Below are 133333 nucleotides of genomic sequence, written 5' to 3' on the forward strand. Positions count from 1 at the left end.
TAGGTAGATATAGCTGGTATGTACAGTTGGTATGTATAGCTAGGTAGATATAGCTGGTATGTATAGCTAGGTAGGTATAGCTGGTATGTATAGCTAGGTAGATATAGCTGGTATGTACAGTTGGTATGTATAGCTAGGTAGATATAGCTGGTATGTATAGCTGGTATGTATAGCTAGGTAGATATAGCTGGTATGTATAGCTAGGTAGATAAAGCTGGTATGTATAGCTAGGTAGATATAGCTGGTATGTATAGCTGGTATGTATAGCCGGTATATTTAGCTGGTATATATAGCTGGTATATATAGCTGGTATGTATAGCTGGTATGTACAGCTGGTATGTATAGCTGGTATGTATAGCCGGTATATTTAGCTGGTATATATAGCTGGTATGTATAGCTAGGTAGGTACAGCTGGTATGTATATGTATGTTTCGCTAGGTAGGAATGGTCCCACCTTCCTCCTCCATGCTCTAATCCCCTGTCTGCATGTTCTCATTCCCCAAAGCCACCTGGAGAAACTATATGTAAAACACCTTGGTTTATGGACACTGGACAGCTATAAAGGTGTGACGCTGCCATCTGTAGTCCTGCCTACCTTATCTAGTTCAAACAGCCTTACTGCCATCGTGATGTTTACCTCAGAGGCCTGATACTGTAGGCCACACTGGACTTCCCCCTGTCCAACTGGTCTACTGGTGATGCATACAGCAACAGGTATCAGTTACATCACCCAGCTGGAGAACATTTACCACCAAATCCATGCAATGGTCATTGACACAACAGTCAAAACGTTTGTCTAGAATCCTCCAGACAGTGTCAGCCAATCAACTGAATGAGCTTGGGGGTCGTTGGAATCACTCAGCTCTCATTGTTGGAGAAATCAACATGGCAACAAAAGGGCAATAATTTCAGCTCATTGTGTAAAGAGAAAGGGGTCGGAGGCTCGGAAGCAGAACTCCAGGAGAAAGGGGAATGGGATGGGGAACAGGGCTCTATTGAGGGGGTTTAGCTGTGTGGCTGGACCAATGAGGAGAGAGGATAGCAGGGGCTAGTGGGCTGTGTGGCTGGACCAATGAGGAGAGAGGATAGCAGGGGCTAGTGGGCTGTGTGGCTGGACCAATGAGGAGAGAGGATAGCAGGGGCTAGTGGGCTGTGTAGCTGGACCAATGAGGAGAGAGGATAGCAGGGGCTAGTGGGCTGTGTAGCTGGACCAATGAGGAGAGGGGATAGCAGGGGCTAGTGGGCTGTGTAGCTGGACCAATGAGGAGAGAGGATAGCAGGGGCTAGTGGGCTGTGTAGCTGGACCAATGAGGAGAGAGGACAGCAGGGGCTAGTGGGCTGTGTGGCTGGACCAATGAGGAGAGAGGATAGCAGGGGCTAGTGGGCTGTGTAGCTGGACCAATGAGGAGAGAGGATAGCAGGGGCTAGTGGGCTGTGTGGCTGGACCAATGAGGAGCGAGGATAGCAGGGGCTTGTGGGCTGTGTGGCTGGACCAATGAGGAGCGAGGATAGCAGGGGCTTGTGGGCTGTGTGGCTGGACCAATGAGGAGCGAGGATAGCAGGGGCTAATGGGTTGTGGGGTTGGACCAATGAGGAGAGAGAAGAGCAGGGGCTAGTGGGCTGAGGCATTAACAAAGGGTTGTGGGGAGGGGATGGTGTGTGTGTCGGTCTTGTCGGTCTTGCAGGGCAGCAGGGATAAGGCCCAGCACACCGAGGCAGCATGGATCTGGCCAAGCACACAGAGGCAACAGGGATAAGGCCCAGCACATCGAGGCAGCAGGGATGAGGCCCAGCACACAGAGGCAGCATGGATAAGGCCCAGCGCACAGAGTAAGCATGGATTAGGCCCAGCACACAGAGGCAGCAGGGATAAGGCCCAGCACACAGAGGCAGCAGGGATAAGGCCCAGCACACAGAGGCAGCAGGGATAAGGCCCAGCACACAGAGGCAGCAGGGATAAGGCCCAGCACACAGAGGCAGCATGGATAAGGCCCAGCACACTGAGGCAGCAGGGATAAGGCCCAGCACACAGAGGCAGCATGGATAAGGTCCAGCACACCGAGGCAGCATGGATAAGGTCCAGCACACAGAGGCAGCAGGGATAAGGCCCAGCACACAGAGGCAGCTCAGGGTTTTGTATCCATGTGATGGCAAACTGAGGGGCTCATACATTTCCCAACCCATCCTGTCTCTAAGCCCATGCCCCCTTCCCCACCACCCACCCACCCTGGCCTGGGACAAAGACAGCTGCCATAACCAGCAGAGGAGAGTAGAGCAGAGATGAGCTCTGTAGTCATCCTAGTGAGGTTTCATATTGTGACCCCAGCACTACAGCCAGTTACTGATTGACTTGTTGGTTTGTTGCCAAAAGACAACAGTAACTCCACTATAGAGCTGGGACACTGCAGTGTATTTCACACTGAACTGACATTAAAACACCCTTCTGACTTTCAGACAAATCCAGTTGAATATGTTTCAAACAGGCAATAACAGGCCGTATGTTCAGCATCTCACAACATGTAGGGTTCCTTTACAATGTTTATGTTTTGTTCAGGTGGCTTGAAGCACATGTGATGAGAAGTGAGACTGGGCATGTCAATCTTCCTCAGCATCAAACCTGTTCTCTGTGGCTGCAGGGCTGTAGGCAGAGATAGCCTGGGATGAACCTATTGACTGACTCCTTGATTTCTTTGCCTGACTCTCCTAACAACCAAACGACAACACCAGGTCAGAAACACCAGCCCTCCATCCAACACAATGGCTGGAGAGCTAGAGACCATGACTCTACACAACACTATAGACTGTAGATCCTGTTACTACAGACAGACTGTAGATCCTGTTACTACAGACAGACTAGATCCTGTTGTTACAGACTGTAGATCCTGTTACTACAGACAGACTGTAGATCCTGTTACTACAGACAGACTGTAGATCCTGTTACTACAGACAGACTATAGATCCTGTTACTACAGACAGACTATAGATCCTGTTACTACAGACAGACTGTAGATCCTGTTGTTACTACAGACAGACTGTAGATCCTGTTACTACAGACAGACTGTAGATCCTGTTACTACAGAGACTGTAGATCCTGTTACTACAGGCAGACTGTAGATCCTGTTGTTACTACAGACAGACTATAGATCCTGTTACTACAGACAGACTGTAGATCCTGTTACTACAGACAGACTGTAGATCCTGTTACTACAGACAGACTGTAGATCATGTTACTACAGACAGACTGTAGATCCTGTTACTACAGACAGACTGTAGATCCTGTTACTACAGACAGACTGTAGATCCTGTTACTACAGACAGACTGTAGATCCTGTTACTACAGACAGACTGTAGATCCTGTTACTACAGACAGACTAGATCCTGTTGTTACTACAGACAGACTATAGATCCTGTTACTACAGACAGACTGTAGATCCTGTTACTACAGGCAGACTGTAGATCCTGTTACTACAGACAGACTGTAGATCCTGTTGTTACTACAGACAGACTGTAGATCCTGTTACTACAGACAGACTGTAGATCCTGTTACTACAGACAGACTGTAGATCCTGTTACTACAGACAGACTGTAGATCCTGTTACTACAGACAGACTGTAGATCCTGTTACTACAGACAGACTGTAGATCCTGTTGTTACTACAGACAGACTGTAGATCCTGTTACTACAGACAGACTGTAGATCCTGTTACTACAGACAGACTGTAGATCCTGTTACTACAGGCAGACTGTAGATCCTGTTACTACAGACAGACTGTAGATCCTGTTACTACAGACAGACTGTAGATCCTGTTACTACAGACAGACTGTAGATCCTGTTACTACAGACAGACTGTAGATCCTGTTACTACAGACAGACTGTAGATCCTGAGATCCTGTTACTACAGACAGACTGTAGATCCTGTTACTACAGACAGACTGTAGATCCTGAGATCCTGTTACTACAGACAGACTGTAGATCCTGTTGTTACTACAGACAGACTATAGATCCTGTTACTACAGACAGACTGTAGATCCTGTTACTACAGACAGACTGTAGATCCTGTTACTACAGACAGACTGTAGATCCTGTTACTACAGACAGACTGTAGATCCTGTTACTACAGACAGACTATAGATCCTGTTACTACAGACAGACTGTAGATAGCATGTGTTACTACAGACAGACTGTAGATCCTGTTACTACAGACAGACTGTAGATCCTGTTACTACAGACAGACTGTAGATCCTGTTACTACAGACAGACTGTAGATCCTGTTGTTACTACAGACAGACTGTAGATCCTGTTACTACAGACAGACTGTAGATCCTGTTGTTACAGACAGACTGTAGATCCTGTTACTACAGACAGACTGTAGATCCTGTTACTACAGACAGACTGTAGATCCTGTTACTACAGACAGACTGTAGATCCTGTTACTACAGACAGACTATAGATCCTGTTACTACAGACAGACTGTAGATCCTGTTGTTACTACAGACAGACTGTAGATCCTGTTACTACAGACAGACTGTAGATCCTGTTACTACAGACAGACTGTAGATCCTGTTACTACAGACAGACTGTAGATCCTGTTACTACAGACAGACTGTAGATCCTGTTACTACAGACAGACTGTAGATCCTGTTACTACAGGCAGACTGTAGATCCTGTTACTACAGACAGACTGTAGATCCTGTTACTACAGACAGACTGTAGATCCTGTTACTACAGACAGACTGTAGATCCTGTTACTACAGACAGACTGTAGATCCTGTTACTACAGACAGACTGTAGATCCTGTTACTACAGACAGACTGTAGATCCTGTTGTTACTACAGACAGACTGTAGATCCTGTTACTACAGACAGACTATAGATCCTGTTACTACAGACAGACTGTAGATCCTGTTGTTACTACAGACAGACTATAGATCCTGTCACTACAGACAGACTGTAGATCCTGTTGTTACTACAGACAGACTGTAGATCCTGTTGTTACTACAGACAGACTATAGATCCTGTCACTACAGACAGACTGTAGATCCTGTTGTCACTACAGACAGACTGTAGATCCTGTTGTTACTACAGACAGACTGTAGATCCTGTTGTTACTACAGACAGACTGTAGATCCTGTTGTTACTACAGACAGACTGTAGATCCTGTTACTACAGACAGACTGTAGATCCTGTTACTACAGACAGACTGTAGATCCTGTTACTACAGACAGACTGTAGATCCTGTTACTACAGACAGACTGTAGATCCTGTTACTACAGACAGACTGTAGATCCTGTTACTACAGACAGACTGTAGATCCTGTTACTACAGACAGACTGTAGATCCTGTTACTACAGACAGACTGTAGATCCTGTTACTACAGACAGACTGTAGATCCTGTTGTTACTACAGACAGACTGTAGATCCTGTTACTACAGACAGACTGTAGATCCTGTTGTCACAGACAGACTATAGATCATGTTACTACAGACAGACTATAGATCCTGTTACTACAGACAGACTGTAGATCCTGTTACTACAGACAGACTGTAGATCCTGTTACTACAGACAGACTGTAGATCCTGTTACTACAGACAGACTATAGATCCTGTTACTACAGACAGACTGTAGATCCTGTTACTACAGACAGACTGTAGATCATATTGTTACTACAGACAGACTATAGATCATGTTGTTACTACAGGCAGACTGTAGATCATGTTGTCACTACAGACAGACTGTAGATCATGTTGTTACTACAGACAGACTGTAGATCATGTTGTTACTACAGACAGACTGACAGTCTTACAGGCAGACTGTAGATCATGTTGTCACTACAGACAGACTGTAGATCATGTTGTTACTACAGACAGACTATAGATCCTGTTACTACAGACAGACTGTAGATCATGTTACTACAGACAGACTAAAGGGCTTGTTCTAAAAGCTAAAACTAAGAGGTCATTCACCTCAAAGCAGCCTGTCTCGCCGCTCATCCTTGTGTCGTTCCTTGTCTATGCAACACGTTAGAGGGCCTATCTTTACAACAGCCTTGTCTATGGACACTTTAGAGGGCCTATCTTTACAACAGCCTTGTCTATGCAACACGTTGGAGGGCCTATCTTTACAACAGCCTTGTCTATCAACCCTCCAGGTATTGTCATGTCAAACACACAGAAACCTTCAGGTTCAGAGGGATGTCTGTTCTCTCCACTAACCTTTCAAAATATTGGAAATAATCTGGGGTCAAAGAGAAATAGAGTTTACATGTAATGTTGTGAGGCAGCAAGGAAAATAATAGAAATGTAATGTCACCAGCAATGGTTGAAATGTTAGGAGAACAGTGTCACGTATACTCCCCCACAGGCCTCTAGGTCATCAGACTGCTGTTTATACTCCCCCTCAGGCCTCTAGGTCATCAGACTGCTGTTTATACTCCCCTCAGGCCTCTAGGTCATCAGACTGCTGTTTATACTCCCCCACAGGCCTCTAGGTCATCAGACTGCTGTTTATACTCCCCCTCAGGCCTCTAGGTCATCAGACTGCTGTTTATACTCCCCCTCAGGCCTCTAGGTCATCAGGCTGCTGTTTATCCCTCAGGCCTCTAGGTCATCAGGCTGCTGTTTATACTCCCCCTCAGGCCTCTAGGTCATCAGACTGCTGTTTATCCCTCAGGCCTCTAGGTCATCAGGCTGCTGTTTATCCCTCAGGCCTCTAGGTCATCAGACTGCTGTTTATCCCTCAGGCCTCTAGGTCATCAGACTGCTGTTTATACTCCCCCTCAGGCCTCTAGGTCATCAGACTGCTGTTTATACTCCCCCTCAGGCCTCTAGGTCATCAGGCTGCTGTTTATCCCTCAGGCCTCTAGGTCATCAGACTGCTGTTTATCCCTCAGGCCTCTAGGTCATCAGACTGCTGTTTATACTCCCCTCAGGCCTCTAGGTCATCAGACTGCTGTTTATACTCCCCTCAGGCCTCTAGGTCATCAGACTGCTGTTTATCCCTCAGGCCTCTAGGTCATCAGGCTGCTGTTTATCCCTCAGGCCTCTAGGTCATCAGACTGCTGTTTATCCCTCAGGCCTCTAGGTCATCAGGCTGCTGTTTATCCCTCAGGCCTCTAGGTCATCAGACTGCTGTTTATACTCCCCCTCAGGCCTCTAGGTCATCAGACTGCTGTTTATCCCTCAGGCCTCTAGGTCATCAGGCTGCTGTTTATCCCTCAGGCCTCTAGGTCATCAGGCTGCTGTTTATACTACCCTCAGGCCTCTAGGTCATCAGACTGCTGTTTATACTCCCCTCAGGCCTCTAGGTCATCAGGCTGCTGTTTATCCCTCAGGCCTCTAGGTCATCAGGCTGCTGTTTATCCCTCAGGCCTCTAGGTCATCAGACTGCTGTTTATCCTCAGGCCTCTAGGTCATCAGACTGCTGTTTATCCCCCTCAGGCCTCTAGGTCATCAGACTGCTGTTTATCCCCCTCAGGCCTCTAGGTCATCAGACTGCTGTTTATACTCCCTCAGGCCTCTAGGTCATCAGACTGCTGTTTATCCCTCAGGCCTCTAGGTCATCAGACTGCTGTTTATACTCCCCTCAGGCCTCTAGGTCATCAGACTGCTGTTTATACTCCCCTCAGGCCTCTAGGTCATCAGACTGCTGTTTATACTCCCCTCAGGCCTCTAGGTCATCAGACTGCTGTTTATCCCCCTCAGGCCTCTAGGTCATCAGACTGCTGTTTATCCTCCCTCAGGCCTCTAGGTCATTAGACTGCTGTTTATACTCCCCTCAGGCCTCTAGGTCATCAGGCTGCTGTTTATACTCCCCCTCAGGCCTCTAGGTCATCAGACTGCTGTTTATCCCTCAGGCCTCTAGGTCATCAGACTGCTGTTTATCCCTCAGGCCTCTAGGTCATCAGGCTGCTGTTTATACTCCCCTCAGGCCTCTAGGTCATCAGGCTGCTGTTTATCCCTCAGGCCTCTAGGTCATCAGACTGCTGTTTATACTCCCCCTCAGGCCTCTAGGTCATCAGGCTGCTGTTTATCCCTCAGGCCTCTAGGTCATCAGGCTGCTGTTTATCCCCCTCAGGCCTCTAGGTCATCAGACTGCTGTTTATCCCTCAGGCCTCTAGGTCATCAGACTGCTGTTTATCCCTCAGGCCTCTAGGTCATCAGACTGCTGTTTATCTCCCCTCAGGCCTCTAGGTCATCAGACTGCTGTTTATCCCTCAGGCCTCTAGGTCATCAGGCTGCTGTTTATACCCCCCCCTCAGGCCTCTAGGTCATCAGACTGCTGTTTATCCCTCAGGCCTCTAGGTCATCAGACTGCTGTTTATCCCTCAGGCCTCTAGGTCATCAGGCTGCTGTTTATCCCTCAGGCCTCTAGGTCATCAGACTGCTGTTTATACTCCCCTCAGGCCTCTAGGTCATCAGACTGCTGTTTATACTCCCCTCAGGCCTCTAGGTCATCAGACTGCTGTTTATACTCCCCCTCAGGCCTCTAGGTCATCAGACTGCTGTTTATCCCTCAGGCCTCTAGGTCATCAGACTGCTGTTTATCCCCCTCAGGCCTCTAGGTCATCAGACTGCTGTTTATACTCCCCTCAGGCCTCTAGGTCATCAGGCTGCTGTTTATACTCCCTCAGGCCTCTAGGTCATCAGACTGCTGTTTATACTCCCCTCAGGCCTCTAGGTCATCAGGCTGCTGTTTATACTCCCCTCAGGCCTCTAGGTCATCAGGCTGCTGTTTATCCCTCAGGCCTCTAGGTCATCAGACTGCTGTTTATACTCCCCTCAGGCCTCTAGGTCATCAGACTGCTGTTTATCCCTCAGGCCTCTAGGTCATCAGACTGCTGTTTATCCCTCAGGCCTCTAGGTCATCAGACTGCTGTTTATCCCTCAGGCCTCTAGGTCATCAGGCTGCTGTTTATCCCTCAGGCCTCTAGGTCATCAGGCTGCTGTTTATCCCTCAGGCCTCTAGGTCATCAGACTGCTGTTTATACTCCCCTCAGGCCTCTAGGTCATCAGACTGCTGTTTATACTCCCCCTCAGGCCTCTAGGTCATCAGGCTGCTGTTTATCCTCCCCTCAGGCCTCTAGGTCATCAGGCTGCTGTTTATACTCCCCCTCAGGCCTCTAGGTCATCAGACTGCTGTTTATACTCCCCTCAGGCCTCTAGGTCATCAGGCTGCTGTTTATCCCTCAGGCCTCTAGGTCATCAGGCTGCTGTTTATCCCTCAGGCCTCTAGGTCATCAGACTGCTGTTTATCCCTCAGGCCTCTAGGTCATCAGACTGCTGTTTATCCCTCAGGCCTCTAGGTCATCAGACTGCTGTTTATCCCTCAGGCCTCTAGGTCATCAGACTGCTGTTTATCCCCCTCAGGCCTCTAGGTCATCAGACTGCTGTTTATCCCTCAGGCCTCTAGGTCATCAGACTGCTGTTTATCCCTCAGGCCTCTAGGTCATCAGACTGCTGTTTATACTCCCCTCAGGCCTCTAGGTCATCAGACTGCTGTTTATACTCCCCTCAGGCCTCTAGGTCATCAGACTGCTGTTTATCCCTCAGGCCTCTAGGTCATCAGACTGCTGTTTATCCCTCAGGCCTCTAGGTCATCAGACTGCTGTTTATACTCCCCCTCAGGCCTCTAGGTCATCAGACTGCTGTTTATACTCCCCTCAGGCCTCTAGGTCATCAGGCTGCTGTTTATACTCCCCCTCAGGCCTCTAGGTCATCAGACTGCTGTTTATCCCTCAGGCCTCTAGGTCATCAGACTGCTGTTTATCCCTCAGGCCTCTAGGTCATCAGGCTGCTGTTTATCCCTCAGGCCTCTAGGTCATCAGACTGCTGTTTATCCCTCAGGCCTCTAGGTCATCAGGCTGCTGTTTATCCCTCAGGCCTCTAGGTCATCAGACTGCTGTTTATACTCCCCTCAGGCCTCTAGGTCATCAGACTGCTGTTTATCCCTCAGGCCTCTAGGTCATCAGGCTGCTGTTTATCCCTCAGGCCTCTAGGTCATCAGGCTGCTGTTTATACTACCCTCAGGCCTCTAGGTCATCAGGCTGCTGTTTATACTACCCTCAGGCCTCTAGGTCATCAGGCTGCTGTTTATCCCTCAGGCCTCTAGGTCATCAGACTGCTGTTTATCCCTCAGGCCTCTAGGTCATTAGACTGCTGTTTATCCCTCAGGCCTCTAGGTCATCAGACTGCTGTTTATCCCCCTCAGGCCTCTAGGTCATCAGACTGCTGTTTATCCCTCAGGCCTCTAGGTCATCAGACTGCTGTTTATACTCCCCCTCAGGCCTCTAGGTCATCAGACTGCTGTTTATCCCTCAGGCCTCTAGGTCATCAGACTGCTGTTTATACTCCCCTCAGGCCTCTAGGTCATCAGACTGCTGTTTATACTCCCCTCAGGCCTCTAGGTCATCAGACTGCTGTTTATCCCTCAGGCCTCTAGGTCATCAGGCTGCTGTTTATCCCCCTCAGGCCTCTAGGTCATCAGACTGCTGTTTATCCCTCAGGCCTCTAGGTCATCAGACTGCTGTTTATCCCCCCTCAGGCCTCTAGGTCATCAGACTGCTGTTTATACTCCCCTCAGGCCTCTAGGTCATCAGGCTGCTGTTTATAGTCCCCCTCAGGCCTCTAGGTCATCAGACTGCTGTTTATACTCCCCTCAGGCCTCTAGGTCATCAGACTGCTGTTTATCCCTCAGGCCTCTAGGTCATCAGACTGCTGTTTATACTCCCCTCAGGCCTCTAGGTCATCAGACTGCTGTTTATCCCTCAGGCCTCTAGGTCATCAGACTGCTGTTTATCCCTCAGGCCTCTAGGTCATCAGGCTGCTGTTTATCCCCCTAGGTCATCAGGCCTCTAGGTCATCAGACTGCTGTTTATCCCTCAGGCCTCTAGGTCATCAGGCTGCTGTTTATACTCCCCTCAGGCCTCTAGGTCATCAGGCTGCTGTTTATACTCCCCTCAGGCCTCTAGGTCATCAGACTGCTGTTTATACTCCCCTCAGGCCTCTAGGTCATCAGACTGCTGTTTATCCCCCTCAGGCCTCTAGGTCATCAGACTGCTGTTTATCCCTCAGGCCTCTAGGTCATCAGACTGCTGTTTATCCCTCAGGCCTCTAGGTCATCAGACTGCTGTTTATCCCTCAGGCCTCTAGGTCATCAGGCTGCTGTTTATACTCCCCTCAGGCCTCTAGGTCATCAGACTGCTGTTTATACTCCCCCTCAGGCCTCTAGGTCATCAGGCTGCTGTTTATACTCCCCTCAGGCCTCTAGGTCATCAGACTGCTGTTTATCCCTCAGGCCTCTAGGTCATCAGACTGCTGTTTATACTCCCCTCAGGCCTCTAGGTCATCAGACTGCTGTTTATCCCTCAGGCCTCTAGGTCATCAGGCTGCTGTTTATCCCTCAGGCCTCTAGGTCATCAGACTGCTGTTTATCCCTCAGGCCTCTAGGTCATCAGGCTGCTGTTTATCCCTCAGGCCTCTAGGTCATCAGGCTGCTGTTTATCCCTCAGGCCTCTAGGTCATCAGACTGCTGTTTATACTCCCCTCAGGCCTCTAGGTCATCAGACTGCTGTTTATCCCTCAGGCCTCTAGGTCATCAGGCTGCTGTTTATCCCTCAGGCCTCTAGGTCATCAGGCTGCTGTTTATCCCCCTCAGGCCTCTAGGTCATCAGACTGCTGTTTATCCCTCAGGCCTCTAGGTCATCAGGCTGCTGTTTATCCCTCAGGCCTCTAGGTCATCAGACTGCTGTTTATCCCTCAGGCCTCTAGGTCATCAGACTGCTGTTTATCCCTCAGGCCTCTAGGTCATCAGACTGCTGTTTATCCCTCAGGCCTCTAGGTCATCAGGCTGCTGTTTATCCCCTCAGGCCTCTAGGTCATCAGACTGCTGTTTATCCCTCAGGCCTCTAGGTCATCAGGCTGCTGTTTATCCCTCAGGCCTCTAGGTCATCAGACTGCTGTTTATCCCTCAGGCCTCTAGGTCATCAGACTGCTGTTTATACCCCCTCAGGCCTCTAGGTCATCAGACTGCTGTTTATCCCTCAGGCCTCCCACTAGGTCATCAGACTGCTGTTTATCCCTCAGGCCTCTAGGTCATCAGACTGCTGTTTATACTCCCCCTCAGGCCTCTAGGTCATCAGACTGCTGTTTATCCCTCAGGCCTCTAGGTCATCAGGCTGCTGTTTATCCCACTCAGGCCTCTAGGTCATCAGACTGCTGTTTATACTCCCCTCAGGCCTCTAGGTCATCAGACTGCTGTTTATCCCTCAGGCCTCTAGGTCATCAGACTGCTGTTTATCCCTCACACCTGTCACCATTGTCTCACGCCTCATGACACTCACCTGGACTCCACCTAGATTATCTTCCCTGTATCTGTCACTACCCTTGGTTCTTTCCTCAGGTTATTGACTCTGTTTCATGTCGGTGCGTTTTTGGTTTGTGTTGATTGTTTTAGTTATTAAAACATTCACTCCCTGAACTTGCTTCCTGACTCTCAGGGCACTCATTACAGAGATGGTCAAAAGTAGTGTACTATACAGGGAATAGGGTGCCATTTGAGATGCAAACTATGTTTTGAAACAACAGTTTCCCCAGTTGGATTATAGCATTAGAGGTTAAAATCAGCTGCTGCTGCAGGGGCCTCACAGTACCCAGTACAGGACAGGGTTCAGTACCCAGTACAGGACAGGGTTCAGTAGCCAGTATAGAGCAGGGTTCAGTACCCAGTACAGGACAGGGTTCAGTACCCAGTACAGGACAGGGTTCAGTAGCCAGTATAGAGCAGGGTTCAGTACCCAGTACAGGACAGGGTTCAGTATCCAGAGCAGGAGAGCAGGGTTCAGTAAACAGTTCACAGAACAGGGTTCAGTACCCACTGCAGAGCAGGGTTCAGTAGGCAGAGCAGAGCCAGTACAGAACAGGGTTCAATAGCCAGTATAGAGCAGGGTTCAGTACCCAGTACAGAGCAGGGTTCAGTACCCAGTAGCAGAGCAGAGCAGGGTTCAGTAGCCAGACAGAGCAGGGTTCAGTACCCAGTAGCAGGGTTCAGACAGGGTTCAGTACAGTACAGGACAGGGTTCAGTACCCAGTACAGAGCAGGGTTCAGTACCCAGTACAGAGCAGGGTTCAGTACCCAGTACAGAGCAGGGTTCAGTACCCACTGCAGAGCAGGGTTCAGTACCCAGTAGCCAGAGCAGGGTTCAGCAGAGCAGGGTTCAGTAGCCAGTAGAGCAGAGCAGGGTTCAATACCCAGTATAGAACAGGATTCAGTACCCACTGCAGAGCAGGGTTCAGTACCCAGAGCAGGGTTCAGTACCCACTACAGAGCAGGGTTCAGTAGCCAGAGCAGAGCAGAGCAGGGTTTAGTAGCCAGAGCAGAGCAGGGTTCAGTAACCTGAGCAGAGCAGGGTTCAGTAGCCAGAGCAGAGCAGGGTTCAGTACCCAGTATAGAGCAGGGTTCAGTAGCCAGAGCAGAGCAGGGTTCAGTACCCACTACAGAGCAGGGTTCAGTAGCCAGAGCAGAGCAGGGTTCAGTAGCCAGGGCAGAGCAGGGTTCAGTAGCCAGAGCAGGGTTCAGTAGCCAGAATAGAGCAGGGTTCAGTAGCCAGAGCAGAGCAGAGCAGGGTTCAGTAGCCAGAGCAGAGCAGGGTTCAGTAGCCAGAGGAGCAGAGCAGGGTTCAGTAGCCAGAGCAGGGTTCAGTAGCCAGAAGCAGAGCAGGGTTCAGTAGCCAGAGAAGAGCAGGGTTCAGTACCCACTACAGAGCAGGGTTCAGTAGGCAGAGCAGAGCAGGGTTCAGTAGCCAGAGCAGAGCAGGGTTCAGTAGCTAGAGCAGAGCAGAGCAGGGTTCAGTGTCCAGAGCAGAGCAGGGTTCAGTAGCCAGAGCAGAGCAGAGCAGGGTTCAGTAGCCAGAGCAGAGCAGGGTTCAGTACCCACTACAGAGCAGGGTTCAGTAGCCAGAGCAGAGCAGGGTTCAGTAGTCAGTATAGAGCAGGGTTCAGTACTCACTACAGAGCAGGGTTCAGTAGCCAGAGCAGGGTTCAGTAGCCAGAGCAGGGTTCAGTAGCCAGAGCAGAGCAGGGTTCAGTAGCCAGAGCAGGGTTCAGTAGCCAGAGCAGGGTTCAGTAGCCAGAGCAGGGTTCAGTAGCCAGAGCAGAGCAGAGCAGGGTTCAGTAGCCAGAGCAAAGCAGTGCAGGGTTCAGTAGCCAGAGCAGGGTTCAGTACCCACTACAGAGCAGAGTTCAGTAGGCAGAGCAGAGCAGGGTTCAGTAGCCAGAGCAGGGTTCAGTAGGCAGAGCAGAGCAGGGTTCAGTAGCCCACTACAGAGCAGGGTTCAGTAGGCAGAGCAGAGCAGGGTTCAGTAGCCAGAGCAGGGTTCAGTAGCCAGAGCAGGGTTCAGTAGCCACTACAGAGCAGGGTTGATACGGCAACATAATATTAAGTAGGATACTAAAATACAGATGACCTTGATTTGGAAAGAAAGCATTCACAGAAATGGAGAAGAAAAGTAGTTGTCATTGTGTTGAGGAGTCTAATGGAGGACTCTATATTTGTGATAAGGAGCCGCCTGGAGGAACAGCCTCAGTCTCCACTCTGCCCTGTGCTCCAGGGGAATACAAGGTAATACAATACCCATACAAGAGCACAGAGCACTGCTACGGACCGTTACCATGGCAGCAGAACAGTCACAGAACACATCCATCCAACGTTATGTAGTACCACCAACTAGCCAAATGCTGCGGACTCTATGGAAAGAACACAACTATGAAGTAGACAATAACTGTCTGTGTAAAGTCATAGTTCATTTCTAATAGGGTTGGGTGTTATACTGTATACAGTGTACCATATCTCAGGAAATGTCAAAATACCACCAGTATGATTTTCCAATACCATCAATGCTGTTTTTGTTGATATAAACATTAATATTAGTTATTGTTAAATAAATACCTGCAGTAAGTTGTGCTCTAGGTAATAGATAAAGCATATTGCATTCAACATTTCACCTGGTAGATCATTTTACGTTACGAAGCTTACCAGTACTAGTTATCACTTAAGAGAGGTGAATCACTCCAGCAGGCCCACTGAAGAGAGGTGAATCACTCCTGCAGCCCCACTTAAGAGAGGTGAATCACTCCTGCAGCCCCACTTAAGAGAGGTGAATCACTCCGGCAGCCCCACTTAAGAGAGGTGAATCACTCCTGCAGCCCCACTTAAGAGAGGTGAATCACTCCTGCAGCCCCACTTAAGAGAGGTGATCAAGTCACTACTAATATTTGCCAGCCATATAAACTGAACAAAAATATAAATGCAACATGTAAAGTGTTGGTCCCATGTTTCATGAGCTGAAATAAAAAATCCCAGAAATGTTCCATACACACAAAAAGCTAATATCTAACAGGTGTGGCATATCAAGAAGCTGATTAAACAGCATGATCATTACACAGGTGCACCTTGTGCTGTGAACATTAAAAACCACTCTAGAATGTGTAGTTTTGTCACACAACACAATGCCACAAATGTCTCAAGTTTTGAGGGAGCGTGTTTTTGGCATGCTGACTGCAGAAATGTCCAACAGAGCTGTTGCCAGAGAATTGAATGTTCATTTCTCTATCATAAGCCGCCTCTAACGTTGTTTTAGAGTATGTGGCAGTGTGTCCAGATGACCACGTGTCATGTGGGCGAGCAGATTGCTGATGTCTGTTAAATAGCCATCACTAGCCAGCTTCCACCCGGTTACGCAACCCTGCACCTAAGAGGCTGCCGCCACATATACATAGACATGGAATCACTGGCTACTTTAATAATGGAACACTAGTCACTTTAATAATGTTTAAATAATGCTTTAAATATTACCTCAATTACCTCAACTAACCGTTGACCCCGCACATTGACTCTGTTCCGGTACCCCCTGTATATAGCCTCCACATTGACTCAGTACTGGTACCCCTGTATATAGCCTCCACATTGACTCTGTACCGGTACCCCCTGTATATAACCTCCACATTGACTGTGTACCGGTACCCCCTGTATATAGCCTCCACATTGACTCTGTACCTGTACCCCCTGTATATAGTCTCCACATTGACTCTGTACCGGTACCCCCTGTATATAGCCTCCACATTGACTCTGTACCGGTACCCCCTGTATATAGCCTCCACATTGACTCTGTACCTGTACCCCCTGTATATAGTCTCCACATTGACTCTGTACCGGTACCCCCTGTATATAGCCTCCACATTGACTCTGTACCGGTACCCCTGTATATAGCCTCCACACTTGACTGTGTACGGTACCCCCTGTATATAGCCCCACATTGACTCTATAGCCTCCACATTGACTCTGTACCGGTACCCCTGTATATAGCTCCACATTGACTCTGTACCGGTACCCCCTGTATATAGCCTCCACACTGACTCTGTACCGGTACCCCCTGTATATAGTCTCCACATTGACTCTGTACCGGTACCCCCTGTATATAGCCTCCACACTGACTCTGTACTGGTACCCCCCTGTATATAGTCTCCACATTGACTCTGTACCGGTACCCCCTGTATATAGCCTCCACACTGACTCTGTACCGGTATATCGCCTCGCTATTGTTATTTTACCTATGCTGTTTAATTATTTGTTACTTTTATTTTCAATTTTTTACTTAACACTTTTTTTCTTAACTTCTTAAAGCATTGTTAGTTAAGGGCTTGTAAGTAAGCATTTCACTGTGAGGTCTACACCTGTTGTATAGTTTAAGGTCTACCCCTGTTGTATAGTTTAAGGTCTACCCCTGTTGTATAGTTTAAGGTCTACCCCTGTTGTATAGTTTAAGGTCTACACCTGTTGTATAGTTTAAGGTCTACACCTGTTGTATAGTTTAAGGTCTACACCTGTTGTGTAGTTTAAGGTCTACACCTGTTGTATAGTTTAAGGTCTACACCTGTTGTATAGTTTAAGGTCTACACCTGTTGTATAGTTTAAGGTCTACACCTGTTGTATAGTTTAAGGTCTACACCTGTTGTATAGTTTAAGGTCTACACCTGTTGTATAGTTTAAGGTCTACACCTGTTGTATAGTTTAAGGTCTACACCTTTAGTTTAAGGTCTACACCTGTTGTATAGTTTAAGGTCTACACCTGTTGTATAGTTTAAGGTCTACACCTGTTGTATAGTTTAAGGTCTACACCTGTTGTATAGTTTAAGGTGCAGATCTAGTGCAGGGTTGGATAAATCATCTCCACTTGGCCAGCCTGTCATTTTTGTCCCAGTCCTCATCTAACACCCTGGCAGTACCGCTGTCCTAAACACTCAGACACCACGCTGGTCTGTTATTGGGCCATCACATCATGGCTGGCTGGCTGGCTGGCTGGCTGGCTGGCTGTCCTAATGAAGTTATTTTCGGCTTGGGCTACATCTATGACCATTAAAATATCAAAATGCTTTCTTTTTGTTGACCAGTGCTTTCAGGTTTTGGTGAAGTATCTGAGTGGTTGGTGATATTGCTTCTGAAGTTGAGAATTCCCAGTTACCTGCTAGATGGCTAATTCATATCAGAGAACATCTGGTGTGACAGGACAGAGAGGGAAACAACATGGTGGATAGATATGGCTGCTGTCCTATCAGAGAACATCTAGTGTGACAGGGAGGGTAACAACATGGTGGATAGATACGGCTGCTGTCATACTTCATAACCACCAAGGATGGAGGGGTGGATGGATGGAGTAAAGGTGGAGGAGAGGCACCAAGGAAGCCAGTCTGACAGCCTGTTTGGGCGAGGCAGAGGGAGGGATGGAGAGAAGGAGGAGGAGGAGAGGAGTCTGTCTGTTTGGGCGAGGTTAGAAGGATGGATAGATGGATAGATGGATAGATGGATGGATGGATGGATGGATGGAGGGAGGGAGGGAGGGAGGGAGGGAGGGAGGGAGGGAGGGAGGGAGGGAGGGAGGGAGGGAGGGAGGGAGGGAGGGAGGGAGGGGTCTGTCTGTTTGGGCGAGGTCAGCTCCAGTCCCCTGCTGGTATTCAGCCAACTATCTCCTAGGCAACTGACATGAGCCACAAATAGAACACCACCACACTGAATCCCTACGCCGCACCGTGCCACAAAAGACCTACACACTCAGATCCTTCCACCGTGACAGATAACGCCTGGCAACAACACAGAGACCGGTCCACATCCGCCACACCTAACACATTACATCATCACTCATTCATCAACATGATGGCCTTCTAAAGTCCTTCCTTCACAGGGGCGGGGAGGGGACGTGAGGCAGGGAGGGGGTGAGGCGGGTAAGGGGGGTGAGGCGGGGAGGGGGGTGAGGCAGGACGAGGCAGGGAGGGGGGGTGGGTTGGGGTGGGGAGGGTGAGGTGGGGGGGTGAGGTGGGGTGGGCGAGGCGAGGCGGGGAGGAGGGGTGAGGCGGGGAGGGGGGGTGAGGTGGGGATATGTCTATCTATCCATCCATCCATCCATCCATCCATCCATCCACTGAGATGGAAACATCAGCCACTTCTCAGCAGTAACCAACACACCACCCACTCAATATCTGTTCTGTCTCCGATGTGAACATGTCAGTCTAATGAAACTCTAGTTCTGTCTCCAATATGAACATGTCAGCCTAATGAAACTCTAGCTACCTTCACAATGAATACAGGTCAGTAGATGGAGAGATATAACCCCATTCTGTAAATCTATCAACAACATCAAATCACTGGTCACTTTAGCTTGGAATCACTGGCCCCTTTAATAACGGAACACAGGCCCCTTTAATAATGGAACACTAGTCGCTTTAATAACGGAACACTAGTCGCTTTAATAACGGAACACTGGCCCCTTTAATAATGGAACACTAGTCGCTTTAATAACGGAACACTGGCCCCTTTAATAACGGAACACTGGCCCCTTTAATAATGGAACACTAGTCGCTTTAATAACGGAACACTGGCCCCTTTAATAATGGAACACTAGTCGCTTTAATAACGGAACACTAGTCACTTTAATAATGGTACACTGGTCACTTTAATAATGGAACACTGGCCCCTTTAATAATGGAACACTAGTCGCTTTAATAACGGAACACTGGCCCCTTTAATAATGGAACACTGGTCACTTTGAAAATGGAACACTAGTCACTTTAATAATGGAACACCAGTCACTTTCATAATGGAACACTAGTCACTTTAATAATGGAACACTGGTCACTTTAATAATGGAACACTGGTCACTTTGAAAATGGAACACTAGTTACTTTAATAATGGAACACCAGTCACTTTCATAATGGAACACTAGTCACTTTAATAATGGTACACTGGTCACTTTAATAATGGAACACTGGTCACTTTAATAATGGAACACTAGTCACTTTAATAATGGAACACTGGTCACTTTAATAATGGAACACTGGCCCCTTTAATAATGGAACACTGGCCCCTTTAATAATGGAACACTAGTCACTTTAATAATGGAACACTAGTCACTTTAATAATGGAACACTAGTCACTTTAAAAATGGAACACTGGTCACTTTAATAATGGAACACTAGTCACTTTAATAATGGAACATTAGCAACTTTAATAGTGTTTACATATTTTGCATTAGTCATCACACATGTATATACTGTATTCTATCCTATTCTACCCTATCTTAGTCTATGCCGCTCTGACATTGCTCACCAAATATGTATATATTCTTTATTCCATTACTTCACTTTAGATATTACTGTACTGTTGGAGCAGGTATGTGACCAATAGATATTACTGTACTGTTGGAACAGGTATGTGACCAATAGATATTACTGTACTGTTGGAGCAGGTATGTGACCAATAGATATTACTGTTGGAGCAGGTATGTGACCAATAGATATTACTGTTGGAGCAGGTATGTGACTAATAGATATTACTGTGGGAGCAGGTATGTGACCAATAGATATTACTGTACTGTTGGAGCAGCTATGTGACCAATAGATATGACTGTACTGTTGGAGCAGGTATGTAACCAATAGATATTACTGTACTGTTGGAGCAGGTATGTGACCAATAGATATTACTGTACTGTTGGAGCAGGTATGTGACCAATAGATATTACTGTTGGAGCAGGTATGTGACCAAAATATATTACTGTACTGTTGGAGCAGGTATGTGACCAATAGATATTACTGTACTGTTGGAGCAGCTATGTGACCAATAGATATGACTGTACTGTTGGAGCAGCTATGTGACCAATAGATATGACTGTGCTGTTGGAGCAGTTATGTGACCAATATATATTACTGTGGGAGCAGGTATGTGACCAATAGATATTACTGTACTGTTGGAGCAGGTATGTGACCAATATATATTACAGTACTGTTGGAGCAGGTATGTGACCAATATATATTACTGTTGGAGCAGGTATGTGACCAATAGATATTACTGTACTGTTGGAGCAGGTATGTGACCAATAGATATTACTGTTGGAGCAGGTATGTGACCAATAGATATTACTGTTGGAGCAGGTATGTGACTAATAGATATTACTGTACTGTTGGAGCAGGTATGTGACCAATAGATATTACTGTACTGTTGGAGCAGGTATGTGACCAATAGATATTACTGTACTGTTGGAGCAGATATGTAACCAATAGATATTACTGTACTGTTGGAGCAGATATGTAACCAATAGATATTACTGTACTGTTGGAGCAGGTATGTGACCAATAGATATTACTGTACTGTTGGAGCAGGTATGTGACCAATAGATATTACTGTACTGTTGGAGCAGATATGTAACCAATAGATATTACTGTACTGTTGGAGCAGATATGTAACCAATAGATATTACTGTACTGTTGGAGCAGGTATGTAACCAATAGATATTACTGTGGGAGCAGGTATGTGACCAATAGATATTACTGTACTGTTGGAGCAGGTATGTGACCAATAGATATTACTGTACTGTTGGAGCAGCTATGTGACCAATAGATATTACTGTACTGTTGGAGCAGGTATGTAACCAATAGATATTACTGTACTGTTGGAGCAGGTATGTGACCAATAGATATTACTGTACTGTTGGAGCAGGTATGTGACCAATAGATATTACTGTACTGTTGGAGCAGCTATGTAACCAATAGATATTACTGTACTGTTGGAGCAGGTATGTGACCAATAGATATTACTGTACTGTTGGAGCAGCTATGTGACCAATAGATATTACTGTACTGTTGGGGCAGCTATGTGACCACCTCTATGATGTGAGCCTCTATGATGTGATGTGATCCTCTATGATATGATTCTCTATGATGTAAACCTCTTTGATGTGATTCTCTATGATGTGATCCTCTATGATGTGATGTGATCCTCTATGATGTGATCCTCTATGATGTGATCCTCTATGATGTGATCCTCTTTGATGTGATCCTCTATGATGTGATCCTCTATGATGTGATCCTCTATGCTGTGATGTGACCCTCTATGATGTGATGTGATCCTCTATGATGTGATGTGAGCCTCTATGATATGATCCTCTATGATGTGATCCTCTATGATGTGATCCTCTATGATGTGATGTGAACCTCTATGATGTGATCCTCTATGATGTGATCCTCTATGATGTGATCCTCTATGATGTGATGTGAGCCTCTATGATATGATCCTCTATGATGTGATCCTCTATGAGGTGATCCTCTAGAATGTGATGTGATAATCTATGATGTGATCTTCTATGATGTGATGTGATCCTCTATGATGTGATGTGATCCTCTATGATGTGATCCTCTATGATGTGATCCTCTATGATCTGATCCTCTATGTTATGATCATCTATGATGTGTTGTGAACCTCTATGAGGCGATCCTCTATGGTGTGATCCTCTATGATGTGATCATCTATGATGTGATCTTCTATGATGTGAGGTGATCCTCTATGATGTGATGTGATCATCAATGATGTGATCCTCTATGATGTGATCCTCTATGATGTGATCCTCTATGATGTGATGTGATCATCAATGATGTGATCCTCTATGATGTGGTCCTCTATGATGTGATCCTCTATGATGTGATCCTCTATGATGTGAGGTGATCCTCTATGATGTGACCCTCTATGATGTGATGTGATACTCTATGATGTGATCATAAATGTACCAACTATTGTGGTTTGCTGTTTTCCTCTTCAACTGCATCAAGTCATGCATGTTTTTAATCCATGTTAAAGTGCCAGTTCTCCAGATTGATACAGGAGACTGCAGTGTGTGACATATTGCAAGGACAATACCAGGAGGACAAGACCTTCAACCAGAGGGGACTCCTCAACTCCATTTAGGGACACCACATTTTAGTCCAGACATCTTTTTCAGTCAGAGCGGTAACTGACTACTGTCATCAACCTAACCTAGTCAGAGAGGGAACTGAGTACTGTCATCAACCTAACCTAGTCAGAGAGGGAACTGAGTACTGTCATCAACCTAACCTAGTCAGAGAGGGAACTGACTACTGTCATCAACCTAACCTAGTCAGAGAGGGAACTGACTACTGTCATCAACCTAACCTAGTCAGAGAGGGAACTGACTACTGTCATCAACCTAACCTAGTCAGAGAGGAACTGACTACTGTCATCAACCTAACCTAGTCAGAGAGGGAACTGACTACTGTCATCAACCTAACCTAGTCAGAGAGGGAACTGACTACTGTCATCAACCTAACCTAGTCAGAGAGGGAACTGACTACTGTCATAAACCTAACCTAGTCAGAGAGGAACTGACTACTGTCATCAACCTAACCTAGTCAGAGAGGGAACTGACTACTGTCATCAACCTAACCTAGTCAGAGAGGGAACTGAGTACTGTCATCAACCTAACCTAGTCAGAGGGGGAACTGACTACTGTCATCAACCTAACCTAGTCAGAGAGGGAACTGACTACTGTCATCAACCTAACCTAGTCAGAGAGGGAACTGAGTACTGTCATCAACCTAACCTAGTCAGAGAGGGAACTGACTACTGTCATAAACCTAACCTAGTCAGAGAGGGAACTGACTACTGACTGTCATCAACCTAACCTAGTCAGAGAGGGAACTGACTACTGACTGTCATAAACCTAACCTAGTCAGAGAGGGATCTGACTACTGTCATAAACCTAACCTAGTCAGAGAGGGAACTGACTACTGTCATCAACCTAACCTAGTCAGAGAGGGAACTGACTACTGTCATCAACCTAACCTAGTCAGAGAGAGAACTGACTACTGTCATCAACCTAACCTAGTCAGAGAGGGAACTGACTACTGTCATAAACCTAACCTAGTCAGAGAGGGAACTGAGTACTGTCATAAACCTAACCTAGTCAGAGAGGGAACTGACTACTGTCATAAACCTAACCTAGTCAGAGAGGGAACTGAGTACTGTCATAAACCTAACCTAGTCAGAGAGGGAACTGACTACTGACTGTCATAAACCTAACCTAGTCAGAGAGGGAACTGACTACTGTCATAAACCTAACCTAGTCAGAGAGGGAACTGACTACTGTCATCAACCTAACCTAGTCAGAGAGGGAACTGACTACTGTCATAAACCTAACCTAGTCAGAGAGGGAACTGACTACTGTCATCAACCTAACCTAGTCAGAGAGGGAACTGACTACTGTCATAAACCTAACCTAGTCAGAGAGGGAACTGACTACTGTCATCAACCTAACCTAGTCAGAGTGGGAACTGACTACTGACTGTCATAAACCTAACCTAGTCAGAGAGAGAACTGACTACTGTCATCAACCTAACCTAGTCAGAGAGGGAACTGACTACTGTCATCAACCTAACCTAGTCAGAGAGGGAACTGACTACTGTCATCAACCTAACCTAGTCAGAGAGAGAACTGACTACTGTCATCAACCTAACCTAGTCAGAGAGAGAACTGACTACTGACTGTCATCAACCTAACCTAGTCAGAGAGAGAACTGACTACTGACTGTCATCAACCTAACCTAGTCAGAGAGGGAACTGACTACTGTCATCAACCTAACCTAGTCAGAGAGGGAACTGACTACTGTCATCAACCTAACCTAGTCAGAGAGAGAACTGACTACTGTCATAAACCTAACCTAGTCAGAGAGGGAACTGACTACTGTCATCAACCTAACCTAGTCAGAGAGGGAACTGACTACTGTCATAAACCTAACCTAGTCAGAGAGGGAACTGACTACTGTCATCAACCTAACCTAGTCAGAGAGGGAACTGACTACTGTCATAAACCTAACCTAGTCAGAGAGGGAACTGACTACTGTCATCAACCTAACCTAGTCAGAGAGGGAACTGACTACTGTCATAAACCTAACCTAGTCAGAGAGAGAACTGAGTACTGACTGTCATCAACCTAACCTAGTCAGAGAGGGATCTGACTACTGTCATCAACCTAACCTAGTCAGAGAGGGATCTGACTACTGTCATCAACCTAACCTAGTCAGAGAGGGATCTGACTACTGTCATCAACCTAACCTAGTCAGAGAGGGATCTGACTACTGTCATCAACCTAACCTAGTCAGAGAGGGATCTGACTACTGTCATCAACCTAACCTAGTCAGAGAGGGAACTGACTACTGTCATCAACCTAACCTAGTCAGAGAGGGAACTGACTACTGTCATAAACCTAACCTAGTCAGAGAGAGAACTGAGTACTGTCATCAACCTAACCTAGTCAGAGAGGGAACTGACTACTGTCATCAACCTAACCTAGTCAGAGAGGGAACTGACTACTGTCATCAACCTAACCTAGTCAGAGAGGGAACTGAGTACTGTCATCAACCTAACCTAGTCAGAGAGGAACTGACTACTGTCATCAACCTAACCTAGTCAGAGAGGGAACTGACTACTGTCATCAACCTAACCTAGTCAGAGAGGGAACTGACTACTGTCATCAACCTAACCTAGTCAGAGGGGAACTGACTACTGTCATCAACCTAACCTAGTCAGAGAGGGAACTGACTACTGTCATCAACCTAACCTAGTCAGAGAGGGAACTGACTACTGTCATCAACCTAACCTAGTCAGAGAGGGAACTGACTACTGTCATCAACCTAACCTAGTCAGAGAGGAACTGACTACTGTCATCAACCTAACCTAGTCAGAGAGGGAACTGACTACTGTCATCAACCTAACCTAGTCAGAGAGGGAACTGACTACTGTCATCAACCTAACCTAGTCAGAGAGGGAACTGACTACTGTCATCAACCTAACCTAGTCAGAGAGGAACTGACTACTGTCATCAACCTAACCTAGTCAGAGAGGGAACTGACTACTGTCATCAACCTAACCTAGTCAGAGAGGGAACTGACTACTGTCATCAACCTAACCTAGTCAGAGAGGGAACTGACTACTGACTGTCATCAACCTAACCTAGTCAGAGAGGGAACTGACTACTGTCATCAACCTAACCTAGTCAGAGAGGGAACTGACTACTGTCATCAACCTAACCTAGTCAGAGAGGGAACTGAGTACTGTCATCAACCTAACCTAGTCAGAGAGGGAACTGACTACTGTCATCAACCTAACCTAGTCAGAGAGGGAACTGACTACTGACTGTCATCAACCTAACCTAGTCAGAGAGGGAACTGACTACTGTCATCAACCTAACCTAGTCAGAGAGGGAACTGACTACTGACTGTCATCAACCTAACCTAGTCAGAGAGGGAACTGACTACTGTCATCAACCTAACCTAGTCAGAGAGGGAACTGACTACTGTCATCAACCTAACCTAGTCAGAGAGGGAACTGACTACTGTCATCAACCTAACCTAGTCAGAGAGGGAACTGACTACTGTCATCAACCTAACCTAGTCAGAGAGGGAACTGACTACTGTCATCAACCTAACCTAGTCAGAGAGGGAACTGACTACTGTCATCAACCTAACCTAGTCAGAGAGGGAACTGAGTACTGACTGTGATATTACCTAACCTAGAAGGAGAAGGGAATTTCTTCCAGACATGACCCATGTCATTAGGTTAACAACTGTACAGATTGACAGAACTGCTTTCTGTCAAAGGGCTGCCTAACCCAAATAGGGCAACTTAATACTGTCCTATTCCCTAAATAACCCATAGTCAGGAATAGTTTGCCATTTGGGCTACTGTCAGAATGGCAACCTAACCTAGTCAGAGAGGGAACTGACTACTGTCATCAACCAAGTAACCTAGCAACAGAATGCCAGGGGCTGGTAACTCACTGTCATGAACCTAACCTCCAGTCTAGAGAGGGAACTGACTACTGTAACATCAACTGGTATAAAGTCATAAAGAGAGGACTACTGTTATCAACCTAACCTAGTCACTGAGACTGGTATAAAGTCATAAAGACAGGGTTTCTAACCTAGTCATAAAGGCCTCAGAGGGAACTGAAGACTGGTATAAAGCATAAAGACAGGAGTTTCTACCAGTCTAGATAACACAGTTCCTTCCTGAACTGACCCATCGTCATTAGGTTAAATCAACTGTACAGATTGATAACACAGTTCTTTACTGTACTGAGACTGCCTATAAAGTCCCTAAATACAGGGTTTCTACTTAATAACACAGTTCCTTATTCCCTAAAAGACCCATAAAGAATAGTTTGCCATTAGATAACACAGCCACTGACTGAATGGCATAAAGTCTCATAAAGACAGGGTTTCTACCAGTCTAGATAACACAGTTCCTTACTGTACTGAGACTGGTATAAAGTCACATAGCAACACAATTCCACCAGGCTGGTAACACAGTTCCTTACTGCACTGAGACTGGTATAAAGTCTCATGAACTAGGGTTTCTACCAGTCTAGATAACACAGTTCCTTACTGTACTGAGACTGGTATAAAGTCTCATAAAGACAGGGTTTCTACCAGTCTAGCTAACACAGTTCCTTACTATACTGAGACTGGTATAAAGTCTCATAAAGACAGGGTTTCTACCAGTCTAGATAACACAGTTCCTTACTGTACTGAGACTGGTATAAAGTCTCATAAAGACAGGGTTTCTACCAGTCTAGATAACACAGTTCCTTACTGTACTGAGACTGGTATAAAGTCTCATAAAGACAGGGTTTCTACCAGTCTAGATAACACAGTTCCTTACTGTACTGAGACTGGTATAAAGTCTCATAAAGACAGGGTTTCTACCAGTCTAGCTAACACAGTTCTGGTATAAAGTCTTACTGTACTGAGACTGGTATAAAGGCCTCATAAAGACAGGGTTTCTACCGGTCTCACACCCTCTTTCCTCTGTGTTGAAATGTACTAATCACAACAACAGTTCTTAACTTATTACTCTTAATAACCTAACTCTTGTAATAACCTTAACTCTTGTAATAACCTCTTAACTCTTGTAATAACCTCTTAACTCTTGTAATAACCTCTTAACTCTTGTAATAACCTCTTAACTCTTGTAATCTTAACTCTTGCTTAACTCTTGTAATAACCTCTTAACTCTTGTAATAACCTCTTAACTCTTGTAATAACCTCTTAACTCTTGTAATAACCTCTTAACTCTTGTAATAACCTCTTAACTCTTGCAATATCTAACTCTTATAATAACCTCTTAACTCTTATAACCTTTAACTCTTGACTAACCACTTAACTCTTCTAATAACAGCTCTTAACTCTTGAATAACTCATATTAATCACAACAACAGTTCTTAACAGCTTATAATAACCTCTTATTAACTCTTATAATTGGGTGACCTGACTAACACACAGCAAGTCTTCTGCTAAGTCCCTCTTATTAAATCATTAAAGTTATTACCCAGATCATAGACTGTTCAACTTCTGCTGATCACATGGAGGCCTTAAATCAGACACCCCAGCATGGGGATCATAGACTGCACTTCTCTCTGCTTCTGCTGAGTCCCTGGAACCCCATTAAATCATTAAAGACTCCAGCCACCCAGATCATAGACTGTTCTCTCTGCTTCTGCTGAGTCCCTGAACCCCATTAAATCATTAAAGACTCCAGCCACCCAGATCATAGACTGTTCTCTCTGCTTCTGCTGAGTCCCTGGAACCCCATTAAATCATTAAAGACTCCAGCCACCCAGATCATAGACTGTTCTCTCTGCTTCTGCTGAGTCCCTGGAACCCCATTAAATCATTAAAGACTCCAGCCACCCAGATCATAGACTGTTCTCTCTGCTTCTGCTGAGTCCCTGGAACCCCATTAAATCATTAAAGACTCCAGCCACCCAGATCATAGACTGTTCTCTCTGCTTCTGCTGAGTCCCTGGAACCCCATTAAATCATTAAAGACTCCAGCCACCCAGATCATAGACTGTTCTCTCTGCTTCTGCTGAGTCCCTGGAACCCCATTAAATCATTAAAGACTCCAGCCACCCAGATCATAGACTGTTCTCTCTGCTTCTGCTGAGTCAATGGAACCCCACAATGTGGAGCAGAATGCAAACAGCCATATGATGAAGCAACCGGTGGACCCAGAGGAATAAACATGTACGACAGCCTTTAGCACCAGGAACCGTTAGCACCACTAGCTCCCCCTACAGCGGTCTGCAACTCTCCTCATGATATCTCAATGTGGAGTCTCAACACAAACTACATCACAAAGAACACAGCCGGTATTCCCTCCTCTGCTCAGATCACTACATAACTAACAACAACTCAGCATTAGTACTGAATAGCAAGTAGCCATCTCTCTCAGGCAGCGACCCAACGCATTGACACCAGACTCTCTTCTATCTCAACTCCAGCACACCAGTCTCACTGTTTACTGCTGCCCTAGAGAGAACATGTCTTTACTCCTACAGACTAGTCTCTGTTTACTGCTGCCCTAGAGAGAACATGTCTTTACTCCTACAGACTAGTCTCTGTTTACTGCTGCCCTAGAGAGAACATGTCTTTATTCCTACAGACTAGTCTCTGTTTACTGCTGCCCTAGAGAGAACATGTCTTTATTCCTACAGACTAGTCTCTGTTTACTGCTGCCCTAGAGAGAACATGTCTTTATTCCTACAGACTAGTCTCTGTTTACTGCTGCCCTAGAGAGAACATGTCTTTATTCCTACAGACTAGTCTCTGTTTACTGCTGCCCTAGAGAGAACATGTCTTTACTCCTACAGACTAGTCTCTGTTTACTGCTGCCCTAGAGAGAACATGTCTTTATTCCTACAGACTAGTCTCTGTTTACTGCTGCCCTAGAGAGAACATGTCTTTACTCCTACAGACTAGTCTCTGTTTACTGCTGCCCTAGAGAGAACATGTCTTTACTCCTACAGACTAGTCTCTGTTTACTGCTGCCCTAGAGAGAACATGTCTTTACTCCTACAGACTAGTCTCTGTTTACTGCTGCCCTAGAGAGAACATGTCTTTACTCCTACAGACTAGTCTCTGTTTACTGCTGCCCTAGAGAGAACATGTCTTTACTCCTACAGACTAGTCTCTGTTTACTGCTGCCCTAGAGAGAACATGTCTTTACTCCTACAGACTAGTCTCTGTTTACTGCTGCCCTAGAGAGAACATGTCTTTACTCCTACAGACTAGTCTCTGTTTACTGCTGCCCTAGAGAGAACATGTCTTTACCTTCTTTCCTTTCTTCTTGCGGTGAGCAGCCGTCTTCCCAGAGTCCTTCTCCTTGGCTTCCTCACTCATGTCGCTGTCTGCGCTCCTCCGCTAATTAATCCAGCATGAAGACTAGAGCAGGGCTACTGTCAGACTGGTCCATTCAGAGAGGAGAGGTGGCCAGCTGGTTGATCGAGAGGTTGAGGAGCTCTATCTAGCTCTCTTTCTCTCACTCAATCACTCACTCATACAAAACAACTCTCTCTCTCAGCTCCACTTCCTCTGTTCTCGCTCTGCATCCCTCTTTCTCCCACACACTCCACAAGTTAGAGTGTCAGAGCAGCAACAGGCAGGAGAATCAAATAAATTAATATTCCTGAGAATCAATAATCCGTGGGCTCAGTATCTCTCTCAGCGTGGTGGTTGGCTGGCCGCTGCTGTTCCAGCCCACACCTGCATAGACCTGCACTGCTGCCTTCCAGCCCACACCTGTATAGACCTACACTGCTGCCTTCCAGCCCACACCTGCATAGACCTGCACTGCTGCCTTCCAGCCCACACCTGTATAGACCTGCACTGCTGCCTTCCAGCCCACACCTGTATAGACCTACACTGCTCCTTCCAGCCCACACCTGTATAGACCTACACTGCTGCCTTCCAGCCCACACCTGCATAGACCTGCACTGCTGCCTTCCAGCCCACACCTGTATAGACCTACACTGCTGCCTTCCAGCCCACACCTGTATAGACCTGCACTGCTGCCTTCCAGCCCACACCTGTATAGACCTACACTGCTGCCTTCTAGCCCACACCTGTATAGACCTACACTGCTGCCTTCCAGCCCACACCTGTATAGACCTACTCTGTTGCTCCACACTGTCTGTCTATAGACATACTCTGTTGCTCCACACTGTCTGTCTATAGACCTACACTATTGCTCCACTCTGTCTGTCTATAGACATACTCTGTTGCTCCACTCTGTCTGTCTATAGACCTACTCTGTTGCTCCACTCTGTCTGTCTATAGACCTACTCTGTTGCTCCACTCTGTCTGTCTATAGACATACTCTGTCGCTCTGAGCCTCACAGTCTAAATGGTACTGATGGAAGATCGCTTTCTCTCTCAGCTGAAGGGAGGCAGAGAGAGAGAGACAGAGAGAGAGAGAGAGAGAGAGAGAGAGAGAGAGAGAGAGAGAGAGAGAGGAGAGAGACAGAGATGTCTACAGATTTCACTTTATATATTATATACCTTACTTGCTTTGAGCAATGTTAACACATGAGCCAATAAAGCCCCTGAATTGAATTGAATTGAGAGAGAGAGACAGAGAGAGAGAGAGAGAGAGAGAGAGAGAGAGAGAGAGAGAGAGAGAGATAGAGAGACAGAGAGAGAGACAGAGAGAGAGCAAGAGAGAGAGAGAGAGGGAGAGCAAGATATGGAGGGAAAGAGAGAGAGATAGAGATGGAGGGGTGAGAAGGAGATTGTGAGGCACAATAAGGGTGATAAAGAGGTCTTTACTAGTGAAAGGTAGATAGCTGAGATGTCTTTACTAGTGAATGGTAGATAGCTGAGATGTCTTTACTAGTGAATGGTAGATAGCTGAGAGGTCTTTACTAGTGAATGGTAGATAGCTGAGAGGTCTTTCCTAGTGAATGGTAGATAGCTGAGAGGTCTTTACTAGTGAATGGTAGATAGCTGAGAGGTCTTTACTAGTGAATGGTAGATAGCTGAGAGGTCTTTACTAGTGAAAGGTAGATATGGCCATAGCATCATGTCTTCCAGATCAGAAATAGTAATTTGACTGGGTCTGTCTGTCTGCCCTGGCAGTTTAAGAAGCATCATGTCCTTCCAGAACAGAGACAGTCCTCTAACTGGGTCTGTCTGTCTGTCCGTCTGACAGACTGAGGACCCTGTCTGTCAGTCTGTCTGCCTGTCTGTCTGTCTGCCTGCCTGCCTGCCTGCCTGCCTGCCTGCCTGCCTGCCTGCCTGCCTGCCTGCCCTGGCCGTTTAAGAAGCATCATGTCCTTCCAGAACAGAGACAGTCCTCTAACTGGGTCTGTCTGTCTGTCTGTCTGTCCGTCCGTCTGACAGACAGAGGACCCACCCTGACAGAGGCTGTGGCCCTGCTTGACCAGACGGACAGACAGAGAGGACCCACCCTGACAGAGCGCCATAAGGCTGTGGTCAACAGTTGTCCACTACACTATAGAATGCATTTGGGACAAAGCCGGAGACTCATCACATGATGTTGTGTTATTAGGTGATGGTTTGACTCGACTGTTTGAATGAAATAAAGCTGTTGTACTACCCCCCTCTGTGTTTCAACAGGAGCCTCACCAGTCTGCCCTCTGCTGGTGGATAGAAGTAAAGACATACAACCACTCACAACAAGACGGAGGTAAACTGAGGCAGTTGTGTTGTGTTAAACAAACAAAACCTATACTAATGAAGCATGGTGATGGTCAGGACAACTGATACCAAGCTGCTCTGAGGTCTCCAAAACACAGCTGTGGTCTGATGGGGATGGATATTGTAGGGAACACTGTCAGTTTCTCTCCCTCACTCTGGAAAGAACAGCCATCCTGTCGCCCCGGAGTGTCTGTGCTCCTGTTGGCCTCAATATGTTGTGACAGGGGTGTAGGAGCAGTGCAGCTGGACAGCCTCAGTTGTTTCATACCCAGGCTGACAGCTCATCAGGACCAATGGACCTCTGTCCATGACTGTGTCCCAAAATGGAACCCGATCTTTTGGTCAAAAGTAACACACTATGTAGGAAATAGGGGCTTATTTGGAACGCAGATTAAATCCCCACGAATGCTGACTCCAAACCCTCCTACCAGGATGCACCAGGAGCCACCAGTAACATGATCAACTAGTCCACCATGTCTGTGTTGTAGACTGAACATGGATCTGACTAGACTAGAGGTCGACCGATTAATCGGAATGGCCGATTTCAAGTTTTCATCACAATTGGAAATCGTTATTTTGGGCAGATTTGCAGATTTTTTTTTTGTTATACCTTTATTTAATCTTTATTTAACTAGGCAAGTCCGTTAAGAACACATTTTTATTTTCAATGACGGCCTAGGAACGGTGGGTTAACTGCCTGTTCAGGGGCAGAACGACAGATTTTCACCTTGTCAGTTCGGGGGATCCAATCTTGCAACCTTACAGTTAACTAATCCAACGCAATAACGACCAGCCTCTCGCTGCACTCCACAAGGAGACTGCCTGTTATGCGAATGCAGTAAGCTAAGGTAAGTTGCTAGCTAGCATTAAACTTATCTTATAAAAACAATCAATCATAATCACTAGTTACGACACATGGTTGATGATATTACTAGATATTATCTAGCGTGTCCTGCGTTGTATATAATCTGACTGAGCATACAAGTATATCTAAGTATCTGACTGAGCGGTGGTAGGCAGAAGCAGGTGCATAAACATTCATTCAAACAGCACATTCTTTGTGTTTTGCCAGCAGCTCTTCGTTGTGCATCAAGCGTTGCACTGTTTATGACTTCAAGCCTATCAAGTCCCGAGATGAGGCTGGTGTAACCGAAGTGAAATGGCTAGCTAGTTAGCGCGCGCTAATAGCGTATCAAACGTCACTCACTCTGAGCCTTCTAGTAGTTGTTCCCCTTGCTCTGCATGGGTAACGCTGCTTCGAGGGTTGCTGTTGTCGTTGTGTTGCTGGTTCGAGCCCAGGGAGGAGCGAGGAGAGGGACGGAAGCTATACTGTTACACTGGCAATACTAAAGTGCCTATAAGAACATCCAATAGTCTAAGGTTAATGAAATACAAATGGTACAGAGGGAAATAGTCCTATAATTCCTATAATAACTACAACCTAAAACTTCTTACCTGGGAATATTGAAGACTCATGATAAAAGGAACCACCAGCTTTCATATCCTGTGGCGGACTGCAATAGCATCGAATAGTCCCCGTGATATGAAACTGTTCAGGGAAGTCAGGAACCAATACACTCAGTCAGTCAGGAAAGCTAAGGCCAGTTTCTTCAGGCAGAAATTTGCATCCTGTAGCTCCAACTCCAAAAAGTTCTGGGACACTGTGAAGTCCATGGAGAACAAGAGCACCTCCTCCCAGCTGCCCACTGCACTGAGGCTAGGTAACACGGTCATCACCGATAAATCCATGATTATCGAAAACTTCAACAAGCATTTCTCAACGGCTGGCCATGCCTTCCGCCTGGCTACTCCAACCTCGGCCAACAGATCCGCCCCCCCCGCAGCTACTCGCCCAAGCCTCTCCAGGTTCTCCTTTACCCAAATCCAGATAGCAGATGTTCTGAAAGAGCTGCAAAACCTTGACCCGTACAAATCAGCTGGGCTTGACAATCTGGACCCTCTATTTCTGAAACTATCCGCTGCCATTGTCGCAACCCCTATTACCAGCCTGTTCAACCTCTCTTTCATATCGTCTGAGATCCCCAAGGATTGGAAAGCTGCCGCAGTCATCCCCCTCTTCAAAGGGGGAGACACCCTTGGCCCAAACTGTTACAGACCTATATCCATCCTGCCCTGCCTATCTAAGGTCTTCGAAAGCCAAGTCAACAAACAGGTCACCGGCCATCTCGAATCACACCGTACCTTCTCCGCTGTGCAATCGGGTTTCCGAGCCGGTCACGGGTGCACCTCAGCCACGCTCAAGGTACTAAATGATATCATAACGGCCATCGATAAAAGACAGTACTGTGCAGCCGTCTTCATCGACCTTGCCAAGGCTTTCGACTCTGTCAATCACCATATTCTTATCGGCAGACTCAGTAGCCTTGGTTTCTCTGATGACTGCCTTGCCTGGTTCAAATCAAATCAAATCAAATACAAAAATTTTTGCAGACAGAGTGCAGTGTGTCAAATCGGAGGGCATGCTGTCCGGTCCTCTGGCAGGTTCTATGGGGGTGCCACAGGGTTCAATTCTCGGGCCGACTCTTTTCTCTGTATATATCAATGATGTTGCTCTTGCTGCAGGCGATTCCCTGATCCACCTCTACGCAGACGACACCATTCTATATACTTCCGGCCCGTCCTTGGACACTGTGCTATCTAACCTCCAAACAAGCTTCAATGCCATACAACACTCCTTCCGTGGCCTCCAACTGCTCTTAAACGCTAGTAAAACCAAATGTATGCTTTTCAACCGTTCGCTGCCTGCACCTGCTCAGCAAACTGGATGCAGTTTATCACAGTGCTATCCGTTTTGTCACTAAAGCACCTTATACCACCCACCACTGCGACTTGTATGCTCTAGTCGGCTGGCCCTCGCTCCATATTCATCGCCAGACCCACTGGTTCCAGGTCATCTACAAGTCCATGCTAGGTAAAGCTCCACCTTATCTCAGTTCCCTGGTCACGATGGCAACACCCACCCGTAGCACGCGCTCCAGCAGGTGTATCTCACTGATCATCCCTAAAGCCAACACCTCATTTGGCCGCCTTCGTTCCAGTTTTCTGCTGCCTGTGACTGGAACGAATTGCAGAAATCGCTGAAGTTGGAGACTTTTATCTCCCTCACCAACTTCAAACATCTGCTATCTGAACAGCTAACCGATCGCTACAGCTGTACATAGTCTTATCGGTAAATAGCCCACCCAATTATACCTACCTCATCTCCATACTGTTTTTATTTATTTACTTTTCTGCTCTTGTCACATCAATATCTCTACCTGTACATGACCATCTGATCATTTATCACTCCAGTGTTAATCTGCAAAATTGTAATTATTTGCCTACCTCCTCATGCCTTTTGCACACAATGTATATAGACCCTTTTTTTCTACTGTGTTATTGACTTGTTTATTGTTTACTCAATGTGTAACTCTGTGTTGTCTGTTCACACTGCTATGCTTTATCTTGGCCAGGTCGCAGTTGCAAATGAGAACTTGTTCTCAACCTACCTGGTTAAATAAAGGTGAAATAAAATAAAAAAATAAAAAATATGTTTTCATGTTCTGAGCAAGGAAACTTAGCCTACCTGGTTAAATAAAGGTGAAATAAAATAAAAAAAAAAAAATATGTTTTCATGTTCTGAGCAAGGAACTTAAATGATAGCTTTCTTACATGGCACATATTGCACTTTTACGTTCTTCTCCAACACTTTGTTTTTGTATTATTTAAACCAAATTGAACATGTTTCATTATCTACTTGAGGCTAAATTGATTTTATTGATGTATTATATTAAGTTAAAATAAGTGTTCATTCAGTATTGTTGTAATTGTCATTATTACAAATACATTTTTAAAAATTAAATCGGACAATTAATCGGTCTCGGCTTTTTTGATTCTCCAATAATCGGTACAGGCGTTGAAAAACATAATCGGTCAACCTCTAGTTTCCTCCCTCAATTAACACCCGCATTCTAAGCCCCGCCTACACAAACTTGTGATTTGTTGGGGGAAAAAAAGAACAAATCGGCAATTTTTATGAAACTTGAAATCGGCCCTAATTAATCGGCCATTCCGATTAATCGGTCGACCTCTAGAGGAAACCCATCTGTCTAGAGAAACTATGCAGTACACAATTCACTGCAACTTTTTGATGTGAAGCAGAAGGCTTGAATGTTGGACTGGAAGTTGTAGAGTGACGAAAGTGACTGAGCTATCAGCACCCACTGAGGCGGCAGGTTATACAAAGGCCCAATGCAGTCGTTTTCATATCAATATCAAAAGACAAAAACCCCGCCAATGCAATCATGCAGGAAAACTGCATGTTGACTTCACTGGGCCTTTACAGTCAAGCACCCAGAACAGAGATGTCAAATCCCAGAAACAAAATACTGCATTATTATTCAAATGAACAAACAAACAACAGGTCTATTCAACCTCCTCTTCACCAGCAACTCTTTTCAAGTGGTATTTGCTTTAGGAAGAGGGCAGGGCAGAGAGGTCTGCAAACAGGGACACGCAGCATATCCTCCATAATAGCAATCAATATGACATCTGTAGACTTGTACATTATACTCCACTAGTCATTGAAAAGTCCATGAGGAAATCATCAGCATTAATAAGTGATGTAAAGTAGTGTGTTGGCAGAGGTCTGTCCTAGCACTGTGCACTGTGTTCCTTTCAGGGTGATGAGGAATGGGACATGGTCACTATAAACACCAGCTGTACTGTATATAGACTACAGTCTCTGGGTCAACTCACTATAAACACCAGCTATACTGTATAAAGACTACAGTCTCTGGGTCAACTCACTATAAACACCAGCTGTACTGTATAAAGACTACAGTCTCTGGGTCAACTCACTATAAACACCAGCTATACTGTATATAGACTACAGTCTCTGGGTCAACTCACTATAAACACCAGCTATACTGTATAAAGACTACAGTCTCTGGGTCAACTCACTATAAACACCAGCTATACTGTATAAAGACTACAGTCTCTGGGTCAACTCACTATAAACACCAGCTATACTGTATATAGACTACAGTCTCTGGGTCAACTCACTATAAACACCAGCTATACTGTATAAAGACTACAGTCTCTGGGTCAACTCACTATAAACACCAGCTATACTGTATAAAGACTACAGTCTCTGGGTCAACTCACTATAAACACCAGCTATACTGTATATAGACTACAGTCTCTGGGTCAACTCACTATAAACACCAGCTATACTGTATAAAGACTACAGTCTCTGGGTCAACTCACTATAAACACCAGCTATACTGTATAAAGACTACAGTCTCTGGGTCAACTCACTATAAACACCAGCTGTACTGTATATAGACTAGTCTCTGGGTCAACTCACTATAAACACCAGCTGTACTGTATATAGACTACAGTCTCTGGGTCAACTCACTATAAACACCAGCTATACTGTATAAAGACTACAGTCTCTGGGTCAACTCACTATAAACATCAGCTATACTGTATAAAGACTACAGTCTCTGGGTCAACTCACTATAAACACCAGCTGTACTGTATATAGACTACAGTCTCTGGGTCAATTCACTATAAACACCAGCTGTACTGTAAACACCAGCTGTACTGTATATAGACTACAGTCTCTGGGTCAACTCACTATAAACACCAGCTGTACTGTATATAAGACTACAGTCTCTGGGTCAACTCACTATAAACACCAGCTGTACTGTATAAAGACTGCAGTCTCTCCTCCGTCTCTCCTCTATTGACTTTAGTTTATTTGTTGGTATAAAATAGACAAGTGAAAGACAAACAGTGCAGATGAAAAGGTGTGCAGGTTGGGAACCAACGAGGGCTTATATGAAAACCACAGAAAAAAACAAATAATAATCATAGTGTCCATGATGAAGAGGATAAACACTCCTTCAGTCTGTCCATGATGAAGAGGACAAACAACTATCATTCAGTCTGTCCATGATGAAGAGGATAAACTCTCCTTCAGTCTGTCCATGATGAAGAAGAGAAACAAGTCTGTTGTTTTGAAGGGTTGAAATCCACCCTTTAGATTAGCATTGAAGGAATGAAATCCACCCTTTAGATTAGCATTGAAGGGTTGAAATCCACCCTTTAGATTAGCATTGAAGGGTTGAAATCCACCCTTTAGATTAGCATTGAAGGGTTAAAAGCATTGAAGGGTTGAAATCACCCTTTAGATTAGCATTGAAGGGTTGAAATCCACCCTTTAGATTAGCATTGAAGGGTTGAAATCCACCCTTTAGATTAGCATTGAAGGGTTGAAATCCACCCTTTAGATTAGCATTGAAGGGTTGAAATCCACCCATTAGATTAGCATTGAAGGGTTGAAATCCACCCTTTAGATTAGCATTGAAGGGTTGAAATCCACCCTTTAGATTAGCATTGAAGGGTTGAAATCCACCCTTTAGATTAGCATTGAAGGGTTGAAATCCACCCTTTAGATTAGCATTGAAGGGTTGAAGGAATGAAATCCACCCTTTAGATTAGCATTGAAGGGTTAAGAAGATTCCACTCTAGATGCCAAATTAGATTATAATACAATTTCACTTTAGAGTTAAGGACCTGGAAAGAGGGATACATTTGGTGTACAGACCAGTGATGAGAACAATCATATCTCATGACACGACATGACAATATACCTTACATAAAACAAGGCCTGCTTGCCTTTGGCCATTGGGTTAGTTTCTCAGCAGTGAGAAGAGAGAGCCGAGCCCTGCGGACAGAACGGAAGCCCCACTAAGGAAGTCATTCTACAAAGTGACAAACTCCACTCAACAACACATTCAGTGACCAGCCTCACTTCTTCCACAGCAACAGAGAAGACCGGACTTCCACAATCACTAAACATGGTGAGATACAGAGAATGAAACACTGACAACCACAGTTAACCACAGTGTTTTCAAGTTATCTAGCACTACTGTTGTACTTGTCCAAAACTGTAGGTCTATATTATATTCACTGACACTTTCTAGAGATGATTAACGCACTGATGTAGTCACACTAGTAGGGAAGCTATTAGGACAAGTGTAGGACAAAACCAGTCTAGTAGGGAAGCTATTAGGAGTAGTGTAGGACAAAACCAGTCTAGTAGGGAAGCTATTAGGACTAGTGTAGGACAAAACCAGTCTAGTAGGGAAGCTATTAGGAGTAGTGTAGCACAAACCAGTCTAGTAGGAAGCTATTAGATTAGTCTACACAAAACCAGTCTAGTAGGGAAGCTATTAGGACTAGTGTAGGACAAAACCAGTCTAGTAGGGAAGCTATTAGGACTAGTGTAGGACAAAACCAGTCTAGTAGGGAAGCTATTAGGAGTAGTGTAGGACAAAACCAGTCTAGTAGGGAAGCTATTAGGACTAGTGTAGGACAAAACCAGTCTAGTAGGGAAGCTATTAGGAGTAGTGTAGCACACAACCAGTCTAGTAGGGAAGCTATTAGGATTAGTCTAGCACAAAACCAGTCTAGTAGGGAAGCTATTAGGACTAGTGTAGGACAAAACCAGTCTAGTAGAGACTGCAGTAGGCCAGAGAGGAGAGAGACCTGCAGTAGGCTAGAGAGGAGAGAGACCTGCAGTAGGCCAGAGAGGAGAGAGACCTGCAGTAGGCCAGAGAGGAGAGAGACCTGCAGTCGGCCAGAGAGGAGAGAGACTTACAGTAGGCCAGAGAGGAGAGAGACCTGCAGTAGGCCAGCCAGAGGGGAGAGAGACCTACAGTAGGCCAGAGAGGAGAGAGACCTGCAGTAGACCTGCAGTAGGCCAGAGAAGAGAGAGACCTGCAGTAGGCCAGAGAGGAGAGAGACCTACCATGTTGACTCTGTACCGGTACCCCCTGTATATAGCCTCCACATTGACTCTGCGCCGGTACCCTCCTGTATATAGCCTCCACATTGACTTGTTACCCATACCCCCTGTATATAGCCTCCACATTGACTCTGTACTGGTACCCCCTGTATATAGCCTCCACACTGACTCTGTATCTTAACCCCCTGTATATATCCTCCACATTGACTCTGTACCGGTACACCCTGTATATAGCCTCCACATTGACTCTGTACCGGTACCCCCTGTATATAGCCTCCACATTGACTCTGTACCTTTACCCCCTGTATATAGCCTCCACATTGACTCTGTACCGGTACCCCCTGTATATAGCCTCCACATTGACTCTGTACCGGTACCCCCTGTATATATCCTCCACATTGACTCTGTACCGGTACACCCTGTATATAGCCTCCACATTGACTCTGTACCGGTACCCCCTGTATATAGCCTCCACATTGACTCTGTACTGGTACCCCCTGTATATAGCCTCCACACTGACTCTGTACCGGTACCCCTGTATATAGTCTCCACATTGACTCTGTACCGGTACCCCCTGTATATAGCCTCCACATTGACTCTGTACCGGTACCCCCTGTATATAGCCTCCACATTGACTCTGTACCGGTACCCCTGTATATAGCCTCCACATTGACTCTGTACCTGTACCCCCTGTATATAGCCTCCACATTGACTCTGTTCCGGTACCTTCTGTATATAGCCTCCACATTGACTCTGTACTGGTACCCCCTGTATATAGCCTCCACATTGACTCTGTACTGTACCCACTGTATATAGCCTCCACATTGACTCTGTACCTTTACCCCCTGTATATAGCCTCCACATTGACTCTGTACCGGTACCCCTGTATATAGCCTCCACATTGACTCTGTACCGGTACCCCCTGTATATAGCCTCCACATTGACTCTGTACCCCCTGTATATAGTCTCCACATTGACTCTGTACCGGTACCCCCTGTATATAGCCTCCACATTGACTCTGTTCCGGTACCTTCTGTATATAGCCTCCACATTGACTCTGTATCGGTATCCCCCTGTATATAGCCTCCACATTGACTCTGTTCCGGTACCCCCTGTATATAGCCTCCACATTGACTCTGTACCTGTACCACCTGTATATAGCCTCCACATTGACTCTGTACTGGTACCCCTGTATATAGCCTCCACATTGACTCTGTACCGGTACCCCCTGTATATAGCCTCCATATTGACTCTGTACCGGTACCCCCTGTATATAGCCTCCACATTGACTCTGTTCCGGTACCTCCTGTATATAGCCTCCACATTGACTCTGTACCGTAACACCCTGTATATAGCCTCCACATTGACTCTGTACCATAACACCCTGTATATAGCCTCCACATTGACTCTGTACCGGTACCCCCTGTACATAGCCTCCACATTGACTCTGTACCGGTACACCCTGTATATAGCCTCCACATTGACTCTGTTCCGGTACCTCCTGTATATAGCCTCCACATTGACTCTGTACTGGTACCCCCTGTATATAGTCTCCACATTGACTCTGTACCGGTACCCCTGTATATAGCCTCCACATTGACTCTGTTCCGGTACCCCCTGTATATAGCCTCCACATTGACTCTGTTCCGGTACCCCCTGTATATATCCTCCACATTGACTCTGTTCCGGTACCCCCTGTATATAGCCTCCACATTGACTCTGTTCCGGTACCCCCTGTATATAGCCTCCACATTGACTCTGTACCGGTACCCCCTGTATATAGCCTCCACATTGACTCTGTACCGGTACCCCCTGTATATAGCCTCCACATTGACTCTGTTCCGGTACCCCCTGTATATAGCCTCCACATTGACTCTGTACCGGTACCCCCTGTATATAGCCTCCACATTGACTCTGTTCCGGTACCCCCTGTATATAGCCTCCACATTGACTCTGTTCCGGTACCCCCTGTATATAGCCTCCACATTGACTCTGTTCCGGTACCTCCTGTATATAGCCTCCACAGGGGTTTGTGGTATATGGCCTGTATACCGTAGCTAAGGGCTGTATCCAGGTACTCCGTGTTGCGCCGTGCGTAAGAACAACCCTTAGCCGTGGTATGTACTGTATGCCACACCCCCTCGGGCCTCACTGCTCCATACTACTGCTGATGTTTTATCAAGGCAACATTCAATGAGATATAAGATGAAACAACATTCAATGAGATATAACATGAAACAACATTCAATGAGATATAACATGAAACAACATTCAATGAGATATAACATTTAAACAACATTCAATGAGATATAACATGAAACAACATTCAATGAGATATAACATGAAACAACATTCAATGTTAATATAATTTTTAAACAACATTCCAAGGCATCTTCTCTTCCTAAACCTTCTCTGACTGCAATTTGTCTCTATTCTTCCAGGAAAATGAAACCATGTACAGTTCATTTAGCCTCCAGCTGGCTGAAACTCTGGATCCGACTGAGTATATTTTATCCTGGCACCCAAAGCTTTTTTTCTATGTGCATGTGACCAGCAGCCAACCATTTATCAAGTGGTTTAATGAATCTTCCTGACTGTTAGTTTATCAGGCTGAATTTGTTTTACTTTAACTGTGCTGGGTGGTGGGCATAATTCACTGGGCTGAGACTAAGACCTATCTGGCCTGACTGCAATTTGTCTCTATTCTTCCAGGAAAATGAAACCATGTACAGTTCATTTAGCCTCCAGCTGGCTGAGTCTCTGGCCTACTACAGGCTATTTTATCCTGGCACCCAGAGCTTTCTCTTTCTATGAGCATGTGACCAGCAGCCAGTGCCATTTATCAAGTGGTTTAAGCTGAATCTTCCTGACTGTTAGTTTATCAGGCTGACTGCAGGTCTGACTCCTCTGTGGCCTACTGTGTCTCTGTCCTCTCTGGCCTACTGCAGGTCTCTCTCCTCTCTGGCCTACTGCAGGTCTCTCCCTCTCTGGCCTACTGCAGGTCTCTCTCCTCTCTGGCCTACTGCATGTCTCTCTCCTCTCTGGCCTACTGCAGGTCTCTCTCCTCTCTGGCCTACTGCAGGTCTCTCTCCTCTCTGGCCTACTGCAGGTCTCTCTCCTCTCTGGCCTACTGCAGGTCTCTCTCCTCTCTGGCCTACTGCAGGTCTCTCTCCTCTCTGGCCTACTGCAGGTCTCTCTCCTCTCTGGCCTACTGCAGGTCTCTCTCCTCTCTGGCCTACTGCAGGTCTCTCTCCTCTCTGGCCTACTGCAGGTCTCTCTCCTCTCTGGCCTCCTGCAGATCTCTCTCCTCTCTGGCCTACTGCAGGTCTCTCTCCTCTCTGGCCTACTGCAGGTCTCTCTCCTCTCTGGCCTACTGCAGGTCTCTCTCCTCTCTGGCCTACTGCAGGTCTCTCTCCTCTCTGGCCTACTGTAGATCTCTCTCTTCTCTGGCCGAGTCATACTCTTCTCTGACCCAGCTCAGTGCATGCCTGGTCTATGGACTTTATTTATCTCATTACAACGAATCATAATTCCTGTCAGAGGCGCCGATCCTAGTCCATGGGCTCCAAAACCTCTGCTCTCCCTTCTGAAATCCCTATCCTTCCCTCCTCCCTCCAAACCCCTGCCCTCCCCCTCCAAACCCCTGCCCTCCTCCCTCCAAATCGATGCTCTCCTCCCTCCAAACCTCTACCCTCCTCCATTCCTCCTACCTTCAAACCAATGCTCTCTTCCCTCCACACTCCTACCCTCCTCCCTCCAAACCCCTGCCCTCTGCCTCCTCTCAGACTCACCCTCCACAGCTCTGCCTCTGCCTAAAAAAAACCTGCTTTCTCTCTCTCCTGGGACATGACAGGACCAGACAGCTGCTGTAAATATATAGTGGATGCACTGTCATTACGCTCTACATACAGTTGAAATCTAAAGTTTACATACACTTAGGTTGGGGTCATTAAAACTAGTTTACATACACTTAGGTTGGGGTCATCAAAACTTGTTTTTCAACCACTCCACAAATTTCTTGTTAAAAAACTATAGTTTGGGCAAGTTGGTTAGGACATCTACTTTGTGCATGACACAAGTAATTTTTCCAACAATTGTTTACAGACAGATTATTTCACTTATAATTCACTGTATCACAATTCCAGTGGGTCAGAAGTTTACATACACTAAGTTGACTGTGCCTTTAAACAGCTTGGATAATTCCAGAAAACAATGTCATGGCTTTAGAAGCTTCTGATAGGCTTATTGACATAATTTGAGTAAATTGGTGTCACGCCCTGGTCGAAATATATTATGTTTATTCTTCATTTATTCGGTCAGGCCAGGGTGTGACATGGGTTATTGTGGTGTGTTTTTGTCTTGGGGTTTTGTGGGATGTCTAGCGTTAGTCTATGGCTGCCTGAGGCGGTTCTCAATCAGAGTCAGGTGATTATCGTTGTCTCTGATTGGGAACCATATTTAGGCAGCCATATTCTTTGAGTGTTTTCGTGGGTGATTTTTCCTGTCTCTGTGTCTTCACCAGATAGGACTGTTTAGGTTTTCACGTTCCGTTTCTGGTTTTTGTTCATGTTCAGTTATTTCACGTCTAGTCTACTTTCATTCAATAAACATGAGGAACCATCACGCTGCATTTTGGTCCGCTCCTCCTTCAACAGAAGAAAGCCATTACAATTGGAGGTGTACCTGTGGATGTATTTCAAGGCATACCTTCAAACTCAGTGCCTCTTTGCTTGACATCATGGGACAATCAAAAGAAATCAGCAAATAAAAAACATTGTAGACCTCCACACGTCTGGTTCATCCTTGGGAGCAATTTCCAAACGTCTGACGGTACCACGTTCAACTGTACAAACAATAGTACGCAAGTATAAACACCATTGGACCACGCAGCCGTCATACCACTCAGGAAGGAGATGCGTTCTTGTCTCCTAGAAATTAACGTATTTTGGTGCAAAAAGTGCAAATAAATCCCAGAACAACAGCAAAGAACCCTGAGAAGATGCTGGAGGAAACAGGTACAAAAGTATCTATATCCAGAGTAAACGAGTCCTATATCGACATAACCTGAAAGGCCGCTCAGAAAGGAAGAAGCCACTGCTCCAAAACTGCCATAAAAAAGCCAGACTACAGAATGCAACTGCGCATGGGGACAAAGAGTGTACTTTTTGGTCTGATGAAACAAAAATAGAACTGTTTGGCCATAATGACCATCGTTATGTTTAGAGGAAAAAGGGGGAGGCTTGCAAGCCAATGAACACCATCCCAACCGTGAAGGACAGGGGTGGCAGCATCATGTTGTGGGAGTGCTATGCTGCAGGAGGGACTGAAGCACTTCACAAAATGGATGTCATCATGAAGCTGGAAAAATATGTGGATATATTGAAGCAACATCTCAAGACATCAGTCAAGAAGTTAAAGCTTGGGTCTTCCAAATGGACAATGACCCCAAGCATACTTCCAAAATGGCTTAAGGACAACAAAGTCAAGGTATTGGAGTGGCCATCACAAAGCCCTGACTTCAATCCCATAGAAAATCTGTGGGCAGAACTGAAAATGTGTGTGCGAGCAAGAAGGCCTACAAACTTGACTAAGTTACACCAGCTCTGTCAGGAGGAATGAGCCAAAATTCACCCAACTTATTGTGGGAAGCTTGTGGAAGGCTACCTGAAATGTTTGACCCAAGTTAAACAATTTAAAGGCAATGCTACCAAATACTAATTGAGTGTATGTAAACTTCTGACCCACAGGGAATGTGATGAAAGAAATAAAAGTTGAAATAAATCATTCTCTCTACTATTATTCTGGCATTTCACATTCTTAAAATAAAGTGGTGATCCTAACTGACCTAAAACAGGGAATTTTTACTAGGATTCAATGTCAGGAATTGTGAAAAACTGAGTTTAAATGTATTTGGCTAAGGTGTATGTAAATGTCAGACTTCAACTGTATCTGACTGTGGATCTCTAATAATACTACCATTCTGCACATTTATCTTTTCCTCTTAGATTAACAGAATATAGACATGTTTCCAACATAACAGAAACCAACCAAATGAATGTGATCAGTCACATATGTGACTTGTTTCAAGAAATTAGGCGTTGCGCATCACCACATTACGCCTACCACAGGAGCGCCATATCAAAATGTGTTTTTTTGGGCATAAATGCCTTCTGGAACATGTGAACTTTCATGTGCCTTAATAACAAATGTGTGTGCCATATGTAAATACAAATAAAACTGTTAAATTACGAGCCTAGTTGGTTTAGTCATGGACAAAGTCAGCAACCTTCCCGCTAGCCATGATTGGCTGAGATAATGAGGAGGCTGGACATGCCGAGAGATGAGTTCGGATTGGTCCGCCATGTAGCTCGCTTCTGTCTATAATATGAGCTGGTCAGTATGTGCAGGTAATCCTTTCCTTTTTTTGCTTTTTTGATCTCATTTCTCTCATTTGTGTCTGGAGGTAGCTAGCAAGCTAGCCAACGTTAGCCACTTATGTTGAGTGCTTGATTGCTGTTGTTATGTCAGAACGCTCAGCTCAACCAGTGTGCGCTCTGAACGCTGGGATCAACCCTACTCCTCGGCCAGAGTGTCCAGTGTGCGCTGGGATCAACCCTACTCCTCGGCCAGAGTGTCCAGTGTGAGCTCTGAACGATCAACCCTACTCCTCGGCCAGAGTGTCCAGTGTGAGCTCTGAACGCTGGGATCAACCCTACTCCTCGGCCAGAGTGTCCAGTGTGAGCTCTGAACGCTGGGATCAACCCTACTCCTCGGCCAGAGTGTCCAGTGTGAGCTCTGAACGCCAGAGTGTCCAGTGTGAGCTCTGAACGCTGGGATCAACCCTACTCCTCGGCCAGAGTGTCCAGTGTGAGCTCTGAACGCTGGGATCAACCCTACTCCTCGGCCAGAGTGTCCAGTGTGAGCTCTGAACGCTGGGATCAACCCTACTCCTCGGCCAGTGTCCAGTGTGCGCTCTGAACGCTGGGATCAACCCTACTCCTCGGCCAGAGTCCAGTGTGAGCTCTGAACGCTGGGATCAACCCTACTCCTCGGCCAGAGTGTCCAGTGTGCGCTCTGAACGCTGAGAAAGCGAAACATTCTGAATTTACAAATGGACAATCTGACAACGCTCTGAGTTTACGAATGCCCAAAGCTCACTCTGGCACTCCAGATTACATTTACGAACACACCCGTAGTATAAACCAGCCTTTAGTCTTGAAATCATTGGTTGTTTAGTACACAGCCTCACAGGTTAATCCTTAAAGCTTCAGAGGGTGTTAACAATGCTGAATGGGTGTAGACAAAGAAGAGCTCTCCAGTGGGTACCAAAATATTCAAGGGCCATTTTCTCAAAAGTGAGGTTACAAGTTTATCACCTTTCAAAGCAGAATTACTTTCCCATTGTTCCTCAACTGCAGTGTCTGATATACCATGTTCTAGCTCTTCAACTTCTTTCCAATGTAAAATACACCATTTTAAATGTTGCTACATAAGACCGAACAGGTCGGTCACATATACTTTAATGATTGTCAGAGTGAACGGCAGGCTCACAAAGGAAACCAGCCCATTACAATAACTAGTGTGAAAGAGACCTGCTAAAACTACCATATCCGTGCTGGCAGATGGAGGTGTTGATTTAAACTGTCTGATAACATTAAAGTGAAAGTAGACATTGCTTCCTTCTACAGGATTGGTCCAACTCAATAAGAACATCCCAAATGGCACCCTATTCCTTAAATAGTGACCTACTTTAGACCAGAGCCCTATGAGCCTCCAGAGAGAGAGAGAGACACTGCTTCTACAGGTCTGAACAGAAACCTTTGATGGGCTGATTGGTAGATAACACAGTATTAACAGGAAAGAGGGCTCTGACAAACAACAGCAATGTGATAACCTGGGGAAGGCTTCCCAAAAGGCACCCTATTCCCTTTATATAGTGGGAACAGAGCGCTATTTGGGACGCGACCTGAGTCACTAACATGTGGTGATTAGATCATCCATATGCACTGATAAAGGTGTATTCTTCCTGTTACAGTCAGGAAACCAACCCATTACATTACAGTCAGGAAACCAACCCATTACATTACAGTCAGGAAACCAACCCATTACATTACAGTCAGGAAACCAACACATTACATTACAGTCAGGAAACCAACCCATTACATTACAGTCAGGAAACCAACCCATTACATTACAGTCAGGAAACCAACCCATTACATTACAGTCAGGAAACCAACCCACTACATTACAGTCAGGAAACCAACCCATTACATTACAGTCAGGAAACCAACCCATTACATTACAGTCAGGAAACCAACCCATTACATTACAGTCAGGAAACCAACCCATTACATTACAGTCAGGAAACCAACCCATTACATTACAGTCAGGAAACCAACCCATTACATTACAGTCAGGAAACCAACCCATTACATTACAGTCAGGAAACCAACCCATTACATTACAGTCAGGAAACCAACCCATTACATTACAGTCAGGAAACCAACCCATTACATTACAGTCAGGAAACCAACCCATTACATTACAGTCAGGAAACCAACCCATTACATTACAGTCAGGAAACCAACCCATTACATTACAGTCAGGAAACCAACCCATTACATTACAGTCATGAAACCAACCCATTACATTACAGTCAGGAAACCAACCCATTACATTACAGTCAGGAAATCAACCCATTACATTACAGTCAGGAAACCAACCCATTACATTACAGTCAGGAAACCAACCCATTACATTACAGTCAGGAAACCAACCCATTACATTACAGTCAGGAAACCAACCCATTACATTACAGTCAGGAAACCAACCCATTACATTACAGTCAGGAAACCAACCCATTACATTACAGTCAGGAAACCAACCCATTACATTACAGTCAGGAAACCAACCCATTACATTACAGTCAGGAAACCAACCCATTACATTACAGTCAGGAAACCAACCCATTACATTACAGTCAGGAAACCAACCCATTACATTACAGTCAGGAAACCAACCCATTACATTACAATCAGGGAACCAACCCATTACATTACAGTCAGGAAACCAACCCATTACATTACAGTCAGGAAACCAACCCATTACATTACAGTCAGGAAACCAACCCATTACATTACAGTCATGAAACCAACCCATTACATTACAGTCAGGAAACCAACCCATTACATTACAGTCAGGAAATCAACCCATTACATTACAGTCAGGAAACCAACCCATTACATTACAGTCAGGAAACCAACCCATTACATTACAGTCAGGAAACCAACCCATTACATTACAGTCAGGAAACCAACCCATTACATTACAGTCAGGAAACCAACCCATTACATTACAGTCAGGAAACCAACCCATTACATTACAGTCAGGAAACCAACCCATTACATTGACAACACATGACTTCTTCTATGGGTTCACTGTATCTATCACCAGCCTGATGATGATGAACCATAGTGACCCCACCATGAACCCTTATCTACCACCAGACTGACCTGATCTGTACACCTCTACCCACATGTCTGTGAGGCCCCACTAAAACAAAACAGGAAGAGACCTCCCAGCCACCGCTGGTCCACTTTACTAGAGATGTACAACCATCAGACACCTCCTGACCTGGTGAAAGGTGATCAAGAGGCTGAACAAACAGACAAAAGGCTGTATATGCATCAGAGTGTGTGTGCGTGTGTGTGCGTGTGTGTGTGTGTGTGTGTGTGTGTGTGTGTGTGTGTGTGTGTGTGTGTGTGCGTGTGTGTGTGTGTGTGTGTGTGTGTGTGTGTGTGTGTGTGCGTGCGTGCGTGCGTGCGTGCGTGCGTGTGTTCTGTAATACTTGTATTTGTATAAATATATTTGGTATGATGTGGCACTTTCACCATCGGATCACCAAGACCTGTAAATACATCTACGCTCTGAGCTCATCAACCTGTCTTCACAATGTCCCTATTTTACAATGACATCATCAAAGTGTGTTGTAGAATACATACAGTAAAGGGATGTCTGGAAGCCTCAATAAATAGACAACGATTTGTAGTTCAACAAGTCACTACATGTATAAATTTTTGGGGGGCATGACTTGAAAAAAAACGTGCGACTCAACCCGTTCTACTGGGGACACGACTTGGACTGGACTCCAGACTCGACCCGTTCTACTGGGGACACGACTTGGACTGGACTCCAGACTCGACCCGTTCTACTGGGGACTCGACTTGGACTGGACTCCAGACTCGACCCGTTCTACTGGGGACTCGACTTGGACTGGACTCCAGACTCAACCCGTTCTACTGGGGACTCGACTTGGACTGGACTCCAGACTCGACCCGTTCTACTGGGGACTGGACTTGGACTGGACTCCAGACTCAACCCGTTCTACTGGGGACACGACTTGGACTGGACTCCAGACTCGACCCGTTCTACTGGGGACTCGACTTGGACTGGACTCCAGACTCGACCCGTTCTACTGGGGACTCGACTTGGATTGGACTCCAGACTCGACCCGTTCTACTGGGGACTCGACTTGGACTGGACTCCAGACTCGACCCGTTCTACTGGGGACTCGACTTGGACTGGACTCCAGACTCGACCCGTTCTACTGGGGACTCGACTTGGACTCTGGTCAACAGTAGTGCACTATATAGGGAATAGGGCTGTAGTATAGAGTAGTGCACTATATAGGGAATAGGGCTGTAGTATAAAGTAGTGCACTATATAGGGAATAGGGCTGTAGTATAAAGTAGTGCACTATATAGGGAATAGGGCTGTAGTATAAAGTAGTGCACTATATAGGGAATAGGGCTGTAGTATAAAGTAGTGTATAAAGTAGTGCATTATATAGGAAATAGGGCTGTAGTATAGTGCACTGTATCGGGAACTGGGTGCGACTCTAGGTCAGCAGGACTGATAGAGGGAATAGGGCTGTAGTATAGTGCACTGTATAGGGAATAGGGCTGTAGTATAGTGCACTGTATAGGGAATAGGGCTGTAGTATAGTGCACTGTATAGGGAACATGGTGCCAGGGTGTGACTCTAGGTCAGCAGGACTGATAGAGGGAATAGGGCTGTAGTATAGTGCACTGTATAGGGAACATGGTGCCAGGGTGCGACTCTAGGTCAGCAGGACTGATAGAGGGAATAGGGCTGTAGTATAGTGCACTGTATAGGGAACATGGTGCCAGGGTGCGACTCTAGGTCAGCAGGACTGATAGAGGGAATAGGGCTGTAGTATAGTGCACTGTATAGGGAACATGGTGCCAGGGTGCGACTCTAGGTCAGCAGGACTGATAGAGGGAATAGGGCTGTAGTATAGTGCACTGTATAGGGAACATGGTGCCAGGGTGCGACTCTAGGTCAGCAGGACTGATAGAGGGATCTTTCATTCCTCTTCCATTGTCTCCAGAGCTGTATCAGCCTCAGCCCGTCACCAGCAGCACGTGCAGCTCTGGCATCAGAGCAGGGTATCACTGCATTATCTGTTTATCTCCCGAACAGAACCGGCTCAGGATGAGGACAAGTCACAACGCTATCACTTGGGTCACTACAATGCTACGACACATGACTGGCCTACCAGCCTTCTCCCCAACGCCCCACTGATGTCATTCTCTAGTTAGTGCGTTGTCATGGTTTCTAAAGCACTAAGAGAAACCAGAGAAGGAGACTGTTTGTCTCCAGAACGGAACGGCCTTAGAATGAGGACGTTAGCACACTAGGTCACTCACATGGTACACCTACCAGCCTTCTCCCCAACGCACCACTGACATCATGCTCTAACTCACGTACCACACTAGGTCACTCACATGGTACACCTACCAGCCTTCTCCCCAACGCGCCACTGACGTCATGCTCTAACTCACGTACCACACTAGATCACTCACATGGTACACCTACCAGCCTTCTCCCCAACGCACCACTGACATCATGCTCTAACTCACGTACCACACTAGGTCACTCACATGGTACACCTACCAGCCTTCTCCCCAACGCACCACTGACATCATGCTCTAACTCACGTACCACACTAGGTCACTCACATGGTACACCTACCAGCCTTCTCCCCAACGCGCCACTGACATCATGCTCTAACTCACGTACCACACTAGATCACTCACATGGTACACCTACCAGCCTTCTCCCCAACGCACCACTGACATCATGCTCTAACTCACGTACCACACTAGATCACTCACATGGTACACCTACCAGCCTTCTCCCCAACGCGCCACTGACATCATGCTCTAACTCACGTACCACACTAGGTCACTCACATGGTACACCTACCAGCCTTCTCCCCAACGCGCCACTGACATCATGCTCTAACTCACGTACCACACTAGGTCACTCACATGGTACACCTACCAGCCTTCTCCCCAACGCGCCACTGACATCATGCTCTAACTCACGTACCACACTAGGTCACTCACATGGTACACCTACCAGCCTTCTCCCCAACGCGCCACTGACATCATGCTCTAACTCACGTGTGCCAAACTCATTCCACGGAGGGCCCAAGTGTCTGCAGGTTTTCATTCCTCCCTTGTACTTGATTGATGACTTAAGGTCACTAATGAGTAAAGAACTCCCCTCACCTGGTTGACTAAAAGCCCCCCCCCCGCTCTAACTCCACTGTTTCTAAAGCAGAAGCAGAATGGCAGACAGTGATATTAAACACAGGACTTTAGAAGTGCATTAGTAAACAACACCACTCAAGACGCCATGAAGATGCAGTCAGTGGGCATCTGCAAGTCTCCACAGGCCAAACCACAAGTCCCTTTAAAGACTGAGTGTATTCCAAATGGTACCAGATTCCCACATAGTGCACTGCTTTAGACCAGGCCACTATATAGGGAATGGGGTGCTGCACTACTTTAGACCAGGCCACTATATAGGATGCTGCACTACTTTAGACCAGGCCACTATATAGGGAATAGGGTGCTGCACTGTTTAGACCAGGCCACTATATAGCAATAGGGTCTCCACTTTAGACCAGGCCACTATATAGGGTGCTGCAGTACTTTAGACCAGTCCACTATATAGGGAATAGGGTGCTGCACTACTTTAGACCAGGCCACTATATAGGGCGCTGCATTACTTTAGAACAGGCCACTATATAGGGAATAGGATGCTGCACTACTTTAGAACAGGCCACTATATAGGGTGCTGCATTACTTTAGAACAGGCCACTATATAGGGTGCTGCACTACTTTAGAACAGGCCACTATATAGGGAATAGGATGCTGCACTACTTTAGAACAGGCCACTATATAGGGTGCTGCAGTACAGGCCACTTTAGGGTGCTGCACTACTTTAGACCAGGCCACTATATAGGGAATGCAGGGTGCTGCACTACTTTAGACCAGGCCACTATATAGGACTGCAGAACAGGCCACTATATAGGGAATAGGGTGCTGCACTACTTTAGAACAGGCCACTATATAGGGAATAGGGTGCTGCACTACTTTAGACCAGGCCACTATATAGGGAATAGGGTGCTGCACTACATTAGAACAGGCCACTATATAGGGAATAGGGTGCTGCATTACTTTAGACCAGGCCACTATATAGGGAATAGGGTGCTGTTTGAGATACAACCATAGTCATTCCCAGGAAACTGTTAATCAGCGACACCATTACCTCAGAACCTGTTTCTCCAGAATCTTGAGTCCACTAGGATCGAAGGATGCATCCCAATGGCACGCTATTCCCTATATAGGGCACTTATTTGACTAGAGCCCATAGAGCACTATGTAGCAAATAGGGTGCCATTTGGGACTCTGCCCTAGAGCAAGGCTTTTAGTTTGTTTTGTTCTTTCCCAAAACCACTCCTTGACTTATAGACAATAGGGATTACTGGGGTTGAGGTTGCTTTATAGCCAAAGAATAGATCAGCCATTAACTCTGAATGTGTTTTGTTCAGGCTGATGTTGGTAGGCTGTTATGAGTGATCAGTTACACGCTTTACATAGAACAACTAACAACTATTCTACGATAAAACAATCCTACACTTTATGTGTCACTACCAAGGTTTTCATATCAAATTCATTATGTGGATCCAATGTCATGTAATTTCATTATAACCCTTTATAACAGTATAACAGTAAGCAAGATGTGCAACTAAGTGATTAGCATAAAGTAGCATAATAATACGACGACTAGAAAAGTCTGCAGAAAATGTTTGTATACGAATTCAATGAACAATATATGAGCTTCAATGTAGGTTAACAGAGGAAAATAGCGTAGAGAAAAACGAGAAAACTCCCATATGAACAGGCAAAAGTTGACATTTCAATTGACTGTTTCCGATTTGCAGTCTATATATGTTTACTAAATCTCTCTAAATCATGCTTTACCAACAGAGTAAGTGAAAGCAAAACTTTCACTCCACGTTGTTGCGACACAATACTGTTTGCCCAGTTGCAAAATAACACAACACAAAGTCTGTGTAATTTCAGAAAGCATGATTATGCTGAATGATCAGGTGTATGAGTATAACTGTTAAATGAAGCAGTGTTTCGCCATAGTATACATGTTAAATGAAGCAGTGTTTCGCCATAGTATAACAATTAAATGAAGCAGTGTTGAGTATAACTGTTAAATGAAGCAGTGTTTCGCCATAGTATAACTGTTAAATGAAGCAATGTTTCGCCATAGTATAACTGTTAAATGAAGCAGTGTTTAGTATAACTGTTAAATGAAGCAGTGTTTCGCCAGCGGTGTATTGGTACCTGTGTGCAGGGAAGGAAGGATCCTCACCTGTGAGTCTCGGCGGTCACCTGTGGAGGAAGCCATGTTGAAGACTTCTCAACTCCGGACAGCTGCTCAGATTCTCAGTCGCGCAAAATCCATAAACGTTTAGAAAATATGAATTATCACGAAGCAATTATATTATAATATTATAAAAACCCGAAATCAAGTCCTTCGTCTTCAACAAGTTTTCATTCTCGAAGGTCCGGATATTTCCCGGGCAAAACGTGTATGTGGCGCGAGATAGCTGTTGTGTCATTCTATGGAGCGTGCAGGTAGAGTCGCCTGACTCAGTTATTACCCAGTGGTTATTACCCGGACTGGCTTAGTTATTACTCGGTGGTTATTACCCAGTGGTTATTACCCCGACTGGCTCAGTTATTACCCCGTGGTTATTACCCAGACTGGCTTAGTTATTACCCGGTAGTTATTACCCAGTGGTTATTACCCAGAGGTTATTATCCAGAGATTATTACCCAGAGATTATTATCCAGAGATTATTACCCAGAGGTTATTACCCAGAGATTATTACCCCAACTGGCTCAGTTATTGCCCAGAGATTATTACCCCGACTGGCTCAGTTATTGCCCAGAGATTATTACCCAGTGGTCATTGCCCCGACTGGCTCACTGGTAGGTGTATAGTTATTACCCAGTGGTCATTGCCCCGACTGGCTCACTGGTAGGTTATTACCCAGTGGTCATTGCCCCGACTGCTCTGCTCACTGGTAGGTGTATAGTTATTACCCAGTGGTTATTGCCCCGACTGGCTCAGTTATTACCCAGAGATTATTATCCACTGGCTCACTTAGGTGTATAGTTATTACCCAGTGGTCATTGCCCCGACTGGCTCACTGGTAGGTGTATAGTTATTACCCAGTGGTCATTGCCCCGACTGGCTCACTGGTAGGTGTATAGTTATTACCCAGTGGTCATTGCCCCGACTGGCTCACTGGTAGGTGTATAGTTATTACCCAGTGGTCATTGCCCCGACTGGCTCACTGGTAGGTGTATAGTTATTACCCAGTGGTCATTGCCCCGACTGCTCTGTTTCATCACAGAAGTGCTACTGGGAGGATTCAATTAGGAGCTTGTGTATTAGTAGGACAGTGTAATGCAGTTATGTCACTATGAACTAGATGTTAAACCATAGTTTTCCATGATCGCTTATTTATTTTTATTTCTCATTTTTTTAACCAGGTAGGCCAGTTGAGAACAAGTTCTCATTTACAACTGCGACCTGGCCAAGATAAAGCAAAGCAGTTCGACACATACAACAACACGGAGTTACACATGGAATAAACAAACATACAGTCAATAATACAGTAGGAAAATCTTTATACAGTGTGTGCAAATGTAGAAAATAAGAGAGGTAAGGCAATAAATAGGCCATAGAGGTGAAAATATTTACAATTTAGCATTAATACTGGAGAGATAGATGTGCAGATGATGATGTGCAAGTAGAGATACACAGATACATAAACACAAACATTTGAACCCAGGCAGCCATTGTAATATTTCCTTCACAGTAATCGAATATATATTTTTTGAAAACATTAAGTAGCCTAAAACAAAATAATCCTAACAGAGATAGTGAATTAGCTAAACATGGGGTTCTGGACATATTCAGCCAACAGGCCGGCCTATCTGTCAAACAGCCTGATCATTTCATTTTTTATTATAAATAATTAGATCGTTATTTCTCATGGACAAATATGATACAATTTGTACATTAACAAATGGTTGTGACATAAGGGGTTCCGAACACCCTCCTAAACGACGTTACAGTGTTGTCATTATGTTTCTGGACCTCTAGGGGGAGCCAGAGTACAGCATCTGGGCCAGTCAATTCCAACTCATACCACTGTTTACCACTCTCTAAATCTGTTACATCAGCACAGAGAGCACACTCATACTATAGCTTCCCTAGCTCTATATTTCTGAACACTGGGGAGGGAACTATACTGTTGTAATATTTGATAAGGTTTGATATTCAATAGGCTACATGTTACAAGGAAACTATAGCTTCAGTTTATCAATATGCTGCTGTTACTTCTGCATAGCTTTAGTCTCAGTTACAGTGCACCTCGGTTCAGCTAGCAGCACTGACTGCTACTGTGAATTATACTGGATGTGTGAGAAAGTTCTGATGGAGTTGAAGTAGTCTATTACAACAGTATAATAACCCCATTGATGAGCAGGGGCCCCAGGGGGCCAACAGTATAATAACCCCATTGATCCAGAGAGGACTACAGATCTATTACAACAGTATAATAACCCCATTGATGAGCAGGGGGGCCCCAGAGAGGACTACAGATCTATTACAACAGTATAATAACCCCATTGATGAGCAGGGGGCCCCAGAGAGGACTACAGATCTATTACAACAGTATAATAACCCCATTGATGAGCAGGGGGGGGCCCAGAGAGGACTACAGATCTATTACAACAGTATAATAACCCCATTGATGAGCAGGGGGGGGGCCCCAGAGAGGACTACAGATCTATTACAACAGTATAATAACCCCATTGATGAGCAGTATAATAAATAACCCCATTGATGAGCAGGGGGCCCCAGAGAGGACTACAGATCTATTACAACAGTATAATAACCCCATTGATGAGCAGGGGGGCCCCAGAGAGGACTACAGATCTATTACAACAGTATAATAACCCCATTGATGAGCAGGGGGCCCCAGAGAGGACTACAGATCTATTACAACAGTATAATAACCCCATTGATGAGCAGGGGGCCCCAGAGAGGACTACAGATTACTATAATAACCCCATTGATCAGATATTACAACAGTATAATAACCCCATTGATGAGCAGGGGGCCCCAGAGAGGACTACAGATCTATTACAACAGTATAATAACCCCATTGATGAGCAGGGGGCCCCAGAGAGGACTACAGATCTATTACAACAGTAGAATAACCCCATTGATGAGCAGGGGGGCCCCAGAGAGGACTACAGATCTATTACAACAGTAGAATAACCCCATTGATGAGCAGGGGGCCCCAGAGAGGACTACAGATCTATTACAACAGTATAATAACCCCATCAGACCCCAACCAAGGAGCATCAAAAGATTCCTTGATGCCCTTCCAGACTCCCTCGGCCGTCAGAGGACAAAAATCAGTTAACCACCTAACTGAGGAACTCAATTTAACCTTGCGTATTACCCTAGATGCAGTTGCACCCCTAAAAACAAAAAAACATTTGTCATAAGAAACTAGTGTTGGGGAATAATCAGAATTGGTTGGTAACATAGGTAAGATGTTTTATATTCATCATATGTTTGTAAGTTACTTCTCATCAGAATGTTATTGTTGTATAATACTGTGGCGGGGTTGCAGTATCTGTTCTATGTCAAGACTAAGCTGCTTGGGCCGGAGAGAGGGGAGAGGTCAAGCGTGTATCTCTTGGCTCCACAATGTCTGTGTGCCAGTCAGTATGCCCCTATGATCTTGTCAAGATAGGATGGATTTGATATATGCCTGTTGATATGGAGGATTGGTTTATGGTTCTGAGTTTGAGAAAAGAACATAGTTTAGGAGACAAAGCTGAACGATAAATTATGCCTATGCTGTCTGGATATGTGTGTCTTTGCCATAAAGGATCTCAGTAACAATGTGTGAGGGACTCTCAGAGAATTCATTGATAGACACTGAATTGATCTGAGAGTCACAGGGTTGTGATAGAGCTCATATAATTAAAGATGGACTTTGTGATAACTAACTCTGACTTGTGTGTGGTTTGCTCTCATGATTTGGTAAATAGAGGAAATTTCCACGACACGAGCTCCCTGGTATACAGAAAATACCAGAGCCCTGAAGCTTCCAGAAAATTGGAACGGAAATGGCGCAACACCAAACTTGAAACTCACTGCCTCCCTGAAGACAAACAATGTATACGAAATGCTTCAGTCTGGTTTTAGACCCCATCATAGCACTGAGACTGCACTTGTGAAGGTGGTAAATTACCTTTTAATGGCATCAGACCGAGGCTCTGCATCTGTCCTTGTGCTCCTAGACCTTAGTGCTGCTCTTGATACCATCGATCACCACATTCTTTTGGAGAGATTGGAAACCCAAATTGGTCTACACGGACAAGTTCTGGCCTGGTTTAGATCTTATCTGTCGGAAAGATATCAGTTTGTCTCTGTGAATGGTTTGTCCTCTGACAAATCAACTGTAAATTCCGGTGTTCCTCAAGGTTCCGTTTTAGGACCACTATTGTTTTCACTATATATTTTACCTCTTGGGGATGTAATTCGAAAACATAATGTTAACTTTCACTGCTATGCGGATGACACACAGCTGTACATTTCAATGAAACATGGTGAAGCCCCAAAATTGCCCTTGCTAGAAGCCTGTGTTTCAGACATAAGGAAGTGGATGGCTGCAAACTTTCTACTTTTAAACTCAGACAAAACAGAGATGCTTGTTCTAGGTACCAAGAAACAAAGATATCTTCTGTTGAATCTGACAATTAATGGTTGTACAGTCGTCTCAAATAAAACTGTGAAGGACCTCGGCGTTACTCTGGACCCTGATTTCTCTTTTGACGAACATATCAAGACTGTTTCAGGGACAGCTTTTTCCATCTACGTAACATTGCAAAAATCTGAAACTTTCTGTCCAAAAATGATGCAGAAAAATTAATCCATGCTTTTGTTGCTTCTAGGTTAGACTACTGCAATGCTCTACTTTCCGGCTACCCGGATAAAGTACTAAATAAACTTAAGTTTGTGCTAAATATGGCTGCTAGAATCCTGACTAGAACCTTGTTAAGGCAAGGGCTGATTTAAAGGTTTTACTGCTAACCTACAAAGCATTACATGGGCTTGCTCCTACCTATCTCTCTGATTTGGTCCTGCCGTACATACCTACACGTACGCTACGGTCACAAGACGCAGGCCTCCTTACTGTCCCTAGAATTTCTAAGCAAACAGCTGGAGGCAGGGCTTTCTCCTATAGAGCTCAATTTTTATGGAATGGTTTGCCTACCCATGTGAGAGACGCAAACTCTGTCTCAACCTTTAAGTCTTTACTGAAGACTCATCTCTTCAGTGGGTCATATGATTGAGTGTAGTCTGGCCCAGGAGTGGGAAGGTGAACGGAAAGGCTCTGGAGCAACGAACCGCCCTTGCTGTCTCTGCCTGGCCGGTTCCCCTCTTTCCACTGGGATTCTCTGCCTCTAACCCTGTTACAGGGGCTGAGTCACTGGCTTACTGGGGCTCTTTCATACCGTCCCTAGGAGGGGTGCGTCACTTGAGTGGGTTGAGTTACTGATGTGCTCTTCCTGTCTGGGTTGGCTCCCCCCCTTGGGTTGTGCCGTGGTGGAGATAGTTGTGGGCTATACTCGGCCTTGTCTCAGGATGGTAAGTTGGTGGTTGAAGATATCCCTCTAGTGGTGTGGGGGCTGTGCTTTGGCATAGTGGGTGGGGTTATATCCTTCCTGTTTGGCCCTGCCCGGGGGTGTCATCCTCTCAGCCTCCAGTATTTATGCTGTAGTAGTTTGTGTCGGGGGGCTAGGGTCAGTTTGTTATATCTGGAGTACTTCTCCTGTCTTATCCGGTGTCCTGTGTGAATTCAAGTATGCTCTCTCTAATTCTCTCTTTCTCTCGGAGGACCTGAGCCCTAGGACCATGCCTCAGGACTACCTGGCATGATGACTCCTTGCTGTCCCCAGTCCACCTGGCCGTGCTGTTGCTCCAGTTTCAACTGTTCTGCCTGTGATTATTATTATTTGACAATGCTGGCCATTTATGAACATTTCAACATCTTGGCCATGTTCTGTTATTATCTCCACCTGGCACAGCCAGAAGAGGACTGGCCTCCCCTCATAGCTTGGTTCCTCTCTAGGTTTCTACCTTGGTTTTGGCCTTTCTAGGGAGTTTTTCCTAGCCACCGTGCTTCTACACCTGCATTGCTTGCTGTTTGGGGTTTTAGGCTGGGTTTCTGTAGAGCACTTTGAGATAACACCACCATGTCTCTGTCCCACCCTAACACCACCCTGTCTCTGTCCCACCCTAACACCACCCTGTCCCACCCACCCTAACACCACCCTGCTCCATGTCCCACCCTAACACCACCCTGCTCCATGTCCCACCCTAACACCACCCTGTCTCTGTCCCACCCTAACACCACCCTGTACCACCCTAACACCACCCAGCTCCCTGTCCCACCCTAACACTACCCTGTACTCTGTACCACCCTGTCCCACCCTAACACCACCCTGTTCCTGTACCACCCTAACAACACCCAGCTCCCTGTCCCACCCTGTACCACCCTAACATCACCCAGCTCCCTGTCCCACCCTGTACCACCCTGCTCCCTGTCCCCACCCTAACACTACCCTAACACCACCCTGCTCCTTGTACCACCCTAACACCACCCAGCTCCCTGTCCCACCCTGTAGCACCCTGCTCCCTGTACCACCCTAACACCACCCTGTACCACCCTAACACCACCCTGCTCCTTGTACCACCCTAACACCACCCAGCTCCCTGTCCCACCCTGCTCCCTGTACCACCCTAACACCACCCTGTACCACCCTAACACCACCCTGCTCCTTGTACCACCCTAACAACACCCAGCTCCCTGTCCCACCCTGTAGCACCCTGCTCCCTGTACCACCCTAACACCACCCAGCTCCCTGTCCCACCCTGTAGCACCCTGCTCCCTGTACCACCCTAACACCACCCAGCTCCCTGTCCCACCCTGTAGCACCCTGCTCCCTGTACCACCCTAACACCACCCAGCTCCCTGTCCCACCCTGTAGCACCCTGCTCCCTGTCCCACCCTAACACTACCCTGTACCACCCTAACACCACCCAGCTCCCTGTCCCACCCTGTAGCACCCTGCTCCCTGTCCCACCCTAACACTACCCTGTACCACCCTAACACCACCCAGCTCCCTGTCCCACCCTGTAGCACCCTGCTCCCTGTACCACCCTAACACCACACCACCTCCCTGTCCCACCCTGTAGCACCCTGCTCCCTGTACCACCCTAACACCACCCAGCTCCCTGTCCCACCCTGTAGCACCCTGCTCCCCCCACCCTAACACTACCCTGTACCACCCTAACACCACCCAGCTCCCTGTCCCACCCTGTAGCACCCTGCTCCCTGTACCACCCTAACACCACCCAGCTCCCTGTCCCACCCTGTAGCACCCTGCTCCCTGTCCCACCCTAACACTACCCTGTACCACCCTAACACCACCCAGCTCCCTGTCCCACCCTGTAGCACCCTGCTCCCTGTCCCACCCTAACACTACCCTGTCCCACCCTGTAGCACCCTGCTCCCTGTCCCACCCTAACACTACCCTGACCCACCCTAACACTACCCTGACCCACCCTGTAGCACCCTGCTCCCTGTCCAGCAGCTCAGAATGTGATTACCGCTCCTCTTCCTGCGGTTTATCCCGGTTGTGTCCCGCCGTAACTCCTCTCATCCTGCCAAGCCTGGGACTTAGTGCAATCTTCAGTTGACACACAATCCAGCATCACATACACGGTCAGTGGCAGTGCACCCTGCTCTGCACCACTCCTCTTATGTAATAGGAGTTTCCTCTTCTCTCACAAACAAGACAGGATGACTGTGGGATGTGCAAAGCAGAGATCGAAAGGGCCAACAACGTTACAGAACGCGGACAACATTCTAGAACGCAGACAACATTCTAGAACGCAGACAACATTCTAGAACGCAGACAACATTCTAGAACCCAGACAACATTCTAGAACGCAGACAACATTCTAGAACGCAGACAACATTCTATAGTGCTGACAACATTCTAGAATGCAGAGAACATTCTAGAATGCTGACAACATTCTATAATGCCAACAACATTCTATAATGCCAACAACATTCTATAATGCCAACAACATTCTATAATGCCATCAAAGTTCTAGAATGTTAACAAGGTTCTGGAATGCAAATCTTCTAGAAGGTTAACGATGTTCTAGAATATTAACATGAATAACAGCTGTTATAATAGGTTGGGACTTAAGACAGGAAGTAAATGAAGACACTCTTACAGTCCATATACTGGAACTACAACTTACTTTTATTGTAAGTTGATTATAATACACTCATGTTGACATTGGTTATAGAATATAGTAATGATCATTACTAATAATAGAATGTGACATTGTGTTCCAAAGCTGTTATGTATACAGTGTTGGTCTGGCTCCTCAGTGACAGCTTGGGTACAGGCTGCTCTGCTCCCCTCCTCTCCTGACAGAGTGAGGCTGAGTAGTTGTTGCCAAACCTTTCTCTCTCCCTCTGATGTTTACACTTTCATAACAGCAACATATCCTTCTATATAACAGTGTTGTACTGAACTCTAATCAGTTGAATAACTTGTTCTACATGACGGGTTCAGCTGATGGTGCTCCACTCAAAAGCATAAACCCATGATTACAATAGCATTATTAATAGGTATGTGAAACAAACATTACATCTGAATTTGATTAATATAGTATTATTGACAGATATGTGAAACAAACATTTCTGCTCTCTTGCCAACTCCTTATGGAATTGTCAACCCAAACACATTAGCAGGAACAGACTGGCACTCAGGCTTGTCTCAGTATGAGGATTGAAACAGTACATATTGTCTGCATTAACCTTTAGACCAACAGTCCAGACCCTTGGATATACACTGGGCAGTTCAAAGGAAAACTAGAATAAAGCAATTAAGTCAAATAATTTATTCAACAACATTCCCTTTAAATAAGAACAAGAAGATGAAGGATGATGAGCAGCTAGATCAAAGACCTTTGACAGCAGGAACCAAGATTACCAGCCACTTGGTTATAAAGAAGATGAAGGATGATGAGCAGCTAGATCAAAGACCTTTGACAGCAGGAACCAAGAGAACCAGCCACTTGGTTATAAAGAAGATGAAGGATGATGAGCAGCTAGATCAAAGACCTTTGACAGCAGGAACCAAGAGAACCAGCCACTTGGTTATAAAGAAGATGAAGGATGATGAGCAGCTAGATCAAAGACCTTTGACAGCAGGAACCAAGAGAACCAGTCACTTGGTTATAAAGAAGATGAAGGATGATGAGCAGCTAGATCAAAGACCTTTGACAGCAGGAACCAAGAGAACCAGCCACTTGGTTTCTGTAGTAAATATCACCAACAAATAAATAATCACACGGTATATATATATTAACATATGATAAACTGACTAGTTATGACTTTGGTTAACTAAAGAAAGCCTACTATACAGCTGATGAATAAAAACATTGATTTCAAGTATAGAGTTTCCCCTTTACCATCACCAGGTGGGCTAAAGGAACAATCGGGTGTTTCAGAATACAGAGAAACACCTCCAGCTGGGTTCAAATACCGACCTGGGGATCGATTCAATCAGGAGCTCTGTTTATCCCTGGAGCTGTATCGGTGTCCAAGTGAGCACAAGACGTACTTTCAATGTTGTTGTTGTTGATATTCCAAGGCTGCATGAAGCCCCGTCTATAAACAGGTCCTGTGTTTCATCAGGTTCAGAGTTATTTTTGCATCATTTATGATTCAGACTTAGATCCAGGGCTGGTGTCGGTGGCTGCAGCTAACATCAACAATCACAATTTACATCCATAATGTTACATGTCTAACAGAAAGCACATACCACACTACGTTGACAGGTTGAACAACGTAGCTAGAATACTTAATTTTTATAGGCGCACTGGTGCTCCTAAATTCAAATTCCAGGTTGCACAGCAAAATATTTAGGCGCAAATGTAAGTAAAATGTACCCTCTGTAGAGCCCTGCCATGTGGAGGTTATTCATGTGGACCCAAGCAGAGAGGGTTGGACCTGACAGTGTATCATCAAGAGGGTAGGGCCTGACAGTGTATCATCAAGAGAAGAGGGAAGGGCCAGACAGTGTATCATCAAAAGAAGAGGGTTGGACCTGACAGTGTATCATCAATAGAAGAGGGTAGGGCCTGACAGTGTATCATCAAGAGAAGAGGGTTGGACCTGAAAGTGTATCATCAAGAGAAGAGGGTAGGGCCAGACAGTGTATCATCAAAAGAAGAGGGTTGGACCTGACAGTGTATCATCAAGAGGGTAGGGCCTAACAGTGTATCATCAAGAGAAGACGGTAGGGCCAGACAGTGAATCATCAAAAGAAGAGGGTTGGACCTGACAGTGTATCATCAATAGAAGAGGGTAGGGCCTGACAGTGTATCATCAAGAGAAGAGGGTTGGACCTGACAGTGTATCATCAAGAGAAGAGGGTAGGACCTGAAAATGTATCATCAAGAGAAGAGGGTTGGGCCTGACAGTGTATCATCAAGAGAAGAGGGTATGGCCTGACAGTGTATCATCAAGAGGGTAGGGCCTGACAGTGTATCATCAAGAGAAGAGGGTATGGCCTGACAGTGTATCATACAGAGAAGAGGGTAGGAACTGACAGTGTATCATCAAGAGGGTAGGGCCTGACAGTGTATCATCAAGAGGGTAGGACCTGACAGTGTATCATCAAGAGAAGAGGGTAGGACCTGAAAATGTATCATCAAGAGAAGAGGGTTGGGCCTGACAGTGTATCATCAAGAGAAGAGGGTAGGGCCTGACAGTGCATCATCAAGAGAAGAGGGTATGGCCTGACAGTGTATCATACAGAGAAGAGGGTAGGAACTGACAGTGTATCATCAAGAGCAGAGGGTAGGGCCTGACAGTGTATCATCAAGAGGGTAGGGCCTGACAGTGTATCATCAAGAGAAGAGGGTTGGACCTGACAGTGTATCATCAAGAGAAGAGGGTAGGACCTGAAAGTGTATCATCAAGAGAAGAGGGTTGGATCAGTGCATCAAGAGAAGAGGGTTGGGCCTGACAGTGTATCATCAAGAGAAGAGGGTAGGGCCTGACAGTGCATCATCAAGAGAAGAGGGTAGGGCCTGACAGTGTATCATCAAGAGAAGAGGGTAGGGCCAGACAGTGTATCATCAAGAGAAGAGGGTATGGCCAGACAGTGTATCATCAAGAGAAGAGGGTAGGACCTGAAAGTGTATCATCAAGAGAAGAGGGTAGGGCCAGACAGTGTATCATACAGAGAAGAGGGTTGGACCTGACAGTGTATCATCAAGAGAAGTGGGTTGGACCTGACAGTGTATCATCAAGAGAAGAGGGTGGGGCCTGACAGTGCATCATCAAGAGGGTAGGGCCTGACAGTGTATCATCAAGAGGGTAGGGCCAGACAGTGTAACATCAAGAGAAGAGGGTAGGGCCTGACAGTGTAACATCAAGAGAAGAGGGTAGGGCCTGACAGTGTATCATACAGAGAAGAGGGTAGGGCCTGACAGTGCATCATCAAGAGGGTAGGACCTGAAAGTGTATCATCAAGAGAAGAGGGTAGGGCCAGACAGTGTATCATCAAGAGAAGAGGGTTGGACCTGACAGTGTATCATCAAGAGAAGTGGGTTGGACCTGACAGTGTATCATCAAGAGAAGAGGGTTGGGCCTGACAGTGTATCATCAAGAGAAGAGGGTAGGGCCTGACAGTGCATCATCAAGAGAAGAGGGTAGGGCCTGACAGTGTATCATCAAGAGAAGAGGGTAGGGCCAGACAGTGTATCATCAAGAGAAGAGGGTAGGGCCAGACAGTGTATCATCAAGAGAAGAGGGTAGGGCCTGACAGTGTATCATCAAGAGGGTAGGACCTGAAAGTGTATCATCAAGAGAAGAGGGTAGGGCCAGACAGTGTATCATCAAGAGAAGAGGGTTGGACCTGACAGTGTATCATCAAGAGAAGTGGGTTGGACCTGACAGTGTATCATCAAGAGAAGAGGGTTGGGCCTGACAGTGTATCATCAAGAGAAGAGGGTAGGGCCTGACAGTGTATCATCAAGAGAAGAGGGTAGGACCTGACAGTGTATCATCAAGAGAAGAGGGTAGGGCCTGACAGTGCATCATCAAGAGGGTAGGGCCTGACAGTGTATCATCAAGAGAAGAGGGTAGGGCCAGACAGTGTATCATCAAGAGAAGAGGGTAGGGCCTGACAGTGCATCATCAAGAGGGTAGGGCCTGACACTGTATAATCAAGAGAAGAGGGCAGGGCCTGACAGTGTATCATACAGAGAAGAGGGTAGGACCTGACAGTTCATCAAGAGAAGAGGGTAGGGCCTGACAGTGTATCATCAAGAGAGGTAGGGCCTGACAGTGTATCATCAAGAGGGTAGGGCCTGACAGTGTATCATCAAGAGAAGAGGGTAGGACCTGACAGTTCATCAAGAGAAGAGGGTTGGACCTGACAGTGTATCATCAAGAGAAGAGGGTAGGGCCTGACAGTTCATCAAGAGAAGAGAGTAGGGCCTGACAGTGTATCATCAAGAGAAGAGGGTAGGGCCTGACAGTGTATCATCAAGAGAAGAGGGTAGGACCTGACAGTGTATCATCAAGAGAAGAGGGTAGGACCTGACAGTGTATCATCAAGAGAAGAGGGTAGGACCTGACAGTGTATCATACAGAGAAGAGGGTAGGACCAGACAGTGTATCATCAAGAGAAGAGGGTAGGACCTGACAGTGTATCATCAAGAGAAGAGGGTAGGGCCTGACAGTGTATCATCAAGAGAAGAGGGTAGGACCTGACAGTTCATCAAGAGAAGAGGGTAGGGCCTGACAGTGCATCATCAAGAAGAGGGTAGGGCCTGACAGTGTATCATCAAGAGAAGAGGGTAGGACCTGACAGTGTATCATCAAGAGAAGAGGGTAGGACCTGACAATGTATCATCAAGAGAAGAGGGTAGGACCTGACAGTGCATCAAGAGAAGAGGGTAGGACCTGACAGTGTATCATCAAGAGAAGAGGGTAGGACCTGACAGTGTATCATCAAGAGAAGAGGGTAGGACCTGACAGTGTATCATACAGAGAAGAGGGTAGGACCAGACAGTGTATCATCAAGAGAAGAGGGTAGGACCTGACAGTGTATCATCAAGAGAAGAGGGTAGGGCCTGACAGTGTATCATCAAGAGAAGAGGGTAGGGCCTGACAGTGTATCATCAAGAGAAGAGGGTAGGGCCTGACAGTGTATCATCAAGAGAAGAGGGTAGGACCTGACAGTTCATCAAGAGAAGAGGGTAGGGCCTGACAGTGCATCAAGAGAAGAGGGTAGGGCCTGACAGTGTATCATCAAGAGAAGAGGGTAGGACCTGACAGTGTATCATCAAGAGAAGAGGGTAGGACCTGACAGTTCATCAAGAGAAGAGGGTAGGGCCTGACAGTGTATCATCAAGAGAAGAGGGTAGGACCTGACAGTGTATCATCAAGAGAAGAGGGTAGGACCTGACAGTTCATCAAGAGAAGAGGGTAGGACCTGACAGTGTATCATACAGAGAAGAGGGTAGGACCTGACAATGTATCATCAAGAGAAGAGGGTAGGACCTGACAATGTATCATCAAGAGAAGAGGGTAGGACCTGACAGTGCATCAAGAGAAGAGGGTAGGACATGACAGTGCATCAATAGAAGAGGGTGGCACATGACAGTGCATCGTCAGATAGTTATTTCCTGTTTTGATGCTCAGATGATCTAACAGTAAAACATTGGTACAGCGTGTGTTGTTGGGACCTCTTTGCGGGGTGCAGGGTTAGAAGCTGTAGCACGGGGCAGGAGGCAGATTCCCTGGGCGGTTTGGGGCTGGGCAGACCATTCTCAGACCTCTCAGGCCACGGCAGGTGAGGTGCTCCAGAAGCACCAACGTCGTCTGCTGTGGTGTTTGTTGAGAACCACGTCCTCCTTCTCCCTCTCCTTCCTCACCCGCTGGTAGTGGTCCTCCTCCTTCAGGTACCACACCGGGGGCCAGCGGTGCTTCTCAAAATATTCCTGGTTCTCTGGGAGGAAAACACAACACCGACAGACCATCAGACAACATGTAGTGTAGCTACCACAGACTGGGCAGTACAGAACACAGGTGGCAAACTCATTCCATATAAGGTTTTCACTCTTCCCTTGGACTTGATTGATCCATTAAGGTCACTGATTAGCTAGGAAGTCCAATCACCTTGTTTTCTAGGTCTTCATTAAACACAAATGGAAAGGAAATAAAGAAAAGCAGCTGACATTATAAAGAGAAGAGGGTATCTGCCTTACTATCTGACAGGAAACACATTAATAGAATCCCAAAACCAAACTGTTCAGTGTTCACCGTTCATTGATTGTGATGACTGGTTGTGTGCTGATCAGAACCAGCGGACGAATAACTCACCTGCAGATTTGGCCTTGATCTCTTTGCGATAGTTGGCACAGACATTGTTGTAGTGAGTGCAGATGTGATGTAAGCACCAAGCTGCTAACTGGTTAGCATTATGGAACTGGAAGAAAAACAAAACGAAGGAAAATACATTGAAACCTGCAGAACAATTATCCTATATTTAAAACTGTAGAACAATTATCCTATATTTAATCTGCAGAACAATCATCCTATTTTTAAAACTGCAGAACAATCATCCTACATTTAAAACTGCAGAACAATCATCCTATATTTAAAACTGCAGAACAATCATCCTATATTTAAAACTACAGAACAATCATCCTATATTTAAAACTGCAGAACAATCATCCTATATTTAAAACTGCAGAACAATCATCCTATATTTAAAACTGCAGAACAATCATCCTATATTTAAAACTGCAGAACAATCATCCTATATTTACAACTGCAGAACAATCATCCTATATTTACAACTACAGAACAATCATCCTATATTTAAAACTACAGAACAATCATCCTATATTTAAAACTGCAGAACAATCATCCTATATTTAAATCTGCAGAACAATCATCCTATATTTAAACTGTAGAACAATCATCCTATATTTAAACTGTAGAACAATCATCCTATATTTAAAACTGCAGAACAATCATCCTACATTGAAACCTGCAGAACAATCATCCTAGGTGAGTACCTCTGTCTATATCCTGTTCTAGTAAACCAACCTGAGCCTGTTCCAGAACTGAGAACAATTATCCTATCCTGTTCTAGAACAGGTGCCAGTTTAAAACTGGGAACAATTATCCTATATTTAAATGCAGTGTTCCTAGTAAACCAACCTGAACCATTCCAGACAGGTGAGTACCTCTGTCTATATCCTGTTCTAGTAAACCAACCTGAGCCAGTTCCAGACAGGTGAGTACCTCTGTCTATATCCTGTTCTAGTAAACCAACCTGAGCCAGTTCCAGATAGGTTAGTACTTCGCCGTCTATATCCTGTCCATCTTTGGAGGCTTTCACCAGCTCACTCACTGCATAGTGTTCTGTGGAGCAGACAGAGGAAACCTCTTCAGACAACCTTTATAATAAACTACATAGAGTTTCAGAACCAGAGTTGAAAGCAATATTCTATAGACGATGCTACCCAAGAAAAACAACACAGAAAGGGTTAAAAAGGTTCACTCCAGCAGTATGCAATCCCAGCTACCGCAGCACTGCAGTTACAGTTTTAATACTGTAGTAATACTGTAACTACAATGACACAGGTACAAATACACTATGAATCTCAGAATACTCCGGGGCCAGAGGACGTCTCCAACATGGCATCCTTGTCCCTTTTGACCAGAGCCTGTCTAGGGCACTATAAAGGGAATAGGGTCATTCTGGACACAACCTCCCCCTTGTGCCTTGTTCAACAGCAGGGCACTACAGAGGGAATAGGGTCAATCTGGACACAACCTCCCCCTTCTGCCTTGTCAACAGCAGGGCACTACAGAGGGAATAGGGTCAATCTGGACACAACCTCCCCCTGGTGCCTTGTCAACAGCAGGGCACTACAGAGGGAATAGGGTACTATTGAGGACACATACAGAGCTGTGCTGCACTTTTTTCATTTTTTTCTCCTCTACCATTGACTTCGTGTTGTTGATGTTTCCATTCTGTTTGGTATGTTGTTGTTGTTGTTGTTGTTTCCATTCTGTTTGGTATGTTGTTGTTGTTGATGTTTCCATTCCGTTTGGTATGTTGTTGTTGATGTTTCCATTCCGTTTGGTATGTTGTTGTTGATGTTGTTTCCATTCCGTTTGGTTTGTTGTTGTTGATGTTTCCATTCCGTTTTGTATGTTGTTGTTGATGTTTCCATTCCGTTTGGTATGTTGTTGTTGATGTTTCCATTCCGTTTGGTATGTTGTTGTTGATGTTGATGTTTCCATTCCGTTTGGTATGTTGTTGTTGTTGATGATGTTTCCATTCCGTTTGGTATGTTGTTGTTGTTGATGATGTTTCCATTCCGTTTGGTATGTTGTTGTTGTTGATGATGTTTCCATTCCGTTTGGTATGTTGTTGTTGTTGATGTTTCCATTCCGTTTGGTATGTTGTTGTTGTTGATGATGTTTCCATTCCGTTTGGTATGTTGTTGTTGTTGATGATGTTTCCATTCCGTTTGGTATGTTGTTGTTGTTGATGATGTTTCCATTCCGTTTGGTATGTTGTTGTTGTTGATGATGTTTCCATTCCGTTTGGTTTGTTGTTGTTGTTGATGTTTCCATTCCGTTTGGTTTGTTGTTGTTGTTGTTGTTTCCATTCCGTTTGGTTTGTTGTTGTTGATGTTTCCATTCTGTTTGGTTTGTTGTTGTTGATGTTTCCACTCTGTTTGGTATGTTGTTGTTGTTGATGTTTCCATTCCATTTGGTATGTTGTTGTTGTTGTTGATGTTTCCATTCCATTTGGTATGTTGTTGTTGTTTCCATTCCGTTTGGTTTGTTGTTGATGTTTTCATTCCGTTTGGTTTGTTGTTGTTGATGTTTCCATTCTGTTTGGTATGTTGTTGTTGTTGATGTTTCCATTCTGTTTGGTATGTTGTTGTTGTTGATGTTTCCATTCTGTTTGGTATGTTGTTGTTGATGTTTCCATTCTGTTTGGTATGTTGTTGTTGATGTTGTTTCCATTCTGTTTGGTATGTTGTTGTTGTTGATGTTTCCATTCCGTTTGGTATGTTGTTGTTGTTTCCATTCCGTTTGGTTTGTTGTTGATGTTTTCATTCCGTTTGGTTTGTTGTTGTTGACGTTTCCATTCTGTTTGGTATGTTGTTGTTGTTGATGTTTCCATTCCATTTGGTATGTTGTTGTTGTTTCCATTCCGTTTGGTTTGTTGTTGATGTTTTCATTCCGTTTGGTTTGTTGTTGTTGACGTTTCCATTCTGTTTGGTATGTTGTTGTTGTTGATGTTTCCATTCTGTTTGGTATGTTGTTGTTGTTGATGTTTCCATTCTGTTTGGTATGTTGTTGTTGATGTTTCCATTCTGTTTGGTATGTTGTTGTTGATGTTGTTTCCATTCTGTTTGGTATGTTGTTGTTGTTGATGTTTCCATTCCGTTTGGTATGTTGTTGTTGTTGTTGTTGTTTCCATTCCGTTTGGTTTGTTGTTTTTGATGTTTCCATTCTGTTTGGTATGTTGTTGACGTTTCCATTCTGTTTGGTATGTTGTTGTTGTTGATGTTTCTATTCCGTTTGGTTTGTTGTTGTTGTTGACGTTTCCATTCCGTTTGGTATGTTGTTGTTGTTGATGTTTCCATTCCGTTTGGTATGTTGTTGTTGTTGATGTTTCCATTCCGTTTGGTTTGTTGTTGTTGATGTTTCCATTCTGTTTGGTTTGTTGTTGTTGATGTTTCCACTCTGTTTGGTATGTTGTTGTTGTTGATGTTTCCATTCCATTTGGTATGTTGTTGTTGTTGATGTTTCCATTCCATTTGGTATGTTGTTGTTGTTTCCATTCCGTTTGGTTTGTTGTTGATGTTTTCATTCCGTTTGGTTTGTTGTTGTTGACGTTTCCATTCCGTTTGGTTTGTTGTTGTTGACGTTTCCATTCTGTTTGGTATGTTGTTGTTGTTGATGTTTCCATTCTGTTTGGTATGTTGTTGTTGTTGATGTTTCCATTCTGTTTGGTATGTTGTTGTTGATGTTGTTTCCATTCTGTTTGGTATGTTGTTGTTGATGTTGTTTCCATTCTGTTTGGTATGTTGTTGTTGTTGATGTTTCCATTCCGTTTGGTATGTTGTTGTTGTTTCCATTCCGTTTGGTTTGTTGTTGATGTTTTCATTCCGTTTGGTTTGTTGTTGTTGACGTTTCCACTCTGTTTGGTATGTTGTTGTTGTTGGTGATTCCATTCCGTTTGGTATGTTGTTGTTGTTTCCATTCCGTTTGGTTTGTTGTTGATGTTTTCATTCTGTTTGGTTTGTTGTTGTTGACGTTTCCATTCTGTTTGGTATGTTGTTGTTGTTGATGTTTCCATTCTGTTTGGTATGTTGTTGTTGTTGTTGTTGTTGATGTATCCATTCCGTTTGGTATGTTGTTGTTGTTGTTGTTGTTGTTTCCATTCCGTTTGGTATGTTGTTGTTGTTGATGTTTCCATTCCGTTTGGTATGTTGTTGTTGTTGATGTTTCCATTCCGTTTGGTTTGTTGTTGTTGTTGATGTTTCCATTCCGTTTGGTATGTTGTTGTTGTTGATGTTTCCATTCTGTTTGGTATGTTGTTGTTGTTGATGTTGTTTCCATTATGTTTGGTATGTTGTTGATGTTTCCATTCCGTTTGGTTTGTTGTTGTTGTTTCCATTCTGTTTGGTTTGTTGTTTTTGATGTTTCCATTCTGTTTGGTTTGTTGTTTTTGATGTTTCCATTCTGTTTGGTATGTTGTTGACGTTTCCATTCTGTTTGGTATGTTGTTGATGTTTCCATTCTGTTTGGTATGTTGTTGTTGTTGATGTTTCTATTCTGTTTGGTTTGTTGTTGTTGTTGACGTTTCCATTCCGTTTGGTATGTTGTTGTTGACGTTTCTATTCCGTTTGGTATGTTGTTGTTGACGTTTCCATTCCGTTTGTTGTTGTTGTTGATGTTTCCATTCTATTTGGTATGTTGTTGATGTTTCTATTCAGTTTGGTATGTTGTTGTTGTTGATGTTTCCATTCTGTTTGGTATGTTGATGTTGTTTCCATTCCGTTTGGTATGTTGTTGATATTTCCATTCTGTTTGGTATGTTGTTGTTGTTGATGTTTCCATTCCGTTTGGTATGTTGTTGTTGTTTCCATTCTGTTTGGTATGTTGTTGTTGTTTCCATTCTGGTTGGTATGTTGTTGTTGTTGTTGATGTTTCCATTCTGTTTGGTATGTTGTTGTTGTTGTTGTTGATGTTTCCATTCTGTTTGGTATGTTGTTGTTATTGTTGATGTTTCCATTCTGTTTGGTTTGTTGTTGTTGTTGTTGATGTTTCCATTCTGTTTGGTTTGTTGTTGTTGTTAATGTGTCCATTCTATTTGGTTTGTTGTTTGTTGTTGATGTTTCCATTCTATTTGGTTTGTTGTTGATGTTTCCATTCTGTTTGGTATGTTGTTGTGGTTTCCATTCTGTTTGGTTTGTTGTATGTTCTGTTGTCATGTTCCAAAAGAATCACAGGAATCATCTTGTACATACAGTAATATGCCTGATTTAATAAGCTTAAAAATAAAATCATTTTGAAACAGAAATGGCTGCTAGCAGAACAGTTACAGTCACTCACCCTCAAGACAACATGAAAACAGTTCAACCAGTTTTGCTAGAGAAAGTAAAATGGTCAATGATCAAAAGGTCAGAATGATCAGCTCAACCCCGCTCCTCAGCCAGTGCGTCCTGATCGACCCCGCTCCTCAGCCAGTGCGTCCTGATCGACCCCGCTCCTCAGCCAGTGCGTCCTGATCGACCCCGCTCCTCAGCCAGTGCGTCCTGATCGACCCCGATCGACCCCGCTCCTCAGCCAGTGCGTCCTGATCGACCCCGCTCCTCAGCCAGTGCGTCCTGATCGACCCCGCTCCTCAGCCAGTGAGTCCTGATCGACCCCGCTCCTCAGCCAGCGCGTCCTGACCGACCCCGCTCCTCAGCCAGCGCGTCCTGACCGACCCCGCTCCTCAGCCAGCGCGTCCTGACCGACCCCGCTCCTCAGCCAGTGCGTCCTGATCGACCCCGCTCCTCAGCCAGTGCGTCCTGATCGACCCCGCTCCTCAGCCAGTGCGTCCTGATCGACCCCGCTCCTCAGCCAGTGCGTCCTGACCGACCCCGCTCCTCAGCCAGTGCGTCCTGATCGACCCCGCTCCTCAGCCAGTGCGTCCTGACCGACCCCGCTCCTCAGCCAGTGCGTCCTGACCGACCCCGCTCCTCAGCCAGTGGGTCCTGATCGACCCCGCTCCTCAGCCAGTGCGTCCTGACCGACCCCGCTCCTCAGCCAGTGAGTCCTGATCGACCCCGCTCCTCAGCCAGTGAGTCCTGATCGACCCCGCTCCTCAGCCAGTGCGTCCTGATCGACCCCGCTCCTCAGCCAGTGCGTCCTGATCGACCCCGCTCCTCAGCCAGTGCGTCCTGATCGACCCCGCCCCTCAGCCAGTGCGTCCTGATCGACCCCGCTCCTCAGCCAGTGAGTCCTGATCGACCCCGCTCCTCAGCCAGTGAGTCCTGACCGACCCCGCTCCTCAGCCAGTGCGTCCTGACCGACCCCGCTCCTCAGCCAGTGCGTCCTGATCGACCCCGCTCCTCAGCCAGTGCGTCCTGATCGACCCCGCTCCTCAGCCAGTGCGTCCTGATCGACCCCGCTCCTCAGCCAGTGAGTCCTGATCGACCCCGCTCCTCAGCCAGTGAGTCCTGACCGACCCCGCTCCTCAGCCAGTGCGTCCTGATCGACCCCGCTCCTCAGCCAGTGCGTCCTGACCGACCCCGCTCCTCAGCCAGTGCGTCCTGATCGACCCCGCTCCTCAGCCAGTGGGTCCTGATCGACCCCGCTCCTCAGCCAGTGGGTCCTGATCGACCCCGCTCCTCAGCCAGTGAGTCCTGATCGACCCCGCTCCTCAGCCAGTGGGTCCTGATCGACCCCGCTCCTCAGCCAGTGCGTCCTGACCGACCCCGCTCCTCAGCCAGTGCGTCCTGATCGACCCCGCTCCTCAGCCAGCGAGTCCTGATCGACCCCGCTCCTCAGCCAGTGCGTCCTGATCGACCCCGCTCCTCAGCCAGTGCGTCCTGACCGACCCCGCTCCTCAGCCAGTGCGTCCTGATCGACCCCGCTCCTCAGCCAGTGAGTCCTGATCGACCCCGCTCCTCAGCCAGTGCGTCCTGACCGACCCCGCTCCTCAGCCAGTGCGTCCTGATCGACCCCGCTCCTCAGCCAGTGCGTCCTGATCGACCCCGCTCCTCAGCCAGTGCGTCCTGATCGACCCCGCTCCTCAGCCAGTGAGTCCTGATCGACCCCGCTCCTCAGCCAGTGAGTCCTGACCGACCCCGCTCCTCAGCCAGTGCGTCCTGATCGACCCCGCTCCTCAGCCAGTGCGTCCTGACCGACCCCGCTCCTCAGCCAGTGCGTCCTGATCGACCCCGCTCCTCAGCCAGTGGGTCCTGATCGACCCCGCTCCTCAGCCAGTGAGTCCTGATCGACCCCGCTCCTCAGCCAGTGAGTCCTGATCGACCCCGCTCCTCAGCCAGTGGGTCCTGATCGACCCCGCTCCTCAGCCAGTGAGTCCTGATCGACCCCGCTCCTCAGCCAGTGGGTCCTGATCGACCCCGCTCCTCAGCCAGTGCGTCCTGACCGACCCCGCTCCTCAGCCAGTGCGTCCTGATCGACCCCGCTCCTCAGCCAGCGAGTCCTGATCGACCCCGCTCCTCAGCCAGTGCGTCCTGATCGACCCCGCTCCTCAGCCAGTGCGTCCTGACCGACCCCGCTCCTCAGCCAGTGCGTCCTGATCGACCCCGCTCCTCAGCCAGTGAGTCCTGATCGACCCCGCTCCTCAGCCAGTGCGTCCTGACCGACCCCGCTCCTCAGCCAGTGCGTCCTGACCGACCCCGCTCCTCAGCCAGTGCGTCCTGACCGACCCCGCTCCTCAGCCAGTGAGTCCTGATCGACCCCGCTCCTCAGCCAGTGGGTCCTGATCGACCCCGCTCCTCAGCCAGTGCGTCCTGATCGACCCCGCTCCTCAGCCAGTGCGTCCTGATCGACCCCGCTCCTCAGCCAGTGCGTCCTGATCGACCCCGCTCCTCAGCCAGTGCGTCCTGATCGACCCCGCTCCTCAGCCAGTGCGTCCTGACCGACCCCGCTCCTCAGCCAGTGCGTCCTGATCGACCCCGCTCCTCAGCCAGTGAGTCCTGATCGACCCCGCTCCTCAGCCAGTGAGTCCTGATCGACCCCGCTCCTCAGCCAGTGCGTCCTGATCGACCCCGCTCCTCAGCCAGTGAGTCCTGATCGACCCCGCTCCTCAGCCAGTGAGTCCTGATCGACCCCGCTCCTCAGCCAGTGCGTCCTGATCGACCCCGCTCCTCAGCCAGTGCGTCCTGATCGACCCCGCTCCTCAGCCAGTGGATTTCGAACAAACAATCTGTCAACACTATGAATTTATGAATGACCCAGAATGCACTGAGGAGCACTCACACATTGGAGTCAATTTAGGAACACCCCCTGAGAGAGTTGGGACATTGGGGTTCTGGATTGTGATGCACTGCAGCCATGTTATCTCCCCATTGACATTACCTGGGGATATTGAATGCTACGTAACTGAAGGTCTACAACTAGAACAATATTCTACAGTCTCAAAGCCCAAATCTCAAAACAGATGGGTCTGGGCAGAGCAGACTGCTGACGGATCAAGCACCTGTGAGGGCGGTCAGTCTGGGGAGACGGTCTGGTAACCAGGGTTATGGTTAGTACCTGTCAGAGCAGTCAGTCTGGGGAGACGGTCTGGTAACCAGGGTTATGGTTAGTACCTGTCAGAGCAGTCAGTCTGGGGAGACGGTCTGGTAACCAGGGTTATGGTTAGTACCTGTCAGAGCAGTCAGTCTGGGGAGACAATCTGGTAACCAGGGTTATGGTTAGTACCTGTCAGAGCAGTCAGTCTGGGGAGACGGTCTGGTAACCAGGGTTATGGTTAGTACCTGTCAGAGCAGTCAGTCTGGGGAGACAGTCTGGTAACCAGGGTTATGGTTAGTACCTGTCCGAGCAGTCAGTCTGGGGAGACAGTCTGGTAACCAGGGTTATGGTTAGTACCTGTCAGAGCAGTCAGTCTGGGGAGACAGTCTGGTAACCAGGGTTATGGTTAGTACCTGTCAGAGCAGTCAGTCTGGGGAGGCAGTCTGGTAACCAGGGTTATGGTTAGTACCTGTCAGAGCAGTCAGTCTGAGGAGACGGTCTGGTAACCAGGGTTATGGTTAGTACCTGTCAGAGCAGTCAGTCTGGGGAGACGGTCTGGTAACCAGGGTTATGGTTAGTACCTGTCAGAGCAGTCAGTCTGGGGGTTAGACGGTCTGGTAACCAGGGTTATGGTTAGTACCTGTCAGAGCAGTCAGTCTGGGGAGACAATCTGGTAACCAGGGTTATGGTTAGTACCTGTCAGAGCAGTCAGTCTGGGGAGACGGTCTGGTAACCAGGGTTATGGTTAGTACCTGTCAGAGCAGTCAGTCTGGGGAGACGGTCTGGTAACCAGGGTTATGGTTAGTACCTGTCTCTTGGGAGACGGTCTGGTAGGGTTATCCGAGCAGTCAGTCTGGGGAGACGGTCTGGTAACCAGGGTTATGGTTAGTACCTGTCCGAGCAGTCAGTCTGGGGAGACGGTCTGGTAACCAGGGTTATGGTTAGTACCTGTCAGAGCAGTCAGTCTGGGGAGACAGTCTGGTAACCAGGGTTATGGTTAGTACCTGTCAGAGCAGTCAGTCTGGGGAGACAGTCTGGTAACCAGGGTTATGGTTAGTACCTGTCCGAGCAGTCAGTCTGGGGAGACGGTCTGGTAACCAGGGTTATGGTTAGTACCTGTCAGAGCAGTCAGTCTGGGGAGACAGTCTGGTAACCAGGGTTATGGTTAGTACCTGTCCGAGCAGTCAGTCTGGGGAGACAGTCTGGTAACCAGGGTTATGGTTAGTACCTGTCAGAGCAGTCAGTCTGGGGAGACAGTCTGGCAACCAGGGTTATGGTTAGTACCTGTCAGAGCAGTCAGTCTGGGGAGACAGTCTGGTAACCAGGGTTATGGTTAGTACCTGTCAGAGCAGTCAGTCTGGGGAGACGGTCTGGTAACCAGGGTTATGGTTAGTACCTGTCCAAGCAGTCAGTCTGGGGAGACAGTCTGGTAACCAGGGTTATGGTTAGTACCTGTCAGAGCAGTCAGTCTGGGGAGACAGTCTGGTAACCAGGGTTATGGTTAGTACCTGTCAGAGCAGTCAGTCTGGGGAGACAGTCTGGTAACCAGGGTTATGGTTAGTACCTGTCAGAGCAGTCAGTCTGGGGAGACAGTCTGGTAACCAGGGTTATGGTTAGTACCTGTCCGAGCAGTCAGTCTGGGGAGACAGTCTGGTAACCAGGGTTATGGTTAGTACCTGTCAGAGCAGTCAGTCTGGGGAGACGGTCTGGTAACCAGGGTTATGGTTAGTACCTGTCAGAGCAGTCTGTCTGGGGAGACGGTCTGGTAACCAGGGTTATGGTTAGTACCTGTCAGAGCAGTCAGTCTGGGGAGACAGTCTGGTAACCAGGGTTATGGTTAGTACCTGTCAGAGCAGTCAGTCTGGGGAGACAGTCTGGTAACCAGGGTTATGGTTAGTACCTGTCAGAGCAGTCAGTCTGAGGAGACGGTCTGGTAACCAGGGTTATGGTTAGTACCTGTCAGAGCAGTCAGTCTGGGGAGACAGTCTGGTAACCAGGGTTATGGTTAGTACCTGTCAGAGCAGTCAGTCTGGGGAGACAGTCTGGTAACCAGGGTTATGGTTAGTACCTGTCAGAGCAGTCAGTCTGGGGAGACAGAGTCTGGTAACCAGGGTTATGGTTAGTACCTGTCAGAGCAGTCAGTCTGGGGAGACAGTCTGGCAACCAGGGTTATGGTTAGTACCTGTCAGAGCAGTCAGTCTGGGGAGACGGTCTGGTAACCAGGGTTATGGTTAGTACCTGTCAGAGCAGTCAGTCTGGGGAGACAGTCTGGTAACCAGGGTTATGGTTAGTACCTGTCCGAGCAGTCAGTCTGGGGAGACGGTCTGGCAACCAGGGTTATGGTTAGTACCTGTCAGAGCAGTCTGTCTGGGGAGACGGTCTGGTAACCAGGGTTATGGTTAGTACCTGTCAGAGCAGTCAGTCTGGGGAGACAGTCTGGTAACCAGGGTTATGGTTAGTACCTGTCAGAGCAGTCAGTCTGGGGAGACGGTCTGGTAACCAGGGTTATGGTTAGTACCTGTCCGAGCAGTCAGTCTGGGGAGACGGTCTGGTAACCAGGGTTATGGTTAGTACCTGTCAGAGCAGTCAGTCTGGGGAGACAGTCTGGTAACCAGGGTTATGGTTAGTACCTGTCAGAGCAGTCAGTCTGGGGAGACGGTCTGGTAACCAGGGTTATGGTTAGTACCTGTCAGAGCAGTCAGTCTGGGGAGACAGTCTGGTAACCAGGGTTATGGTTAGTACCTGTCAGAGCAGTCAGTCTGGGGAGACAGTCTGGTAACCAGGGTTATGGTTAGTACCTGTCAGAGCAGTCAGTCTGGGGAGACAGTCTGGTAACCAGTCTGGGGAGACAGTCTGGTAACCAGGTTATGGTTAGTACCTGTCAGAGCAGTCAGTCTGGGGAGACAGTCTGGTAACCAGGGTTATGGTTAGTACCTGTCAGAGCAGTCAGTCTGAGGAGACAGTCTGGTAACCAGGGTTATGGTTAGTACCTGTCAGAGCAGTCAGTCTGGGGAGACGGTCTGGTAACCAGGGTTATGGTTAGTACCTGTCAGAGCAGTCAGTCTGGGGAGACAGTCTGGTAACCAGGGTTATGGTTAGTACCTGTCCGAGCAGTCAGTCTGGGGAGACGGTCTGGTAACCAGGGTTATGGTTAGTACCTGTCAGAGCAGTCAGTCTGGGGAGACGGTCTGGTAACCAGGGTTATGGTTAGTACCTGTCCGAGCAGTCAGTCTGGGGAGACGGTCTGGTAACCAGGGTTATGGTTAGTACCTGTCAGAGCAGTCAGTCTGGGGAGACAGTCTGGTAACCAGGGTTATGGTTAGTACCTGTCAGAGCAGTCAGTCTGGGGAGACAGTCTGGTAACCAGGGTTATGGTTAGTACCTGTCAGAGCAGTCAGTCTGGGGAGACAGAGTCTGTTCGCCAGGGCTGTCAGCTCCATAGGGTCTAACTCTGCCATGGGACAAAGCTGATTGGTGTAGAGATACTCCAGAACAGCCTGCATACACACCCTGCTGGTGCCTGGGAACGAGACCTAAACACACAGATACACACAGACACACACGCAGGCAGACACAGACACACACAGGAAAGAACAGAGACAAATCATTTGACAACATCTAAATGTCCTGTTTCAATGTCAGTAAAGACCAACATTAGAGACTACAGGGGCTCTGTAAAGACTAGCAGCAGACTAGAGGCTCTGTAAAGACTAGGACACCGGGTAGTAGCTTGCTACCACACTAAAATAAAGATGTCCCCATGGTTATAAAGAGAGAGGTAGTGTTAGACTGTTACCCTGCTGGTCTGTCTGTTACCCTGCTGGTCTGTCTGCCTGCCTGAGAGCAGTGAAACAGGACAGGACTCTGTTCAGAGAGAGGTAGTGTTAGACTGTTACCCTGCTGGTCTGTCTGCCTGAGAGCAGTGAAACAGGACAGGACTCTGTTCAGAGAGAGGTAGTGTTAGACTGTTACCCTGCTGGTCTGTCTGTCTGCCTGAGAGCAGGGAAACAGGACAGGACTCTGTTCAGAGAGAGGTAGTGTTAGCCTGCTGGTCTGTCTGCCTGCCTGAGAGCAGTGAAACAGGACAGGACTCTGTTCAGAGAGAGGTAGTGTTAGACTGTTACCCTGCTGGTCTGCCTGCCTGCCTGAGAGCAGTGAAACAGGACAGGACTCTGTTCAGAGAGAGGTAGTGTTAGACTGTTACCCTGCTGGTCTGTCTGCCTGAGAGCAGTGAAACAGGACAGGACTCTGTTCAGAGAGAGGTAGTGTTAGACTGTTACCCTGCTGGTCTGTCTGCCTGAGAGCAGTGAAACAGGACAGGACTCTGTTCAGAGAGAGGTAGTGTTAGACTGTTACCCTGCTGGTCTGTCTGCCTGAGAGCAGTGAAACAGGACAGGACTCTGTTCAGAGAGAGGTAGTGTTAGACTGTTACCCTGCTGGTCTGTCTGCCTGAGAGCAGTGAAACAGGACAGGACTCTGTTCAGAGAGAGGTAGTGTTAGACTGTTACCCTGCTGGTCTGTCTGCCTGCCTGAGAGCAGTGAAACAGGACAGGACTCTGTTCAGAGAGAGGTAGTGTTAGACTGTTACCCTGCTGGTCTGCCTGTCTGAGAGCAGTGAAACAGGACAGGACTCTGTTCAGAGAGAGGTAGTGTTACCCTGCTGGTCTGTCTGCCTGTCTGAGAGCAGTGAAACAGGACAGGACTCTGTTCAGAGAGAGGTAGTGTTAGACTGTTACCCTGCTGGTCTGTCTGCCTGAGAGCAGTGAAACAGGACAAGGACTCTGTTCAGAGAGAGGTAGTGTTAGACTGTTACCCTGCTGGTCTGCCTGCCTGCCTGCCTGTCTGCCTGCCTGAGAGCAGTGAAACAGGACAAGGACACTGTCTGAACACAGAGTGCTGTTCTAACGGCTATTTAAAGACCTCTGAATGACGTCTATTTTTACTCGTTACTCTGATGAGCCTGTCATGTCACTGTTCCTACTGCTACCTGGGGTTTAATCAATGAACTGGAGACAACATCCCATATTCCCTATGGATCCTGGTCAACATCCCATATTCCCTATGGATCCTGGTCAACCTCCCATATTCCCTATGGATCCTGGTCAACCTCCCATATTCCCTATGGATCCTGGTCAACATCCCATATTCCCTATGGATCCTGGTCAACATCCCATATTCCCTATGGATCCTGGTCAACATCCCATATTCCCTATGGATCCTGGTCAACATCCCATATTCCCTATGGATCCTGGTCAACATCCCATATTCCCTATGGATCCTGGTCAACTGGAGACAACATCCCATATTCCCTATGGATCCTGGTCAGGTGTGTGCCTTTCCAAATCATATCCAATCAATTGAATTCACCACAGGTGGACTCCAATCAAGTTGAAGAAACATCAAGGATGATCAATGGAAACAGGATGCACCTGAGCTCAATTTCCCTGCTGTTTCATAGCAAAGGGTCTGAATACTTATGTAAATAAGGTATTTCTATATTTAATTTTGTATAAAAGTGCAATAAAATATGTATTTTCTTTGTCATTATAGGGTATTGTATGTGGAGTGATGACTTTGTCAATGTACTTATTAATGAAGCCAGTGGCTGATGTGTTAAACTCCTCACTGGTACTTCCTGTTTTAGTGTTTGCTTAAAATACACTGCTCAAAAGTAGTTTACTACATAGGGAATAGGGTGCCATTTGGGACGAAGATAACCCTAACCCAGACTGTGCTGTAGACAAGTTAACTCTCCATGAAGGATCCTCCGAACAAAGCACCCTAACCCCAACACTAGATATTACTCTGTGTTGTCGACTCACCTCGTTGTTAGCACTCTCCATGAAGGATCCTCCGAACACAGCAGCCATCCAATCACAGGAGGAGATGAGCAGAGGTCTGTGAGCATTGATGGTTCCATCCTCCAACCTGAAGGTGACGTCTGAGACAGAGACATTATAACAACAACCTGAAGGGGACGTCTGAGAGACAGAGACATTATAACAACAACCTGAAGGGGACGTCAGAGACAGAGAGACATTATAACAACAACCTGAAGGGGACGTCTGAGAGACATTATAACAACAACCTGAAGGGGACGTCTGAGAGACAGAGACATTATAACAACAACCTGAAGGGGACGTCAGAGACAGAGACATTATAACAACAACCTGAAGGTGACGTCTGAGACAGAGACATTATAACAACAACCTGAAGGGGACGTCTGAGACAGAGACATTATAACAACAACCTGAAGGGGACGTCTGAGACAGAGACATTATAACAACAACCTGAAGGGGACGTCTGAGAGACAGAGACATTATAACAACAACCTGAAGGGGACGTCTGAGAGACAGAGACATTATAACAACAACCTGAAGGGGACGTCTGAGAGACATTATAACAACAACCTGAAGGGGACGTCTGACACAGAGACATTATAACAACAACCTGAAGGTGACGTCTGAGACAGAGACATTATAACAACAACCTGAAGGGGACGTCTGAGACAGAGACATTATAACAACAACCTGAAGGGGACGTCTGAGAGACAGAGACATTATAACAACAACCTGAAGGGGACGTCTGAGACAGAGACATTATAACAACAACCTGAAGGGGACGTCTGAGACACAGAGACATTATAACAACAACCTGAAGGGGACGTCTGAGACAAAGACATTATAACAACAACCTGAAGGGGACGTCTGAGAGACAGAGACATTATAACAACAACCTGAAGGGGACGTCTGAGACAGAGACATTATAACAACAACCTGAAGGGGACGTCAGAGACATTATAACAACAACCTGAAGGGGACGTCTGAGAGACAGAGACATTATAACAACAACCTGAAGGTGACGTCTGAGACAGAGACATTATAACAACAACCTGAAGGGGACGTCTGAGAGACAGAGACATTATAACAACAACCTGAAGGGGACGTCTGAGACAGAGACATTATAACAACAACCTGAAGGGGACGTCTGAGACACAGAGACATTATAACAACAACCTGAAGGGGACGTCTGAGACAGAGACATTATAACAACAACCTGAAGGGGACGTCTGAGACAGAGACATTATAACAACAACCTGAAGGGGACGTCTGAGAGACAGAGACATTATAACAACAACCTGAAGGGGACGTCTGAGACACAGAGACATTATAACAACAACCTGAAGGGGACGTCTGAGAGACATTATAACAACAACCTGAAGGGGACGTCTGAGACAGAGACATTATAACAACAACCTGAAGGGGACGTCTGAGACAGAGACATTATAACAACAACCTGAAGGGGACGTCTGAGAGACAGAGACATTATAACAACAACCTGAAGGGGACGTCTGAGAGACAGAGACATTATAACAACAACCTGAAGGTGACGTCTGAGACACAGAGACATTATAACAACAACCTGAAGGGGACGTCTGAGACAGAGAGATCATAACAACAACCTGAAGGGGACGTCTGAGACAGAGAGATCATAACGACAACCTGAAGGGGACGTCTGAGACAGAGACATTATAACAACAACCTGAAGGGGACGTCTGAGACAGAGACATTATAACAACAACCTGAAGGGGACGTCTGAGAGACAGAGACATTATAACAACAACCTGAAGGGGACGTCAGAGACAGAGACATTATAACAACAACCTGAAGGGGACGTCTGAGAGACAGAGACATTATAACAACAACCTGAAGGGGACGTCTGAGACAGAGACATTATAACAACAACCTGAAGGGGACGTCTGAGACAGAGACATTATAACAACAACCTGAAGGGGACGTCTGAGAGACAGAGACATTATAACAACAACCTGAAGGGGACGTCTGAGACATTATAACAACAACCTGAAGGGGACGTCTGAGACACAGAGACATTATAACAACAACCTGAAGGGGACGTCTGAGACATTATAACAACAACCTGAATGGGACGTCTGAGAGACATTATAACAACAACCTGAAGGTGACGTCTGAGAGACATTATAACAACAACCTGAAAGGGACGTCTGAGACAGAGACATTATAACAACAACCTGAAAGGGACGTCTGAGACAGAGACATTATAACAACAACCTGAAAGGGACGTCTGAGACAGAGACATAACAACAACCTGAAAGGGACGTCTGAGAGACAGAGACATTATAACAACAACCTGAAGGGGACGTCTGAGACACAGAGACATTATAACAACAACCTGAAGGGGACGTCTGAGACAGAGACATTATAACAACAACCTGAAGGGGACGTCTGAGACAGAGACATTATAACAACAACCTGAAGGTGGACGTCTGAGAGACAGAGACATTATAACAACAACCTGAAGGGGACGTCTGAGACACAGAGACATTATAACAACAACCTGAAGGGGACGTCTGAGACACAGAGACATTATAACAACAACCTGAAGGGGACGTCTGAGACACAGAGACATTATAACAACAACCTGAAGGGGACGTCTGAGAGACAGAGACATTATAACAACAACCTGAAGGGGACGTCTGAGACAGAGACATTATAACAACAACCTGAAGGGGACGTCTGAGACAGAGACATTATAACAACAACCTGAAGGGGACGTCAGAGAGACAGAGACATTATAACAACAACCTGAAGGGGACGTCTGAGACAGAGACATTATAACAACAACCTGAAGGTGACGTCAGAGACAGAGACATTATAACAACAACCTGAAGGGGACGTCTGAGACAGACACATTATAACAACAACCTGAAGGGGACGTCTGAGACATTATAACAACAACCTGAAGGTGACGTCTGAGACACAGAGACATTATAACAACAACCTGAAGGGGACGTCTGAGACAGAGACATTATAACAACAACCTGAAGGGGACGTCTGAGACAGAGACATTATAACAACAACCTGAAGGTGACGTCTGAGAGACATTATAACAACAACCTGAAGGGGACGTCTGAGACACAGAGACATTATAACAACAACCTGAAGGGGACGTCTGAGAGACATTATAACAACAACCTGAAGGGGACGTCTGAGACAGAGACATTATAACAACAACCTGAAGGGGACGTCTGAGAGACAGAGACATTATAACAACAACCTGAAGGGGACGTCTGAGAGACAGAGACATTATAACAACAACCTGAAGGGGACGTCTGAGAGACAGAGACATTATAACAACAACCTGAAGGGGACGTCTGAGACAGAGACATTATAACAACAACCTGAAGGGGACGTCTGAGAGACAGAGACATTATAACAACAACCTGAAGGGGACGTCTGAGAGACAGAGACATTATAACAACAACCTGAAGGGGACGTCTGAGACAGAGACATTATAACAACAACCTGAAGGGGACGTCTGAGACACAGAGACATTATAACAACAACCTGAAGGGGACGTCTGAGAGACAGAGACATTATAACAACAACCTGAAGGGGACGTCTGAGAGACAGAGACATTATAACAACAACCTGAAGGGGACGTCTGAGAGACATTATAACAACAACCTGAAGGGGACGTCAGAGACAGAGACATTATAACAACAACCTGAAGGGGACGTCTGAGACACAGAGACATTATAACAACAACCTGAAGGTGACGTCAGAGACAGAGACATTATAACAACAACCTGAAGGGGACGTCTGAGACACAGAGACATTATAACAACAACCTGAAGGGGACGTCTGAGACACAGAGACATTATAACAACAACCTGAAGGGGACGTCTGAGACACAGAGACATTATAACAACAACCTGAAGGGGACGTCTGAGACAGACACATTATAACAACAACCTGAAGGGGACGTCTGAGACAGAGACATTATAACAACAACCTGAAGGGGACGTCTGAGAGACAGAGACATTATAACAACAACCTGAAGGGGACGTCTGAGACAGAGACATTATAACAACAACCTGAAGGGGACGTCTGAGAGACAGAGACATTATAACAACAACCTGAAGGGGACGTCTGAGAGACAGAGACATTATAACAACAACCTGAAGGGGACGTCTGAGAGACAGAGACATTATAACAACAACCTGAAGGGGACGTCTGAGAGACAGAGACATTATAACAACAACCTGAAGGGGACGTCTGAGACAGAGACATTATAACAACAACCTGAAGGGGACGTCTGAGAGACAGAGACATTATAACAACAACCTGAAGGGGACGTCTGAGAGACAGAGACATTATAACAACAACCTGAAGGGGACGTCTGAGAGACAGAGACATTATAACAACAACCTGAAGGGGACGTCTGAGACAGAGACATTATAACAACAACCTGAAGGGGACGTCTGAGAGACAGAGACATTATAACAACAACCTGAAGGGGACGTCTGAGAGACAGAGACATTATAACAACAACCTGAAGGGGACGTCTGAGAGACATTATAACAACAACCTGAAGGGGACGTCTGAGACACAGAGACATTATAACAACAACCTGAAGGGGACGTCTGAGAGACAGAGACATTATAACAACAACCTGAAGGGGACGTCTGAGAGACAGAGACATTATAACAACAACCTGAAGGGGACGTCTGAGAGACATTATAACAACAACCTGAAGGGGACGTCTGAGAGACAGAGACATTATAACAACAACCTGAAGGGGACGTCTGAGACACAGAGACATTATAACAACAACCTGAAGGTGACGTCTGACACAGAGACATAACAACAACCTGAAGGTGACGTCTGACACAGAGAGACATTATAACAACAACCTGAAGGGGACGTCTGAGAGACAGAGACATTATAACAACAACCTGAAGGGGACGTCTGAGACACAGAGACATTATAACAACAACCTGAAGGGGACGTCTGAGACAGAGACATTATAACAACAACCTGAAGGGGACGTCTGAGACAGAGACATTATAACAACAACCTGAAGGGGACGTCTGAGAGACAGAGACATTATAACAACAACCTGAAGGTGACGTCTGAGACAGAGACATTATAACAACAACCTGAAGGGGACGTCTGAGAGACAGAGACATTATAACAACAACCTGAAGGGGACGTCTGAGAGACAGAGACATTATAACAACAACCTGAAGGGGACGTCTGAGAGAACAACAACCTGAAGGGGCGTCTGAGAGACATTATAACAACAACCTGAAGGGGACGTCTGAGACAGAGACATTATAACAACAACCTGAAGGGGACGTCTGAGAGACAGAGACATTATAACAACAACCTGAAGGGGACGTCTGAGAGACATTATAACAACAACCTGAAGGGGACGTCTGAGAGACAGAGACATTATAACAACAACCTGAAGGTGACGTCTGAGACATTATAACAACAACCTGAAGAGACAGAGAGACATTATAACAACAACCTGAAGGGGACGTCTGAGACAGAGACATTATAACAACAACCTGAAGGGGACGTCTGAGAGACAGAGACATTATAACAACAACCTGAAGGGGACGTCTGAGACAGAGACATTATAACAACAACCTGAAGGGGACGTCTGAGACAGAGACATTATAACAACAACCTGAAGGGGACAGAGACAGAGACATTATAACAACAACCTGAAGGGGACGTCTGAGACAGAGACATTATAACAACAACCTGAAGGGGACGTCTGAGACAGAGACATTATAACAACAACCTGAAGGGGACGTCTGAGAGACAGAAGGGGACGTCTGACATTATAACAACAACCTGAAGGGGACGTCTGAGAGACATTATAACAACAACCTGAAGGTGACGTCTGAGAGACAGAGACATTATAACAACAACCTGAAGGTGACGTCTGAGAGACAGAGACATTATAACAACAACCTGAAGGGGACGTCTGAGACAGAGACATTATAACAACAACCAGAAGGTGATGTGTGCCCCAGAGAAACACATCACCCCCATCCAAAGTTCCAAACACATGATAACTTCCTAGTCACAAGCAACAGAAAAGATCTGCAGCATGGTTTACCTGTGAAGGTGTTCTTGTTGAGACACTCCTTGATGCGGTTGGATTTCCTGACGTGGAAGGCCTTGGTGATCTCCTGGTTCATGAAGCCCTCATGGTTCATGATGTTCTCCACCATCATCCTCAGGTCAAACACCTCCAGGACCTCCGCAATCTGGGCGATCTTCATCAGATCCCGCTCCTCTTCATCCAGCTCCCCAGTGTAGAGGAACCTCAACACGGCACTGAACGGACCCAGCTGGATGGAGTAGTCCATCTTCACCACCGTCATGTGAGCCGGGGAGCCCGTCACAGGGTTGGTCACACTCTCCTTGTGGATGCTGTAGAAGGCCTTGCTCCAGGAGGCCAAGGACAGCTTGGTGCGCCGGTGCTTACCAGAGAAGCTCATCATCTTCAGGGTGCCGTCACTCTTAGAGGCCCGGAGGGAGCAGGGGGAGAGGTTGGGGAGCACAGCCACGTCCTCCTCTGTGTCCAGACTAAGGGTCCTGAGGAGAGAGTCCCGGGCATGCCGCTCCGTCACCACCAGGCACTGGGACTCGTCACTGAAGTCCATCTGGAAACAATCACATTTATAACGGGTTATTTTATGTCACAAAGTGCTCTACAGAAACCCAACTGGAAACCACAGAGAGCAAGCAATACTGAGGCAGAAGCACAGTGGCTAGGAATAAAAACCTAGAAGGAAGGAAACCAAGAGAGGACCCTAGAGAGGACCCTAGAGAGGACCCTAGAGAGGAACCTAGAGAGGAACCTAGAGAGGGAACTAGAGAGGAACCAGGCAAAGAGACACTACCTGGAACAGGTCATAAAACTTGGAGGAGGAGGTGGAGAGGAACTACAGGGGAACTAGAGAGGGAACTAGAGAGGAACCTAGAGAGGAACCTAGAGAGGAACCAGGCAAAGAGACACTACCTGGAATAGGTCATAAAACTTGGAGGAGGAGGTGGAGAGGAACTAGAGAGGACCCTAGAGAGGACCCTAGAGAGGACCCTAGAGAGGACCCTAGAGAGGAACCAGGCAAAGAGACACTACCTGGAATAGGTCATAAAACTTGGAGGAGGAGGAGAGGAAATAGAGAGGAACCTAGAGAGGAACTAGAGAGGAACCTAGAGAGGAACCTAGAGAGGAACCAGAGAGGAACCAGAGAGGAACCAGAGAGGAACCAGAGAGGAACCAGGCAAAGAGACACTACCTGGAACAGGTCATAAAACTTGGAGGAGGAGGTGGAGAGGAACTACAGGGGAACTAGAGAGGGAACTAGAGGAACCTAGAGAGGAACCTAGAGAGGAACCAGGCAAAGAGACACTACCTGGAATAGGTCATAAAACTTGGAGGAGGAGGTGGAGAGGAACTAGAGAGGACCCTAGAGAGGACCCTAGAGAGGACCCTAGAGAGGACCCTAGAGAGGACCCTAGAGAGGACCCTAGAGAGGACCTAGAGAGGAAACAGGCAAAGAGACACTACCTGGAACAGGTCATAAAACTTGGAAGAGGAGGTGGAGAGGACCTAGAGAGGAACTAGAGAGGACCCTAGAGAGGAACCCAGAGAGGAAACCAGAGAGGAACCCAGAGAGGAACCTAGAGAGGAACCAGGCAAAGAGACACTACCTGGAATAGGTCATAAAACTTGGAGGAGGAGGTGGAGAGGAACTAGAGAGGAACCAAGAGAGGAACCTAGAGAGGACCTAGAAAGGACCTAGAGAGGAACCAGGCAAAGAGACACTACCTGGAATAGGTCATAAAACTTGGAGGAGGAGGTGGAGAGGTAGATCTTGTGGGCGAAGATGTGGATGTGGTCCTGGAGGATGAACATGACGTCAGCACAAAGAGGACTGTCCAATAGGAGGCCAGGACCCTCCCCGTTGTTGATGACACACTCTGGAATCTTGATGAGAGGGGGCGGTGCTTTGGGAGGCAGGAAGGGCGCCTGGAGGAGGGGCTTCTGGACCTTCCGGAGGTGGGACTTCCAGAACTGCAGGTGTCGACGGGAGATGAGCGCGGCTCGAATGGCATTGTCGAAGATGTCCTTGATGCCAAACTGGTCGAACACACTGGTCTCATAGTAGGAGATGCCCAGCTCCTTGGCCACCTCCCGGCCACTCTCTGGAGGAAGGATGTCTCCGGGCTTTATCGGCCTGGTGGGGAGGAAATAAGAGCTATTCTCAATACGGAAGAATACAAAGTCATTATTTATTAAATGTATGTAAACCGGTTTGCTTAATTTAATAAAATGTCAGTAGTTACTGCACAGAGTTTCAACTAACACTAAAATGTATAGATTCCGTCAATCAAAACCAGCTACATGATGACGTAAAGCTGATTCGATACCTGGCTAGTGGCCTCCTGGCCCTGTTGACGGCCACATGGTGACATAATGCTGATTCTATACCTGGCTAGTGGCCTCCTGGCCCTGTTGACGGCCACATGGTGACATAATGCTGATTCTATACCTGGCTAGTGGCCTCCTGGCCCTGTTGACGGCCACATGGTGACATAATGCTGATTCTATACCTGGCTAGTGGCCTCCTGGCCCTGTTGACGGCCACATGGTGACATAATGCTGATTCTATACCTGGCTAGTGGCCTCCTGGCCCTGTTGACAGTCACATGGTGACATAATGCTGATTCTATACCTGGCTAGTGGCCTCCTGGCCCTGTTGACGGTCACATGGTGACATAATGCTGATTCTATACCTGGCTAGTGGCCTCCTGGCCCTGTTTACAGTCACATGATGCTGATTCTATACCTGGCTAGTGGTCTCCTGGCCCTGTTGACGGCCACATGGTGACATGATGCTGATTCTATACCTGGCTAGTGGCCTCCTGGCCCTGTTGACGGTCACATGGTGACATAATGCTGATTCTATACCTGGCTAGTGGTCTCCTGGCCCTGTTGACGGCCACATGGTGACATCATGCTGATTCTATACCTGGCTAGTGGTCTCCTGGCCCTGTTGACAGTCACATGGTGACATAATGCTGATTCTATACCTGGCTAGTGGCCTCCTGGCCCTGTTGACGGCCACATGGTGACATCATGCTGATTCTATACCTGGCTAGTGGCCTCCTGGCCCTGTTGACGGTCACATGGTGACATAATGCTGATTCTATACCTGGCTAGTGGCCTCCTGGCCCTGTTGACGGCCACATGGTGACATCATGCTGATTCTATACCTGGCTAGTGGTCTCCTGGCCCTGTTGACGGCCACATGGTGACATAATGCTGATTCTATACCTGGCTAGTGGCCTCCTGGCCCTGTTGACGGCCACATGGTGACATAATGCTGATTCTATACCTGGCTAGTGGCCTCCTGGCCCTGTTGACGGCCACATGGTGACATCATGCTGATTCTATACCTGGCTAGTGGCCTCCTGGCCCTGTTGACGGCCACATGGTGACATAATGCTGATTCTATACCTGGCTAGTGGCCTCCTGGCCCTGTTGACAGTCACATGATGCTGATTCTATACCTGGCTAGTGGTCTCCTGGCCCTGTTGACGGCCACATGGTGACATGATGCTGATTCTATACCTGGCTAGTGGCCTCCTGGCCCTGTTGACGGCCACATGGTGACATAATGCTGATTCTATACCTGGCTAGTGGCCTCCTGGCCCTGTTGACAGTCACATGATGCTGATTCTATACCTGGCTAGTGGTCTCCTGGCCCTGTTGACGGCCACATGGTGACATGATGCTGATTCTATACCTGGCTAGTGGCCTCCTGGCCCTGTTGACAGTCACATGGTGACATAATGCTGATTCTATACCTGGCTAGTGGCCTCCTGGCCCTGTTGACAGTCACATGGTGACATAATGCTGATTCTATACCTGGCTAGTGGCCTCCTGGCCCTGTTGACAGTCACATGATGCTGATTCTATACCTGGCTAGTGGTCTCCTGGCCCTGTTGACGGCCACATGGTGACATGATGCTGATTCTATACCTGGCTAGTGGCCTCCTGGCCCTGTTGACGGCCACATGGTGACATAATGCTGATTCTATACCTGGCTAGTGGTCTCCTGGCCCTGTTGACAGTCACATGATGCTGATTCTATACCTGGCTAGTGGTCTCCTGGCCCTGTTGACAGTCACATGATGCTGATTCTATACCTGGCTAGTGGTCTCCTGGCCCTGTTGACGGCCACATGGTGACATGATGCTGATTCTATACCTGGCTAGTGGCCTCCTGGCCCTGTTGACGGCCACATGGTGACATGATGCTGATTCTATACCTGGCTAGTGGCCTCCTGGCCCTGTTGACGGCCACATGGTGACATAATGCTGATTCTATACCTGGCTAGTGGTCTCCTGGCCCTGTTGACGGCCACATGGTGACATAATGCTGATTCTATACCTGGCTAGTGGTCTCCTGGCCCTGTTGACAGTCACATGGTGACATCATGCTGATTCTATACCTGGCTAGTGGTCTCCTGGCCCTGTTGACAGTCACATCATGCTGATTCTATACCTGGCTAGTGGTCTCCTGGCCCTGTTGACGGCCACATGGTGACATAATGCTGATTCTATACCTGGCTAGTGGCCTCCTGGCCCTGTTGACAGTCACATGGTGACATCATGCTGATTCTATACCTGGCTAGTGGCCTCCTGGCCCTGTTGACGGCCACATGGTGACATAATGCTGATTCTATACCTGGCTAGTGGTCTCCTGGCCCTGTTGACGGCCACATGGTGACATAAAGCTGATTCGATACCTGGCTAGTGGTCTCCTGGCCCTGTTAACGATCACATGGTGACATAAAGCTGATTCTATACCTGGCTAGTGGCCTCCTGGCCCTGTTGACAGTCACATGATGCTGATTCTATACCTGGCTAGTGGTCTCCTGGCCCTGTTGACAGTCACATGATGCTGATTCTATACCTGGCTAGTGGTCTCCTGGCCCTGTTGACAGTCACATGATGCTGATTCTATACCTGGCTAGTGGTCTCCTGGCCCTGTTGACAGTCACATGGAGACATAATGCTGATTCTATACCTGGCTAGTGGCCTCCTGGCCCTGTTGACAGTCACATGGTGACATCATGCTGATTCTATACCTGGCTAGTGGCCTCCTGGCCCTGTTGACGGCCACATGGTGACATAATGCTGATTCTATACCTGGCTAGTGGCCTCCTGGCCCTGTTGACGGTCACATGGTGACATCATGCTGATTCTATACCTGGCTAGTGGCCTCCTGGCCCTGTTGACAGTCACATGGTGACATAATGCTGATTCTATACCTGGCTAGTGGTCTCCTGGCCCTGTTGACAGTCACATGGTGACATAATGCTGATTCTATACCTGGCTAGTGGTCTCCTGGCCCTGTTGACAGTCACATGGAGACATAATGCTGATTCTATACCTGGCTAGTGGCCTCCTGGCCCTGTTGACAGTCACATGATGCTGATTCTATACCTGGCTAGTGGCCTCCTGGCCCTGTTGACGGCCACATGGTGACATCATGCTGATTCTATACCTGGCTAGTGGTCTCCTGGCCCTGTTGACAGTCACATGGTGACATGATGCTGATTCTATACCTGGCTAGTGGCCTCCTGGCCCTGTTGACGGCCACATGGTGACATAATGCTGATTCTATACCTGGCTAGTGGCCTCCTGGCCCTGTTGACGGCCACATGATGCTGATTCTATACCTGGCTAGTGGCCTCCTGGCCCTGTTGACAGTCACATAATGCTGATTCTATACCTGGCTAGTGGTCTCCTGGCCCTGTTGACGGCCACATGGTGACATAATGCTGATTCTATACCTGGCTAGTGGCCTCCTGGCCCTGTTGACAGTCACATAATGCTGATTCTATACCTGGCTAGTGGCCTCCTGGCCCTGTTGACAGTCACATGGTGACATCATGCTGATTCTATACCTGGCTAGTGGCCTCCTGGCCCTGTTGACGGCCACATGGTGACATCATGCTGATTCTATACCTGGCTAGTGGTCTCCTGGCCCTGTTGACGGTCACATGGTGACATAATGCTGATTCTATACCTGGCTAGTGGTCTCCTGACCCTGTTGACGGCCACATGGTGACATAATGCTGATTCTATACCTGGCTAGTGGTCTCCTGGCCCTGTTGACGGCCACATGGTGACATAATGCTGATTCTATACCTGGCTAGTGGTCTCCTGGCCCTGTTGACGGCCACATGGTGACATAATGCTGATTCTATACCTGGCTAGTGGCCTCCTGGCCCTGTTGACAGTCACATGGTGACATAATGCTGATTCTATACCTGGCTAGTGGTCTCCTGGCCCTGTTGACAGTCACATGGTGACATCATGCTGATTCTATACCTGGCTAGTGGCCTCCTGGCCCTGTTGACAGCCACATGGTGACATAATGCTGATTCTATACCTGGCTAATGGCCTCCTGGCCCTGTTGACAGTCACATGGTGACATAATGCTGATTCTATACCTGGCTAGTGGTCTCCTGGCCCTGTTGACAGTCACATGGTGACATAATGCTGATTCTATACCTGGCTAGTGGTCTCCTGGCCCTGTTGACAGCCACATGGTGACATAATGCTGATTCTATACCTGGCTAGTGGTCTCCTGGCCTTGTTGACAGTCACATAATGCTGATTCTATACCTGGCTAGTGGCCTCCTGGCCCTGTTGACAGTCACATGGTGACATAATGCTGATTCTATACCTGGCTAGTGGTCTCCTGGCCCTGTTGACAGTCACATAATGCTGATTCTATACCTGGCTAGTGGTCTCCTGGCCCTGTTGACAGTCACATGGTGACATAATGCTGATTCTATACCTGGCTAGTGGTCTCCTGGCCCTGTTGACGGCCACATGGTGACATAATGCTGATTCTATACCTGGCTAGTGGCCTCCTGGCCCTGTTGACGGCCACATGGTGACATCATGCTGATTCTATACCTGGCTAGTGGTCTCCTGGCCCTGTTGACAGTCACATCATGCTGATTCTATACCTGGCTAGTGGCCTCCTGGCCCTGTTGACAGTCACATGGTGACATCATGCTGATTCTATACCTGGCTAGTGGTCTCCTGGCCCTGTTGACGGCCACATGGTGACATCATGCTGATTCTATACCTGGCTAGTGGCCTCCTGGCCCTGTTGACGGCCACATGGTGACATAATGCTGATTCTATACCTGGCTAGTGGTCTCCTGGCCCTGTTGACGGCCACATGGTGACATCATGCTGATTCTATACCTGGCTAGTGGTCTCCTGGCCCTGTTGACGGCCACATGGTGACATAATGCTGATTCTATACCTGGCTAGTGGCCTCCTGGCCCTGTTGACAGTCACATGGTGACATAATGCTGATTCTATACCTGGCTAGTGGCCTCCTGGCCCTGTTGACGGCCACATGGTGACATAATGCTGATTCTATACCTGGCTAGTGGTCTCCTGGCCCTGTTGACAGTCACATGGTGACATAATGCTGATTCTATACCTGGCTAGTGGTCTCCTGGCCCTGTTGACGGCCACATGGTGACATCATGCTGATTCTATACCTGGCTAGTGGTCTCCTGGCCCTGTTGACGGCCACATGGTGACATAATGCTGATTCTATACCTGGCTAGTGGCCTCCTGGCCCTGTTGACAGTCACATGATGCTGATTCTATACCTGGCTAGTGGCCTCCTGGCCCTGTTGACAGTCACATGATGCTGATTCTATACCTGGCTAGTGGCCTCCTGGCCCTGTTGACGGTCACATGGTGACATAATGCTGATTCTATACCTGGCTAGTGGTCTCCTGGCCCTGTTGACAGTCACATGATGCTGATTCTATACCTGGCTAGTGGTCTCCTGGCCCTGTTGACAGTCACATGGTGACATCATGCTGATTCTATACCTGGCTAGTGGTCTCCTGGCCCTGTTGACAGTCACATGGTGACATAATGCTGATTCTATACCTGGCTAGTGGCCTCCTGGCCCTGTTGACGGCCACATGGTGACATAATGCTGATTCTATACCTGGCTAGTGGCCTCCTGGCCCTGTTGACGGCCACATGGTGACATCATGCTGATTCTATACCTGGCTAGTGGTAACCTGGCCCTGTTGACAGTCACATCATGCTGATTCTATACCTGGCTAGTGGCCTCCTGGCCCTGTTGACGGCCACATGGTGACATAATGCTGATTCTATACCTGGCTAATGGCCTCCTGGCCCTGTTGACAGTCACATGGTGACATGATGCTGATTCTATACCTGGCTAGTGGCCTCCTGGCCCTGTTGACGGCCACATGGTGACATCATGCTGATTCTATACCTGGCTAGTGGCCTCCTGGCCCTGTTGACAGTCACATGGTGACATAATGCTGATTCTATACCTGGCTAGTGGCCTCCTGGCCCTGTTGACAGTCACATGATGCTGATTCTATACCTGGCTAGTGGCCTCCTGGCCCTGTTGACAGTCACATGGTGACATAATGCTGATTCTATACCTGGCTAGTGGCCTCCTGGCCCTGTTGACAGTCACATGGTGACATAATGCTGATTCTATACCTGGCTAGTGGTCTCCTGGCCCTGTTTACAGTCACATGGTGACATAATGCTGATTCTATACCTGGCTAGTGGCCTCCTGGCCCTGTTGACAGTCACATAATGCTGATTCTATACCTGGCTAGTGGCCTCCTGGCCCTGTTTACAGTCACATGGTGACATAATGCTGATTCTATACCTGGCTAGTGGCCTCCTGGCCCTGTTGACGGTCACATGGTGACATAATGCTGATTCTATACCTGGCTAGTGGTCTCCTGGCCCTGTTAACAGTCACATGGTGACATAATGCTGATTCTATACCTGGCTAGTGGCCTCCTGGCCCTGTTTACAGTCACATGGTGACATAATGCTGATTCTATACCTGGCTAGTGGTCTCCTGGCCCTGTTGACAGCCACATGGTGACATAATGCTGATTCTATACCTGGCTAGTGGTCTCCTGGCCCTGTTGACAGTCACATAATGCTGATTCTATACCTGGCTAGTGGTCCTGGCCCTGTTGACAGTCACATGGTGACATAATGCTGATTCTATACCTGGCTAGTGGCCTCCTGGCCCTGTTGACAGTCACATAATGCTGATTCACATGGTGATTCTATACCTGGCTAGTGGTCTCCTGGCCCTGTTGACGGCCACATGGTGACATAATGCTGATTCTATACCTGATGGTGACATCTGATTCTATACCTGGCTAGTGGCCTCCTGGCCCTGTTGACGGCCACATGGTGACATAATGCTGATTCTATACCTGGCTAGTGGCCTCCTGGCCCTGTTGACGGCCACATGGTGACATAATGCTGATTCTATACCTGGCTAGTGGTCTCCTGGCCCTGTTGACACATGGTGACATAATGCACATGGTGACATAATGCTGATTCTATACCTGGCTAGTGGCCTCCTGGCCCTGTTGACAGCCACATGGTGACATAATGCTGATTCTATACCTGGCTAGTGGCCTCCTGGCCCTGTTGACGGTGACCACATGGTGACATAATGCTGATTCTATACCTGGCTAGTGGTCTCCTGGCCCTGTTGACAGTCACATGGTGACATAATGCTGATTCTATACCTGGCTAGTGGTCTCCTGGCCCTGTTGACGGCCACATGGTGACATCATGCTGATTCTATACCTGGCTAGTGGTCTCCTGGCCCTGTTGACGGCCACATGGTGACATCATGCTGATTCTATACCTGGCTAGTGGCCTCCTGGCCCTGTTGACAGTCACATGATGCTGATTCTATACCTGGCTAGTGGCCTCCTGGCCCTGTTGACAGTCACATGATGCTGATTCTATACCTGGCTAGTGGCCTCCTGGCCCTGTTGACGGCCACATGGTGACATAATGCTGATTCTATACCTGGCTAGTGGTCTCCTGGCCCTATTGACAGTCACATGATGCTGATTCTATACCTGGCTAGTGGTCTCCTGGCCCTGTTGACAGTCACATGGTGACATCATGCTGATTCTATACCTGGCTAGTGGTCTCCTGGCCCTGTTGACAGTCACATGGTGACATAATGCTGATTCTATACCTGGCTAGTGGTCTCCTGGCCCTGTTGACAGTCACATAATGCTGATTCTATACCTGGCTAGTGGCCTCCTGGCCCTGTTAACGGCCACATGGTGACATAATGCTGATTCTATACCTGGCTAGTGGTCTCCTGGCCCTGTTGACGGCCACATGGTGACATAATGCTGATTCTATACCTGGCTAGTGGTCTCCTGGCCCTGTTGACGGCCACATGGTGACATAATGCTGATTCTATACCTGGCTAGTGGCCTCCTGGCCCTGTTGACGGCCACATGGTGACATCATGCTGATTCTATACCTGGCTAGTGGTAACCTGGCCCTGTTGACAGTCACATGATGCTGATTCTATACCTGGCTAGTGGCCTCCTGGCCCTGTTGACGGCCACATGGTGACATAATGCTGATTCTATACCTGGCTAGTGGCCTCCTGGCCCTGTTGACAGTCACATGGTGACATGATGCTGATTCTATACCTGGCTAGTGGCCTCCTGGCCCTGTTGACGGCCACATGGTGACATCATGCTGATTCTATACCTGGCTAGTGGCCTCCTGGCCCTGTTGACAGTCACATGGTGACATAATGCTGATTCTATACCTGGCTAGTGGCCTCCTGGCCCTGTTGACAGTCACATGGTGACATAATGCTGATTCTATACCTGGCTAGTGGCCTCCTGGCCCTGTTGACGGTCACATGGTGACATAATGCTGATTCTATACCTGGCTAGTGGTCTCCTGGCCCTGTTGACAGTCACATGGTGACATAATGCTGATTCTATACCTGGCTAGTGGCCTCCTGGCCCTGTTGACAGTCACATGGTGACATAATGCTGATTCTATACCTGGCTAGTGGTCTCCTGGCCCTGTTGACAGTCACATGGTGACATAATGCTGATTCTATACCTGGCTAGTGGTCTCCTGGCCCTGTTGACAGTCACATGGTGACATAATGCTGATTCTATACCTGGCTAGTGGTCTCCTGGCCCTGTTGACAGCCACATGGTGACATAATGCTGATTCTATACCTGGCTAGTGGTCTCCTGGCCCTGTTGACAGTCACATAATGCTGATTCTATACCTGGCTAGTGGCCTCCTGGCCCTGTTGACAGTCACATGGTGACATAATGCTGATTCTATACCTGGCTAGTGGTCTCCTGGCCCTGTTGACAGTCACATAATGCTGATTCTATACATGGTGACAGTCACATGGTGACATAATGCTGATTCTATACCTGGCTAGTGGTCTCCTGGCCATGTTGACAGTCACATAATGCTGATTCTATACCTGGCTAGTGGTCTCCTGGCCCTGTTGACGGCCACATGGTGACATAATGCTGATTCTATACCTGGCTAGTGGCCTCCTGGCCCTGTTGACGGCCACATGGTGACATCATGCTGATTCTATACCTGGCTAGTGGCCTCCTGGCCCTGTTGACGGCCACATGGTGACATAATGCTGATTCTATACCTGGCTAGTGGCCTCCTGGCCCTGTTGACGGCCACATGGTGACATAATGCTGATTCTATACCTGGCTAGTGGTCTCCTGGCCCTGTTGACAGTCACATGGTGACATAATGCTGATTCTATACCTGGCTAGTGGCCTCCTGGCCCTGTTGACAGCCACATGGTGACATCATGCTGATTCTATACCTGGCTAGTGGCCTCCTGGCCCTGTTGACGGCCACATGGTGACATAATGCTGATTCTATACCTGGCTAGTGGCCTCCTGGCCCTGTTGACGGCCACATGGTGACATAATGCTGATTCTATACCTGGCTAGTGGCCTCCTGGCCCTGTTGACAGTCACATGGTGACATAATGCTGATTCTATACCTGGCTAGTGGCCTCCTGGCCCTGTTGACGGCCACATGGTGACATAATGCTGATTCTATACCTGGCTAGTGGCCTCCTGGCCCTGTTGACAGCCACATGGTGACATCATGCTGATTCTATACCTGGCTAGTGGTCTCCTGGCCCTGTTGACAGTCACATGGTGACATCATGCTGATTCTATACCTGGCTAGTGGCCTCCTGGCCCTGTTGACAGTCACATGGTGACATCATGCTGATTCTATACCTGGCTAGTGGTCTCCTGGCCCTGTTGACGGCCACATGGTGACATAATGCTGATTCTATACCTGGCTAGTGGCCTCCTGGCCCTGTTGACGGCCACATGGTGACATCATGCTGATTCTATACCTGGCTAGTGGTCTCCTGGCCCTGTTGACAGTCACATCATGCTGATTCTATACCTGGCTAGTGGCCTCCTGGCCCTGTTGACAGTCACATGGTGACATCATGCTGATTCTATACCTGGCTAGTGGTCTCCTGGCCCTGTTGACGGCCACATGGTGACATCATGCTGATTCTATACCTGGCTAGTGGTTCCTGGCCCTGTTGACGGCCACATGATGCTGATTCTATACCTGGCTAGTGGCCTCCTGGCCCTGTTGACAGTCACATGGTGACATAATGCTGATTCTATACCTGGCTAGTGGCCTCCTGGCCCTGTTGACGTCCACATGGTGACATAATGCTGATTCTATACCTGGCTAGTGGCCTCCTGGCCCTGTTGACAGTCACATGGTGACATAATGCTGATTCTATACCTGGCTAGTGGCCTCCTGGCCCTGTTGACGGCCACATGGTGACATAATGCTGATTCTATACCTGGCTAGTGGCCTCCTGGCCCTGTTGACAGTCACATGATGCTGATTCTATACCTGGCTATGGCCCTGTGACATCACATGATGCTGATTCTATACCTGGCTAGTGGCCTCCTGGCCCTGTTGACAGTCACATGGTGACATCATGCTGATTCTATACCTGGCTAGTGGTCTCCTGGCCCTGTTGACAGTCACATGGTGACATAATGCTGATTCTATACCTGGCTAGTGGCCTCCTGGCCCTGTTGACGGTCACATGGTGACATAATGCTGATTCTATACCTGGCTAGTGGTCTCCTGGCCCTGTTGACAGTCACATCATGCTGATTCTATACCTGGCTAGTGGCCTCCTGGCCCTGTTGACGGCCACATGGTGACATAATGCTGATTCTATACCTGGCTAGTGGCCTCCTGGCCCTGTTGACGGTCACATGGTGACATAATGCTGATTCTATACCTGGCTAGTGGCCTCCTGGCCCTGTTGACGGCCACATGGTGACATAATGCTGATTCTATACCTGGCTAGTGGCCTCCTGGCCCTGTTTACAGTCACATGGTGACATAATGCTGATTCTATACCTGGCTAATGGCCTCCTGGCCCTGTTGACGGTCACATGGTGACATCATGCTGATTCTATACCTGGCTAGTGGCCTCCTGGCCCTGTTGACGGCCACATGGTGACATCATGCTGATTCTATACCTGTCTAGTGGTCTCCTGGCCCTGTTGACGGTCACATGGTGACATAATGCTGATTCTATACCTGACTAGTGGCCTCCTGGCCCTGTTGACAGTCACATCATGCTGATTCTATACCTGGCTAGTGGCCTCCTGGCCCTGTTGACGGCCACATGGTGACATAATGCTGATTCTATACCTGGCTAGTGGCCTCCTGGCCCTGTTGACAGTCACATGGTGACATAATGCTGATTCTATACCTGGCTAGTGGCCTCCTGGCCCTGTTGACGGCCACATGGTGACATCATGCTGATTCTATACCTGGCTAGTGGCCTCCTGGCCCTGTTGACAGTCACATGGTGACATCATGCTGATTCTATACCTGGCTAGTGGCCTCCTGGCCCTGTTGACGGCCACATGGTGACATAATGCTGATTCTATACCTGGCTAGTGGTCTCCTGGCCCTGTTGACAGTCACATGATGCTGATTCTATACCTGGCTAGTGGCCTCCTGGCCCTGTTGACGGCCACATGGTGACATAATGCTGATTCTATACCTGGCTAGTGGCCTCCTGGCCCTGTTGACAGTCACATGATGCTGATTCTATACCTGGCTAGTGGCCTCCTGGCCCTGTTGACAGTCACATGGTGACATAATGCTGATTCTATACCTGGCTAATGGCCTCCTGGCCCTGTTGACGGCCTCCAGATCAGCGTAACGCAGGTCCAGCTGACAACCCACCAGGATGACAGGCGTCCTGGGACAAAAGTGCTTGATCTCCATGTGCCACATGGTCTTGACGTGATGCAGAGAGTTGGGGTTGGCGATGGAGAAACACAGCACAACCACGTCTGACCTGGAGAGGACAGACAGGAGCCAGAAAGACACACAGAAAGCTCCTGTTTACAGGCCTCCTGGGCCGCATGCAGCGTCACTAACTGAGTTCCCTGAATTCCCTTCGGACCTTGTTGTCAGGGCAGAAAATGTTCTACTTTTTGGTGACTTTAATATTCACATGGAAAAGTCCAAAGACCCACTCCAAAAGGCTTTCGGAGCCATCATCAACTCAGTGGGTTTTGTCCAACATGTCGAGACTTACTCACTGCCACAGTCAAACTCTGGATCTAGTTTTGTCCCGTGGAATAGATGTTGTGGATCTTAATGTTTTTCCTCATAATCGTGGACGAATTGACCACCATTTTATTACATTTGCAACAAATAATCTGCTCAGACCCCAACCAAGGATCATCAAAAGCCGTGCTATAAATTCTCAGACAAGCCACATATTCCTCAATTCCCTTCCAGACTCCCTCCACCTACACAAGGACGTCGGAGTACAACTATCGGTTAACCAACTAACTGAGGAAATAAATTTAACCTCGTCTCTGACAAGACAACAGCTACAGTAGTACACCAAACACCACCACTCTGACAAGACAACAGCACTACACCAAACACAACACCACTCTGACAAGACAACAGTAGCACTACACCAAACACAACACCACTCTGACAAGACAACAGCTACAGTACTACACCAAACACAACACCACTCTGACAAGACAACAGCACTACACCAAACACAACACCACTCTGACAAGACAACAGCTACAGTACTACACCAAACACAACACCACTCTGACAAGACAACAGCACTACACCAAACACAACACCACACAGAGAAGGAAACAGATACAGTACTACACCAAACACAACACCACTCTGACAAGGCAACAGCTACAGTACTACACCAAACACAACACCACTCTGACAAGGCAACAGCTCCAGTACTACACCAAACACAACACCACTCTGACAAGGCAACAGCTACACCAAACACAACACCACTCTGACAAGGCAACAGCTACAGTACTACACCAAACACAACACCACACTGACAAGGCAACAGCTACAATACTACACCAAACAGATCATTAACAGTCAGACTGGATCACAGTGTATTGTAATGGCCAAGGCCATAGTGTATTGTCATGGCCAAGGCCTGCATTACGATCATACTGTAGAAGGCCTATAACCAAACACAACAATAGTACTAGGTACTCTGTAATATTTAGTGACAACTCATATTCTTGGTGAATATAGTGTTTTCACATCATAACACGATGCGCCTGTGCCTTTAAGTACAGTGATTTAAGTCTTAAGACAGAACTAAGGCAAATAAGTGCTAACCAAGTCCCCTCTCACTCAAACCTGGGCTCAGGTGCCAAAGCAGAACTTATAATGGAGTCTAGAACCAGTAGACCTTGATTAGAGTCAGAAATCAATGGGTCAGGTGTTCAGCAGTTATAACAGAGGTTATAATGAATGATTAGAGGGGTGTGGGTTTAAACTGCCTTCAAGGTAAACAGACAGACCGATCTCATGTCTCGCCGACATCAACAGAGATGTTAGAGGATGATGGTGGCAGCTTGACAACGATCAATTCACCAATCAATGAAAGCTCATCGGAGGCACCAGTTCCATTAAGACCGTCTGAGGCATCATTTAAGAATAACACAGTCGGATACTAAGATCGAGAGAAAACTAATTTACAGGAAGTCTAAAACCAGCTGAATATTTTAGTGTCCAGAGGGCCAGAGCCGGGAACACAGGCCGCTGATATTGGGCCAATAGGGTTAACCCACTCGGTGGGAATTGCAACATGGCTCATTAGACAGGATCACTACACTATGCATGCAGCCATCAGTCTATGCCAAATACATCAGGACTCATGTCTATTATGCTACACTGCAGCTGACTACACCAAACCAGACCCTAGCAGGGTAGCAGATACTACCTAACCTAGCAGGGTAGCAGATACTACCTAACCTAGCAGGGTAGCAGATACTACCTAACCTAGCAGGGTAGCAGATACTACCTAACCTACCAGGGAAGCAGACACCACCTCACCTAGCAGATACTACCTAACCTAGCAGAGTAGCAGACACTACCTAACCTAGCAGGGTAGCAGATACTACCTAACCTAGCAGAGTAGCAGATACTACCTAACCTAGCAGAGTAGCAGACACTACCTAACCTAGCAGAGTAGCAGACACTACCTAACCTAGCAGAGTAGCAGATACTACCTAACCTAGCAGAGTAGCAGATACTACCTAACCTAGCAGATACTACCTAACCTAGCAGAGTAGCAGATACTACCTAACCTAGCAGAGTAGCAGATACTACCTAACCTAGCAAAGTAGGAGCTACTACCTAACCTAGCAGAGTAGAAGATACTACCTAAACTAGCAGACTAGCAGATACTACCTAAACTAGCAGATACTACCTAAACTAGCAGATACTACCTAAACTAGCAGATACTACCTAAACTAGCAGATACTACCTAACCTAGCAGATACTACCTAACCTAGCAGAGTAGCAGATACTACCTAACCTAGCAGAGTAGCAGATACTACCTAACCTAGCAAAGTAGCAGAAACTACCTAAACTAGCAGATACTACCTAACCTAGCAGAGTAGCAGATACTACCTAACCTAGCAGAGACGTAGATACTACCTAACCTAGCAGAGTAGCACATACTACCTAACCTAGCAAAGTAGGAGCTACTACCTAACCTAGCAGAGTAGAAGATACTACCTAAACTAGCAGAGTAGCAGATACTACCTAAACTAGCAGATACTACCTAAACTAGCAGATACTACCTAAACTAGCAGATACTACCTAAACTAGCAGATACTACCTAACCTAGCAGATACTACCTAACCTAGCAGATACTACCTAACCTAGCAGAGTAGCAGATACTACCCTAACCTAGCAGAGTAGCAGATGCTACCTAACCTAGCAAAGTAGCAGATACTGCCTAAACTGGCAGATACTACCTGGCCTGGCAGAGTGGCGGATGCTGCCTGGCCTGGCCATCCATGCTGCCTGGCCTGGCGGAGTAGCCTGGCCTGGCGGATACTGCCTAACCTAGCAGATGTGCCTGCAGATACTACCTAACCTAGCAGAGTAGCAGATACTACCTAACCTAGCAGGGTAGCAGATACTACCTAACCTAGCAGATACTACCTAACCTAGCAGTAGCAGATACTACCTAACCTGGCAGAGTAGCAGATACTACCTAACCTAGCAAAGAGGCAGCTACTACCTAACCTAGCAGAGTAGCAGATACTACCTAACCTAGCAGAGTAGCAGATACTACCTAAACCTGCAGATACTACCTAAACCTGGCAGATACTACCCTAAACTAGCAGATACTACCTAACTAGCAGATACTACCTGGCCTGGCAGGATGCTACCTAACCTGCAGAGTAGCAGATACTACCTAACCTAGCAGAGTAGCAGATACTACCTAACCTAGCAAAGTAGCAGATACTACCTAAACTAGCAGATACTACCTAACCTAGCAGAGTAGCAGATACTACCTAACCTAGCAGAGACGTAGATACTACCTAACCTAGCAGAGTAGCACATACTACCTAACCTAGCAGAGTAGCAGATACTACCTAACCTAGCAGAGTAGCAGATACTACCTAACCTAGCAGAGTAGCAGATACTACCTAACCTAGCAGAGTAGCAGATACTACCTAACCTAGCAGATACTACCTAACCTAGCAGATACTACCTAACCTAGCAGAGTAGCAGATACCCTAACCTAGCAGAGACGTAGATACTACCTAACCTAGCAGAGTAGCACATACTACCTAACCTAGCAGAGTAGCACATACTACCTAACCTAGCAGAGTAGCAGATACTACCTAACCTAGCAAAGTAGCAGATACTACCTAAACTAGCAGATACTACCTAACCTAGCAGAGTAGCAGATACTACCTAACCTGCAAGAGTCGTAGATACTACCTAACCTAGCAGAGTAGCACATACTACCTAACCTAGCAGAGTAGCAGATACTACCTAACCTAGCAGAGTAGCAGATACTACCTAACCTAGCAGAGTAGCAGATACTACCTAACCTAGCAGATACTACCTAACCTACAGGTTCTGCCCATACGTTATTCAGTTTACAGGTTCTGCCCATACGGTATTCAGTCTACAGGTTCTGCCCATACGGTATTCAGTCTACAGGTTCTGCCCATACGGTATTCTGTCTACAGGTTCTGCCCATACGGTATTCAGTCTACAGGTTCTGCCTACAGGTTCTGCCCATACGGTATTCTATCTACAGGTTCTGCCCATACGGTATTCTGTCTACAGGTTCTGCCCATACAGTATTGATAGTGGAGCCATATGGCCCATAATCTAACAGAGTAGAACAGAGCTCCAGTAGAATGGCTGACATGCTAGTGGAGCCATCCTTACCCATCCCATCCTCACCCATCCCATCCTCACCCATCCCATCCTTACCCATCCTTACCCATCCCATCCTCACCCATCCCATCCTCACCCATCCCATAATTACCCATCCAATCCTTACCCATCCAATCCTTACCCATCCCATCCCACCCCATCCTTACCCATCCCATCCATCCATCCATCCTTACCCATCCCATCCATACCCATCCTTACCCATCCCATCCTTACCCATCCAATCCTTACCCATCCAATCCATCCATCCAGCCTTACCCATCCCATCCTTACCCATCCATCCTTACCCATCCCATAATTACCCATTCTTACCCATCCCATCCATCCTTATCTATCCCATCCCATCCTTACCCATCCCATCCTTACCCATCCATCCTTACCCATCCCATAATTACCCATTCTTACCCATCCCATCCATCCTTATCTATCCCTTCCCATCCTTACCCATCCCATCCGTACCTAATCCTACCCATCCATCCTTGACCACCCACCCCATCCTTACCCATCCCATCCTTACCCACCCACCCCATCCTTACCCATCCCATCCGTACCCATCCCATCATACCCATCCCAACCCATCCATCCCTACCCATCCCTACCCATCCATCCTTACCCATCCCATCCGTACCCATCCCATCCTTACCCATCCCATCCTTACCCATCCCATCCTTACCCATCCCATCCTTACCCATCCCATCCTCACCCATCCCATCCTCACCCATCCCATCCTCACCCATCCCATCCTCACCCATCCCATCCTTACCCATCCATCCATCCTTACCCATCCCATCCATACATCCTTACCCACCCCATCCTTACCCATCCCATCCGTACCCATCCGTACCCATCCCATCCGTACCCATCCAATCCATCCATCCCTACCCATCCATCCATCCCTACCCATCCATCCATCCCTACCCATCCATTCATCCCTACCCATCCATCCAACCTTACCCATCTGTAACGGTTTTCTGTAGGCAAAGGAGAGTCGGACCAAAATGCAGCGTGTAGATTGCAATCCATGTTTAATCAACAAACATAAACACAAATCAATACAAAACAAAGAACGTAATGAACGTAACAAAAACCGAAACAGCCTATACTAGTGTAAACTAACACAGCGACAGGAACTAGGACACTAAGGACAATCACCCACGAAACATACAAAGAATATGGCTACCTAAATATGGTTCCCAATCAGAGACAATGATAATCACCTGACTCTGATTGAGAACCGCCTCAGGCAGCCATAGACTAACTATACACCCCACACAACCCCAAGACGAAACACACCACAAATAAACCCATATCACACCCTGGCCTGGCCCAATAAATGAAGATAAACATAATAAATATAGACCAGGGCGTGACAGAACCCCCCCCTAAGGTGCGGACTCCCGGACGCACATCAAAACAATAGGGAGGGTCCGGTTGGGCGTCTGTCCGTGGTGGCGGCTCCGGCTCCGGCGCGGGACGTGGAACCCACTCTATAAATATCTTTGTCCCCCCTTCTCGCGTCCTAGGACAGTCCACCTTCGCCGCCGACCATGGCCTAGTAGTCCTCACCCAGAACCCCACTGGACAGAGGGTCAGCTCGGGACAGAGGGGCAGCTCGGGACAGAGGGGCAGCTCGGGACAAAGGGGCAGCTCGGGACATAAGGGGCAGCTCGGGACAAAGGGGCAGCTCGGGACAGGGGCAGCCCAGCACTGAGGGGAAGCCCAGCACTGAGAGGAAGCCCAGCACTGAGAGGAAGCCCAGCACTGAGAGGAAGCCCAGCACTGAGAGGAAGCCCAGCACTGAGAGGAAGCTCAGGCAGGTAGTTGGCTCCGGCAGATCCTGGTTGACTGGCGGATCTGGAAGAGTCTGGCTGACTGGCGGATCTGGAAGAGTCTGGCGGATCTGGAAGAGTCTGGCTGACTGGCAGATCTGGAAGAGTCAGGCTGACTGGCAGATCTGGAAGAGTCAGGCTGACTGGCAGATCTGGAAGAGTCTGGCAGACTGGCGGATCTGGAAGAGTCTGGCGGATCTGGAAGAGTCTGGCAGACTGGCGGATCTGGAAGAGTCTGGCGGATCTGGAAGAGTCTGGCGGATCTGGAAGAGTCTGGCGGATCTGGAAGAGTCTGGCGGATCTGGAAGAGTCTGGCGGATCTGGAAGAGTCTGGCGGATCTGGAAGAGTCTGGAAGAGTCTGGAAGAGTCTGGCGGATCTGGAAGAGTCTGGAAGAGTCTGGAAGAGTGGCGGATCTGGAAGAGTCTGGAAGAGTCTGGCGGATCTGGAAGAGTCTGGAAGAGTCTGGCGGATCTGGAAGAGTCTGGAAGAGTCTGGCGGATCTGGAAGAGTCTGGCTGACTGGCGGATCTGGAAGAGTCTGGCTGACTGGCGGATCTGGAAGCGTCTGGCTGACTGGCGGATCTGGAAGAGTCTGGCTGACTGGCGGATCTGGAAGAGTCTGGCTGACTGGCGGATCTGGAAGCGTCTGGCTGACTGGCGGATCTGGAAGAGTCAGGCTGACTGGCAGATCTGGAAGAGTCTGGCAGACTGGCGGATCTGGAAGACTCTGGCGGATCTGGAAGAGTCTGGCAGACTGGCGGATCTGGAAGAGTCTGGCGGATCTGGAAGAGTCTGGCAGACTGGCGGATCCGGAAGAGTCTGGAGACTGGCGGATCTGGAAGAGTCTGGCAGACTGGCGGATCTGGAAGAGTCTGGAAGAGTCTGGCTGACTGGCGGATCTGGAAGAGTCTGGCTGACTGGCGGATCTGGAAGAGTCTGGCTGACTCTGGAAGAGTCTGGCTGACTGGCGGATCTGGAAGAGTCTGGCTGACTGGATCTGGAAGAGTCTGGCTGACTGGCGGATCTGGAAGAGTCTGGCTGACTGGCGGATCTGGAAGAGTCTGGCTGACTGGCGGATCTGGAAGAGTCTGGCTGACCTGGAAGCTCTGGAATCTGGAAGAGTCTGGCAGATCTGGAAGAGTCTGGAAGACTGGCGGATCTGGAAGAGTCTGGAAGAGTCTGGCTGACTGGCGGATCTGGATCTGGAAGAGTCTGGCTGACTGGCGGATCTGGAAGAGTCTGGCTGACTGGCGGATCTGGAAGAGTCTGGCTGACTGGCGGATCTGGAAGAGTCTGGCTGACTGGCGGATCTGGAAGAGTCTGGCTGACTGGCGGATCTGGAAGAGTCTGGCTGACTGGCGGATCTGGAAGAGTCTGGCTGACTGGCGGATCTGGAAGAGTCTGGCTGACTGGCGGATCTGGAAGAGTCTGGCTGACTGGCGGATCTGGAAGAGTCTGGCTGACCTGGAAGAGTCTGGCTGACTGGCGGATCTGGAAGCGTCTGGCTGACTGGCGGATCTGGAAGCGTCTGGCGGATCTGGAAGAGTCTGGCAGACTGGCGGATCTGGAAGAGTCTGGCTGACTGGCGGATCTGGAAGAGTCTGGCTGACTGGCGGATCTGGAAGAGTCTGGCTGACTGGCGGATCTGGAAGAGTCTGGCTGACTGGCGGATCTGGAAGAGTCTGGCTGACTGATCTGGAAGAGTCTGGCGGACCTGGCAGTCTGGAAGACTCTGGAAGAGTCTGGCGGATCTGGAAGAGTCTGGCGGAACTGGAAGAGTCTGGCAGACTGGCGGATCTGGAAGAGTCTGGCTGACTGGCGGATCTGGAAGAGTCTGGCTGACTGGCGGATCTGGAAGAGTCTGGCTGACTGGCGGATCTGGAAGAGTCTTGCTGACTGGCGGACCTGGAAGAGTCTGGCGGACCTGGAAGAGTCTGGCGGACCTGGAAGAGTCTGGCGGACCTGGAAGAGTCTGGCGGACCTGGAAGAGTCTGGCGGACTGGCGGATCTGGAAGCGTCTGGCTGACTGGCGGATCTGGAAGAGTCTGGCGGATCTGGAAGAGTCTGGCCTGGCAAGAGTCTGGCAAACTGGCGGATCTGGAAGAGTCTGGCTGACTGGCTGATCTGGAAGAGTCTGGCTGACTGGCGGATCTGGAAGAGTCTGGCTGACTGGCGGATCTGGAAGAGTCTGGCTGACTGGCGGATCTGGAAGAGTCTGGCTGACCTGGAAGAGTCTGGCTGACTGGCGGATCTGGAAGCGTCTGGCTGGCTGCTCTGGCTGACTGGCGGATCTGGAAGAGTCTGGCTGACTGGCGGATCTGGAAGAGTCTGGCTGACTGACGCTCTGGCTGCTCCATGCAGACTGGCAGCTCTGGCTGCTCCATGCAGAATGACAGCTCGGGCTGCTCCATGCAGACTGACAGCTCGGGCTGCGCTAAACAGGCGGGAGACTCCAGCAGCGCAGGATAGGAGAAAGGCTCCGACAGCGCTGAACAGGCGGGAGGCTCAGGCAGCGCAGGAGAGGTGGAAGGCTCTGGCTGCGCTAAACAGATGGGAGACTCCAGCAGCGCAGGAGAGGCGAGGCGCACAGTAGGTCTGATGCGTGGTGCTGGCACTGGTGGTACTGGGCCGAGGACACGCACAGGAAGCCTGGTGCGGGGAGCTGCCACCGGAGGGCTGGGGTGTGGAGGTGGTACTGGGTAGACCGGACCGTGCAGGCGCACTGGAGCTCTTGAGCACCGAGCCTGCCCAACTTTACCTGGCTCGATGCCCACTCTAGCCCGGCCAATACGAGGAGCTGGTATATACCGCACCGGGCTATGCACCCGCACTGGAGACACCGCGCTCCACAGCATAACACGGTGCCTGCCCGGTCTCTTTAGCCCCCCGGTAAGCACAGGAAGTTTGCGCAGGTCTCCTACCTGGCGTAGCCATACTCCCAGTGAGCCCCCCAAGAAATTTTTGGGGCCGACTCTCGGGCTTTCTTCCGCGCCGCCGTGCTTGCTTCGCCATCTCCATTCTCCTATAACCCTCTTCGCACTGCTCCAGTGAATCCCAGGCGGGCTCCGGCACTCTCCCTGGGTCGACCGCCCACCTGTCTATTTCCTCCCAAGTAGTGTAGTCCCGATATTGTTGCTCCTGCTGCTGCTGTTGCTTCTCCTCATACCAAAGCCTCTCAGCTCTCGCCGCCTCCAGTTCTTCTTTGGGGCGGCGATATTCTCCTGGTTTAGCCCAGGGTCCTCTCCCGTCGAGGATTTCCTCCCAAGTCCAAAAGTCCTTTTTACGCTGTTTCTCCTGTGGCTCCTGCCTGTTGACACGTTGCTTGGTCCGTTTGTGGTGGGTGATTCTGTAACGGTTTTCTGTAGGCGAAGGAGAGTCGGACCAAAATGCAGCGTGTAGATTGCGATCCATGTTTAATCAACAAACGTAAACACGAATCAATACAAAACAAAGAACGTAATGAACGTAACGAAAACCGAAACAGCCTATACTAGTGTAAACTAACATAGCGACATGAACAAAGACACTAGGACAATCACCCACGAAACACAATCACCCAATCAGACAACGATAATCACCTGACTCTGATTGAGAACCGCCTCAGGCAGCCATAGACTAACTATACACCCCACACAACCCTAAGACGAAACACACCACAAATAAACCCATATCACACTCTGGCCTGGCCCAATAAATGAAGATAAACATAATAAATATAGACCAGGGCGTGTCACCATCCATCCTTACCCACCCCATCCTTACCCATCCCATCCGTACCCATCCATCCTTACCCACCCACCCATCCTTACCCATCCATTCATCCTTACCCACCCACCCCATCCGTACCCATCCCATCCCATCCTTACCCATCCCCATCCTTACCCATCCCCATCCTTACCCACCCATCCCCATCCTTACCCATCCCATCCCCATCCTTACCCATCCATCCATCCACCCATCCATCCATCCCACCCATCCATCCATACCCACCCATCCCCATCCTTACCCATCCCATCCGTCCCATCCATCCCTACCCATCCATCCATCCTTACCCATCCCATCCGTACCCATCCATCCATCCTTACCCATCCCATCCCTACCCATCCATCCATCCTTACCCACCCATCCCCATCCATCCCATCCTTACCCATCCCATCCCCCATCCCATCCATCCCATCCATCCATCCTTACCATCCCATCCATCCCATCCTTACCCATCCCATCCCGTACCCATCCCATCCTCCGTACCCACCCATCCCTATCCTTACCCATCCCATCCCATCCTTTACCCATCCATCCATCCTTACCCACCCATCCCTATCCTTACCCATCCCATCCCCATCCCATCCTTACCCATCCATTCATCCTTACCCACCCACCCCATCCCCATCCATCCGTACCCATCTTTACCCATCCGATCCTTACCCATCCATCCATCCTTACCCACCCATCCCCATCCTTACCCACCCATCCCCCCCATCCATCCTTACCCATCCCATCCATCCTTCCCATCCATCCATCCTTACCCATCCATCCATCCCACCCATCCATCCATACCCACCCATCCCCATCCTTACCCATCCCATCCGTACCATCCATCCATCCTTACCCATCCCATCCCTACCCATCCATCCTTACCCACCCATCCCCATCCTTACCCATCCCATCCTTACCCATCCATCCATCCTTACCCACCCATCCCTACCCATCCATCCCTTACCCACCCATCCCCATCCGTACCCATCCCATCCTTACCCATCCCATTCCCATCCGTACCCATCCCATCCTTACCCACCCATCCCCATCCTTACCCATCCCATCCTTACCCATCCGTACCATCCATCCTTACCCATCCATCCATCCTTACCCACCCATCCCATCCTTACCCATCCCATCCATCCTTACCCACCCATCCCATCCCATCCGTACCCATCCCATCCTTACCCATCCATCCATCCTTACCCACCCATCCCCATCCTTACCCATCCCATCCGTACCCATCCCATCCGTACCCATCCGATCCATCCATCCTTACCCATCCCATCCTTACCCATCCCATCCATCCATCCTTACCCATCCCATCCTTACCCATCCCATCCATCCTTGCCCATCCCATCCATCCATACCCATCCCATCCATCCATCCTTACCCATCCCATCCTTACCCATCCCATCCATCCTCCCATCCCATCCATCCTTACCCATCCATCCTTCCATACCCATCCCATCCTTACCCATCCCATCCATCCATCCCCATCCCATCCTTACCCATCCTTACCCATCCCAACCCATCCCATCCTCCATCCCATCCTTACCCATCCCATCCTTACCCATCCCATCCTTACCCATCCCATCCTTACCCATCCCATCCATCCATCCTTACCCATCCCATCCTTACCCATCCCTACCCATCCATCCCTACCCATCCCCTTACCCATCCCATCCTTACCCATCCCATCCTTACCCATCCCATCCCAACCCATCCCTACCCATCCATCCATCCATCCTTACCCATCCCATCCCTACCCATCCCATCCGTACCCATCCCATCCATCCATCCTTACCCATCCCATCCTTACCCATCCCATCCTTACCCATCCCATCCTTACCCATCCATCCATCCATCCTTACCCATCCCATCCTTACCCATCCCATCCTTACCCATCCCATCCTTACCCATCCATCCCAACCCTACCCATCCCTATCCATCCATCCATCCATCCTTACACATCCCATCCCATCCCTACCCATCCCATCCTTACCCATCCCATCCTTACAGTCCCATCCTTACCCATCCCATCCTTACCCATCCCATCCTTACCCATCCCATCCTTACCCATCCCAACCCATCCCATCCTTGCCATCCCAGTCCCATCCATGCTAGCCTGACTTGCAGTCCCAGCCATCCGTACCCAGCCTCCCGTCCCAGCCACAGTCCCAATCCACCCGTCCCAATCCACCCGTCCCAGCCACCAGCCTCCAGCCCCACTCATCCTTAGCCATTCCAGAAAAATACTCCCCAGCCTCAGCCCCAGCCTCAGCCCCAGCCTCAGCCCAGCCTCAGTCCCAGCCCCAGTCCCAGCCTCCCAGACCCAGGTGTCAGTCTTACCTTCCGTATGCGAAGCGTCTGTCTTTATGATGATCGCCAAAGGTGTCCCACAGCCTGAGAGACACACTGACCTCATCCACCACATCCCTGGAGCGCTCCAACACCTAAAGCGGGTCACACAGAGACACATATTAGAAAACATACAGATTTTTAAACAAGATTCATTTAAAATACTGTACATAGAATGCAGGTGGGGGTGAGTGATGACAGGCGGGGTGTGAGTGATGACAGGCGGGGTGAGTGATGACAGGCGGGGTGAGTGATCAAGTAGGTCTTGAATTAGAGGGTGATGCCTTTAATTTATACACTGATTGAGTCGTGAAGTTATGGAGATTGTACTCCTGTTAGAGAGGCAGTTCCTCAGTTTAGGGTTCTATAATGTTGATTGGAGATTAACAATGTTTGCAGATCTGTGCCATGTCACTCAGCTGTGATTATCCAATTAACTGTCCATTTAATTCAATTCAATTCAAGGGCTTTATTGGCATGGGTAACATGTGTTAACATTGCCAAAGCAAGTAAGGTAGATAATATATAAAGTGAAATAAACAATAAAAATTAACAGTAGACATCACACATACAGAAGTTTCAAAACAATAAAGACATTACAAATGTCATATTATATATATATACAGTGTTTTTACAATGTACAAATGGTAAAGGACACAAGATGTAAAATAAATAAATAAGCATATGGGTTGTATTTACAATGGTGCGTGTTCTTCACTGGTTGCCCTTTTCTCGTGGCAACAGGTCACAAATCTTGCTGCTCTGATGGCACACTGGAATTTCACCCAGTAGATATGGGAGTTTTTCAAAATTGGATTTGTTTTCGAATTCTTTGTGGATCTGTGTAATCTGAGGGAAATATGTCTCTCTAATATGGTCATACATTGGGCAGGAGGTTAGGAAGTGCAGCTCAGTTTCCACCTCATTTTGTGGGCATTGAGCACATAGCCTGTCTTCTCTTGAGAGCCATGTCTGCCTTCGGCGGCCTTTCTCAATAGCAAGACTATGCTCGCTGAGTCTGTACATAGTCAAAGCTTTCCTTAATTTTGGGTCAGTCACAGTGGTCAGGTATTCTGCCACTGTGTACTCTCTGTGTAGGGCCAAATAGCATTCTAGTTTGCTCTGTTTTTTGTTAATTCTTTCCAATGTGTCAAGTAATTATCTTTTTGTTTTCTCATGATTTGGTTGGGTCTAATTGTCATTTATCCATGTGGTCTGGAAATAATAAACATGAATACAATGGCATCAATACTAAGATAAGGCACATTCATTTAGCAATAACAAGATACAGTCTCCATCTGTTAAAATAATCCAATGAGTGAAACAAAAATACAAGTAGCTAGCAACATCAGACTAACCAGCTAACAATTATAAGCGAAAATGTAGCTAATAACGTTAGATAGCTAGCATAAAAACAAGATATATAATGCTGTAATCATGACAGAAATATTCTTCAACTATTGACATCTTTCATCAGTAAAACATATACCTTAATTACAGTTCTGGTAATCACGCAGTGATGAATAAATTGGTCAGATTTGTGTTCACAGCAGTAGGTAGCGAGCTGCACTTGGTAATGAACTAAACACTATGCCAGCTCGTGATAGCTGTGACATCATCGCTGAGTTCTTAAAGGGACTGGCTTTCTTACACAGGTAGGGCCGTTTGACGACAGGTAGGGCCGTTTGACGACAGGTAGGGCCGTTTGACGACAGGTAGGGCCGTTTGACGACAGGTAGGGCCGTTTAGGGCCGTTTGACGACAGGTAGGGCCGTTTGACGACAGGTAGGGCCGTTTGACGACAGGTAGGGCCGTTTGACGACAGGTAGGGCCGTTTGACGACAGGTAGGGCCGTTTGACGACAGGTAGGGCCGTTTGACGACAGGTAGGGCCGTTTGACGACAGGTAGGGCCGTTTGACGACAGGTAGGGCCGTCTGACGTGACGACAGGTAGGGCCGTTTTTGACAGCCGTTTCAGCTGCAGTGTAGAGAGACCGGTAGTGACAGATTCTGTATTGGTCTATAGCCCAGACCGTAGGGATGTGTGTTGGGGTTAGGGGTCAGGGTTAGGTATGGTACCTCTTGACACACTCTTTACTGGTCTATAGCCCAGACCATAGGGATGTGCGTTGGGGTTAGGGGTCAGGGTTAGGTATTGTACCTCCGCTATCATCCAGAAGGCGAGGTCAGTACAGGTGCATCAAAGCTGGGACCGAGAGACTGAAAAACAGCTTCTATCTCAAGGCCATCAGACTGTTAAACAGCCACCACTAACATTGAGTGGCTGCTGCCAACACACTGACTCAACTCCAGCCACTTTAATAATGGGAATTGATGGGAAATGATGTAAAATATATCACTAGCCACTTTAAACAATGCTACCTAATATAATGTTTACTTACCCTACATTATTCATCTCATATGTATACGTATATACTGTACTCTATCATCTACTGCATCCTTATGTAATACATGTATCACTAGCCACTTTAACTATGCCACTTTGTTTACATACTCATCTCATATGTATATACTGTACTCGATACCATCTACTGTATCTTGCCTATGCTGCTCTGCACCATCACTCATTCATATCTTTATGTACATATTCTTTATCCCCTTACACTGTGTATAAGATATTAGTTTTGGAATTGTTAGTTAGATTACTTGTTGGTTATTACTGCATTGTCGGAACTGGAAGCACAAGCATTTTGCTACACTCGCATTAACATCTGCTAACCATGTGTATGTGACAAATAAAATTTGATTTGATTTGACACACTGTACTGGTCTATAGCCCAGACCGTAGGGACGTGTGTTGGGGTTAGGGGTCAGGGTTAGGTTTGTACCTCTTGACAGACTCTGTACTGGTCTATAGCCCAGACCGTAGGGACGTGTGTGGCCAGTAGTTGGTACTGGTTCAGAGTGGTGTTGCAGGCCCGAGCACAGATCAGCCGTGTCTTCCCTACGGCGTTGTCCCCCACCACAACACACTTAATGGTCTCAACATTGGGTCTCTCGTAGTCCATACTACTGTTCAAGGCCCTGTGTGACAGAAGAGGAAATAGGCTCAATCACATTAGATAGGGATGGTGCAACGTCAGGTAGTAGATCGCCTAAACAACGCAGATGAACAACGTAATGTTGGTACACGTTTAAATTAAGACTTCATTTTCACTCAGTTCATTCAAAACAACCCTGAAACACGTTCTAATAAGCAGCTATTCACATTCTTATGATTATACTGATGACATGGCAACAGGATAGTGTTAACACTGAGGTCCACTAATCTGTCTCTCTGCTGCTCTAGAACCACACTGCTGCAGAACACATCGAGGTCAGGGAAGAGAGGGAGGAGGAGGAAACTGGCTCTAATCCGCAGCCCTGCATCCAAAACAAATCAGTTTAGCTCTTCAACAGAGTAGGGACTATGGACCAACCAAGCTTTGTGTTTGCTTCAGCCGTTACACTACTGTTGAATTTACACTTGTTGTTTAGTATTGTCTGAGGTCAGAAGAGGGGCCAGCCGACAGGTCTCGGGCAAAGAGGGGCCAGCCGACAGGTCTCGGGTAAAGAGGGGCCAGCTGAAAGGTCTCGGGTAAAGAGGGGCCAGCTGAAAGGTCTCGGGTAAAGAGGGGCCAGCTGACAGGTCTCGGGCAAAGAGCCGACAGGTCTCGGGCAAAGAGGGGCCAGCCGAGCCGTCCAGGTCTCGTAAAGTGATGGCAGTCAGACAGTTTACTTCAGTAGCTAAGAGGAGGAAACGGGCCTAGTCAGCACCAGTGATGCTACTCTGAAAGAGGAGGAACGGGTCTCGGAGGAAAAGAGGAGGAAACGGGCCTAGTCAGCACCAGTGATGCTACTCTGTAAGAGGAGGAAACGGGCCTAGTCAGCACCAGTGATGCTACTCTGTAAGAGGAGGAAACGGGCCTAGTCAGCACCAGTGATGCTACTCTGTAAGAGGAGGAAACGGGCCTAGTCAGCACCAGTGATGCTACTCTGAAGAGGAGGAAACGGGCCTAGTCAGCACCAGTGATGCTACTCTGTAAGAGGAGGAAACGGGTCTAGTCAGCACCAGTGATGCTACTCTGTAAGAGGAGGAAACGGGTCTAGTCAGCACCAGTGATGCTACTCTGTAAGAGGGAGGAAACGGGTCTAGTCAGCACCAGTGATGCTACTCTGTAAGAGGAGGAAACGGGCCTAGTCAGCACCAGTGATGCTCTCTGTAAGAGGAGGAAACGGGCTAGTCAGCACCAGTGATGCTACTCTGTAAGAGGAGGAAACGGGCCTAGTCAGCACCAGTGATGCTACTCTGTAAGAGGAGGAAACGGGCCTAGTCAGCACCAGTGATGCTACTCTGTAAGAGGAGGAAACGGGCTACTAGTCAGCACCAGTGATGCTACTCTGTAAGAGGAGGAAACGGGTCTAGTCAGCACCAGTGATGCTACTCTGTAAGAGGAGGAAACGGGTCTAGTCAGCACCAGTGATGCTACTCTGTAAGAGGAGGAAACGGGTCTAGTCAGCACCAGTGATGCTACTCTGTAAGAGGAGGAAACGGGCCTAGTCAGCACCAGTGATGCTACTCTGTAAGAGGAGGAAATGGGTCTAGTCAGCACCAGTGATGCTACTCTGTAAGAGGAGGAAACGGGTCTAGTCAGCACCAGTGATGCTACTCTGTAAGAGGAGGAAACGGGTCTAGTCAGCACCAGTGATGCTACTCTGTAAGAGGAGGAAATGGGTCTAGTCAGCACCAGTGATGCTACTCTGTAAGAGGAGGAAATGGGTCTAGTCAGCACCAGTGATACTACTCTGTAAGAGGAGGGCACGGAGTGTAACAACATGTCAGAGGTTTGATGACACGAGATATTCCCCAAAATGGTCCTGAGTGTAACATGTCAGAACTTAAGAATTTCACTGTACCCTGCAATTACATTTGTGACCCTGTGCATGTGACTAATAAAAGAATCTAATTAGCTACATACATGTTTTTATAATTAAACATGACTAATTTCTGAAGATAGTTGATGGGAGTCTGCTGCTTGGCATAACCACTCTGTGATGTCATTTAGGTGCAGTCTTTAAAACCTCCACAATGTGTTTCACAACCCGACTGCTGTAGTTTACTCTAAATTGACACTAACTTGGGACTCAAATAATGAAATCAATCAAATAATGTAACAAGAATATTGTCCTTGCATGATATAATTTGTATCCACATTAAAATGAGTTAAAGTGCCTCTCGACTCAACTACCGTGTAAGTGCCAGGCACAGCTCTGTAATGAATTGACAGAGAGGACGACACCCTAGTCTTCGTTCCAGTTGGCCAAGTTGTCATAACAGAAGCACCTACCGTTCTCTAGGGCTGAGTGAGTGTGATCTGGTCAACCAAAACTAAAGGCAGGAGTTCAGAGTGCGATTCAATAATTGCAGGTAGCTCGATGGCTCCTGTACAAATAAGAATCGCTCGCCGCTAGCTAGGCAAATACTGCAAGATCATTTCGTAACTGGTATCACGCCCCAGCTTGTTGAACGTTAATCCTTTTCTCCCAATGTAACATTAACCACTACTATGTATCTAGCTTGATTGTTCGGGCTGCCTTCAGAAGTACTCCGTCCGTCCCCATCCGAAAGCGCTTCGGGAAAAAAAATAATCTGCAGCCACAACAGCACGGAACAAAACGACGTGATGCGGCTTCCATGGTGACGTCAAGCCCCGTCCGTTCTATTTATAGCGCGAGGCGAGCTACGGTTTCATTCAGAAAATCAGGTGGTTCAGCCCGCGACGGGAGAGGTTATACGCGTACGCCGGGTGCCTAAATTGATGACGTTTGGAGCGCAGTTGAGAGTCGAGTGGAGACAAACGGATTCGGTTCAGTCAGTCATCCTGATTCTCAGTTAGCGGATTTATGTTTTTGTCTAGAAATGTCAGTGATCATTTGAAACGTGTCTGTCGAAGTTGGGACGTGGGAATGTTCAGAATCATTCCGTTCTACCGGAGTAATAGTGTTGTTTATTTATTTAGACATAAATGTCTGTTTAGACCGACATTAATGTCATAGTTGTACATTTTCGGCGAAAACCACTACAATGAATGTGCTTTAGCTTTCACCCTGGCCTGATATTGGCTACACTATATCTATCTACTTCCACCTCCAGCAGGAGCGATGACTGATGTGGCCCATGTTGTATCACATCCGGCCGTGATTAGGAGTCCCATAGAGCGGCGCACAATTGGCCCAGCGTCGTCCAGGTTTGGCCGGGGTCGGCCGTCATTGTAAATAATAATTTGTTCTTTACAGACTTTCCTTGTTAAATAAAATGAAAATGTTGTGATATCGGCTTGCAGCGCAAACTCTCCCCATTGAGCAGTGTAGACTGTATCACGGTGACATCCCGAAAGTTACTACCACTATTACAAGTTATTTATCGTGAAGGCTGCTATCCTACTCGTAATAAAATCAAGTGGGATGGAACAAATTGAAGATGGTGACCAATACTACAAGTCATTTCTCCCTCGGCCATCGAAATAAACATCACTTTCTTTTACAAGTTTGAACTAGTGCCATGCTGCGTCTGTTGCTAAACTTTATCGGAAGGGCTCATCAGGACGACTGACTGAACCGAATTCATTTGTCTCCACACACCCTTCACTTTAAACTGCGCAACATACATCATCCATGTGGGCACCAGGCGTGTCTGTATAGCCTGTCCCGCTGGAGACAGAAAGAGACCGGGCAGGGAGGGACGCTGCTGAGCTGAGCGTTTCGACCGACGCCATCTGTGAATATAGGAGACATGTTTATCATTTTAGAGAAATATGTTATACAGAATGTAAACATTTGATAAAGTTATAACTGAAGTGGTATCGACAACAAGGTAAATATCTTGTGCACTAATGATATACTGTACCGCGTAAGCAGTAGTATCTGGACCACTATGTTTCAACTGACATTGCCATTGAAGTCCAGGCACTAAAAAGGACAGCTGCAAAAAGCGTCATTAATATTAAAATGAGTTATGTAAGCCTTCCATTGTAATAATGCAGAGATTGGAAACGGAACATAATCATGTGATAGACTAGACAGAGCGGTTGGAAGGGCTGAAGTAGAGACAAGGACCAATCAGAATCATTCATGCTTTCCGCATCCTGTTGTTTGCATCCATTCAAATTCTGTCAACTAAAACTGTCTTATCTAAACTAACAGGTTAAAGCAGTGATCCGTTAGATATGAGCCGCAGCAATTTAAATGAATGGGACACAATTAGCTTTTTCCTTGTATATAAGATGACAACACATCAAAACAACACAGCATTTTATAGATATGTCAGACACATCAGAACAACACAGCATTCTGTAGATATGTCAGACACATCAGAACAACACTTCATTTTATAGATATGTCAGACACATCAAAACCACACAGCATTCTTCAGATAGCTGGGACTGGGAGCTCTGAACAGTCTCTCTGCTATAGATGGGACTGGGAGCACTGAACAGCCTCTCTACTATAAATGGGACTGGGACTGGGAGCATTGTACAGCCTCTCTACTATAGATGGGACTGGGAGCACTGAACAGTCTCTCTACTATAGATGGGACTGGGAGCACTGAACAGCCTCTCTACTATAGCTGGGACTGGGAGCACTGAACAGCCTCTCTACTATAGATGGGACTGGGAGCTCTGAACAGCCTCTCTACTATAGCTGGGACTGGGAGCACTGAACAGCCTCTCTACTATAGATGGGACTGGGACTGGGAGCACTGAACAGCCTCTCTACTATAGATGGGACTGGGAGCACTGAACAGCCTCTCTACTATAGCTGGGACTGGGAGCACTGAACAGCCTCTCTACTATAAATGGGACTGGGAGCACTGAACAGCCTCTCTACTATAGATGGGACTGGGAGCACTGAACAGCCTCTCTGCTATAGATGGGACTGGGAGCACTGAACAGCCTCTCTACTATAAATGGGACTGGGAGCACTGAACAGCCTCTACTATAGATGGGACTGGGACTGGGAGCACTGAACAGCCTCTCTACTATAGCTGGGACTGGGAGCACTGAACAGCCTCTCTACTATAGATGGGACTGGGAGCACTGAACAGCCTCTCTGCTATAGATGGGACTGGGAGCACTGAACAGCCTCTCTGCTATAGATGGGACTGGGACTGGGAGCACTGAACAGCCTCTCTACTATAGCTGGGACTGGGAGCACTGAACAGCCTCTCTACTATAGATGGGACTGGGAGCACTGAACAGCCTCTCTACTATAGCTGGGACTGGGAGCACTGAACAGCCTCTCTACTATAGCTGGGACTGGGAGCACTGAACAGCCTCTCTACTATAGCTGGGACTGGGAGCACTGAACAGCCTCTCTACTATAGATGGGACTGGGAGCACTGAACAGCCTCTCTACTATAGCTGGGACTGGGAGCACTGAACAGCCTCTCTGCTATAGATGGGACTGGGAGCACTGAACAGCCTCTCTGTTATAGCTGGGACTGGGAGCACTGAACAGCCTCTCTACTATAGCTGGGACTGGGAGCACTGAACAGCCTCTCTACTATAGCTGGGACTGGGAGCACTGAACAGCCTCTCTGCTATAGATGGGACTGGGAGCACTGAACAGCCTCTCTACTATAGATGGGACTGGGAGCACTGAACAGCCTCTCTGCTATAGATGGGACTGGGAGCACTGAACAGCCTCTCTACTATAGACTGGGACTGGGAGCACTGAACAGCCTCTCTACTATAGATGGGACTGGGAGCACTGAACAGCCTCTCTACTATAGATGGGACTGGGAGCACTGAACAGCCTCTCTACTATAGATGGGACTGGGACTGGGAGCACTGAACAGCCTCTCTACTATAGATGGGACTGGGAGCACTGAACAGCCTCTCTACTATAGATGGGACTGGGAGCACTGAACAGCCTCTCTGCTATAGATGGGACTGGGAGCACTGAACAGCCTCTCTACTATAGATGGGACTGGGAGCACTGAACAGCCTCTCTACTATAGATGGGACTGGGACTGGGAGCACTGAACAGCCTCTCTACTATAGATGGGACTGGGAGCACTGAACAGCCTCTCTACTATAGATGGGACTGGGACTGGGAGCACTGTACAGCCTCTCTACTATAGATGGGACTGGGAGCACTGAACAGCCTCTCTACTATAGATGGGACTGGGAGCACTGAACAGCCTCTCTACTATAGATGGGACTGGGAGCACTGAACAGCCTCTCTACTATAGATGGGACTGGGACTGGGAGCACTGAACAGCCTCTCTACTATAGATGGGACTGGGAGCACTGAACAGCCTCTACTATAGATGGGACTGGGAGCACTGAACAGCCTCTCTACTATAGCTGGGACTGGGAGCACTGAACAGCCTCTCTGCTATAGCTGGGACTGGGAGCACTGAACAGCCTCTCTGCTATAGATGGGACTGGGAGCACTGAACAGCCTCTCTACTATAGATGGGACTGGGACTGGGAGCACTGAACAGCCTCTCTACTATAGCTGGGACTGGGAGCACTGAACAGCCTCTCTACTATAGATGGGACTGGGACTGGGAGCACTGAACAGCCTCTCTACTATAGATGGGACTGGGAGCACTGAACAGCCTCTCTACTATAGATGGGACTGGGAGCACTGAACAGCCTCTCTACTATAGATGGGACTGGGAGCACTGAACAGCCTCTTGCTATAGCTGGGACTGGGAGCACTGAACAGCCTCTCTACTATAGATGGGACTGGGAGCACTGAACAGCCTCTCTACTATAGATGGGACTGGGACACTGGGAGCTGGGCCTCTCTGCTATAGATGGGACTGGGAGCACTGAACAGCCTCTCTACTATAGATGGGACTGGGAGCACTGGGACAGCCTCTCTACTATAGATGGGACTGGGAGCACTGAACAGCCTCTCTGCTATAGCTGGGACTGGGAGCACTGAACAGCCCCTCTACTATAGCTGGGACTGGGAGCACTGAACAGCCTCTCTACTATAGATGGGACTGGGACTGGGAGCTCTGAACAGCCTCTCTACTATAGATGGGACTGGGAGCACTGAACAGCCTCTCTACTATAGATGGGACTGGGACTGGGAGCACTGAACAGCCTCTCTACTATAGATGGGACTGGGAGCACTGAACAGCCTCTCTACTATAGATGGGACTGGGAGCACTGAACAGCCTCTCTACTATAGCTGGGACTGGGAGCACTGAACAGCCTCTCTGCTATAGCTGGGACTGGGAGCACTGAACAGCCTCTCTACTATAGATGAGACTGGGAGCACTGAACAGCCTCTCTACTATAGATGGGACTGGGACTGGGAGCACTGAACAGCCTCTCTACTATAGATGAGACTGGGAGCACTGAACAGCCTCTCTACTATAGATGGGACTGGGACTGGGAGCACTGAACAGCCTCTACTATAGATGGGACTGGGAGCACTGAACAGCCTCTCTACTATAGATGGGACTGGGAGCACTGAACAGCCTCTCTACTATAGATGGGAGCACTGAACAGCCTCTACTATAGGGACTGGGAGCACTGAACAGCCTCTCTACTATAGATGGGACTGGGAGCACTGAACAGCCTCTCTACTATAGATGGGACTGGGAGCACTGAACAGCCTCTCTGCTATAGATGGGACTGGGACTGGGAGCACTGAACAGCCTCTCTACTATAGGGACTGGGACTGGGAGCACTGAACAGCCTCTCTACTATAGATGGGACTGGGAGCACTGAACAGCCTCTCTACTATAGATGGGACTGGGAGCACTGAACAGCCTCTCTATAGATGGGACTGGGACTGGGAGCACTGAACAGCCTCTCTGCTATAGATGGGACTGGGAGCACTGAACAGCCTCTCTACTATAGATGGGACTGGGACTGGGAGCACTGAACAGCCTCTCTACTATAGCTGGGACTGGGAGCACTGAACAGCCTCTCTACTATAGCTGGGACTGGGAGCACTGAACAGCCTCTCTACTATAGATGGGACTGGGAGCACTGAACAGCCTGCTATAGATGGGACAGACTATAGATGGGACTGGGAGCACTGAACAGCCTCTCTACTATAGATGGGACTGGGAGCACTGAACAGATGATGGGGACTGGGAGCACTGAACAGCCTCTCTACTATAGATGGGACTGGGACTGGGAGCACTGAACAGCCTCTACTATAGATGGGACTGGGAGCACTGAACAGACTATAGATGGGACTGGGACTGCACTGAACAGCCTCTCTGCTATAGATGGGACTGGGAGCACTGAACAGCCTCTCTACTATAGACTGGGACTGGGAGCACTGAACAGCCTCTCTACTATAGATGGGACTGGGACTGGGAGCACTGAACAGCCTCTCTGCTATAGATGGGACTGGGAGCACTGAACAGCCTCTCTACTATAGATGGGACTGGGAGCACTGAACAGCCTCTCTACTATAGATGGGACTGGGAGCACTGAACAGCCTCTCTGCTATAGATGGGACTGGGAGCACTGAACAGCCTCTCTACTATAGATGGGACTGGGACTGCACTGAACAGCCTCTGCTATAGATGGGACTGGGACTGGCCTCTGAACAGCCTATAGATGGGACTGGGAGCACTGAACAGCCTCTCTGCTATAGATGGGACTGGGAGCACTGAACAGCCTCTCTGCTATAGCTGGGACTGGGAGCACTGAACAGCCTCTCTGCTATAGATGGGACTGGGAGCACTGAACAGCCTCTCTACTATAGATGGGACTGGGAGCACTGAACAGCCTCTCTACTATAGATGGGACTGGGACTGGGAGCACTGAACAGCCTCTCTGCTATAGATGGGACTGGGAGCACTGAACAGCCTCTCTGCTATAGATGGGACTGGGACTGGGAGCACTGAACAGCCTCTCTGCTATAGATGGGACTGGGAGCACTGAACAGCCTCTCTACTATAGATGGGACTGGGAGCACTGAACAGCCTCTCTACTATAGCTGGGACTGGGAGCACTGAACAGCCTCTCTACTATAGATGGGACTGAGAGCACTGGACAGCCTCTCTACTATAGATGGGACTGGGACTGGGAGCTCTGAACAGCCTCTCTACTATAGATGGGACTGGGAGCACTGAACAGCCTCTCTACTATAGATGGGACTGGGACTGGGAGCACTGGACAGCCTCTCTACTATAGATGGGACTGGGAGCACTGAACAGCCTCTCTGCTATAGAGGGGACTGGGAGCACTGAACAGCTCTCTACTATAGATGGGACTGGGAGCACTGAACAGCCTCTCTACTATAGCTGGGACTGGGAGCACTGAACAGCCTCTCTACTATAGCTGGGACTGGGAGCTCTGAACAGCCTCTCTGCTATAGCTGGGACTGGGAGCACTGAACAGCCTCTCTACTATAGATGGGACTGGGAGCACTCTCTACTATAGCTGGGACTGGGAGCACTGAACAGCCTCTCTGCTATAGATGGGACTGGGACTGGGAGCACTGAACAGCCTCTCTACTATAGCTGGGACTGGGAGCACTGAACAGCCTCTCTGATAGATGGGACTGGGAGCACTGAACAGCCTCTACTATAGATGGGACTGGGAGCACTGAACAGGACTATAGATGGGACTGGGAGCACTGAACAGCCTCTCTACTATAGATGGGACTGGGAGCACTGAACAGCCTCTCTGCTATAGCTGGGGACTGGGAGCACTGAACAGCCTCTCTACTATAGCTGGGACTGGGAGCACTGAACAGCCTCTACTATAGATGGGACTGGGAGCACTGAACAGCCTCTCTGCTATAGATGGGACTGGGAGCTGGGAGAGACTGAACAGCCTCTCTACTATAGCTGGGACTGGGAGCAACAGCTCTCTGCTATAGATGGGACTGGGAGCACTGAACAGCCTCTCTACTATAGATGGGACTGGGACTGGGAGCACTGAACAGCCTCTCTACTATAGATGGGACTGGGACTGGGAGCACTGAACAGCCTCTCTACTATAGATGGGACTGGGACTGGGAGCACTGAACAGCCTCTCTACTATAGATGGGACTGGGAGCACTGAACAGCCTCTACTATAGATGGGACTGGGAGCACTGAACAGCCTCTCTACTATAGCTGGGACTGGGAGCACTGAACAGCCTCTCTACTATAGCTGGGACTGGGAGCACTGAACAGCCTCTACTATAGATGGGACTGGGAGCACTGAACAGCCTCTCTACTATAGCTGGGACTGGGACTGGGAGCACTGAACAGCCTCTCTACTATAGATGGGACTGGGAGCACTGAACAGCCTCTCTACTATAGATGGGACTGGGACTGGGAGCACTGAACAGCCTCTACTATAGATGGGACTGGGAGCACTGAACAGCCTCTCTACTATAGATGGGACTGGGAGCACTGAACAGCCTCTCTACTATAGCTGGGACTGGGAGCACTGAACAGCCTGCTGGGACTGGGAGCACTGAACAGCCTCTCTACTATAGCTGGGACTGGGAGCACTGAACAGCCTCTCTATTATAGCTGGGACTGGGAGCACTGAACAGCCTCTCTGCTATAGCTGGGACTGGGACTGGGAGCACTGTACAGCCCCTCTACTATAGCTGGGACTGGGACTGGGAGCACTGGACAGCCTCTCTACTATAGATGGGACTGGGAGCACTGAACAGCCTCTCTGCTATAGATGGGACTGGGAGCACTGAACAGCCTCTCTGCTATAGATGGGACTGGGAGCACTGAACAGCCTCTACTATAGATGGGACTGGGAGCACTGAACAGCCTCTCTGCTATAGATGGGACTGGGAGCACTGAACAGCCTCTCTGCTATAGATGGGACTGGGAGCACTGAACAGCCTCTACTATAGATGGGACTGGGACTGGGAGCACACTGAACAGCCTCTCTACTATAGATGGGACTGGGAGCACTGAACAGCCTCTCTACTATAGATGGGACTGGGAGCACTGAACAGCCTCTCTGCTATAGATGGGACTGGGAGCACTGAACAGCCTCTGCTATAGATGGGACTGGGACTGCACTGAACAGCCTCTACTATAGATGGGACTGGGAGCACTGAACAGCCTCTCTACTATAGATGGGACTGGGAGCACTGAACAGCCTCTCTACTATAGCTGGGACTGGGAGCACTGAACAGCCTCTGCTATAGGGACTGGGATGGGACTGGGAGCACTGAACAGCCTCAGCCTCTGCTATAGATGGGACTGGGACTGGGAGCACTGAACAGCCTCTCTACTATAGCTGGGACTGGGAGCACTGTACAGCCCCTCTACTATAGATGGGACTGGGAGCACTGAACAGCCTCTCTGCTATAGCTGGGACTGGGACTGGGAGCACTGAACAGCCTCTCTGCTATAGCAGGGACTGGGACTGGGAGCACTGAACAGCCTCTCTGCTATAGCAGGGACTGGGACTGGGAGCACTGTACAGCCTCTCTGCTATAGATGGGACTGGGAGCACTGAACAGCCTCTCTGCTATAGATGGGACTGGGAGCACTGAACAGCCCCTCTACTATAGCTGGGACTGGGAGCACTGAACAGACTCTCTACTATAGATGGGACTGGGAGCACTGAACAGCCTCTCTACTATAGCTGGGACTGGGAGCACTGAACAGCCTCTCTGCTATAGATGGGACTGGGAGCACTGAACAGCCTCTCTACTATAGCTGGGACTGGGAGCACAGAACAGCCTCTCTACTACTGGGAGCACTGAACAGCCTCTGCTATAGATGGGACTGGGAGCACTGAACAGCCTCTCTGCTATATAGATGGGACTGGGAGCACTGAACAGCCTCTCTGCTATAGATGGGACTGGGAGCACTGAACAGCCTCTCTACTATAGATGGGACTGGGAGCACTGAACAGCCCCTCTGCTATAGCTGGGACTGGGAGCACTGAACAGACTCTCTACTATAGCTGGGACTGGGACTGGGAGCACTGAACAGCCTCTACTATAGCTGGGACTGGGAGCACTGAACAGCCTCTCTGCTATAGATGGGACTGGGAGCACTGAACAGCCTCTCTACTATAGCTGGGACTGGGAGCACAGAACAGCCTCTCTACTATAGCTGGGACTGGGAGCACTGAACAGCCTCTACTATAGATGGGACTGGGAGCACTGAACAGCCTCTCTGCTATAGATGGGACTGGGAGCACTGAACAGCCTCTCTACTATAGATGGGACTGGGAGCACTGAACAGCCTCTCTACTATAGATGGGACTGGGAGCACTGAACAGCCTCTCTGCTATAGATGGGACTGGGAGCACTGAACAGCCTCTCTACTATAGATGGGACTGGGAGCACTGAACAGCCTCTCTACTATAGCTGGGACTGGGAGCACTGAACAGCCTCTACTATAGATGGGACTGGGAGCACTGAACAGCCTCTCTGCTATAGATGGGACTGGGAGCACTGAACAGCCTCTCTACTATAGATGGGACTGGGAGCACTGAACAGCCTCTCTGCTATAGATGGGACTGGGAGCACTGAACAGCCTCTCTATATAGCTGGGAGCACTAACAGCCTGATGGGACTGGGAGCACTGAACAGCCTCTCTACTATAGCTGGGACTGGGAGCAGCTGAACAGCCTCTCTACTATAGCTGGGACTGGGAGCACTGAACAGCCTCTACTATAGCTGGGACTGGGAGCACTGAACAGCCTCTCTACTATAGCTGGGACTGGGACTGGGAGCACTGAACAGCCTCTCTACTATAGATGGGACACTGGGACTGGGAGCACTGAACAGCCTCTCTACTATAGCTGGGACTGGGAGCACTGAACAGCCTCTCTACTATAGCTGGGACTGGGACTGAGGATGCACTGAACAGCCTCTCTACTATAGCTGGGACTGGGAGCTGGCCTCTCTACTATAGACTGGGAGCACTGAACAGCCTCTCTACTATAGATGGGACTGGGATAGCCTGGGACTGGGAGCACTGAACAGCCTCTCTACTATAGCTGGGACTGGGAGCACTGAACAGCCTCTCTACTATAGATGGGACTGGGACTGGGAGCACTGAACAGCCTCTACTATAGATGGGACTGGGAGCACTGAACAGCCTCTCTATAGATGGGACTATAGATGGGACTGGGAGCACTGAACAGCCTCTCTACTATAGCTGGGACTGGGAGCACTGAACAGCCTCTCTACTATAGATGGGACTGGGACTGGGAGCACTGAACAGCCTCTCTACTATAGATGGGACTGGGACACTGACTGGGAGCACTGCAGCCTCTCTACTATAGCTGGGACTGGGAGCACTGAACAGCCTCTCTACTATAGCTGGGACTGGGACTGGGAGCACTGAACAGCCTCTCTGCTATAGCTGGGACTGGGACTGGGAGCACTGGACAGCCTCTCTACTATAGATGGGACTGGGAGCACTGAACAGCCTCTCTGCTATAGATGGGACTGGGAGCACTGAACAGCCTCTCTGTTATAGCTGGGACTGGGAGCACTGAACAGCCTCTCTACTATAGATGGGACTGGGAGCACTGAACAGCCTCTGCTATAGCTGGGACTGGGAGCACTGAACAGCCTCTCTACTATAGATGGACTGGGAGCACTGAACAGCCTCTCTGCTATAGCTGGGACTGGGAGCACTGAACAGCCCTCTACTATAGCTGGGACTGGGAGCACTGAACAGCCTCTCTGCTGATGGGACTGGGAGCACTGAACAGCCTCTCTGCTATAGCTGGGACTGGGACTGGGAGCACTGTACAGCCCCTCTACTATAGAACTGGGAGCACTGAACAGCCTCTGCTATAGCTGGGACTGGGAGCACTGAACAGCCTCTGCTATAGCTGGGACTGGGAGCACTGAACAGCCTCTACTATAGCTGGGACTGGGAGCACTGAACAGCCTCTCTACTATAGCTGGGACTGGGAGCACTGAACAGCCTCTACTATAGCTGGGACTGGGAGCACTGAACAGCCTCTCTACTATAGCTGGGACTGGGAGCACTGAACAGCCTCTCTACTATAGATGGGACTGGGAGCACTGAACAGCCTCTCTACTATAGCTATAGCTGGGACTGGGAGCACTGAACAGCCTCTACTATAGCTGGGACTGGGACTGAGCACTGAACAGCCTCTGCTATAGATGGGACTGGGAGCACTGAACAGCCTCTCTACTATATGGGACTGGGACTGGGAGCACTGACAGCCTCCTACTATAGATGGGACTGGGAGCACTGTACAGCCTCTACTATAGCTGGGACTGGGAGCACTGAACAGCCTCTCTACTATAGCTGGGACTGGGAGGGAGCACTGAACAGCCTCTACTATAGCTGGGACTGGGAGCACTGAACAGCCTCTACTATAGATGGGACTGGGACTGGGAGCACTGAACAGCCTCTGCTATAGATGGGACTGGGACTGGGAGCACTGAACAGCCTCTCTGCTATAGCTGGGACTGGGACTGGGGAGCACTGAACAGCCTCTCTACTATAGCTGGGACTGGGAGCACTGAACAGCCTCTCTACTATAGATGGGACTGGGAGCACTGAACAGCCTCTACTATAGCTATGGGACTGGGACTGGGACTGGGAGCACTGTACAGCCCCTCTACTATAGCTGGGACTGGGAGCACTGAACAGCCTCTCTGCTATAGATGGGACTGGGACTGGGAGCACTGTACAGCCTCTGCTATAGCTGGGACTGGGAGCACTGAACAGCCTCTCTACTATAGCTGGG

General features: G+C 47.9%; 1 protein-coding gene across 2 annotated transcripts; it reads right to left on the bottom strand.

Moving 5' to 3' along the window:
• Positions 1 to 67717: 67717 nt before the first annotated feature.
• LOC135511841 (rho-related BTB domain-containing protein 1-like) lies at positions 67718 to 121391 on the bottom strand. Of its 2 annotated transcripts, XM_064933326.1 has the most exons (11): positions 120980 to 121391; positions 118481 to 118676; positions 115623 to 115726; positions 103072 to 103257; positions 90763 to 91171; positions 89041 to 89590; positions 82908 to 83026; positions 80468 to 80618; positions 69635 to 69723; positions 68674 to 68779; positions 67718 to 68299 (listed from the first exon to the last, which is right to left on the bottom strand). In XM_064933326.1, the coding sequence occupies exons 2-11, from the start codon at positions 118658 to 118660 to the stop codon at positions 68130 to 68132; spliced, it is 2064 nt and encodes a 687-aa protein (XP_064789398.1). In that variant the 5' UTR covers positions 118661 to 118676; positions 120980 to 121391; the 3' UTR covers positions 67718 to 68129. The 2 variants fall into 2 exon arrangements, with proteins under 2 accessions (XP_064789398.1, XP_064789399.1); XM_064933327.1 differs by lacking the exon at positions 120980 to 121391 and having other exon boundaries at positions 118481 to 119174.
• Between the last annotated feature and the right edge of the window lie 11942 nt (positions 121392 to 133333).

Source organism: Oncorhynchus masou, chromosome 24 (genome assembly GCF_036934945.1).
Source record: "Oncorhynchus masou masou isolate Uvic2021 chromosome 24, UVic_Omas_1.1, whole genome shotgun sequence".
NCBI classification, from domain to species: domain Eukaryota; kingdom Metazoa; phylum Chordata; class Actinopteri; order Salmoniformes; family Salmonidae; genus Oncorhynchus; species Oncorhynchus masou.

Excerpts from the sequence above, each read along its gene's own strand:
- LOC135511841 (XM_064933326.1), bottom strand. The coding sequence starts at position 118,660 with ATGGACTACGAGAGACCCAATGTTGAGACCATTAAGTGTGTTGTGGTG. Across the intron at positions 115,727-118,480 it reads AGTACAGAGTCTGTCAAGAG|GTGTTGGAGCGCTCCAGGGA; the intron begins GTACAAACCTAA and ends GACCCGCTTTAG. Across the intron at positions 68,780-69,634 it reads CCTATCTGGAACTGGCTCAG|TTCCATAATGCTAACCAGTT; the intron begins GTTGGTTTACTA and ends TTTTTCTTCCAG.